Source organism: Manis pentadactyla, chromosome 14 (genome assembly GCF_030020395.1).
Source record: "Manis pentadactyla isolate mManPen7 chromosome 14, mManPen7.hap1, whole genome shotgun sequence".
Taxonomy (NCBI): Eukaryota; Metazoa; Chordata; class Mammalia; order Pholidota; family Manidae; genus Manis; species Manis pentadactyla.
The window spans coordinates 32889321-33009820 of NC_080032.1; the positions used below are offsets into that span (position 1 = coordinate 32889321).

At 45.3% G+C, this 120500-nt stretch overlaps 1 protein-coding gene across 1 annotated transcript; it reads left to right on the plus strand.

Moving 5' to 3' along the window:
- Positions 1 to 5863: 5863 nt before the first annotated feature.
- Positions 5864 to 45323, plus strand: DCLK3 (doublecortin like kinase 3). Its single transcript, XM_036922070.2, has 5 exons — positions 5864 to 6114; positions 24222 to 26095; positions 38633 to 38765; positions 41151 to 41318; positions 43140 to 45323. Exons 1-5 carry the CDS (start codon positions 6036 to 6038, stop codon positions 43331 to 43333), a joined length of 2448 nt encoding a protein of 815 aa, XP_036777965.2. The 5' UTR covers positions 5864 to 6035; the 3' UTR covers positions 43334 to 45323.
- The last annotated feature ends 75177 nt before the right edge of the window (positions 45324 to 120500 follow it).

Genomic DNA, 120500 nt, shown 5'->3' on the forward strand with positions numbered 1-120500 from the left:
TTACCGAAGATGGACATCATGAGACCACCTGAGAAGCCTATGCCCTTGGCTCTTTACCTTTATTCCATTCTTGAAACTCCTTAAGAGACAGAATCCCAGCTCTGAGGTTGGGTGCACTCTCCTTTCTTCAAGTGTGTCACTCTCTCTGTCCTATTTCAGATTAGTAGGGAGGGTCTACTGAGACCTCTGATTGGGCTTGCAAGTTCCCATCACCTGGGTGACCTGGACAGAACTGCAGCTATACCGTCATGCTCCTTATCAGCCTGACTGAAAATCTCTTTACTTTGCTTTAGGAAGTTCTCAGAACAAAATCTTACTCCATCCAGTGCTCTGTAGCTCCCCAAACTCCTGGGGTGGTAGGAACTTAGTTCCCCATGCTATGCAGATTCCAGCAGACACTGGATGCCAGGTGACACTGGCTTTAGGAGTTGGCAAGGGATTATGCCCTATGCCGAGTAGCAGTTCAATAAGCTTCCCTTTCTCTCTTTTGTTTTCCCTTCTTCTCTGCTTTATGCAAGGAAACCTGCCTTTATCTACCTTGAAACCTAGCCCATTTCTCCCTTAGAGTATATTCAAATAAAAACTCTCGAAACTGCTTGACTATACTATGTCTCTGCCCTTCAATTCTTTGTTGTCGCAGGGACAAGAACCACGGAGAACAGACTCAACCCCCCAACAAAGTTAAACTAAGGGATTGGATAAGCTCACCCAGGGAGTGTCTACCAAAGACAAGACTAAAGCTTTAGGAAACAGCAATGTAAGGACTGAATTCAGGAAGAGAGACCTACAAAGCAGTTAAGATCTTTGCTTGAAGAGGTGGGGTAGAATCACAAACAACCAGCACTACAGAAGGCAGGAGAGGAGAGAGCTTCAAGGAGAGTTTCATGACTGCTCACATGCTGCAGTGGAATGAAATAAAACCAGGCCTGGATTGTGCTCCCCGAGTTTGGTATAAGAGGTCATTAGCAATGCAGTTAGAGCAGCAATGCAGAAAGATGGGACACAAATTAGATTGCAGCAGGTCTGGGGAGCTCTGCAGGAGACAGGGAGTGGAAGTGGGGACTGAAAGTAATCTCTCAAGAGGTTTCCCTGGGGCAGCGGGAGGGTGGCAGCTGGGGGTGGGGAGGCACCTGGAAATGGTCTATCAATATGATGGGAAGAAATGTAAAGTGTCACTGAAGAAAACATGATAAATTTGTTAGAGTAGTGATCTGTATAAGATTCTGCATTTTTCTCCTTTAGATTGCTTGCTGATCTCAGTGTGGAGTCATCCTGGGTAATGCTGAGAAGTAAAGAAATTTCTCTTGGAGACTCCATCCTCTCTTTGTCTAGGTCTTCTTCCTCTGAGACTCTCCTGAAAACACAGCTGTGTCCCACCCCAGCTTGACCTCCTGGAAATGTTTCTAGCTCCATCCTTAATAAAGCTTACCTGGTGTCCTGGGTGTCAGTCAATTTCTCTGCTTAGTAACTTCCTGGGCTCCAGGAGTCCGCCACACAGCCTCAGAGAGGCAGGTGTTCCTGCCTGCTGGCCTCTGCTTCTGCCCACTTCCTCCAGCCTCTTTCCCACCGGGCCATGGCTGTTTGGACCAGAGATGGACACCTATCCTGAAGCTGCCAATCTGGTGGTTGGCCAGTACGTTAAATGGCCTGGTCAGAATAAGTAAGCTGGGCAGAGTGTATCCTCTCCCTGGAGAAACTGATTCTGAGATGTGGCAATTGAAGGTGACATTTGAGAGTCAGATCATGAGGTAGTGGCCAACCTGCTTTTGGATGTCTGTGAGGTTTCTTCAGACATCCTTAAAACATCCTGTGCTCCCTGCCACTTGACTTGAGCTATGTGAGTGTGAGTGAAGTTTGCTCACTTGCAGCCACAATAGCTGTGACACTGCAGCTAGACCATCAGGGCTATTGCTTCATTCTCTTCAGCTATGCTAATGAGTTGCCAGTGAAGTGACTCAACATAAGCATGATATTCCTTTTTTTGTCTTCTATTTTACATTTAAATGATTGCAAATGTGTGTGCTTAATGTTTCTCTTATTATGAAAAAAAAGCATCCTCTTTTCTGAATGAGTTGATACAAGTTATCATTTAGAAGCTAATAAGGAAGGGACTCTGACTACAGTAGCTTAAACATACAAGGATTTAACTCTTTCTTAAAAGGTAAGTCCAAAGCCAGTAGTTCACGGGTGGTGTAGTAGCTCCATTACATGTAAGGGACTCAGGCCTCTTCTTCTTTTCTGCTTTACAATCCTTGGGGCTTGCCTTCCATCTTCAAGGTCACCACGTGACCCACAATGGGTGCTGGCGCTCCATCATCAACAACATCTTAGCTAGCTTTTGCTGCACTAATGCTGGGCAACAAACCAGCCCCAAACTCAGGAACTTAAAACAATGGGCATTTATTTGTCTGCAAGTCCTCTGGGGTAGCTCTGCTTCAGTCTGAAGATTGACTGAACTTAGCAGTTTGAGTTTAAGTCTGCGGCATGTTTCTCCACATTTTCCTTGGATCGGCAGCTCCCTGGGCTATTGGCAGGAGCACTCGAGGTCAAACCAGACCACAGGAGTACATTCCAAGCCTCAGTTCACCTTATGCCCCATAACACCCCACTGGCCAAAGTAAGATGGCCAAGTCTAAAATCAAGTACACTAGATGTATCATATAGGGTGGGTTGTATAATTCTATTAAGCGATGGAGTGAAGACTTGAGACAATAATCCAACCTACTTCAGACAAGAAGTCTGAAACCCTGGAGGAAAGAAGGGGTTGAGAAGGACAAAGGTTATGCTATTAACTTTATCAGCATCTTTAAGGAGCCCATTTGAAACTCCCGCACACTTACACCAGTATTTCACTGGCCAGAAACCTTTCATACAGCCCCTCTTGACTGCAAGGGAGCCCAGGGAATACATACTTTATTTCAGGTTGCAGTGTGCCTGGTTAAAAATTGGGGTCTGTTTTGAGGTCAGGAAGAGGGAAGTGGTATTGAGTAGGCAACTTGCAATTTCTTCCACGGTGTTTAACAAGAGGCAACATGTTTATCCCTCGCTGTTGTGAGATAGTCTGATAATTTAAGCTAAGGTGTTCATTGTACTTGTTTAATGTGTGTGTCTGATTAACATGTAAATTATCTAGCCCAGTAATTAAGCACTGCGGCTGCTGCTTCGGCAACCAGGAAAATACAAGCCTTCTGATTTCTCTTCCACAGAAGTTAAACTTTTTGGCAGCGCACTGGCTATTAAGCTGACACTGACAAACGTTGGTGCCCAAAGCAGGGTCTTTCTCTCATCAGTGTGGCCGAGTCAACATGGGAGATGGAAAGTGAGTGTCGGCCGGTGTGGGCTCTACTCAGTGGAGAGAACCTAGAAGCGAGTGCGGGTGCAAACCGACCCCTGGCCTGTGAGGGCTGGGAAGTCGCAACTATGTGGTGAAATTTATGGAAGGGATTTGGCGTTATAAATACGGGAGGAATATTCCTGCTTTTTATGGGGACGGGCCTTTTCGGAAATATAGCCCCTCTTTTGTCCTCTACAGGTTCTTCTGGTCGTTGTCATGGTGATTGTCAACAGTCACGGCACTGGCGGATGCATCCAGTAGTAGGAACACACATGATAATACCGCGAGAGGTTGTTCCGCGGTCAGGGAGCCGCTAGCTTGGGTCCCGCCAGTCAGGGCCGGTCTGGTCCGAAGGGGGCTCCTGACCGTAGGCACCTGTTTCTTAGCCGAAGCGGGTGAAAGGTCAGCCGGGATACCTCGGCATTCGGCAGAGGCTCAGCAGGGTGAAAGCGCAGAGAGGCTGTGGATGTATCACATTGCTAACAAAATAATTCTAAAGAGACTATCTAGGTAGCCTGGGCACTCACGAGAGAAATGTCCAAACCAGGTCTTCTTCAGGCTTGTGCTACGAGGTCCTCTGTCAGTGAGGCCTTTCCTGATGACCCAGCTTGAAACGACACCTCCCCATGCCCTTGCCTTGCTTTTTCCTCCATACCACTGACCACCGTACTTGGTTAGTTGTGTCTCACTCCACCAGAAGGCGAGTGCCTCGGAGGCAGGTCGTTTGCCGTTGTGTTTCCTGTTGGTGACGTGGATTGCTGAAAACCGGCCAGGGTGATCGCTAGGGTTGTCGGGCCGTCCAACCAGCCAGAAGCGGAAGTTGCCTTCTCACATGATGGCTTCATTGTTGCCGCCATTTTGTGGCCTGGAGGCAACCGTTTTTCAGGAGGAAAGGCAGTTATATGTTGCAGGTGACCTCGTGGAAGCCTCAAAAGAGACTGGCGCCAAGGTCCTCCCTGAGAAGCTCGGGGAGCTTTTAGACTTGTTGTTCTGTGTCAGAAGGGAAAGGAAGGGCAGGTGGACCGGCACTAGCCTCGGCCTTGATGTTCTGCTGACCGTGAACAATTTCCCAGAACACTCGGGACTCCTGCTTTGATGGGGTTCCTGGCCACTGGAGAGGCGGGTGTGGTTTTCCCTGCATTCATCATCTTTCCTACTGATGCCGGGGTTCTTGTGCACGAAGCCTAAGAATGAGCTTCACAAACACTCAAGGTAGGAGAGCAAGGTACAGGCTTTTATTTAGAGATAAAGTGAAAGGACAGAGCTCCTGGCTCACACCAGGAGGGGACAAGAGAGTCCATAGTGGTGCATTGTCTAGGGGGTTTTATAGGCAGTTGAGAATTTTTCGAGAACATGAAAAAGACCTTAGGGGTGTGGATTTATTAATTGGTCCTAGGATATTTAGAATTAACTTGATACAAGTAACTTCCTGCTCTGTTGATTTCTCCCTGAGATACCAGCATCTTGGTCTGGGGACATATGAAACAAGGCCACCTGCTCAGCCCCCAAGGTGGGCTGAGGTATTGTTTGCTAAAGAGTAAGTTAAGAATTTCTAACGTCTTAACTTATTGGGTATTAAAATGCAATCTTATCTTTAAGGTGGGATCCTTGCCTTTTACTGTGTTGTTTATGCCTGGGCTTACTTGCTAAATTAGTTTGCCCAGTTTGTAAAATCACCTCATCAGATCTGAAAGAGGAAAGACAGCACATAGGCCTGGGCCTTTTAGCATGTTAAAGTGAATCTTAGCATAAAATAAACATGTGCTACTCTTCCTTATCTGGGGTATACTAACTGATCCCACTGAAGAATGACTCTAGAGCTGAATGTTTAACACAGAGTCGTAGTGTGGGGTTTCCTTGCATGTAGTTACATTGCTCTGACTGCAAAAACCCTGCCTTGCTTTTTCCAGAGGCCCTTACCCTACTCTGACTACACCCACGGTCCCTGACTCACTACTAGGGGCCTGGGAGCCAGTACTTGAGGCTGTGGTCCCTGGGCCGGGACTGCAGTTGTGCACCTGGGGAATTTTCAAATAGGATGAGGTGTGAGGTTCACGGAAGGGCGTCATGATGCACGAGGCACTGGGCAGCCTTTATGGCACCAGGAGGACACGAGGCTGGAGGGATGTTTTGCAGCCTGTGCTCTAGAGGCCATCGGTGTGACCTGGAATAGAAGATGTCTCTGGGTCTTGGGGGAGGGGGGATGAGGGCTGCGGGCCCGAGTGGGCATGAGAGCTGGGGGAATGCAGCGGTGCGGGAAGTCTGGACTCTTAGTGCCCACAGCGGAGGGGGTGGCTGGGAGTCCTGAGCAGCCGTGGGTCCCAGAGCGAGGACGAGGTGCCATTCACAGCAGGACCGCCCCGCGCGGGAAGGGAACACCTGGAGGCGGGGTACTTGGGTCCCCAGGGCCACCTCCGGGCGTCCTCATGCAGAGGGGTGCGGGCGCAAGGGCTTGGCTGGCTCCGCCTGGCCTCCGGGGGCCTCTGGGGCTGGCCGCGCCGAGCGGCGGGCTGGGCGGGGAGGCGGCGGCACGGCGGGTGGGGCGGGGAGGCGGCGGCGCGCGGTTGCTAAGCCCCGCGCCCCCGGAGACGTTCCCCGGGCGGCTGCAGGAGGGAGGCGGGCGCTGCTCGCCGCGGCCCTGCCCCGCGCCCGAGCCCCTCCGCCTTCCTGCTCCCGCCGCGCGCTTATCCAGGGTGCCGCGATGCCCGCCGCCGCGCCCGCCCCGCGCCCGCCGCCCCCGGCCCGTCCCGCCCCGCGCTGTCCCGTGCAGCCAGCTCCCGGTAAGTGCAGCGGCTGGACGAGACGGGGCGGTGGGGACACCCTGCCGCCTGGCTTGGGACCCAGCTCCCCACCTGCCCGGGGGGCGGCAGTGCCAGCCCAGGGGGACCCGTGGCGCTGTGCACGCGCGTTTACATCGGCTCCAGCTCGCTCGCCTTGGGAAACCGTTGTCCGGAGCTGGTTTTTCCTCCCTCGCCAGCTAGGGGGCTTCCCCGGGGAATGCGTGGCCCCTAACAGAGGCCGGGGCGGAGGGGTTTGGGGGAGGGACGGTAGATCAGGCAGGGCCTGGGAGGGAGTGGTCTTAGACTGAGCATCTAGCGAGCCAGGTGTTTGCCTGCAGTTGACCTCGTTTCATCCTGTAGGGAAGGTGCAATTATCCCCATTTCTCCGATGAGAAAACGGAGAACTCTGGACTTGCTCAAGGTCTTACTTGCACCAATCTTCAGAGCTCCAGATCAGCTAAAGGAAAAGAAGGGCCCCTTAGAAGTAGATGGAGAAACCCACAGGGCTGGAGATTAGCAAGAAAAAGGCTAGAGGCACAGCATTTGGGAATTAGCAGGAAATTGCTAGTTCGTGAAATAGCCCGTCAATTAATTGCAATATAGGACCGCATTTGCACTGCCTTCTACTGCTGGATCTGGGGGCAAGGTGCAGTGAGGTGGGGGGAAGACTATACTAGGGTCTGGCAAAGGGTTGGAGACACCTCTTCCGAGGGTCCTTCTGCTGGCAGTGGGGGCAGAAGCTGTGGAGGGAACCGGTGGATATTCATCCCCGACAGACGGTTCATCCCCCCACATACCTCTCCAACCTGCTGATCCCATTTCCTTCCCTTTACTTGATGTATTTCAAGATGACACCTGTCACTTGAAGCTGGGTTACACCTTCATGGCTTGGCATTAGGTGGCCCTGTGCTTTGATGACTGTGTTGGAACCTGTGAGTTAGTCCATATCCCTGCGTATATAGGTGATCTGCTGGGCTACAAGGAATCAGTTCCTGCAATCAGGGCCACAAGGAATGAGGTGTCCAGGGCAGTAGCCAAGCCCTGTGTTAATCCTGAAGGGGCAAGGAAGCAGGGGCCCCAGGAAGTAACAAAGGAAAGGGGTTTGCCTGGCAGCCAGCTGTATTGAAATACAGCTTATCAATTCAGTATTTGGATTGCTTTGGGTGATGCCATAAAATGCTTCACTAGAGGAAGAACAGAGAGGCAGAAAAGGATTTCTGAAACATGCTCTGTAACTCATGCCACTTAGGTCTGAAAGGTCTTTGAGCCATGTTCTTTGATGGTGAGCTGAAATAAACATGAGAAGGGCGAGTCCCTGCAGGGGAACCCCAGGAGGCCTCAGAGTAGCTGAGATGGAGGTACTGTTACCATGGCCAGCGGTTGGGCAAAACTTGGGGAAGGAGTACTGGAGTATGGACTGTCACAGCTTCAGTGCTACCCTGTACCCTCCCAGAGCCCTTTGCCACGGGGGTGTGCATTAGTGTCCTGAGGGCTTTCACTCCCAGCTGCCAGTCCCTCCTCTTTGATGGAGGCTGTTTATTGGGCCGTTGGGAGTCCGCTTGGCCTGTAGGAACTGAGAGCGGGAGTGTCTGAGAATTGACATCTTCCTGGGAACAGCCCCTAGCCAATGACTGATGTACTGGAGTATAAATAGGCAAGCTCCCTTTCCCCCATTTGGGAAATTCCCCGGTGTGAGATAGTTTGTCTCCAGAGATCCACTGTGGAGCTGTGTCCAGTTGATCTCCATGGGTCTTTGCTGGGCTTGCTGCTGCTACTTGTCTCAGCTCTTCACTCCCCGACCAGACTGTTTTAGGAATAATTCCTAATAAAGCACTTTTGTAGGACTTATCCTGGGATCCGATTCTAGGGAGCCGAACCCAGAACATGGACCTTCTCACACTCAACATTATTTCCTTCCATGGTACCTGAGTAAGACAGCAGAGTGTCTTTATATGAATTTTCACATGATGCCTCCTTCTGGGAAGATGGAGTCCTGGGTGCAGGCACAGGATTTGGGAGTGGGGTTCGACACCTGCTAATCCCCTCATCTGGGTGCCTTTGGAGGCGCACACAGTGCCCAGCAGAAGGGGTGGTGTGGTGCTTGGGAATGGTGCTCAGAAAAGCAAAACAAAATGGAGAGTTGTTAGCCCAAGGTCTCACTTCTTGGCTTCTTGCATTCCCTCATCTTCTCAGTCCAGGGGGAATATCCCTCCCCTGATTTCCTCAGTATTTAAATATTTCAGGCAGATGTTTTTGCTTTTCTCTGGTTAAATGTCTTAGCTTCTTTCCAAAGCTGTTAAAGGAAAAGAAGAGACTGTGTTGGCCAGTGGACCCACAATACCACAGACTGCTAGGGGTCCCGGCACCTGGGCAGGTCTGCACCAGCCTGGTCTTCCAGCGACCTCTGCCTTGCATGGGGTAATCATGTAGGGGCATGGACGGGCTGCTTTCCTGAGGGTCTTGCTGATGAAGTATCCTTTCCTCACATCCAGGAGGCCCTTGTATCTGGTATCCAGAGTTGCCCCTATTAATGTCTGAATTTGGCCTCTGGTGGTAAAGCAGAGCCCATTTTGAAGATGCATGTGTGGGGTTTCTTTGAACAGGTTGTTTTGTTAACTGCTTGGTACTGTAGGTCACAAGAGAGAAATCCAGGGAGACTAGATGAGGGGGAAGAAGACATGTGTCCTGGGAGTCAGGGGGTTGAGTTCCATTCTGCAGTGACCTGGCGACCTGGGGGCAAGTTACTGAACTTCTCTGGGAACCTCCATGTCCTCATCTTCCTTCACTTAACAGTTGTCCAGCCGACCTCAGAGGGTTGTTTGATGATCAAAGGGAAATATTTTCAGTGACCGATCAAAGAATTATTGAACAAGCCCACAAGATCTTTACCCAGAGAGAACTGGCCATCCCTCAGGCGCATGGTGTCTGTGGAGGCTTCATGGTGCAGGTGGTAAGTAATGGAATAGAGTGCAGTTTAGTGGCTGTGTGAAGGTTTGGGGGTCCCCAGAGCTTCTTGGTCTGGGCTTGAAGGCCCAGTGTTCACAGCACTTTGTAAATGGCAGGGAGTAGTGTGTGGATGTGGGGTTAGAGCTCATGAGTCTATCAGAACTGCCTTCAAATCCCGACTGACACTGCAGAGCTGTGTAGTCCTGGGCAAGGGACCCAACCACTCTGAGCCTCAGTGTCCTTATTGGTAAAATGGGCACAATCAAATTGTTCTGAGGATTTAGTGATGTGAAGCACTCAGCAGGTATTATTACAAATGGAAAATATTGTTATTAAGGTTATCTTTGAGGCTGGAGAGATTCTGTTTGGGTGCCATGGGCCGTGTTCCCAACTCTGACTGGGCATCTTGCTAAAATTCAGATTCTGCTTCAGGAGGTCTGGGGTAGAGCCCGTGAGTCTGCTTTTCTCACGAGCTCCCAAGTACTGGAGGCATTGCTTGTGTGGGGACCTTGAGTACAAGGCTCTAGAATGCTCCTCCCAGGTAGAGTCTGAGTCCTTTGTGTGGCTGAAGAAACTGTGTTTGGGGAGATGATGGGCAGGATTCATGCCTTCTGGGCAGGTCTCCCGGGGCGGGGGTGGACAGCTGGGCCTGGCTGCTGATGAGTAAGGGTTTATCTTCCACTGGGGGGGGGATGGTAATAGATCCAAACCGACTCCCTTCTAGTGCCTTAGGACCAGCCCCCTGGTGGTCTTCCTGGATAGATCACAAGATGCTGCCTGCTTCTGCCTGCTGGCCTTCGGGGCGTGGAGATGAATAAGCCACTGACCCTGCTGCAGTGTTATTGGGGGTGGAGTGGGGACAGGCACATATACATGTGATTATTACATGCTGAGATAAGCATTCATCCTTTTGTAATGGTGATGGGCGTAAGGGAGTCAGAAAAGGGAGGAAGCCGCCTGGTGGTAATTGTAGCTAAACTGGGTTTTGAAGATGAATCATGGTGGCTGGGTTGGGGGAGAGGACAGAAGAGTGTGGGGAATGGTGTTCTAGGATGGAGGAACAACATGCACAAAGGTTGGGTGTTAGGGAACAGCTTGGGGTGCTCAGTCATTGAGCTGAGAGTTGTTTGGGTCATGGGGTATGGCTGGAAGGGCTTGGCCGGGAGGCAGAGCTCATTTCCTGAAGATGTATTAGTCAGGATAGGCTAAGTTCTGCTGCAGTAACAAATCACCTTCATCATCCTGGTAGCTTAACTGAGCAAAGGTCACTTCTCATTCACACTAGCATCCCTCACAGGTCTGTGGAGGGCCAAGTTGACAGCTTTCCCCACCTTGCAGACACACCATCTGGAAAATGTGGCCTGTGTTGTCACCGGCTCAAGAAGAGGCTGTGGGAGAGTTGCTGTCTGGCTCAAGCGTGCTTCAGTCTGGAACTGATGCCATGCTGCCTGCCCACAGTCCACTGGCCAGAACTCACTGTGTGGGGGCTTGGACATGATGTGGGTGTGGGTAGAAAGTTCAGAGAGCATCACTGTCTCCTACATGGGCCTTGTAAAGAATGGGCTTTACATCTCACTTGGAAAGCTAGAGTTTCTCAAATGGGAGTAATGTGTGAATTCCTCTAAAGGGAGAAAAACTTATAGATTTCTAGTGGTGACTTAAATTACTTTTATTATAATGCAATTCAAATAGGTAGCAGCATGAAAAAGATCTGAACTTCTGATGTTTAGAGCTCTCATATGATCATAAGACCAAAACAAATACGTAAGTAAAATACCAGTACAGCTGCAACGAAGTACCTTCTGAGTAACTTCATGAACTTTATGTGATGAATAGTTATTTCTGCTAAAATGAAATCACTCTTTCTGATTCTCAAAACAATTGTCGAGGTTCTTATGAATTTGGCCCCATGCATTGTCTGATGGCTCAGTTCTCTCATTTCTTCTTTCTATATTAAGTTGGATTTATTATTTTCTGTTTAGCTTGTGACAGTTAAAATAGTATTTCTTGTTGCTAACAATATGGTAAATGCAAGAATACATATGGAGAAATGATGTGGCAGCACTCGGTCATTTGGATGACCCAGGATGTGTTTCTTTCAATTTTCAATTGATAATCTTTAAAAAGATTATCATGGAAAGGAAAGCACGAAGTTAAAAGTAATTTTAGAGACCTTGTGAGCCCCCTGGAATAGGTCTGAGGATCCCCCGAGAATTTGAGTAGCAGGTGGAATACCACTGGAGTGTTTCATGAAGAGGTGACCAGTGTCGTGGTTCAGAGACGTCAGTCTGTCCCTGTGTGAAGTGGCGAGGGGTAGGAGGCAGGCTCCGGTCAGGTGGGAGGGTGGTCACTGAGGCAGGGAGTAGTTTGGAAGTGGAGAGGAGGTGCCAGACTGGGGAGACATTTAGGAGGTGGAATCCTCAGGGCTTGGAGTGGACTGGGTGGTGGGCGGAGGAGAGGGAAGAGGAGTCAGAGATGGCTCTGGGTCACGGGGCTTGGCCAGTCGGTGGTGTCACTGGTGGGGTGCATGCATCCACGGACAGAACAGGACTGCTTCAGGCCAGAGCTGTGTTCAGCCATATGTATCATCTCATCGTTTCTAACTGACATGAGCTTTCCTGAGGAAGTGTGCATCTTTCAGTGGCTACTTTTTCCTCTTCAGGACATTTAATTAGTGCTCACTTGGATGATAGGAGTGGCTTTGTTAGCCTTTCTGTTGTGCTGACTGCTTCTGACCCACTGGAGTGGGCTCTGCAACATTTTGCCTAATTAAGCATACACTTTTTGTTGTCTACATGTTTGAAGAAAGTAAAAAAAAATTGAGAAAAAAACTGTGGATGGCTCTGAGATAGAAGCTGTCATACCATATAATGTGAGATCAGTTATCTGCCTCCAGTGTTTAAGAAGCAACTTTCCACTCTGTGTTTTTGGACAGATACTCAAAATTCTCGGAGGAGAGAGCAGATGTGGTGCAGTTTAAATGATCCATAGGTGGTTGCATAACAGGGGACGTGGAAAGTGCACTTGGAAGAAAAGGAGGGCAGAGAACATGAGGCTCCCCCAACAGACCAACAAACACAAATCTCACACAGGAACACAGACCTCCTGGGTTGCTAGAGTGAAATCTTGTGTTAATTAAGTTTTTGGCATTAAGTCATGGTGTCTCCTCTTTGTGTGAATCGGTAACCTAATGCCCCAACAGGTGGAAGCCACATAAGCAAGCTGCCAAAGCAGTCTTCCCTCTGCTGGTTCTTTCTCACGACCAATTTCTGCTTGTCTCTTGGCCCCGGCTCAGGCATCATGTTCATGGCGGCAGCACCCCTGAGGCCTTCCAGGGAGAAGTGGAGCCCTCCATGTCTCTCTGGAACTTGTGGTAAATGTCCTGTCAGCCGTGCCCCTGAGGACAGGCACCGTGTCGTTTTCATCTTGGAATCCCCCAAAGCAGCAGAGCAGTTTCCCTGCCCCCATCTCCACACCCGCCAGTGGCTCTAGGGCACCTTTAGGGAGCAACTCGGGCCTCAGGGCTGACTGGAGGAGCAGACCTGCCAGCAACAAAAGCCTGGGTTGAGGAATGGGTTGGGCAAAGCATGTTGTTCACTTTAGTTCAGGTGCTGTGTTGGTTTCAGACTGGCTGCATCCAGAATCCTCTGGAGCTCGGGTCTCTGACCAGTGGCGAGACAGCTGGGGCCCCTGCCTATGTGCGTGCTCCCCTTTGTGAGCAGACGGTGTCAGCCCCTGTTAGGGGTACCTGTTCGGATGGCTCCCCTGCAATCCACCGCAGCCCTGTTGAGGGCTTTCCCTGGTTGCCGGGCCATGGCTGGCTTATTCTTGGGAAAAGCCAGAGGCATCGGGGAGCTAATGCTCCTGGGAGCAGTGCTTGGCCAGTAATGGAGGGGGATGGGGGATAAATATCACAGCAGCCCTGCCCCCGTGGTGGACAACCCTTGGGTATGCTCTACCCGTTGGCCCAGAAGCTCCTAGTAGAGCCGAGCCCAGGTTGCCCACAGTAGCCCCTGGCTCACTCGTGTCCTGTACCACCTCATTTCCTCACTTTCCACCGGTGCTTCCTGGATCACCTCCCAAATAAACTCAGGTCTGTCCCCCAGCCTCTGCTTTGGAAGAGTGCAGCCCAGACCCTTTTGGGTTAGTTGTGGCCACTGGATTGTGGGTGGGAAGTGCTGTGTGTCACTTGTCATGCCAGGCAGGTTGGAGTCAGGGCACTGCCTTCGGTCTCCTTGGAGGAAGGCTGCTCAGTCCACGTTGGAGTTCGTGTGAGCAGGGCACGGTCAGGGTGGAAGCCCTGAGCTTGGCATGGTGGGTGGAGGCACCTTCCTAGCGGACACACAGCCCCAGCTCTGCGCCTTGGGGCCAGCACTCACCAGCGCATCCTCCATTCCCATCCACCACTGGTACGTGAGAACCCCTGAGATCTTTCACTTGTGATCTCCTTTAATGTTCTAATTGCCAAACCCGATCTCTCTTCAGGGTTTTAATTAATAGTGGAGTACAATTTATTTACGATTTTCCATGGCTTTTAATTTTGGAATTAATTTTTGTATATACTTGTGAAATAGAAATTCAAACTCAATGTATTCCCAATGATTAGCCAATTGTTCCAATATTAAATAAAATTATTCTTACCTCCCTGATTAATTTGTAATGATCTTTTATTATACATTAAACTCTCATGCAAAATAATATCTATTTTTAGGCTACAGTTTTCTTTTTCCTAAAACCCAGCTCTTGTGTAAGCACTTGAGACATTGTAACTGCAGCTCTAAATATATATTACTATCTTCATTACTCATGTCTCTTTTCTGGCCTCCCTCAAAAAGTGCATTAGTGCTTAAATTGCATCAAATCTAAAATTTACAATTGGAAAGAACTGATATGTTTAACTTATTAGGACTTTGTGTTCTGGAATGGGCAATGGATCTTCTGTTTCTGTTAACATTGATCATATACAGTTCTTCCTAAATTTATTCCTAGGAATTCTCTACATGTTAGCATTGTTCATGTTATTATTTCTTAAGCTGTATTTCCCAACTGGTTATTGCTGTTATATAGGAAATACAGGAAAGCTTGATATAAATATAATATAAATACATGCAATTAAAAAAATTTCTGGCCCTATTGCTGACCAATTTCTAATTATATTTTGAAGTAAAAACGTATAGAGCTATTTCATGTGGTTCCATGTGCTCTAACTGCCTTTCCAGGCAGCTTAGAATGAAGAAATAGATGTGTTCTAGAACTGAAATAACTTCAGGGAAGGAGGGAATAAGGTATAGAGAGAACAGGTATACAAGGAGTTGAGCATGGGATAGAAATCAGGACCCCAACCCACAGTCCAGTGGGTTACAGACGCCATTACACTAGCTCAGGCTCACTGTGTTTTCTCTTTGAGACATCATCTCTCACGAATTTAAAACTTGCTTGTAGGCTTCCCTGACTAGTTCTAGACAACACTAGCCCCAACATCCTGGTCTTCCTTTAGACAACTGATACTTGTCAGTAATGACATGTTTATATTTTGAATCCAGATAATAAAAGATGATGTCAGAGAACAATAGCTCTTCTTCAGTGATGCTAAAGACAGGTCTAGCAGGTGAACGTAAAACAAAATGAAAGGACACCACAGCCCTGGTTGGGGTCTTGCCTTGTGTTCAAGTTTAGAAACCTCAAATCATTGGACATACTAATTTAAAAATAAAAAATAAACAGAAGAAAGCCAGGAGCACTAGACTGAAGCCCCCTTTTCTCGTTGGAACTTGGAGTTCATTGATGCCCACGGGTCGCAGACTTCTGCAGGAACCTAATTATGAGGAAGCCCCCAAGGCCCAGGTTGTCAGCATGCACTGTGCTGGCTACTAGAACCTTGCAGGTGTTTTCCTCCTTAATGCCACTGATACTCTTGTAGAATTCAAAGGAGCTGATCATTTTCTCCAAGAACGGTGTAACTAAAGATGTTTTACTGGTTTTTAAGATGATATTTCCCAAAGGTGTCCGGTAGTGTGACAGTAAGGCAGGTGTCCACACTCTCGTGAAGGAGGAATAGACAATAAATTATAGAATCTGAGAGCCAGTTGAAAGGCCCCTGGGGTTCACATATTCTCAGGTACATTTGCTAGTTATTTGCTATTTTCCAGTGGCTTTGTCTACATTTTGTCAAAGCAGAGACAGCAGTGGCTGCCTGCTTCTCCTAAAGGTGAGTTGAACTCTCTTCATCAGCTCAAAGTGGGTGTCTTTCTTAAGCTGCTTTCTTAGAAAGGAAGTGGAGTGCTAGTGGTGGAGGACAGCGGGGTGGGGAAGGCAATGCCCTGCTGTCCCTCCTGCTGCCCCAGCACGCTGGCGTGGCCGTAAACATTGTGTGGGCTTCTAATGGTCTGAAGTGAGGATGTTAATGAAGGAGAAACATACATGATAGATTTTTGTTCTCCTGGGAGGAGGGAGTGGGTTTTTAAATATTTGTCCATCCTAGGGGAAAAAGGGAAAGTTTTACATTTTCCATGCTGCCTTGAATAACTGAAAAATTCTCAGCAGTTTCTGGCTTGCTAGCTATTTCCATCTGGAGGCTGGCATTGTTCTTTTTTAACCTACAATTAACTACCATCCACTAAAATTCAACCAGTACTAGTCATATTTCATAGCCTTTAAGAAACTTTTTCTTAAAGGTTCTTATGGTTCTTTTCCTGCCTTTGAGAGTATCAGTTTTTAGTGCAAAAGTAACAAAATTAAATATTGGGAAGTCACCAATGATTGCCATGAACTATTCTTTTATTCACTTACGTATATGTATTTGAGTGTCTACTATATGCCACTGTGGTAAGCACAGTAATTTTAGTTAGTGAAATTGAAGTTGAAAATAGTCACAGGTAGCTAGTGGCGATTGTGTTAGCAGGTGCCGAGCTAGCAGGCTGGGGACACGGCGGCCGCAGCATCAGGTGAACGTTGTAGCAGTGGTAAGTCCGGTGGAGAAAGAGGAGCAGGATTGGTGAGTGAGAGAGATGGAGGGCAGAGAGTCTTCCAGGGAGGCCTCCTGGAGGAATGGTACTGGGCTGGTCGCAGTCCTGTGCCAAGGTCAGAAAGATGGGTGTGGGAGAGTTTGAGGACATCCAGGCATCTCTGCCTAATTAATTGCTTTTTGTTGTTAATGAAATGGGAGAGAAGGGACCCCTTCTTCCTATGAATTCCAAACAATGCTGCAAAACACTCAGTGCTATTCTTGTTTCAAGATCTAAAGGCCTTTCATCATTTGGGTACAACGGTGTGGGTCAGTGTGCATGTGCGTTTGGGAGAGAGCTGTCAGGAGAAGGGAGGTGAGGGGCAAGGTGAGCAGGGGACGCGCTGGCCAGGGCGTGGACTCAGCTGGAGACGCCCTGCCCCATCCCATGGGGGCTCTGGAGCTTACACGGCTGATCCCCTAGGGTCAGGGGCTGGCCTTTGAACCCTTCCCTGTCTCCATCAGCCAGTCATTGATTATGGGTTGCCCTTGAGAAGACAGAGTTGGTGGGGAGGGTTGTGGGTGGAGCGGCTCGAGGCCGCAGAGGGCAGTTCCTGGGAGAATTGAGCAGGATGTCCCTTTAAGAGCCGGTAGTCCTAAGAGCTGATGGTTGAGGCCCGTTGCCTGGTAAGGGGGTCTGGATGGGCACCTACAGCATCCATGGCTCTGCTGGCCCCACAGAATGTGATGACAGAGTAGCTTCAGGTAGACTTGTGGGCGGAAATGTGAGAAACCCCGAGTACAGGATTGCTTGTCATCCAGCACATTCTGACAGTTATGACCTTGGCAGGTAGGCTGTTTTCACGATCACTGCTGTGGATTTATTGGGTTATTTCATGCAACACCAGTTTATTGTCAGACTGCCACATGCTTGGCATTAGGTCTATGCATTTGGAATCTTGCATATTTAGTTGATCCCTACAAATTGCATATTTTAGGCAAATGCTAAGAGACAGACTTGGAGGGATCCTGAGGGAGCTCAACCACGACTCCTGGAGAGGTCGGCTGCTCCAAAGTTTAGCCTGTCAAGGCTCTGAGGCCGAATTTTTGTGAAAACATTTGCAAATGATGCTGTCACACAGCCTACGCGAGCCCTGTAAGTCTCTGCCCACTGTGGTTGGTTTCTCAGCAGAGGAGCCAGCTTGCCTTGGTGCCACTGCTGTCGACCTGATGTGACCACTCCATCCTGAGTCTCAGCTCACATGGCTGACCTTCCGCCGGTCATCTTGGTACAGTCTTCACAGCCATCCTGGGAGGCCGGGCTGCAGGTGGCCATGCAGGCTCCATGTGGCGAGGGCCACTGGGCACTCTGCCAGCAGAGATGCGGGTGAGGCCCCTCTTGGCTCTGGCACTCAGCATGGGTACCAGGGCCACTGCCTGAGCTCTGTGGTGCCCTTGGGATGCCTGTTACAGTCAAGGTCTTGGCACCATGACTTCCCTACTTTTAAACAGGAGGAAAACTGAATGCAGCTTGAATTCCCCAAAGGAAGAAAAGTTTTCACCTTGATCTGCTTTACCCCTATGTTGCTCTTCTGGGTTTGGAATCTTAGTACACACTAGGGAGGTTATTTTAGAACATCCTGTCTACGGGGATATCAGGGAAAGGCTCCCTTGTTTATTGCCAGCTGCAGGGATGCTGTGTGACTTTGTCTTGCCCAGTTAGGAAGCTGGTGGCTTAGCAACTAGGGCAGAGCCAGACTGATCCTGCTTTGCTTAGGGTAGATGCCCACTGAGTCCAAGTCCTGCCACTTTTCCTCTGCATGATAGGTGAGCTTTGCTTTATTCCATGGTTACAGATGACACCCCTAAACCTGTCAGAGCCACTTTTCAAAAAGGATTCAGGATTTGTGGAAAGATTGTTTCAGTTCTACTAACTAGCTGTGTGTCCCTGGGCTAATTGCTTACCCTGTCTGGTCTACAGTTGTACCTAAAAATTGAGGGTGTTGGACTGTGGCCCTTTGTACCCTTCCCTGTCCCCATGCAAAGAGTTTCACCTACATAGCCTTGGTCCCCAGCACATCATAGATCCTCCTTTGCATTCTTCTTAGATTGGATCCATGGCATTACTTTGTTTATGGAGGATCCATATTTCAACATAAACAATTTTTGAGAATTTTTACCAGTAAATCCAATTGCTTGTGTAATGACCATGTATTGAGTATTTATGGAAAGTTATTCCTGTGCTTCAGATGAATAGCACAGTGGAGCTACTTAAGTTACTCATTTCTTCTCGAGTGAACTTTGGCAATATGTATCTTTCATGGGATCTATGCATTTCATTAAATTGTCTTATTATCATTAACTTCTTTGTAATATTCCCTTTTTTTGGAGTTGTCATCAGTAAACATCAATAAATGAGGGGGGAGTGTCTGCAGGGCCAGATAATCCAAGTGCCTTCACCTCAACCTAAGGGCCATCCAAAGCAAAGCACGAAGATGAAGAAATGAGATGTGCTTAGTCTTTCTAAAAAAAGAGGACAGAGGAGTTTGGGGATGGCATGTGAAGCTTTGGCTAGCCGGTGTGTTTAAATGTTGTCATGACGCAGGCTGATGGAGACCAGCAGGCCGGTGAGGGCCTTTGGGTGCTATGAGCCGACAGGAAAAGGAAACTAGGAAGCATAGGCAGCAAGGCCCACGCTGGGGTGTGCTTTAGCGCTCTCCTCCCAAGTGAGCGTACCCAGAGAGCCTCCGTGGAAAGCACTGAGGAAAGCAAACCTCAGCCCAAATTAAGGTGTGGTGGACCTTCAAGCTGCAGCAGACAGTTGGAATTAAGAATCCAGGTCCTAGGAAACAATGGGCTGGCCTGGGAGCCTGCCCTTTCGGAATTTTACCGAGTGAGCATGATACCCCAGGGATGAGCCTGTGGGTGAGTTGGGACTTGTTGGGAGGAAACATTAAGCCCAAGGGTGAGACTGAAAGATGAGCTGTCCCAGGGGAAGCCCAGTGAAAGGAAACCCGGGTCAGATGCTGCAAAGAAGGACAATGCAAGGGACAGGGAGGCTTTGCTGGCATTGGTGCGTGGAGTTGCTCGCGGGCACAGGGGTAAGGCTTATGTGACCAAGTCATTGGAAAACCAGAGGAGGGGTCACCTGGAGGAAGAGTGGGCAGAGAAAAGGTGGTTGTCCTGGTCCCTGGCACATCCCAGGCCTTGGTGGCCCTGGGAACAAGTGAGGCCATTAATGTTACTGCTCCTAGGACCTCAGCCAGCATCCTAGGGGTCTCCAGACAGTCATTGTGTCCACATTGCCCTCCTGCCCTGTGCTGGGAGACCGGGGCTGCTGTCAGTTCTGTTGTTCAGCATCACCCAGGTCCCACATGGGCTCTTGAAACAGCTCCTTTGGTCCATAGCTAACCCCGTGTGCTAGGATTGGGAGGGCAGTGTGCAGGTGCTGCGCTGTCCCCTCTGTCATCATGGGCCTGTTATCCCCTCCCAGGTGCCCACTGATGCCTGTGCATGAAGCACCTTCTCTCCCCTTCACCCAGCCCCTTGCCTGATCATTTGGTGACTGGTGCAAGTTGATTCCTGAGAAATAAACCCAGTGGGCTAACATCCACTCTGGATCTCAGTTTAGATTTAGTTGGGTCATGCTTCTCTTTCAGGGTAAATCACATGATATGTGCTAGTCCTACGAAGTCATGGTCTTGGTTCCGCTGACTGCTTTGGTGAAGCCAGTGGGGCTTCTCAGACTTTGATGTGCCTACACCACCTGAGGATCTTGTACAATGCAGAGTCTGATTCTGCAGGTGTACCTGGGGCCTGAGATGCTGTATTTCTAATGTGGTCCCAGGGTGGTACCAAAGCTGTCAGTCCACTTTAGGCAGTCAAATTCTAGATCCCCCCTTCTCCCATTTCTGTTGCTGTACTTAAAAAAAGATCCTTTGGCAAGGAAATCATGACTGGACTTTATCTTTCTGTGCACTGGTGATATCATGTTTTGATTGCACATTGTGTATTATTCACATTATGGAAGTAAAGATTCTGTTTGTTATAACACTCCTTTAAGGAACCAGTTTCTGGGCCACTTTAAAATTGCTTATGGTTGACCAGTCCTCCAGAAAGATACTCTGGATCTTTTCTTTATAGCTTTGCTTCTCAAAGTGTGGTCCCTGGGCCAGCAGCATGCTTACCGGGAGCCTATTAGAGATGCAGAATCTCAGGACCCCTAGGCTGAGACTGACTGCATTAGGACCTGCACTGTAATGTGGCCAGGTTCATGCATGCATGGTAACATCCATGAAGCCCTGCCCTAGAGAGAACACAGTGCACCAGAAAGAGGGGCCACTGGTGTAGAAATGGGAGCAGCGGGCTACCTGGAGGAGGCACGTCAGTGACAGTGGGGAAAAGCTCACACCTTGGCTGTCATCCTCTTGGTCGTGGGGTATCCTGGGACATCTGGAGAGAGAGGAAAATGCTTTCCAGCCTGCATGGAGAATGTGGGTTCTTCAGACAAAGTAAGACTAGCAGAGGAGGAGGTGGGAGCTATGCTGCGATGCCAAGGTGGGTAGATGTGCAGGACAGGAGCAGGGGCAGTGGGACCCCCAGGGAAGGAGGGAGGCAAGGATTATCTAGGGGGCAGGGGTCATGCGAAAGTGAGGAAAGAGCGGTAAGCTTGTTCACTTTAAAATACTATTCTAAACAGCAGAGGCAGTATGTGGCACTCATTGCAGCTCGGGAGCTGGGACAGTGAACTTCGTCTATAAGTCAGTAAGTACTTCGGGAAAAAGTATAGGGCGTCTGTCAGGCTGGTTCTGACGAGGACTGGAGAACATCCCTCACTTGGAGACGCTACAGGGCCACACATGCTAATATGCTGGGAAATTGGCACTTAGGGAAACTAGCTCATGAGCAGGTCAGCTGATAAAAGAGAACCCAGAACAGGCCCACTTCTGAGATGAGAGCAGGTCACTCTGTTTCTGATGTCTCAGCCAATGTCCTGTTGGTAGTATAAATTAGGTAGTGATGACATTAGAGGTTGAAGTGTTATCAGCAATAACAGCCAATAAATAGTGCTGCAGTTTCATTTTATTACCTTACCTTTATTGTCTGGCTTTGATCCACACAGGCGTTGGCCAGGATTCCAAGTTACAAGACAGTCGCATTTTTGAGGTTTAGGAAGAGGCTGCCTTCCAATTTTTTATTCATTGAGAAAACCTTCTTTGGGAAGTTTGCATAATCATATCTGTGTGTTTCTTATATCTGCAAATGTGCAAAAAGAGTGTGTTTCCAAAGGGCCCCTGGAGGAAGCCCAGGACAGTGATTCCAGCCAGCCCCCGACCCTCTCCCACAGAGGAATAGAAGTGAATGGCTCTCAGCGCTGCGTGCTGAGGCTGTACAACCTACAGAAAACACCAAGAAATTTGGGATTGAAGGAATCCGGGTATTTTAAGCAGGGGATCCTGCTTAGGAGGGGGGATAAAGCTCCATTAGATGCATTGACTTTTATTTTCCAGTCCTTTGTTGTTGTTTTGAATATTCTCAAGTGTTTTAAAATGCCAATTTACACTTCTTTTAGTACTCATATCTGTAAATGCTCGAAGTGTGATTATGTATTCCTTATGTTCAAAAGCAGCTGGGGCGTGGTTCTCCCATTTCTCTTTTTCTAGTGTGTTATTACAGTTTTCCAGGAGCCAAGGTGGGAGTTCCAAATGAATGTTGACCTCAGCTACAGCTTTTCTTTGTGTTTTAATCAAACATGTTGGCTATGATTGAAAAATGACCCTGAAAGGGTACAGTCCTTTTGTTCTGATTAAGAAAGACAAAGTAATAATTTTACCAGTATATTTCTTATCGTTTTTTTTTCTTGATCCTAAACTTGGTTAACAGCCTAAACAAAGTAAATTATGAAATGATTAGACAGGAAACTAGGTTAATGTGACTTCCAATCATTCTGGTAGCCTTTGCTGTATAATAAGGTACAGAGTTGGCCATTGTCGCGGTTATATTAATTCATCTGAATTGTGGCAGCGAATAGGAGACACGATTGCTTAGGAGCCCAACCCAGAAGTACCAACAGCCAAATGCCTGTGCAGCCACCGAGTTTATTGGCTCACACCAGTCAGAGAACCCGAGGAGGCTTGCTTATCTCCCGAGAGGGGTTGTGTGCTTAGATTTGCTGGAGTGTTATTATCCCATCCCTACTGGTTTTCTATTTTAATCGCTACGTGAATGACAGATTCCCTCTGCTGAGTCACATTTAGCATCGCATTCTCTTTGCTCTTGACTTCTACATGGATTTAGGGCAAATCCCAGGTTACAAGACCTGTTTTCTTTTAGAGTAGGAAGAAAACACATGCATTTTGGATGCCCACTCTCTGCTAAGCAACAGGCCAGACACCCTCAGCCTGAGTGAGGTTTGGCAAATGGGGAAATTGAGATTCAGCATCATTATATAACGTTTCCAAGGTCACACAGCTAATAAGCCTGATTAAAAAAAAGGTGACCCCATGGTCGGTGTTCCTGGCGCAAGTCTAAAATGAAACTTTGACACTCTGAAGAAATATGCTGTACGCCCCACCTGCACTGGCCGCTCTTTATAAAGTCTGCTTTGGCAAAGCTCCATGTAGTAGATGGTGTCTGTGGTCATGGTGGTGCCTTCCTCAGTTTCCCAGTAAGGAAACAAACCAGTATTATGGCTGTGGATCTTGCTCGCTCAGACGAAAATGGAGACAGGTTAGAGAGAGTACCAGAAGAAAAGGAAAAGCAGATGTCCATATATAAATGGTTTAACTGTAAAACTGATAGTTAAGCTTATAAATCTGTGGTATGTGGTAAGATCAGTTCCAGCCACTACTTGTCATCTCATCTGACACCTGCATTTAGATGGAAATCATCTCAGAACAGACTGTATGTTATAATTAAAAAACAAAAAACATTCTGTGTAAATATGCTGGGCCAACTGCCCATCCTGGCATGCCTGGAGTTTCTGCTGCAACTCAAATGCACTTAGAAATAATTATTTTTAACTTTTTAAAGGAAGCATAAACAGCAGGTTCCTGCATGGAAGGCATGGCATGTGGATCCTTTAGAGTTACCTTAATTCTCAGTCTACCCTCATGGTTTACCTTAGTTACATGTTCTGTCATTTACCTGTTTCCTTTCCTGACCTGAACAGAAATAGAAATTGAACACCTTTGCCTCAACTACTTTATCCTGGCTGGGGACAGTTGGTCAGGAATTAGGAAGTCTTGTCTTATGCATTTAATCAGTTTATCAGGGAAGACAGTGAGAATGAACACACCCTCATTGTTAAAACTCTGAACACGAAGATGGCCTTGGTTTCTTTTTTTTCCCTTTTTTTCATATTGAGGGGAAAACCATTTGGGGAAGAAAGTTTGTATGCCTCGGCTGAAATCTCCTTCGACTTTATTTGGATCCCCCAGGGTAGGAGAATCTCAGCGAGAGCTTTCAGAATTGCCTACCATGTCACATTGATGCGTGTCCTTGTCATGCCAGGGGAAGCCGTGCACAGCAGAATTCTACCTTACCAGTCGTTACATTACCACCAGAATGAAGTTTAGTACAAGAGATATGAAGACCCTATGGATGTATTAATAACCACAGGCCTCTGTTTAAGTACATTGCTGGCATTTTCTCATTTACTCTTCACAAAACCCCTGGGATGAAGTTACGGTTCCTACTTTGCAGGTGAAAAGCGAAATGGGGCCCCTGCCACGGACACACAGAGTGAGTGGCCACATCAGGGTTCAGATCCAGATCTGCCTCAGAATCTGGATGGTCACCCCCTCACATGCTGCCTCACCTCGAGTGGAGGAAAGTCAGTCTGAACGAACTGTTTTTGTCAAAGAGGCCAGTGAGATTTGGGTTCTTTAAAGTTCTAGAATGTTCTGACCTCTTAACAGTATTTCCTGGGCAGCAAACCTTCTGTGTAAGGCCTCACATGCCCCTGAGGTGTGGCCCATCTGGGCCGCCTCCGGAGGCCTGGAGCAGCCACCCCAGGCCCAGGCTGACTCCGTGCTGCACTCCTGGCTGCTCACAGAGGAAAGGAGGATTAGACCTAAAGGCTCTGCTGATTCAAGCAGATCCTCAAAGGTCACACTTTTAAGTCATAATAGAATCAGCTATCTTCAGGAAAGCTTGGTGAAGGCCAAAGGGCTCTCTGCACACACCTTGACTGACCCTGGCCATTTTCCTCCTGCAGGACCTTGGGGCCCGTGTGACCATTCTCTGAGACACTTGAGCTCCAGAGTCACAGAGAGGAAGCTGCAGGGCACATGGCTGCCTGCCGGCCGAGGGAGTGTGGAGAGGCCATTGCTGGGGCCGTGCGGCTCTTTGTTGCCCGGGGCCAGCCCTCTGAGATGCCTTCACTCCGGCCACGTGGACAGCAGCCTGGTGAAGCCCAAGGTGGTGACTGTGGTGAAGCTGGGCGGGCACCCCCTGCGTAAGATCACCCTGCTCCTCAACAGGCGGTCGGTGCAGACCTTCGAGCAGTTCTTGGGGGACGTGTCTGAGGCCTTAGGCTTCCCAAGGTGGAAGAACGATCGAGTGAGGAAGCTGTTTAACCTCAAGGGCAGGGAGGTCAGGAGCATCTCGGAGGTCTTCAGGGAAGGGAATGCCTTCATAGCCGTGGGCAAAGAGCCGCTGACCACCAAGGGCATCCAGGTGGCTGCAGAAGAGCTGTACCGTGACAAAGCCAGGGCCCTGGTGCTGACCCAGCCCAGCCGGGTCCCTTCTCCGAGGCCGAGAAGCAGACTTTGCAACAAGGCTCTGAGGGGGAGCCACCACCGTGGGGAGACCGAGGCTGCCAAGAACTGCAGCGAGGCTGCCCAGGCCCCAGTGGCCATCAGACACCAGGGGGAGTCCCCCCTGGAGCCAGTTCAGGAGGTCAGGGCGAGGGCGCAGCAGAAGTGCGTGAGGGGGACATGGGAGCCAGAGCCGGGCAGCAAGCCGCCCAGGAAGGCTGCTGCAGAGAGGCGTGCCGGTGGGGAGAAGCATCTGGGGGTGGAGATCGAAAAGACCTCGGGTGAGATGGTCAGGTGTGAGAAGTGCAAGAGGGAGAGCGAGCTCCGGCAAAGCCTGCAGAGGGAGAGGCTGTCCCTGGGAAGCAGTGGGCTGGACCTGGGGAAGTGCCCGAGGTATGACCGCGGCAGGCCGGTGAGGACCAGGAGCTGCCGGAGGTCCCCGGAGGCCAACCCCCCAGGCGGGGAGGAAGGGAGGAAGGGGGACAGCCACAGGAGCAGCCCCAGGGACCCCACTCAGGAGCCGAAGAGGCCCAGCAAAAGCCCTGAAGAGAGGGAGGACAGGGACCCCGAAGGGCAGGCAGGTCATCCTCACGCAGCAGCCACGGCTAAGAGGGGCCTCAGGGAAGTTCAGCCTGTCAGAGAGGAGGGGCTGAGGGACGCGAAGAAAGACACCAGGGACGTTGGCAGGAACAAGCAGGGTGGCTGGCTGCTGGGCGAGCAGCCGGGAGACTCTGAGAAGCTCCCCAGGACTGGAGGGGAAGAGCAGGAGGCAGAGAAGGAGAAAAAGCCATGTGTGTCAGGAGGGAGGAAGGTGGTTTCCAGAGACGAACAACCTGTCAGGGCAGAAAAGGAGCTCAAGACGAGGCCAGAAGAAGACAAGCCAGAGCCCCTCTGTGGCCGGAGGCGACGGCCGGTGGGCATCATCACTGCCCACGTGGAGAAGCACTACGAGGCTGGCCGTGTTCTTGGAGATGGGAACTTCGCCGTGGTGAAGGCGTGCAGGCACCGCAAAACCAGGCAGGCCTACGCCATGAAGATTATCGACAAGTCCAAGCTCAGGGGTAAGGAGGACATGGTTGACAGTGAGATCCTAATTATCCAGAGCCTCTGTCACCCGAACATCGTGAAACTGCATGAAGTGTATGAATCAGAAGCAGAGATCTACCTGATCATGGAGTGCGTGCAGGGCGGGGACCTTTTCGATGCCATCATAGAGAGTGTGAAGTTCCCGGAGCGGGACGCCGCCCTCATGCTCATGGACTTGTGCAAGGCGCTGGTCCACATGCATGACAAGAACATTGTCCACCGGGACCTCAAGCCCGAAAACCTACTGGTAAGCCTGGCTGTGCTGCTGTGGGAGAGGGCGTGTATGAGTTACGGGGTACAAGATCTGTAATGGCCTCCTGCTCTGCTGTCCTTACACTCTAGAACGTTACCTCTATGCTATTTTAATGTACTTGTTCCAGGACTTAAAACTTTGGTTATAGTTCATGAGTTGCTGAGATAAGTTGGTGTTGATTAAGGGATTGAAAAAGAAACCTTCCCATTTAAATGAAATGGGAAGTGTTTCCTCATCCCTGAGAGAAAAATACTCACGCCTTGACAAGGACCAGGCAGACCTCATTTCTTGGGCGTAAGCACTTCCTCTGGCCTAGGATCTGTCTGGAGGTGTCCTCTACAAGCAGTATCTCCTGCAGGCTTTGCACTCTCCCTGCAGCCCTGCTGGGACCCGCGTGCGGAGTGGGTGAGAGGCTGGCTCTGGGGCCAGATACGCTGAGCTTGAGCCCTGGCTTTCCTAGCTGTCTTCTCTAGGGAAGCCTTCCACCACCCTGGGCCTTGGTTTCCTCACTTATAAAAGAGAAATAGAAATAGTAAGTGTCAAGGTTGAGTGAGGACTGGGCACAGCAGCCCTGACCCTGGTGGCTGTCTGGGTGCTCAGCTCAGCTGGGGTGGCCTCCTGTTGAACAGAGGCTCACAGAACACCAGCATCAGACAAGGTCACTCTCGACTGTGATGGATCAGGACCACCTTCATAATGATGCTCAAATGCAGATCAGACCATGACTGTCCAAACCACACATATGGCCACATGCCACTCCCCTCTGGCTTCTAGGAGTGACTGTCACACTTCCTTCCTCCCACTTTGTAGGTAGGAATTCCCAAGATTCCCAAGCATAGACTAACCTCCCTTCCCGACAGTGTCCAATTTGAAGAAAGATCTGACTTTCTTGACCTTCCCCCAAATCACCTAACAGCCCATATCTGACAGTACATCCTCCATTCTCTCAACATCCTCTCACTCAAGATGTCTGGATCCCAGTGGTCTGTGTTCTCCCTTGCTGCAGTGGTCAACAAACCCTGTGTGCCTCTGCACAAAAGGGTGTCCCTGGTGGTCTTTGTAGGACAGCATGCATCACGCGGTCACCTCGGGTGCCTCTATCCTGCTTTCTTCCCCTGATCACCACTTAAACATTCCATATTTGCTCTTCCGTGTCCTTTCTCCTTTTACTGAAAGAAAGTTCTATGACAGCCGGTGCCCTGCTCTGTTCAGATTGTGCCCTGAACCCACAGCGGTGGTGTCAGAGGGCGACCTTCTTTCAGTCTTAGTGGGAGGGATGGAGGAGGACAGGAAGAGCATGCTGCCCCGCAAATAGCCAGCACCCCATTGCTATACATTTGTAGCAGCTCTGATGTTAAGGTGGATATTCCTAGCTGGTGGCCAAAGACAAGGTGAATGGAGACAATGATCTTGATGAACCACAATTCTTTTTTTTTTTTTGGGCAGGGAGTTAGCCTGTTTCTTTTACTTTCATGACTGTAGAGCCAGCCTGGAAACATTGTTCCAGTGCACCCACCCATCTGTAACTGCTCCCACAGGCAGACTGCAATACGGAGCGAGTCAAGCTAATTATACTTGGAGAAATGAGGTCTACGTTGACCACAAGTTGATGTAATCTTGCTTTTGCCCCAGTGTGTTGAATTGAAGAAGCAATCTGACTGGCTGCCTGAGTGGTCTGAACCACTATCAAATAACCTGCCCTTTGGGTAACTCCGCTTTTGCACTAGCTGAGGGTTCTCGTCCTTTCTTCACTGGCTTTTTGATTGTCTCTGTCTTTTGGGTCCATGCTCCACAGGTGTGGTGTGCTGTATACTGTTTATTAGGGACACTTTGGAGCTTAACAGAGCAGTTATGTCTAATGACCCTCTGATGTTTCCCCTGAATTGTCTGAGCAGGAGAGATTCTGATTAGAGGCCTGGGGTAGTCCCATGAGCTGAACATTTTGGGCATGTGTCTAAGAAAGCATTATAATGGTTACAGAAGCTCTTGAATATATGGAACAAGCTAAGGCACCCCAGAGAGGAGACCATTTTCCTTTGGGGACAGTCACCTGAGCTTGTATTTTCTCAACATGGCCTTGGAACCAGTCTGCTGAGGCAGCCCATCGCTGGGACCACAGGGGCCTCTCACTTGTGCTAAGGGCAGCACTTATAAAGTGGAGAAAGTCAGCACCAGTTCAGACTGCAGGCAGCTTGTTTGAGGATGTAGAAAAACACTGAGGCACACGTTTCATTTGGACAAGAGTTGGCTCTGAGACATCTCTGGCAGTTCTTCATGGATTTAAATGTCAGTACCTATGTGTTTTGAATGCCTTTAAGGGCAGTGAGGTGTGTTTTTGCTGTGTGTGCCTGTGTGTGTCTTCTGAGAGGAGGAGGCAACACTTCAGGGTAGCTGTAGTTCTTCAGTTGAATAAGTAAGTTATTTATTGGTATCGATTGTAACTGATATTTGGACCCTTTTCTCTTTTAAGATTTAGAAGAAAGTCCGCTTAATATTAGAAAACAACCTTTTTTTCATGGTGGCACGGCTCCTTCAGAATGGGCTGAGAGTCCCCTATTTGAGTCTTTTATAGACTAGCTTAGTCTCTTTTCTCTCCTATGGATAATTTGTCAGCTTGCATTTGTCAAAATGAATAGGTCAGTGACATTTATAAATGTTTGTACTTTTTTTCTGGGCAAGTAAAGTTCAACATATTGTTATGTCTGATGTCTAAATGCTATCCAAATGCTGGTGCTTTTTTATTTTTCAGAGAGAGATCTGGATGATGTTGGATTTGACAGTCAGCTCTTTGTATGGGTGTAGAAAGGTGTCATCTCGAATCTCTCTGATACGATAATCATATTGCAAATGTGACTGGTCTTCTAAGATTTTTATATTAGTAAATATCACCATGGTAACTACTGTCCATTGATTAATGTTCTTCAGTTGCTTTTAATGTAGTGTCCTGTACTGGTGTTGAGCTTTTTATTATCAAAGTGATTATTTCTTCCCTTAACTGATGGCTACTGTCGATGTATGAAGACCAGTCTTTGTTAAGTTTAGGAAAATGATTATGTCAGAACTAACTTTTGATTACATGGCTGATTGTAACTGTTGCTGCTTTTAAGACTTCCTGAGTGTACTAAGAGCTCTTAATGGATATGTTGTTTTAATCAACAGAAATATTTATATCCGATAACTGGACACTAGAGTAAAATTTTAGGCCCATGTTAGTGAGTTTACCTATTTTTACTGATCATATTTCCTAATAAGATGCTGCTGCTCCTCTTGCCTTTGGTTATCTAGACTCCTGAGACCTTGCAAAAGAAGCTTTAATTAATGGAATTTCCAGCTTGCAGAAATATCAGTGTTAATTGCCTCTTCTGCGGGTATGTGCACCCTTGGTGGGAGCGCCAAGAGAATGTATCCTCCTGGGACAAGGTGGGGAAACAAACCAGAGCCGGAGGGGCTGATGGTCCTACCAGCCCACATGGGGTGGGAAGCGGACAGACCAGGTCATTTAAGGCCAATAGCCTAGATACCACATATAGCAGAAGAACCTGAGTGAGTGGAGAGAGAGGCTAGAAAGGCATCAGCCATGGATAAAGGCATTTGAGAAAATTATCTCAGAATAGGAGGAAGAGCAGGGACAGGTGCCGCTCTGGAAAGAGGGCTGAAAGGAATGGGGTGGATGGGCAGACTCTATAGCTCCAGAGTGCTTGGGCAGGGACCCTTGGGAGCCAGGAGAAAATGGTGGCGGGAGTTGTGGGGATACAGCACAGCTTGGTCAAGGACAAAGATGATATCTTCTTTCTGGCCTCTTCTTGGTTCTAGGAAGGAACAGACTTCTAGATTTTTAACTGCTCAGTGTGACTAGGATAGGGTAGTTACCAGTATCCTCAAGGGTGGCAAGGAAAATGTGGAAGGATAAAAAATGGCCAAACATACCCCTTGCCCTTTAGGTTATTCTAAAATAAACCCGTCTGATCATTTTGTTCATTTTAATTCTCTAAATCCTTTTCCCACGTCTGCTTTGAAGTACGAGGACTGAAGGATTATTGTTCTGTCAGTCAGTGGTTCTGCAGTGCATAATTCTCTCTGAGTAGCACGACTTCTCTTCTACTGGCTCCAGTTTCAGCCTCCTCTCCCCTTAGCTTCTACATTAGAGATGTCCACATCCTCTCATTAGTGATCCAGTGCCTTTATACAGCAATTGCATTAATTAAAAAATTGGTAACAACCACGAAGTGTATCTTGTTAAGGTGTACCTAGTAAAATCAAGAAATGTGGATTTCAGCAATAACATAAAATCACTGAAGAAAAGAGTGATACAGGCCTTCAAGTCATTGCCAGTAGGGGCAAGTCAGTGAGAAGACAGGTGTGTAGGAGAGAGGACTCATCTCGGGATGCCAGGGGGAGTTCTGTTAGGAAATACCACTTAGGGCACCAGGCTCGTGTTAGTGACAGTGGCTGTCTTAGTGTCCATTTCAGCATTTCCAGGAAAATAAAAAGTATCCATATAGTTGGTGAACCCACATATTGTCTGGCTTTTGACCATGAAGCCAGAAGTTTCTGGAAATGTCTTAAGGTTTTCAAATCAAGATACTGGGTCATGGTCATCTTGACAGCTGAGGGTTTTTCTTCTGTAAGTTCCTGCCGTAACAGTCTCCTGGAAGGGCAGATGTCTGATCATTTACTGTCTGTTCTGTGACACTGACTCTTTCCCACCCAACTAGAGCCCATGGCTCATTAGCATGCATGGGCCTGACTGTCATGTTATTTTAACAGATTGGTCACAGATCTGTGTGCTTTACCTTTTCCCAGAGTTCTCACATAGACCCTAGGAGGAAGGCCCCATTATTTCCACATACCCATGGGTGAAACTGAGGCTACACTAAACTGAGTGTAGTGTCTGGCCAGGTTGTAGTCAGCAGGATGCACTGCCTCTAACTTGGTATCTGGTCCAGATGTGGCCAGCCCAGCTGATGAAGGAATGGGTGACGAACTGTAGTTGTCCCTGGGTCAGATTCGGCAGACTCCTATTTATCAGTCCACATTAGCACCTGATGTGATGAGCATCTCAAACTCAAGATGCTGAAAACAGATTCTCCCCAGAACCTGCCCCACTTCCAGAGTTTTCCATCCCAGAGAATGGCTCCAGCATTATGCACCCCTACTGTAATATTTCCCAACTTAACAGGCAAACAACCCCCACTCCCCCTTTAACTAGTATACCATTTTCATGATCCACACACACATCCTTGAAAGAGGCACCTCCAGCACCATTTGCTCTTTCCATGCTCCATTCTACCTTGAACCCCAGTGGGGCACTGATACCACTCTGTTCTTTGGGTGGGGTGGCCCCTGAGCCAGCTGGTCAGGAAGCTCAGAGTCACCCTTGAGCCCAAGCTTTCCTATGCTTCACATTCAGTCTGTTGTCATCTTGTTGCCCTTAGGATGGCACCTCTCCCCACCTCTGCAGCACCACCCCAGATGAACCTCCTGCCATCTCTTGCTGGGACTGTGGCAGTAGCCTCCTCTTGGCCCTCTTCCTCACAGGGGCTTAAATGATCTAATGTAAGCCAGACCCTATCAATTCTCCATCAATTTTGAATTTTACTTAAAAGTAAACAGCCACATGTAGTTAGTGAATACTATACTAGACAACACAGCCTTTTCCCCACTTTTACTTTTTTAAAACACTTATCACTATCTGACATTACATATTCATTTGAATATTATTTATGAATAGGAAGACTTCACAAAAACAATACCTTTATCTGATTCATTCACTACTCTCTTTCTAGAACTTCCAGAGTTTCCCATCCCAGACAGAGAACAGTGCCTGGCCCATGGCAGGCATCTAATTAAGATTTGTAGAATAAATATGAGATGTTAATTAAGTAGAAAAGGACTGGCACGCTATGTAGACACCATAGGCCTGTCATAGGCCGGTCATGTGACAGGTCCCAAGGAAGACTGTGTCCTCATGGATTTTTTTTACTCATTCTTTTGTATTTCGTATCTTTTTCTGTTGAGATGTATATTGATTTTAGGCACTGGCATTTCAATGTGGATTGGTTTCTAAGATCATGTCAGTCTTCACAGGAAGTTGAAAATGGAATCTTGGAGAAGAAAGGCCAGAGGAAGCAGGAAAGATCAAGTAAGGTTGATAAAGATAAAGAAATCTTAACCCACGTCTTTTTTTTTTTTTGACCTAGGCTGGTTGCTTGCTATTTGGTCTATACGCTGCTGCCATCTTCTGTTCAGAGATGAAATTGCACGATCACATTTAAATGGATGTACCATTGTGAGAGGCTGTTAGTTGTTCAGAAGAATAAAGGTTCCTCTTGAGGCTTTGAGTCTATCCAGATGTATCTGGGTGCTTATGTAAATAATAGAGTGCCTGGGTTCCAAGTAGGATACTTTGGTGTGGCTAGAAAAGAGAGTGATAGGTGCAGATGGATCAGCAGTCATTATAGTGTTGTGTAAATCAGTATCTAACAGCCTTCCAGTTAGAGGGCAGCTGAAAACCGCCACAGAAGGAATGAGACCGGCACAGTGTGTTTAGATAGACCAGAAGATGGAGAAATGGAGATGTGGGGAGGCAGGGTAGGTATACCGGGAAGGTATAGGGAGAAAAAACAAAATCCGTTCCTCTACCCTCCTCAGTTCTGTGGCTGGGTCCTGGAAATCAAACTAAGACAAGACAGATTAACAGGAGAAAACATTTTATGTTTGTGTGCAGTGCACATACATGTGGGGGAGACCCCATGATGAGTAACTCAAAGGGGTGGTTAGAACTTGGGGCTTACATAGCATCGTAACAAAAAATGAACATTTTTAAGGAAGTGACAAGGTGAGGGAAAAGGGGTTTAGGCTTCTCAGGTGGCAAATGGGGGAAAGTAAGTGTGAGGAAGAAACTAGTGGGAGATAAGGGCTGCTCCCTAAGGTTTATTATGTAGAGCCTCTCTCAGTGCATCTCTGGGCTGGTCAGAGTCTCTGAGGAATTAGACGTTCTGCCCTCCTGGTACAGGGAGAGTGCCTGCCTCATGGGAAAATGTAAGTCCTGCTTTTAGGTAGGTAGAAAGGGGAATGTCAGCCTTTCCTGCAGCTGCTCTTTTTCAAGTGTCTTCAGCTCAGAATAATTACTGTGTCAAAGTGGCATAATTTGGAATGGCATGTTTTGATCCCCTACAAAGTCTTTCTGAGGAGGGACATCAAAGCAGGACATTGAGTAGGGTTTTTGTTTGCTTTAATGGCAACCCAGTGCCTGGCCCACTGAGAGTCCTGAGGTCCATCCTGATCAAATCATGTCCGGTATGTGGTATTCATTTGGGGGCATTTGTTAAGAGAGGCATTGATGAAATAGCGATCATTCAGAACTTTTGTGCACAAGAATCACTCTGGGGTTACATGCAGGTCTGGCTCAGTGGATGTGGGGCAGCCTTGAGCTCTGACAAGCCTCCACATGGTGCTGACGCTGCTGCTGCGGAGTTGCACCTAGTGTAGGAAGGAGTGAGAAGGGGCCACGGGTCCAGAGCCGTGGCTGGAGGAGCCCCAGACGTGAACTTAGAGAAGCCAGAGGTGACCTGGGGGGTCATGATCTGTGTTTCCCATGGTTGGTAGGGTGTGTCCTTAGACAGTGTTATCCTGGAGGGTAGATTCAGAAACTGGGTGGGAGGTAGGATTCTGAATCAATGCAGGGTTGTATTGCCTCATGAGCTGCATGAAGTGTGGAATCTTTTCCCTTCTGAGGTTCAATCAGAGGTGAACAATAGTCTGGTAGGAGGATACTGTAGACAAGTTCCTGCTTGGGGGAGAATGTGATGGTTTCAGAAGTCCCGCAGATGCTGGGAGGAAGACTTATTCTGTGAGGTTGTCCCTCATTTCATTTCATTTCAAGGGATAAGAAAGGAACTGCCCTGAAGCCAAGAATGTGAGGCGCCCGTAGGAAAACAAAACAAAACAAAACAATACAAAGCCCACAGTCTGCACAGGACCTTAAGTGTAATTAAGCTGCTTATGTAGGTGAAAGAAATGGGCAGTCTCAAGTCACTCTGACGACACTGAGGTTGTGACATGACTCCTGGCCGCTGGGGCTGGAGACTGAAGGATTGGAAACACCGCAATCTTGAGCCACTTCTGGAAGGGATAAACGATGCTGCAGATGTTCACCACCCCTCTGCTGGGTTCTGCTCCTGCGGTTGTGGTGCAATGGGGGTGGTCTGGGGACACCAGGAGAAAAACTAAACCATGGAGGGAAGCAGTATAATATGTGAGAAGAGCCATAAAATAATTTAAAAAAGAGATTCGGTATTTGAAAATGTATCCATCAGCATCTGGACATTCAACCTAATACATTTTCAAAATAAAGACTGAGTTTCCACCATGTGTGATGTCAGTAAGCCTGCTTTGGAATCAGGGGTTTCTGTGAGGAAGGGAATGTGTGTTATTTCTCATAGGAACACATATTTTATTTTGGTGTATTAAATCAGCCAGATGCTCTTAACACTGATCATTTGGTTAGCAATATTTACAAATATTTGGGAAGGACATATTTTTTTCAGCAGTTACCCAAGCAAATGTGATTAATGTAGACGATCCATCTGGAAACTCTAGGCACCACACTGTATTTCTGGTCCTTCCCTTCGAAACTAGATTTTCTGGCCTAAATTGTTCTGGAGACCTCCTCTGTCTCCTTTCAGGCAGTGTCTGCCTCCGAGTGCAGTCCAAGCAGAACTGCATTTTTACTCTATGTCTATGGCTTTCTGCTTGGTTAGGTTAATGATGGAGACGCCAGTTAGATGGCCTGGGAGTGATCCAGGCCGAGTAATTAGGACACATTGTGGGTACAGAGATGTCAGCTCACTGGCAGGATCCAGAGCAGGTTCAGAGAGCTTATTATTGTCTGGGGAGGCTGTGGAGCGGCTGCCTGCCCTGCATTTTGCAGGGTTGCTGTGCCCTGGCTCTGATGGGCCCCCTGAGCCCTGGAGGGGCCTGCCCCGCCCCATGCCAGTAGAGATGTGCGGGGCATGCCCACCGAAGAGTTGATAATTTTTCTTGTAGCTCTGGCTGAAAGAGTCTCTTGCCTGGGTGGTGGTGCCCAGGCTTGTCCTAGGACATTTTGCTGCAGCGCAGTGATAAGCTGCTCAGTTCACCTTTGGCCCAAGTGGTCAGCCTCTGCGACGAGGTGAGGGCAGGTCAGAGTAGGTGGTGGATGGAGCTTTGGTAGCAGATGACGGACCACAGCTGTGCCTGATAAGGGTCGTTGGGTTTGGAAAAGGAGACCCTAAAAGCGGAGTTGGAAGATAACAAGGCCCACCCCCTGTGCCTCTCATTTTGCTGCGGTTGGTCCTGCCCTTCAGAGGTGAACTGTTACGGTGGCTAAAATAACATGCTTTGCTTAACAAACACATCAGGCTTCTTGGGTGCCAGGCACTGTTTATAACACCTTGTAAATGTTAATCTGTTCCATCCTCATAGTCCTATAGGGTCATTCGCATGCCCATTTTACAGAATAGGAAATGGAGGCACAGAGAGGGCTAGTTCCTTGACCTCCATAGTGGATGGCGGGCTGGGCTTTGAAGACTGACAGTTGGGTTTTGGCATCTGTAACTGGCACATGGTGCTGAATCTTCCAGCAAAGGGTTGTTCCAATGCAGGAGGTGAGGATCCCACCCAGGGTCCCCCAAGAACCAGAGGCAAACCTCTGCCAGAAGGGGGCCCAGCCAGTCTTCTCAACCCTGAATTTTACCATGTTGTTACCAAAAGGGCTTCTGCCATTAATCCCTCACACTGCAGGGTCGGGACAGGTCCTGCCAGGGGGACCGTGGCTGTGTGGCCAAGATCCTCAGAGCCCTGGCTGTGCTTCTGGGTTTCAAAGACAGCAATAGGGGCTATAATTGTTTTTTTTTAAAAGTGTAAAATAAAGGTTTTATTGAGCGCTTGCCTTGCACAAAGCTAAAATATAAATTTATTTAATCTTATATTCAACAAAATTTGTTTTAATTAAAACTATGCATTAATTTCTTCCCTCTAGCTTTATTAAGGTATAACTGACAAAATTGTATATATTTCAAGGGCATAGTGTGATAATTGATATACATTGTGAGATGGTTATCCTCACAGTAAGATTGATTCACTCACCCATCACCTCCTGTAGTCGCCTTTCCTGTGTGTGTGTGTGAGAAAGCTGAAGATGTGCCCTCAGCCACTTTTCCAGCATACACTACACAATTATTAACTGCAGTCGCCATGCTGTATGTTAGGTCCCCAGAACTTAACGCATCTTATAACTGGGCATTTTTGCCCAGACCAGCGTCTCCCCTTGTCCCCCCACACTCACCCCTGGCAGCTACTATTTTGCTCTGTTCTAGGAGTTCAACTTTTTTTAAGGTCCTGTTGCTTTCTGTGTCCTTTTTATGGAGAACTTCCTTTCTGGGTCTGAGACCCTTGAGATCTCCAAGTTTCCTTTTATTGGGAAGAAAGGGTGCCAGGCAGGATGTGATGCCAGTCTGGGTGGGCTGCATCTCTCCCCAGAGGCAGATGACACGACGGAGGAGAGGATGTCACATGTGCAGGATCTTTCATTCCCAGTCCTGGTGTAGACAGCGTTGGCTGCTCTCTGTGACCAGTGACGTCAGAGTGATGATTGGGGGGCAAGGCTCATAAAAGTGCTCAGAACACCTCCCAGTACAGAGCCAGCATATTCCACGTGTGCACAGACCAGCTGCAAAGTGTGGCTGCCTGGAGTGGCTGCAGAGCGGGGCCAGCCAGAGGTGGAAGCGGGCAGGCATTGCCCAGGTGTGCCCAGCTTCCTCCCTCCTGGGAAGAGGGGCTGTGGGAACCCTTTGGCTAGTACCTTTATTGCCTGGTGTCCTGAAGAGTACTGTCCGGGTGATACTCAATCTGGGGAGGCAGCTGCTCTGAGTTAACATTCTCTGATGTTTGCAGGCCAGACCTCCTAACGGGTCACCCTTCTGCCAGTCTTGTCTGGGTACCAGCTAGCACTGAAGGAGGCTGGGGTTTAATTTTTGCTGGACTATTTGACCTTCCCCAGGGTGGAAACTCACCCCCATAGCGTGGGGGTTCCAACATGACTTTTCCTCACTGCAGGATATGCCGGGCTTGCCCCTCATTGTTGGTGTGTTTGTTTCTCTTTGATGTGAAATCTAACGTGTGTTTAGTTTTATTGTTTCTTGCCTGGTGGTCCAAATGCTTACTAAGCTCACCTCTTGAGATTCATTTCCTTTGGGTGAAGACCCAGCTTTGCCTAAGGCATCATCTGGCACACAGATACCCTGAGGGCGGAGGTCAGGACAAATAAACTTGGCAGTGGGAATTGGTTTACCAATGACCAGAAAGCCAGCCACCTGGATTTATTGACAGATTGAGGCTTGGGTGGGGTGGGTTTTCATGAGGACAGAGAAGACCAGCCGGTTTTCTTTGTTTATTTCAGAGTGAGGGTAGCTGTCTATTCCCTGTTTTAAAAATGACTAGTTCTACCCTTCCCTAAAACCTGGTGGAAGTGGGGTCTAAAAGAAGAATCAGAGATGATTTTTTTCACCTTCATGCAAAAATGTTAAGAGAACCCCATTTGTCAGTTGCAATACGTAGGAATAAATCTCAGTTCAGTAGCACTGATTTTTTTGTATTATGTGTAAACTAGGTCGACCACCTCCTCCTGGTTTGCCCGAGATTGTCCTAGTTTTAAAAGTGAAAGTCCCACATCGTGGGGACCCCCTCAGTCTCAGGCAGCCATGAACTAACACTCTGCAGGGTAGATTACATTGAGTGGAACTCCTGACATAAGCCTGTTTGCTGGAAATTATCACCCTGTTTTTTTAAACAAATGAGAAAATGGAGGCCAGATGAGTGAAGAAATTTGTCCAAGGCCACCCGGCTTCAAGTCTTGGAACTGGAGTTAAAGACTCCTGGTCTGCTTGGTCCTTACCTCCTCCCGTGGTCCCCGAAACTGGGGCCTGTATTTGACACCCCTCTGTTGCTCACCGCTTCTTCGTTCTCATTCCTGGTTCCCTTTCCTCTCTTATCCCCTCTGTGCAGACTTCGCATTACCCACAGGCATTCCTGAATCCTAACCAGAGCGAGTCTGGGCTCAGAGTATCACTGATCCCCGTTCTGACTCAGTGCGGCCCAACGGAACACTGTGTAGTGACGGACATGTTCTCTGTTCGCACTGTGCAGTACGGGAGCCATTTACCACCAGTGCTTACTGAGCACTTCAGATGTGGCTAGTGCGTCTAAGGCACTGGACTTTTAATTTAATTAAAATTTAAATAGCCATCTTGGGGCGATAATGGTGCGACCATATTGGACAGCACGGTAACTCTAACTCATTGGTTTGTAGTTGACAATGTGGAAGTCTGTCACCTGAAATCAAGGTGGGTTTATTAGCATCGGGCTAAACCTTAAAGTCAAGTAGGTTTATTGTTTGCGTACCCTGACCCTGCCTGCTTGCTGTCTCATTAGTGTTCCCCTTCTTTGTTCTCACCACGGTTTTGGTGCTTTGGGGATTGTGGTTTCTTACAGGTTCAGCGAAATGAGGACAAATCTACCACCTTAAAACTGGCTGATTTTGGCCTTGCGAAGCATGTGGTGAGACCTATATTTACTGTGTGCGGGACACCCACTTACGTAGCTCCTGAAATCCTTTCTGAGAAAGGTAAGTGTTACACATTGCAAGTACTTCATTTGTAACATTTAACATTTTGTATTTTTCAATAAGGGCTTGGTCAGCGATCTCAGAGTTGGCACTAATCTTGCCCTTGGCTTTTAATGGAATTATTTGAAGTAGGCCTCCTTGACCCAAGCATGAGAACCTTTTCCTCACTACGCTGCCTTTATCGTAGGGGTGTGTGTGTGTGTGTGTGTTGGCAGGACACTGGCATGAAAGATGGTGGAGAACTGGTTGGGGCCCTCGAGCAGGTAGGGCCGTTTGTGCCACGGCTACTCCTGAGGGCTGAGGATCGAAGCCGTTCTTCTGGCAACAGGCTTAAAAACTCCTCCACCAACCTGGCATTTCGGGGAAAAGGGGGTCCCATTTCAAACCCCATGTATAACATTCCTTACCTGCTGTTTGCCGTATGTGGATCCATGGAGCTGTTTTAGGGGCAACTCGGTAAAGTGTATAAACAGGAAATCCTCATTATTATTATAATATGGCTCCAATGTATGAATGACAGTTTGGCCCCGAGGCACCCCAGGACAAATCTGCATAGGCAGCCTGGGTAAGATGGGAAGGCTCCGGATGGGTTGTGGGTTGATGGTAGGGAGAAGGGAGAAATCTCCCCATCCGCGGAAGCACAGGGAAGCTCAGATGCGGAAACCAGTCTAGTTTGGTGGTAGAGACCCAGAGAAGGCGGGCCTCGGTGCCGCAGAGGATAGTTAGTTAGGTCTGAGCCGGCTGAGCCCGGATTCCCCACGGCTGGGAAGGCTGCGCAGAGGAATCTGGACTTGTGGCCAGCACAGCCGCCGTGTGATGTGGTGACAGTGGGGCAGGAGGACACAGACATTTGATGGGAAGCCCCATTGAGAAGGGGAGCAAGGAGTCCACGCGGTTCCTGGGGGAGTCCCACCACTGAAACCGGAGTGTTGGAAGGGAAAGCCCTCTGGGAGACGGGGCTGGGGTGAGTTAAATTTGAACACAGTGACTGTAGGGATGTCAGGATAGACACAATGAGTTGTCCGGTTGGCGAGGAGCTGGAGCCCTGGGTAGGCGAGGTAAGGAGCTGCCTGGTGATGCCAGGAGCGGGGCTGAGGGAAGGAAGGAGGGCCAGCAGACGAGGACCAGGATGAGAATGAGGACGAGGACGAGGATGATGACGCGGGAAGTGCAACGTCCCAGGGGCCGAGGGGCACATTTCAAGGTGGGAGGTCCGGCGGCCTCAGACCCTCCTGAGAGTGAGAGGCAGCCGCTGGGAAAGGCCGTTACATCGGCCAGAAAGAGGCCGTCTTATTCCCTCAATATTTTTCTGTTGATATGTGTCCTGACAACATTGCTCTGGGGCTTAATAATGAATATCTAATTCCCAAATTGAAGCTGTCAAGTGTCTTCCTTTTCCAAAGATAAAAGTTAAAAAGTGTTTGTAAACGTGTAATATACAGCTGTTATAAACTTTTGGGAGGATGATTGGTCAATATGTATCCAAAACCTTTACACTGTGTATTTAACTTCTAGGAAGTTAAGAACATAACCATACAAGTGCACACATATTGAATATATAAAGATGTTCACTACAGAATTATTTACAGTTGTAAATTAAAAAAAACCCTTAAAATTATGACATGAAGGATTCATTATGTAAAGAGACTCCTAGTAGCTATTAGAAATAATTTGGGAGAATATTTTTTGTATTCTTCATGGGACATTCCTATATAGGAAATGCCATTATATAATATTAAGTGAATGAAATAGGGTATAAAATATAAACAATGTGATCCGAATTTGTTGAGGAAAGTATAAATGTTTGTGTATATGTATGTGTGTGTGTGTTTGCATGCCCATGGAGAGAACACAGCTAGTAATACCAGTTTTCTTCTAATCATGAAAAAGAACCAGTAAATACTATTTTTTAAAATGAGGGAAAGAAATGAGTGAATAGGAAGGAGAGGCTGCTGCTGAAGACCAGGGCTTCTCTGGCCAGAATTAAAATTTCCAACGCAGCGTGGACCCTGCAGGTGACTAGACGGCAGCTCAGGCCGCGTGCTCAGCAGCCCCTGAACTGATCTGTGCCCTGGGTCCAGTGAGCTTGTGTTGGACGCCACGGCTACGCCGAACTGCTGTAGGAGCTTCCAAACGTTTACTTTCTATTTCTGTGACTGTTTTATACAGTCCAGTAACATAGGCCCCCAAAGTGGCAGTGGTCTGAGGACCAGACTCTGAGTAACCCTGATGTAGACCCCATGCTTGTGGGAGTTGGCAGCAAAGCCCACCCGTGTGCTTGGGAGGGGCTCTCGCTTCCTGAGAGCCGCCCCCTCCACTGCTCGTTCCCCCGCCCTTGATCCCGCCTGGTCCCAGCCGTGCTTGTGTCTCTGCCTCACTGCACAGGTTACGGGCTGGAGGTGGACATGTGGGCGGCCGGCGTGATCCTGTACATCCTGCTGTGTGGCTTCCCCCCATTCCGCAGCCTGGAGAGGGACCAGGATGAGCTCTTTAGCATCATCCAGCTGGGCCACTTCGAGTTCCTGGCCCCTTACTGGGACAACATCTCTGATGGTGAGATTTGGGGCTTTCCCAAGCAGGAGCCCCTCCTGGGTTTCTGACAGCCAAGTGGGTTTGGGGTCAGATGTGTAGGACACGTGGAAGGCCCGTGTACCGTGCCTGGCACAGAGGTGGGCTGTCCGTGTCTGCTTCGTCCTTCACTTCCCGCTAGCTTCATGTAGATTTATGTAGCACTCCAGAAACATGACTTACTTTAGATTTAATGAAAAAATCTAACCACCAATTGCAGGCACCAAATTCTTTTCCTTGAGGCAGTTGAGAATCTCAGAGCTGAAAATAGCAGAAGTGCATAAGCCTTATTTGGAAAGATCAAAGCTGTGTCATATAAGGAAGTGATTGTGGACAGACACAGTGGACGTGTTCACTTTGCTCTGAGTCACCAGGGGCCCTGCTGGGCCTGCCAGGAGACTGGGGCTCTGGAAGGTGAGGGTGAAGGTCTCAGGTATTTTTGGTGGAGCAGAGGCATGCAGTCTTCCTCCTTTTGGACATTTCAAATGGAATCTTTCCCCTTTCTTTTCTGATTTGTCTGTACCGCCCACTGCACTTGTTTAAACAGAACTATGTGACTGGGGGTTTAGAGTGTTTGAATCTTCAGCTTAAAATGGAGAACAGGAGTAGTAAGTTTACCCCCACCTCCCCCTGAGCATGTTGTCTAAGATTAGGTAACTGTCCGCATCCCCAGCCTGCTCCTCATTCAGGGTCGGGGGGTGAGAGAAGGGAGAAGCTTCCTTTCTCCCCCTTAATAAGGTGGGGAGGGGGGCAGCTCGTGGCAGGGGGAGTAGGATCTGGAGGGGACAAGGCCAGAGGCAGGGGCAACCCGGGAATTGTTGGGCTGAAGACCGTTCTAGGGTGTTCTGCAGCACTGCCCTTAGATTTGGGCACGAGGGGTCCTGCCTGGGTGGTAGAGGGTCCTGCTCTGATCACACTGCTCCCCACAGAGTGAGGAGACCATGAGGCCAAGGGGATGTGTCCCTGAGAGCCCAGGTCCCCCTTCTAGGACACTTGATTGGGACCCCAGGCTCCCTGCCAGGGCCACCCAGACCGTGGCCTCTTTTCCCAGCCTGTCCCTGCAGTGCCATAGGGCGGGCAAGGGGTGGCTTTCCAGTTGTGTCACACATGCACAGGGGTCTGAGAATTCCCAGTTCAACCTGGCCTCCTCCCCGAGCCCTTTGAGGACCTTACCTTGAAGGAGTGGCCTGCAGGGGTGGCACTGGGCACCCTGTGGGCAGAATCCGCCCGGCTAGCACTGGGCAGGCTGGAGAAACCCTGTGGCCTCTGCACCACTTTGCTCTGGAGTCAGTTGCGGTCCCAGGTGGAAGGTGACATCCACTGGATTCACAGACCTCCAACAGGGTTTCCTTCCTGCATTTCCAATTTCGCCACATTTGTCAACGTGGGAGCAAGATTGAACTTGATTTATTTAACAACCTGAAAGGTTGATTTAAAGATTTAAAATATGGCACGTGGCCTTGCTGTCCTCATGTGCCAGGTGCCAGGTGTCAGCGGTGGCCTGGCCCTGAGATGCCAGAGAGAAGAGCACATATCCTCTGGCGCCATGTCACCTGGCAGCATGTGGCTATTTGCATTTAATGTAAGTGAGTTAAAGTAGACACTATAAAAAACTCGGGCCCTCAGTCGCTGTAGCCACAGTTCTGGTGCTCAGCAGCCCTGAGGGGGAGTACAGACATGGAAGGGCTCGGTCAGCACACAGGCACTACCGGGGGACGGTGCGCGCTGCCAGCCTGGTGCTTGGTGCTTGCCTCGGGCATCAGGGCTGCTTGCATGCATCTCATTTCTCCCCTTCCCCTCCAACAGCCGCCAAAGATCTGGTGAGCCGGCTGCTGGTGGTGGACCCCAAAAAACGCTACACTGCCCACCAGGTCCTTCAACATCCCTGGATTGAAACCGCTGGAAAGAGCAGCCTGGGGAACCTACCAAAGGAGGCATCCCCCAGTGGCGAGGGGTCCTTGCGGAGCCAGCACAGGCAGTGTGCAGAGGCCGCCTCCTAGTCATGCTGTGGCACCTGTTCCGTCCAGCTCTGCTCAAGGACAGGAAAGAACAGGAGTCCAGGAGAAAAACAAACAACCGGCTTCCTCACAGAATTGGGAGTCGAAGGAGAGACACTCAGTGTATTTTAAAGCATACTTCAAAAAATAAACTTGAGTCTTAATGTTAAATGTTGTAACACATTTTTAGATTTGTACATTTGAAATCTTTAATATATTTTGTTTGGTGGTGGGGGACTTGTCAGTGAGGAATATTTGGTAAAAACGATGTGTTTTGCTTCCTGCTTGCAGTCAAGTTCATGGTATACTACATGAGTGGTGGTCACTAGGGTCCCAGCGTCCGGGTGAGATTGGTGAGTGGTCTTTCTGAGTTAGTGGAACAGGCTCTGAATGCTGGAGGTGGGTGGGTTTCTGATTACTTCTTCATGCTGGTGATGGGAGCCAGGGAATCGTCGTTGACATGCCTCCTGAAGCCATATGACTATGCAGAAGTGTGGCCACACCTGATTAACTGGCAAGATCTGTTTATTTGGGGTGTGCTGGTCTTGGCCTCAAGCGTTCTAGTCTTCCTGAAAACCAGATTTGGTGCAGTCTGACATCATCGACTCCTACTCGCCTCTTCCATGCCCATCATCACCGTTCTGTAGCTGATTGCCCTCAGCCTGTGGTACTTCCTGTCAAGGTCAGCGTTCGGGCTGGTACTGTATTAGCACATTCAGTTCATGAGAGAGCTGTTAGGGTGGCAGTATGGAAAAGGCAGGAGATGGTTACAGGCAGCACATTCCTACCTGTGGGCAGACAATGGAGGTGTTGGTCCTTCCAGATAATTCTGGGAGCATGCATGAGCTGAAGACAAAACATTATCCTGATATTTCCCAAACTGACCTTTCTGGATTATGTGTAGCCAGGCCAGCAGGACACAGAATCAGTCAAAAAGTGTGGATTTCTCAGCCCCCTGCTTCCTTCCTTAACAGTATTAGTGTTGTCTGGTGGATGAGTGTATCAGCCAGGAAAAGAGGAACAGCACCAGAGTCTAGTGTAAGGAACTGCTTACACAGGGGATGGAGAATGCAGAAGTGCAGAGGAGGCTAAGTCATTCAGAGACTGCCTGCAGGAAATGTCTTCCAGTCCTAGGTGGGAACCAAGGGCAGAGAGTGGGGTTAGGACTTGGAGGTTTGGAGGAGAAACCCAAACACTATAGTGAATGCTGAGCCTGCTGCAGATCCCCCTTTGAACTGAAGGGAATAGGCTGCTAGGGTGCCACTGGCCAACAGCCCTTGTTGGCCACCATCTATAGGATTGCCCTTGGCTCACCCAGGATCCCATCCCTCCTGGGCAGGGCACGTCCAGTGATGGTCTATGTAGGGTATGAAGGTTTGGTGTCTCTGCCCCCAGTGGGGACCATACAGAAGGGCTTCCTGGCTTCCGAGCCCCTCTTGGGGTTGGCTAAGCCCTTGGTTGGGGCTGCATAGCAGCCTAACTTCCCCAGTCTTGCTTCTTCCCCTTCCCTTCCAGAGGTGATGATCCTCAGTAAACCTTCTGCATGTTAGTCTCCATCTGGGAGTTGGCCCCCAGGGCACAGAGCCTGTGACACCCCCAAGAAACTTGGAACTTCTGCAAAGAAAAAGCATCTGGCACTTCTACCTCAGGGGTTCCCAGGAGGGACCCATGGAGCTGGCACCTAGATGCCAATGGGACTCATTCTGAAAACACAGAAGAAGCTGGAAGCTGGGACCAATTGCTACTGGAACATCTTTTGGTAAAGTTCTCATGTTTGCATGGTTTGATTCTTTTGATCTTTGAGTCATTTCTCCTATTGACTTTGTAATGTCACATTTTTCTGGTTTTCCTCCTGCACCCCTGTCTACCCCTTTGGGTGTCTTGCATAGGTTGTCTTCCTCCAGTTGCTGAATTATAGTTCCACCATTAGCCACTAGGAAAATGCAAACTAAAACCACAATGGGGTAACACAATACACCAATTAGAATGGCTACAATGAAAAGACCGACCATGCCAAGTATTGGCCACAATTTGGAGCAAATGGAACTCTTGTACACTGTAAAATGGTCTTCCTGCTTTGGAGAACAATTTGGCCGTTCCTTTAAAAGTTAACCATACATCCAACATATGATCCACTTTTTCCACTCTTAGGAAATTAAAGCATGTATATCCACATAAAGACTTGTATGCAAATATTCATTGGTGGTTTATTTGTAGTAGTTCCAAACTGGGAACAGTCTGCATGGCCATAATGTGGTGATGTGTGGGAAAATGGTGGTACATCCATACAATGAGTACTATTCAGTGACAAACAGGAATGAACTCTTGATACCTGAACAATATGGTCAAAACTAGAAGCAATTAGACTGAATGAAAGAAGCCAGACCACAAAAGATTTCATTCTGTGTGGATTGAATTTAATTACAATTCTAGAAAATGAAAACTAATCTTTGTGACAGCAGATCAGGTGTTGCCTAGGGAGAGAAGGGAGGGAGGGATGACAGGAACACCAGGTCACTGGAGGTGAGGGGTAAGCTCATGATCTTGAATGTAATAATGGATCCAGGGGTGCATACACATGAAACTTCCTATGTTGTACACTTCCAATATGGGCAATATTGTGTGTCAGTTACACCTCAATCAAGCTGTTGAAAAATACAGGTGCAGTTCTGAAGACCAGACTCGGACCTCTTCTTTCACTCCATACTGTCTCCCTGCAGTTTCGCCTACACTCACTGTTTGCCCATCATCCTCTTCCTCTTTCCTCCTATTTATGTTTCCAGCCCAGGCTTCTAAGCTCAGACTGTCTGTCCAAGGGTACTTTAATGCATCCACATGTAGGCATCAGAAGTTCCTCCAGGGCAGAATGTGCGACCCTGCCCCAAACGCGGTGCCTCCCTTACCCCCATCCCATGGAATGGCTCTGCTGAGCAAATTCCAAACAGGTATTGTCCTTGAAATTTCTGCCTCCACCTCAAGTCCAGTCCTTCCCCATTGGCTTTACTGCCTCAGTGTTCCTTGTTCCCACAAACCTTCCTTAGTCCCCCCACCCATGGACATGCAGCTTATTGCTCACCAATCCTCCACTGTACAGACACTGCATTGGCCACCCCCATGCGTCTCCTTGTGCACAGAAAGGAGAGTCTCTTCTTGGGAGACAAAGGAAAGCTTCAACTTGACTGAATATTCCCAACTTGATTTTGAATCACTTTACTTTCTCCCAAAGAACCATGAAAGTCTCTTCTCCCCATGGTTTCCCACATGGTTTTGGGTTCTAATTACTTAAAGATTACTATCTGGATATAAGAAATAACAACACAGAAGCTACTTTCTAAACTCTGGCAATTGTGCAGCACATTGCAGTGAATTCCTGTATCTCCTTCCCACCTGAAAACAGTGCCCCCAAGAGGTGTGTTTCTCAGCCCCACCGTACAAATGGGGAGACTGGGGCTTGGAGAAGTGACCTGCCTGGATGGTCACTTAGTCTACTGAAAATGCCAGCTGCCAGCTGTGGACCCCAGGGCAGCGTGGCACCCTCCCTTTAGTTCCCAGCCCCTCCTCTGCTCCGATCTTGCAAGGCTGGATCCTGAATGCCTATGGAGAGTGATTCCAAACAGATTCCTTTCTGCAACAAATGTATTTATGCAGAGGTTCCATTTGCCCTTCAGTCCTGCTTCAGGGGAACCGAAAGGCTGTGTTTGACGCCAGTGGCCAGTACTGTGGGGCTGGGGCATCTCATGCAACCCGCCCACCTGCAGGCTGGTTGGGAGCTGACAAGAGGGTCTGGAGGTGGTTTAGAAGCCATGGTTGGGCTTCTGGGGAGACACCTTCAGTGAAGAAGGCCCAGGGGTGACTGTCAGGTGACCTGTGTTCTTCCCTTAAGGCTTAGCTGCAGCTCCTCCCAAGTTACCAGAGGGCAGGTGTCTTTGTTTCCTCATCTGCTCCAGGTGGCAGAGCAATTTCTGATTGTGTTCCCCTGAAAATTCTAACAGTGAGGTGATGGGTGCCATGGGGGCCTTGTGCAGCCATGCTGCGGGACAGAAGCACCTGCTCCCCTGGGCTTGCCGTTGCCTCGCTCACATCCATGCCCCTGTCTTGGGGGGATCACGTCCAGTGACTGGGCCGTGTGGGTTATACAGGTCCAGCCCGCTTACTTCACCTCAGGACAGCTCTGCAGGGCCATCGCTGACCCCCTGTGGGACCAGCCGAGGCCTTTGCTTCACCTAGATAACAATTCACTTCTGCCACCCAGGCCTGCAAAATTTACAGCCTCTTCCCCAGCAGGAGTCCATACTGAGAACAGGCCCGGCAAACTTTCTGCACACAGGTCAGAGAAACTTCCCAGCTCAGTTTCTCAATCCAGTTAGCATGAGCCTGAGGCGGCTGCAGTCGGGGGACCTGCTCTGGACCCTCCTTGCTGGGAATGGACCCTCTGTGCTTGGCTGCCTGGACTAATCCCAGGGGACCAGGGCACAGAATGGCTCTGTCTCCAGGGCTCCTGAATGAGCCAGGGGGCCAGGAAGCTAAGCCTGCCTGGGGCAGTTCTGCGGACATGGTGTCCCCAAAGCAGACCCTGAGACAAGGGCTTAGGTGGGTAGTTTATTTGGGAGGCAATCCCAGGAAATGTGGTGTGAGAATGGGGAAAATGAGTCTGGAAAGGGGAAAAACCCAAAAAAGGTGTATTTATACACAGGGAGCCGTGGGCAGCTGTGACCCCCTCCCACGGGAGTTTGGGAGACACTGCAGGATGTGCCTCCAAATTGCCCAACTCTGGGCAGGATGGCTGGCATCTTAAGCATCACTCCTGCCCTCCTTTGGTGGAGAGCTTCTCCTGGCATGTAACTTCCTGCCACTCTGACCTGTTCTGGGTGGAAGCTGCCACGGCCAGGGAGGGGATACCTTCAGGCTGAGCATCATGGGAATTTGCAGCAGCGCTCAGGTGACCTCGGGGGTGGCTTATGGGGAACCACAGGGTGCTGACACACAGGTAACTCAGGAGCCAGGACCCCCAGAATTCCGGGGCAATCAGCACGGTGCTGGTGTGACATTGGGGAATGTAGGACAGTGCCTGGAAAATGTTAGGTGCATAACAGATATTTGTTGCACAAATGAAGAAATCCCTAATTTACTGGTGGGGAAACTGAGGACCCATGGCAGAGCTGGGGTCTGAACCCCTAATTATCAAAGTCCGTGGTTCTGCCCTCCACGCCATCTTCCTTAGGGAGCCTAGAAGAGCACAGCCATTTCCTTTTCTGTATCTTGACCCCAGGTGTTGTGACCTCATCTTTGGGTCCAGTGTGGGATTACCATGGCCAGCCCTCTGTGCAAATACTCATAGCTGAGTTGCTATGAGGTAGAATCTCTGTAGCCATTTTCCTTCATTCTAAGATGGATACTTTTTCATATCTCAGAGTTTCTTCAATTGGAGTGCATTTTGCAATTGATGAATACTTAATACAGTTTCCTTCTCCTGTGGAAAGCTCTTGTTAAACCAGGGTGTATATTACAGTGATGGTGTCCTTAAATCTGGAACTAAATAGCAGTGAAAATTGTAATTGTTTTCCAGAAAGCAGTGATATTGGAATAAATAGAATTTCTGTGTTTCCCTTGGGTTGTATTCTTTTTGTTTTACAAAGATATTGTCCAGAGTAGCATCAGATATTTCTTTCGTTGTTAATGTTTTTTTCTCCTTGTCTATCTTTCTGATAGAATTTGGGAATTGAATAATACAAGAACATAAAGATACATCTAGATTTGTTCTGACAAGTTTCATATCACTGGATACGCTTGGAGAAGAAAATCTGACCTTAAGAAAAATTACACTGAGAAATCCAGCTGCTATTATAAAAACTGCAGAACAGAGAAAACGATGTTTTGCTGTTGTGGTGCCTGGGTAACTTATGTCAACAGAAAGCCAATATCTTCATCATGATCTGAAAGTAGATTTCACTTGAGACATCTTGGGCTCTCTCCTGATCTGACAGAAGGATGCATGCTGTATGAATTCTCAGCTCCCACTTCCCAGGAGAACTTTGGTGGGCGGTGGGTATAGGGAAGGACAGCTGGTTCTCAGGTGGCTCTCCTTTTACATCAGCCATCTCGAAAGGCTCCCAGGCATTTGACAGAGAGAGAGGATTTATGCAGGAGCAGAACAGAGGTAACCCTGGAAAGAGAAAATAAGATTTTAATAAGCATTCTTCCTAAAGCCAAGGATGTCATTTTAAATTGACATGTTGACATTGATGTTTCTCCTCAAATATATATTTATCCAGTCTTTTTTCTTCTTTTCTCAATGCAAGTTGCATAATGAACCTTTCAACTAGTTTCCCTATCTGGATATGGCAGGTATTAATATTGGTCTGAAACCACAGGTTTGCAATGATTACTGCATAATTTTATTTTCTGCCAATGAAATTATGCTTTGGGTGTGCATCCCCGTCCTGCTGGATGGTGGGCAGTGATGCCAGTCACCCATCCCACACTGGACTGTGGTGCTGGGTCTTGCAAAGGCCAGCTCACTGGCAGCAACCTTTGGCAATCGGTTCCCTTGGGGTTGCTGTCGACATGTCCGCCATCCCAGCCCACTTCTGCTGCTCCCTTGCCACTCCGGGGCTTGGGGATCCTTTGCCCATTGTCCTGTCTCCACGGTCATGCCAACTATCCTTCTTTGGGGTCCTGACCTCTCACTGGGTGTCCCCTTGACTTCTAGGGGCTCCCAGAGCCTATGGAATCCTATTTCCTTCAAGTCAGGAAGGATCTTTCCGTATGATTTTGGGGAAAACTTCTTCCTTCTTGCTACTTTTCTAACTCCTTTCTCCCTTCCTCCACCCTCTGTAGGTCCCCCAAATTCTGCCTTGGGCAGGGCTTGAATTAGAGGAGGTGAATGAGGAATCCTCCTCAGCCACTAAATTTAAGGATGCACCTTAAAAACTGTGGTTTTTTTTTGGTATTTTGATTCTTTAGACTGTTGTTTTGAAATACTGTTCATTGTGATCACTGAGTTTTTTTGCATCTCTTAGAATTTTGCAGCCAAGAACAGTGTATCCCCTGTGGCACCCCAATCCTGGCCATGGAGTTTGGGAGCAAGAACAGGAGATCCTGTGACTTACTTCTCCTTTTTGTCGTGCCATGTACCCTGAGGACCAGCTTGCGTTGAGGGAAAGAGGGAGGGGCAGTGCAGAGAGGGCAAAGCACAGGCTTCATCTCAAGACGTCTGTGGCAGGTGGAGGAAGGGGGTGGTCCCCTGAGTGCCCCCCCCCCCCCCCCCCCCGCTCTCAGGTCTGAGCTTCTAGTTCCCAGGAGGGGGTGAGTCCTTCGCTCAGGGTGGCTGTGCAAAGAGGAACACACCTGCTCCCTCATCCACTGGTCATCAGAATCAGTTCAGATTGCTTTCAGCTCAGACTCTTGGCTACAGAGACGTAGCTGATTGACAAGCCTCCCCTGCTAGAAAAATCACAACAGCAATGCTGAGTGGCCCGTGCCTCACTAGGTGTTTCTTAGTTTCCTTTCCCTCATTTGAGGCTCAGCTGCTTTCTTTCTGGCACTGACACAGCTGTTACTGAAGAGAGGTTGCTGAGTCTTCAGACCCGAGGGTGCCTTTAACCGGACCTCCAGGTAAAAATCAACACCAGGGAACAGAAGGTTGAGGACAGTCAGCAAAGCAGAAGCAGCCTCCGTCGGCTGCCTAGTGTGGCTTCATCAGCCCTTATTAAATCCATCAGGGGCTGCACACCTGGTTTTTCCCACTTTGCCTGCCCCCCTGAACAGAACAGAAGTACCGCCGCACATTTTGCCCACATGTGCTGCCTCTGAGTGCCTCCTTTCGCCCAGCCTTCCAGCTTCCCTCCGTGGACTCTGAGGCGCCGAACACTGCTCCCGCAGTTCCCAGGCTGAGCCCCACTGCTTCGCATCTCAAACAGGACAGAGCCAGCGGCGGGCAACACCTCCCTTGCACGCACACCTGCCCCTGCCTCTGCCTTTTCCTTCCTTCTTAAGGCGCTTTCTTGAGACAGGTGCATCCACATGAGCAGCAGCTTCTGCAGGAATCGGAAGCTGCAAAGAAGACGGCAGCCCGGACTACGCAGGTCGCGGGGGGTTACTGTGAGGGCGTGTGTGGGTGGGTGTACAGCCAGGTCAAGGGGGGCTTACCGCAAGGGTGTGGAGGGACCTTGCGGAAAAGGTTTCATGAGAACCGGAGGTCACTGCGCGTTCTGAAGCCCCGCTGTTTCCCCGGGGCCCAGGGGGCTCTCGCCAGGCTGCCTGGGTGTGCTTTCCTGTCCCTCCCCTGCACACCAGCTGCCTGGGTATTGCTTCCTCACATCAGTGGGTGTCCTGGGCTCACCCTGGGTCCTGATTCTCCATCACCTTGTAGAGAGTCTCCTCGGGGCTCACTTGGCTCAGCCTCTCAGGGACCCATTTCCAAATTCCTGGGAAAGAAACTCTGATTGGCTCCACTTGGGTCACGTGTCCACCTCTAGTCCAGTCAGCTGTGTGTGACGGGGGCAGAAGGTCACACGGGGCATAGGCTGCCCTTTGGGAGGAGAAAGAGTTGGGAGTGGATTTTCTAAGAAGAGGAGGGTATGGGCTGGGCAGGAGGTAGCTGGCATCTCTAGTGCCATCCCTAGGTGCCCCCTTCTGCCTGCTGCCCGTTGCTCTGGGGCATACTCCTGGCAAACTTCCCTTCCAAGGAAGCACCACTTTGTTGTGGGCCTGACTCCCTGGGCTTTGTTTTGGGCTCTGATGCTGAGATGTCACCTAGAGAGGCCATCCCCACACCAAGATTAAATACTAAAAATTTTGTCAACATTAAAAATGAAATATCTTCACTAAACATTTAAACAGTAAATATTTCATCCATGCAGAATTCATTTTGGTGCAAGGAGTCTGGTGGGAAATTCAGTTTTATTTTTCCCTGCTGGTGGCTACCAGCTGTCCCGACACAATTTTTGGACTTACTTATTTTTGTTTTTCATTTTAAGGAATACCTTACTTACTACATACTAAATTTTCTTATGTGTTAAGTCTATATCTAGACTATATTCTGTTTCATCAACCTGCTAACCCATGTGCCCAAACCCCCATATTTTAAGTACTACGGGCTGCAGCTTTCAAACCGTGGAGTCATTTTGCACATCCTGTGACCATTCTGATTGGTCATTCTCACAGACCAACTGGTCTTGTATGTATAATATTGGACACGGGGCAGGTCCTGTGAGAGCCCGTGGAGGTCTTCCACTCCATAGTGGGAGGCACCCTACCATGGCAGGGCCTGTCTGGGGTGGGCATTTCCCCTCTGTGTCCACTTTGGTAGCCAAAGCTGCCAGGACCACGGTCCCCCCACCAACCAGCCCACCTGCCCATGGCAGGAGCCGTTCTCAGCAAGGCCCGTGTACCATGTGGCTCGCTCCCCACCAGCACGGTGCACAGTGAGCGCTGATGAGGGGTGAGCTCCCCTGCAGTGAGCCCCGTTCCACAGGGGCTCTGTTGCCAGGGTAAGGGCCATCCCTGTGGGATTTTGCCTTTGCCTGCCTGCACCACCGTCCATCCCCATTCTAGCCACTTTGGTTCAGAGCTGGGTGAAGGCCAGGTTAATGAGATCGCAGTACTTGTTTTCCATGTGGGCCCTTCTTAGAAATCCAGGCAGCTGAGGTGAAAAGGCTGGTGCTTCCTCGAGGGCCTCCTTTGTCTGCAATCTCATCTTCTAAGCTTTCAGCCTGTGGTTGCTACCCTCTCCAGTTTCCTGTTAGGATCTGGAATTTTTGTCCCTAAGTCCATTTATTTATTTTGATGGCAATTTCAGGAATGGGAGAAGAGAGTAAAATGCATACACTTAATTACTACTTGGATTGAAAGTTCTATAATTTGTGTAAGGGGATAATGGGAATATAAATGATCCTTTGCCTTAGAGGCGGCACCTCTGAAATGTGAGTCTGTAATGGATCGGGTGGTGTGCCCACTGCCTACCTTCCCTTCTTGCCCTTGTCCTGGCTTCTCTCAGCCTCCGTGGGAGGGCTATACTCCTTACACCTGTGATTTGCTTTGGCCAAATACATGAGCAAATATGAAGGGAGCAGAAGCTTTCTCTGCTGGTGTAGCCTGGTCTCTTGTGCTCCCACCATCTGCCATGAAAGATGCATCTCTTGGGGCAAAGACAAGAGACACATGGAGCAGTTCTGAACCTGGTCTGTAAACTGAGGCAGAGCGATGCTAGCTGACCTGCACACCTGTGGGTGAGAAAGACAAAGAGCTGCTATTGGAAGCCATTGAACTTTGAGGTTGTTTGTTATGTAGCACACCACTGCCAAAACCTAACACGGAGTCATATATGGACCCTGTTGAGAGCAAGAAAATTCTAGCAATTCATTCATTCAACAGATAACACTGTATATATGTGTGTATGGGGGGAGGGGTAGAATTAGGGAGACTAGAATAAATCAGACGGAGTTAGAAGTAAATTATTTTATCTAATGTAACAAATATTTCAGACAATACTAGGTAGGCATGTCTTATAATTCATACTCAACCATAAAAAGTGAAACAAAATTACAAGTTGACTTCATATAAGGCTACATCAATAATCTATATCAGCTCAGTGGGATGGACGATGCTTGCTTCCACCAGATTTTGCATTGCAAATACGGTCCTTCCTATGTGTCTCGGGTTCTTTTGAGGTAGGTGTGCTTCCTGCTACTTTCCTACAATGCCCGTGGAGCTCCTGTGGTTCTTACTGTGAGTGCTCTCTGGAGAAGGCAGTCCACCTCTGCCCTGTTTAATTACCATGCCACAGTTAAAATAGTAGCCCCTGACACAACCTCCTTGCCCCGGCCCTACAAATGCAACAAGGTGGCCTGGAACCTGGTTTGATGGTTTTCCTTTTCTTTATCAGTCTAAGGATGCAGCCTGTGTTTTTATCAACATATCCTAGAGATGAAACCCCACACATACGGCTTACAGTCTTGGGGAGAACTTGGACTCCTCACGCACGCATCTAGCGTGAGACCGAGGCACTGAGCTGTCTTGAGTTTCTGGAGAGGGAGACGAACCAGGTTTCGGTCTGGGCAGCAGGTGGCGCTCTTGTCCTTGGAATCTCGCTGTGGTCACAGGCTCGGCGCTGGGCAGCCTTGGATACACTCGGCTAATGCGGCATCGCAGTGGGCTGGTTGTGTTTTAATCTTTGAAACCCATCCCCTCCCCGCCCAGTGCAATCTGGGCCAATCGGCTAAGATCAGCCAATGCTGGGCAGGCTGGTTTGGTCCTTGGGCTACGTTCTGTTATTTTTCTGGACTGTGAAAGCAGCCCTGAGCCCAGCCTAGCAGCTGATGGTTTTGCTGGCGATTTTCTTACCCTCTCCCTAGACACTGAGTGCCGGATTCTCCAAGCTGGTCTGCTCCAGAGTCCCACACCTGCAGGCTGGAGGGTCTATTCCAGTGCTAAGGCAGGGGTGTGAGCCCCTTGTGCTCTGGTCCTTGACCAGTATGAGGAGCCTCTGAAAACGCAGTTGTGCTTGTACCCTCAGCAACACGAATCCAGCGTGTGCTTCTCTTCAGTGGTGTGGCGGCCCTCAGATGTATCGTCTTCAGTTTGCACCATGGCCTCAAGCCATTCTAAGCCTTTCCACGTTTTCCATTCACGTGCTTGTAACAGCAGCTTCTCATTAGGGATGGCCACTAAGAGGATGCCTCACCTATAGGCTTCATAATAAAGTCACCTGGTGTTTCAGGACGGATAAAATGCAAAACCAATCATAATATTTAAGAAGTGGAACTCACCGTGTCTGTTTATGGTTGAACATCTAATGCCCGATGTGGGCTTGGGGGGTTGGGGGTAGGGGTAAGCTTGCTTAAAGGGGCACAGTGAGTAGGTATCAGAGCTTAGATGTTTTCTCTCCCAGTCCAGTTTTAAAGAAAGCCGTAGTGGACATTCCCCCCACCGTAGCACCAACTCCGTGCGCTGCCATGCCAGCTGCGCTGGGGGTTGCTCGCCTGGCTCTGTCCTTCCGGGGTAACTCCTCGTGTTGAGAATGATTGAGCCCACACTCTAGAATGACAATCTTACATACATTCAGTCTTCATTAACCTAACCCAAATCTAGGGCATCCTAAAGTGCGCAAGTGTCTCTATTTACAGACTGAAGGTCTTTGATGACATATGTTTGTCTGTTTCCAGGTTTCATGGATGCTCATAGCAAGTGTTGCTTATTTTTTTAAGTTGAGGCTAATTTAACATACAATGAAATGCACTGATCTTAAGTGTTCAGCTTGATGAATTTTGACAACCAAGTAATGGCTTTTTAAGAACAAAACTGAATCTAGATCTAAGTCTGAAGGGGGATGGAATGACACAATTTGTGTCTGAGGGAAAGAAAATCACTCTTACGGCCCGTCCAGACAGGGAGAAACACAAACATCTCAGAGACCCTGTCGGTTCTGGGCTTCTTATGAGGGGCAGCCCCTGACTGTGTGGCCCCAGGAATTCCCTGGGCCTCCTGCAGCTCATGGGAGAGGGTGCCCAGGCCAGTTTTTTGAAATTTCAAAAGACAAGATGATCACACACAGGAGCTCTAGCTGTGAATCACACGCTTTGATTTGTGCCTCCAGGCGGCTCTTGCCGAGGACCTGGGAGTCTCCCTTCATGAATGTGGGCAGCCCCAGGCCTGTCTAGGTCCACTGTGGGGCTCTGGGCTTGAATTCCTTACTTTTGGGTCTTTGTCTTCAGTCTCTATTTTATGTCTTCTCCTGGGCTGCTCTGATTCGAGTGGCAGAGTCCTGCAGTCTGTCTGCCAACATGCTGGGCTGTCTGAATCTGAGTCTTTGCTCTGGGGTGTAGGGGGAGGACCACCCTTCTTATTTCTAATGCCGAGGCCCTCTTCTGCTGGGCCAACAGGAAATTTCACCTTGGGTGTTACTGTGGGTATCGCTTGGTCATGCCAAGATCCTGGGGCCATTCTCAGGGACAAAGCAAAGGCAAGGCCTCTCCAGTTATAAGTCATGGTTCACACTGGTTAATGCTGAGGCAACTGTCATCCAGCCATCTGGGTGTGTTCAGGTTCGGCTAGGAACACCAGAATCTTTAGTGGGTCATTGAGTCTAAACCCCCTGCCTCTGTACTCCCTAGTCTGGTGACCCATCTGGAGTGCTGTGTGCATGACTCAGGGACCCACAGATGTTCCCGGCATCACAGACATGGGACTCTTGGAGGTTCCCAGCTCTGCCCTGCACTCTTCTCTTTGCCAGCATAGATTTTTCCCTCCACACCATGTCTGTGACAGTATTTGTCAGGCACCATTGCAGAGGACAGGAGAAGGACAAGCTTCTGACCTCAGGCCACTTATGTATTTTGCTCTGCAAGACATAAAGGTGAGGAATTACAAAGGCCACCTGCATGAGACTCAAGGAGATAAAAACAACACTGAAGCTAATATCACAGATTAATATTTGTTAATATCTCAAAACCCACGTTAATGTCTCAAAAAAAGATTCTGCCAAATGTTTACAGTACCCCGATGGCCAGCTTTGCTCATGATGCTCCAAAATTCTCTCTCCTACTCACTTTCTAGAACGTTGTGTGTCCACTTTGTCTGCCATGATCTTCCTGGCATGATCAGGATTATCACCCCGGGGGCTTAGTGAATCTTTTCACCTGGAAATAGTTACTTCCTGAACCCAGCTGAGCTGAAAGAACACATCCCCGTAGCACCACAATGGCACCTGAGGCCTCTCTCTCCAGGGACATTATTGTTCAGTCATCCCCCGACCCCCTTTCCCGTGTTTGCAGTAAGATTTTTGAGGAAGAGCTGGATCTTGTAATGAGCATTCGTTGTAAGGAGGGTTTGCTCTGATATATTGGAAAGAGGATTGGAAAAGGTAAAAAGTGACTTCTGAGTTGAGCCACTGCCCACTGAATAATTTGGCAGTCGGGGATTTTTGTCCTGGGCTGAAGATAGCCCTGGGAGATTCCGTTCAAACGGTAAGGTGACCCTGCCGTCCCGGAGGGCAGCCAGGTGAGGCTCCCCGGTCCTCCTTTGGTGCCCTTGCGAAGCCTCCGGGGAGCAGGGGAGGTGGGGAGCCACCCCACAGAGCTGCGTTCCACACTGCGCTGCTTGGCCGGCTTGACGTCCAATGCATCCCAGCAAAGAAATTGACCAAGCTGCTTTATTCCAAACGGAATCGGGGCTGGGCGGAGCTTTTCCTCATCGTGCTCATTACCAGGCCCAGGAAAATGACATTTAAGCAAGAGTGAGCAGGTGGGAGAAAGAATTAAAGGCAGAGCGAAGCGTTGCCGTTTCTAACCCCTGGGGGTGGAGGCTTTGCGGGTGTCCTCAGGCTGTGCAGCTGGCCTGCCATCAGGGAGCCACCAGATGGCGCTGGCAGCAGCGGCCTGGGGGCCCGCCCAGGTGAGGCGATTATCGCGGATGCTCCTGGCTCAGGGGCGCTGCGCGGGCCCGGGGAGCTGGCCTGGCTCTGATCAGGGAGAGACCCGAGTTTCACCAGGCGCCACAAGGCCCAGGCCCGGCTCCTGCTTGCCGACCTGTGCCTGAGGAATCAGATTTGGGTTGGCTTCTGATAGATGCTTTCCTTGGCAATCTGGGTTTGATATCTTTCTCATTTTCTGCCTTGCTAGGTTTAGTCTCTCAAAATGGCATATTTCTGATGGACAAGATAAGGATTGTGTCACTGTTACAAGATGTTCTTGTTTCCGGCACTGAAAAGCTTGATGGATAAGCCTTAAGGTGTGCAGCCCTGGCCTATCCTCTCCTGTTTCCCTCACTTGTCTCGGGCCCCTGCCAGAGGGTGGGTAACAGAGGGTGGGGAGGGACAGGCCCAGCTGCACTCTGGGACTCTGAGCAGGGAAGGGGAGAGGGGTGAGCAGAGCTCACAGGGCAGCCAGAGGGCAGGGTGGCTCAGGGGAGAAGGCTCAGATGCGCTTTTACATTCAGCAAGGTCATTGTTGCTACAGATACTGTGAGACACCGGACAGAATGTCCTAAAGGTTAGAAGGGTGTCAAGTTGCTGCTGATTCTTTCCAGAAAGCTTAGGGGAAGCACCTATTCCTGATTAGCCAGGACACAAGCTGAGCAGCACCCTCTGGACTGGAGTCTGGGTGGGAGGTGGGCTGGGGGCTGGAGCCAGCTGGGGGAGGGTGGCTGCACTTGAGGGTACAAAGCAGTCTGGGTTCACTTGTGCTCAAAAGTTTGCTAGGGAAACAATAAATGTTTAGTGCTATTTTGCCCAAGCTTGCCTGCAACAAGCTGTCATGAAGAGGAGATAAGGTCTCAGACTGAAATGTTCAACTTGTACATTTTTCCCCCCTAATAACAGAGTTGCTGACAGTTGTGAGGACTGGACCATTTTAATCTTTTACATAGTTTAGGGTCAGCCAACACTGGAAAATCAGAGAACTAAACTGTATTAAATATGCCCAAGGTATACTATGGATATGGCTTCAATGCATGCATGAGTTTTCATATGTTGAGAAAGATTGATTTGTTATAAAAGAAATCCTCTTTCTATGATGAAAATGTTTTTTTCTTTTTTTTTCCTGCATGCTTTAAAACCTTAGAAGATTGAGATTTGGAAGGGGTGTGTGCGTGTGTGTCTGTGTGTCTAAGGGGTCTAATGTTTTGGGATGCAGGGTGTCTACTTTTCTAGTGCAGTTTGCTTGCCAGCTCCCCAGAATTGGCTGAAAGTTTCCCAGAACCTTCTAGGATGTTTCTAGCTTCTAGGAAAAAGTATTGTTTCTTCTAGAAGATTAGGGAGTTAGGCCAAGTCAAATCTGCAGGAGGAATGAGTGCACATTCTCTTACCCATAGCTGTGTCTTTTCCACAGGTGTTCCTAGCACTGGCCTGCCCTTCTCTCTATGAGAAGAGAGAAATTCTCCCTCAATTTAGCTTTACAGGTGCTCATGACTGCCCACGAATTGACTAGCTTCCTTGATAATATTCCTGAGAATTGGGAGAGAAGTATGGTGAGTGTATCAGTCAGCTATTACTATGTAACAAGTAACCACAAAAACATCCCAGTGGCATACCACAGAAAGCATTTATTTAGCTCATTTATTTAGTCAGCTATATGCCTCCACTGACTTCAGTTGGGCTTGTTCACGCATCACGGTCAGCAGGTGGTTGGGGCTTTGAGTTCTGCTTTGACTGCCATGGCTGGGGAAGCTCTGCTTCTCACTGTAAGTCTGCAGGTCTCGGGCAGTGTGTCTCATTCTCCCTGGACTAGCAGCCCATCCAGGGCACATCACAGCAATGGTGGAAGCACCAGAAGGAGGCCCCACTGCAAAAGTCAGCTTTGGGTCATAGCTGCTAAGATCTCATTGGCCAAAGCAAGTTTTACAGCTGATCCCAAAGTCAAGGGATGTGAAAATACACTCAGTCCCACTTCATTCAGAGGTGCATCTCCCCTGCTCTCCCCCGGAGCTCTTAGAATCTGGTAACACACACTTGCAGCTGTACCCTTTGTCCTGGGCCATTCTCTGTGCCCAGGCTGCCCCTCACTGGGAGGAGGCCTGATGTACTCCAAAGCAAGGGGAAGGGCATGCTAGGCAGTGGGGTTATTATGATAAGTTTTTATAATTAGCAGGCTTGAGTTTTTCAGTATAGTTTCGGATTTGCAGAAATACTGAGCAGATGGTATACAGAGAGCTCCATATATCCACTCTTCAACCTCCCCCATCTCAAGTGCACAAGTTTCCTATTATTAACATCTTGTGTTAATGCAGTTTGTTTATTACAATCAATGAACCAATATCGATACATGACTCTTCACAATATCCATAGTCCATGTTAGCATTCACTCTTTATGTCATCTAGTTCTGTGGGTTTTGACCAATGCACAAAGATGTATACCTACCGCACCGGTTTCATCCACAATGGCTTCACCACCAGAAACATCTCCTGTGCTCGGCCTACTCATGCCTCCCCTCACTGCGCTTCCCCAAGGTCCTCTTGTCCGTTTTGGTAAGGGATTAGCAAGAGTAGGGTAGTCCTCCACAGTCCCAGAGTAGTAACCAGAGAAGCTTTGCCTCCGGACCTCTGTCTCATCAGGAAGGCCAGAAGGGCTCCCTTGGCCCTTGCAACATTATGTGGAAAGTCATCCTGACTGAGAGAAGGTGTGGGACATGCCCAGCATGTGCCCAGCATGTGGCAGGAAGCTTGGGCTGCCCCTGTCTCCTTGCTCTGCTGTGGGTTAGCCAAGGCTTGGCAGTTGGACAGAAGGGTGAGACAGCCCAGCCTTGGTACCTGGGTAATTGTGTTTTCTTGTGATAACTCTTTTCCCTGCCTGCATCCTGAGGGAATAAACAACAGGCTTCTCTGGCCCCAGGCAGGGGAAAGATTTGGTGGGAAATTTAATTTCCTTTGTGAATTTAAGCAAGTCAGAGGCCAAGACGTCCTTTAATCAGCATGAGAAGCCTCTGCTGCACTATGGCGTCAGCTGCCTGAACTATCTCCTTGGGGCTGGCCATTCAGAACAGCCCGAATTAACCCCTCATGATTGGTTTTGACCCACCCTGACTCCACCTGCTGATGGCTGGCTCCCTCCAGCAGCCCCTGATTCCTGCCACCCCTGTTGTCTGGAGCTGAAATGCTTCTTTCTTCCTGCAGACTCTGTCCTCTGTGGCAGGATTTCATGACATTGACATTTCTCTTCTGCACAAATTTCATGATGCAGATTGGAAATGATGTGATAGATTAGTTAGCAAGCTTGGTTTGCAATGTGGAGATAGATATTGGTTCAGCCATGGAGCCTGTTCCAGGAACACAGGGAAAGTTTTTGCTCACAACTCAACTACCTTGTTGGAGCGGCTCTGCACCCAGTTTATCCTCACAGATGACACATGCAAATGTAATTTGGGGGAGTTTAACAAGGTGTTTGCAAAGGTGTGGATAGAGTGAAAGGTACCAACAAGGAAAGGTGAGGTACTTAGGACTCAAATCAGTGGGAAACCATTGCCTCCCGAGACTGCCAAGGGTAGGAAGGGTAATGGGAACTTGGCAAGAACTGTAGCTGAAGAGGGGCTGTCTGAAAGGAGCTGGGCTTGGGTAGGAACACACAGACACTGTCCGAGTGCTGACTAGCTGGGAGGAAGCCAGGGAATAAACAGAGAACTTCTCTCCTCTGCCCTGCAGTAGCCTGACGGTACCTCTTCCTTTTGCCAAATCCACCCAGAAGCCAGAGGGCAGCAGAACCTGGGTGGTGCATTCCACCAGGGTCAGCTTTCTGGGGTCCAGGGCAGGGTAGGGAAGCGTGGATAAGAGCTGGGGAGTTGCAAGTGGACAGTACCTGGCACAAGCAGATTATCAGTGGGATAAAGCTGGTAAGAATGTGGGGGGAGGCCAGGGCTGATAAATGTGCTGGTGGAGAAAGGGAAGCATGTCGTGGTGTTGTACAGCTGCCATGTGAAATAAAATCCTACATGTGCTCAACGATGTTTTATTTTTTAAGTATAAGATATACCTATAAAGAAAAAGTCTTTAAAATATCTATGGGAAAAACACCTCATGAATCTAAAATTCTCAAAGCCCTACCTCTTCACCACCTCCAACCCTGTTGATACTGAAATAATAATTTTGTATTGTGGTAAAAGACACATAACTTAAAGTTACCCTCTTAACAATTTTTAACTAAGTTAATTAACTAACCAACACATTGATGTGCATCAGATCTCTGGAACTTTTCCATCTTGCATGATGAAACCCTACACGCATTGTAGAGTCCCTATTTCCCTCTCCTTAGCCCTGGTACCCACCATTCTACTTTCTCTTTCTATGAATTTGATCACTCCAGGTACCTCATGTAAGTGGAATCTGTAACATTTGTCTTTCTGTGACTGGCTTATTTCACTCAGCATATTGTCCTCAAGGTTCATCCTTGTTATATATAATCCAAGAACAGATAAATTTACTTCTTCCCTTCCGATTTGGATACCTGTTATTTCTTTTTCTTACCTAATTTCTCTAGCCAGGATTTCCAGTATAATGTTGAGTAGAAGTGACAAACATGGGTGCCCTTGCTTTGTTCTTGATCCTAGAGGAAAAGCTTTCAGTTTTTTACCATTGAGTATAATGTTAGCTGTGATCTTTTCATATACTTTACTCCATTGTAAACTTTTATTTACGTTGAGATAATTTTCTTCTATTCCTAGTTTGTTGAGTGCTTTTTATCCTAAATGGGTATTGAATATTGTCAAATGTTTTTCCTGCATCACTGAGATGACCATGTCCTTCCTTCTGCTAATGCGGTGCATTTCACAGACTGATTTGTATATATGGAATCATACTTGCATCCCAGGGATACATCCTACTTTGTCATAGTGTGTGATCCTTTTAAAGTGCTGTTGAATTCAGTTCACTTCTATTTTGTTGAGGATTTGTGCACCAATATTCATCAGGGATTTTGGACTGTAGTTTTCTTTTCTTATATCTTTGGCTTTTGTTATCAGGGTAATGATGGCCCCATAAAATGAGTTTAGAAGTATTCTGTCTTCAATTTTTGAAAGAGTCTGAGAAGGATTGATTTAATTATTTTTTCAGTGTTTGGTAGAATTTTCCAGTGAAACTATCTGGTGCTGTACTTTCTTGGAGGTTTTGATTACAGATTCAATCTCCTTACTAGTTAAGATCTGTACAGATTTTCTATTTCTTCATGATTCAGTCTTCGTAGGCTGTCTGCTGCTAGAAATTTATCTATTCCTTCTAGGTTATTGACTTTTTTTGGCCCTTACTTTTTCATCTTAGTCTCTTATGATCCTTTTTATTTCTATGGTATCGGTTGTAATGTCTCCTCTTTTATTTCTGATTTTAGTTATTTGAGTCTTCTTTTTTGTTTGTAGTTGATCTAGCTAAGGACTTGCCAAATTTTTTTGATCTTTTCAAAAGCCAACTTTTAATTTCATCGATTTTTTTTTTCTAATTCTATTTTGTTTATTTTTGACTTTTGCTGTACTCCATTACAATTGGTATTTTGTATTTCATTCTCATTGTCTCAGATGTTTTCTAATTTCTTTTGTGATTTTCTCTTTGACTCATTGGTCGTTCAAGAATGTGTTAATTCCCATACATTTGTGACCTACTGCTATTGACTTCTAGTTTCATTCCATTGTGGTTGGAAAGATACTTGGTTTGATTTCAGTCTTCTTATATTTGTTAAGACTTGTTTTGTGGCCTAACATGTGATATATCTAGAGACTGTTCTGTGTCCACTTGAGAAGAATGTGTGTTCTGCTGCTAATGGGTAGAGTGTTCTGTTCATGTCTGTGGATCTTAGTGTTGTCACTTCCTCTGATTCTTTATTGACCTTTGTGGTTGATTATTCTTTGTTGAAAGTAGTGTACTGAAATCTTCTACTATTATTTTGTTCCTGTCTATTTCTCCTTTCAGTTCTGTCAATGTTTCCTTTATATATCTGGGACCTCTGATGTTAGGTACATATATATTTATAATTGTTATTTTCCTGGCCAATTGATCCTTCCATCATTATGTAATGGCCTTCTTTGTCTCTTGTGGCACTTTTTTGATGTAAGGTCTATTTTGTCTGATATAAGTATGGCCACTTGTGTTCCCTTTTGGTTACCATTTGCTTAGAATATATTTTTCTATCTTTTCATTTTCAGCCTATGCATGTCTTTATATCTCCAGTGAGTTGCATACAGATGGCAGGTAGTTTCATCTTGCTTTTTTTCACCCATTAGCTACTTTATGTCTTTTGATTATAAACTTTAATCCATTTACATTTAAAGTAATTACTGATGGGTTAGGACTTATTATTGCCATTTTGTTAATTGCTTCTTATCTTTCTTGTAGCTATTTTGTCTCTCTTTTCCTCCCTTGCTGCCTTCCTTTATGTGTCATCGATTTTTTTTTGTATTGACATTTTGATTTCATTGTCACTTAGCTTTGTGTATCTTCTATAAGAACTTTCTTTCTATGTGGTTACCATGGGGCTTACACAAAACATCTTATAGTTATATATAACAATCTGGTAATAACTCCAGTTATATACAAAAACTCTACTTTTTACATCTCCCCACACCCATCTCATGTTATTGATGTCACAAATTACAGCTTTATAATTTTGTACCCAAAAACATACTTTTGTATAGTTATTTTTATGCTTTTGTCTTTTAAATTCTATAAAGTACTTTATGCACAACCATTATGGTATTACAATATTCTGCATTTATCTAGTTATTTACCTTCACCAATAAGCTTTAATTTTCATATGTGTTTGCATTGCTATTTATTAACTTTTAATTTAAACTTGCAAGACTCCCTTTATCATTTTTTTTAAGGCAGATCTAGTGGGGATGAACTCCCTCAGTTTTTGTGTATCGGGGAAAGTATTTCTCCTTCATTTTCAAAGAATAGTGAAATCATTTTCAAAGGATAGTGATTTTATACTTTGGGTTATAAACCAACCCTACTTAATTTTCTTGCTCAAATTATTTCAGCTTTGGCCATTAGGAACTCTTTCACTTGCCTCCTGTGTTCCTTTCTCATACTCTCATCATTTTGAGTTTGTTTGTTTTAAGTACTGCCTTACTTTCTGATACTACAAAATACTCCAGGCTTATCTTATATATTTTTTGCCCAGTCTTAACATCAGTCTCTTCTCCAAGGAGACCTGGTTCCTTTTTTTGAGAATGGTATTAGAAACCAAGATCTGGGTGCTAGGTATGCAGGTTGCTATTGCAGTGTCATCACTGGGTCTTCTAAGCTGACAGAACAGGAAAATATATGTAGCTATACTAACCCATGTGTTAACATAGCCACAGATTTCTATATGTAACCATCTGTATCTATATTAAGCTAAACACATTTTCATTCTGATGTCTCTCTAATCTGTTACCACATGCATCATTCTAGCCTCCTTTCCTTTCTTAACTGTAACTTCTCACTACAACAGAGAGAAACCTGGCTCCCACCATCTGCCATACATTTACTTAATTGTTCAATTTTAGTATAAATGTTTATCAGTATCAGAATTATTAACTCATTACTCCCACTGGAAACTACTTTATCACCAGAGTACAGTGCTTATGTATAGTTTTTTTTGCCTTTGATTTTACAGACTGTACTCATTTAAAAAAATACTTAGGTCAGCATTATTACCTCTCAACTCCTTTAATGAAGTTATTTACTACATTTGTAAATACAGTCAGATTACTTTCCTATTTTCTGCTTTCCATTCTAAGATTCTCTTGACTTCCCAAATGATTGTTTCTTTTAAGTTTACATACACTAAACTTCATTTTTAGTGCTATAAAATTCAATGAATTTTGACAAATGCAGAGTCATGTGTTCACCATTATAGTATTATACAGAATAGTTTCACCACCCTAAAAATTCCCTGTGTTTCACCTATTCATCCCTCCTTACAACATATTTGTGTGGCTGTGTTTATGGGATCTCTGTTCTTTTCCAAAGACCTCTATCTGCATTGATTCTATCAATACAGATAATGTTGTCTTGCTTAGTGGAGCTTTACAGTACATCTGGAAGTTTAGTGTGAGTTCCCCAACTTTCTCTTTCTTCTTCAGTACTGCATTGTTATTCCAGGTGTTTTGCTTTTCCACATAAATTTTAAAGTAAGTTTGTTGATATCTAAAAAGTAGCCTGCTGCGATTTTGATTGGGATTGCACTGAGTCTATGGAACAATTGGGAAGAACTGACTTCCTAACAATGTTGAGTCTTTCAATGTGTGAATGTGAATCTCTCCATTTGTTTAGCTCTTCTTTGATTTCTTTCATCGGCATTTCATGTTCTTTACATATATATTACTATTTTGTTCGGATTTATACCTCCATATTTTATTTTGTTTGGTGCTAATGTAATGCTATTTTTTATTCAATTTCAAATTCCAATTACTGGTTGCTGGTGTACAATGTGGATTTTGATTCCAGCCTACCCCATGCTTTTCCCATTAAATCTTGCTATCACCAGATAGCAAGGGGGCAAAAGAGCCTATATTCTTAGGTATGAAGATAACCTTTGATGTTTTCAATGTTATTGGGACAAGGGAAAGACTATCCTTCCTGCTCTGAGTTTTTGGAAGGAAGCCTGGCTTTGGACCTTGAGTTCACCTTTGTAGAAGATTGGTTCTTTTGATACCTTATGATCTGGACTGGTAGAGAGATTTTTCCCCTTGATACTTATGAATGATACAGAACTTTGGCTCTATAAAGAAGGTTAAAAGCTGGCTCATTAGTTATGTCCGGGTTCTTTTCTCAGGCCCCAGATATTGCAGGCAAAGTTCAACCAGCTTAAATTTCCACTGGAAATGCCACTGAGGCTTATAACATTTAACTTTAGATTCCTTGCTCCCAAAACACACTGGAATGGAGTCTTGGGTCTCCAGAAACCGACCTCCACACAAGGATTCATGTGCAAGTGATTTATGAAGGAATTTCTTCGAGCAGAAGCAGGAGAGGGAGTGTGGGAAGTCAAGCAAAGAAAGGCTGATTTCAGGGGAAGTTTAAACCTAATTCTGAGGGTGTGTCTGGGGTATAAACAAGGCAGAGTTCCTCCACCTTCAAGGCAGGGAGCGAGGCTTTCACACCTGTACACCTGTCAGTCACCAGCCATGTGCCACACAGGACCACCTGGAACCTCCGGCTTTTTCTGCTATGGGTGGTGATGCAGCCCCAGGAGCCCAAGGTAGTTCTCCGGAGAGATACCCCTGTGTGAGCTGTCAGGAGTGAGGACTGCAGAGCATCTGCGGGAGGGGCTTGCCCAGCCGGTGCGACAATCCAGGGACCTGGGTGGAGGGCCGGCAGCACTTGTCCCTTTAGAGTCCTCTGTGTTTTGAGAGCATGTGGTGGTTAGAGGCAGTTGTCATAGGGATTAACATTGTGATAGCTCTTTCCATTTCCACTTCTTTGCCCTCATCTGAGGTTGTGCCCACAGCCCCTCTCCTCCCATACCTGATATAGAAAAGAGCCATTTATTCTCCGATGCTTCTCATTTCTCCTCCGGAGAGCACCCGTCAGCTCACTGCTTCCTGTTACAGGGTCCTGGGGTACTTCTCTCCCCTCTCACTGTGTCAGCCCAATGCTCTAGCAGATAAGCATATTTCTTGGTTCAAAAAATAAATATTCACTGGAAATTTATACAAAATATATTTACAAAAAGTACCTTTACCAGGAGGTGATGATTTAGTGTTTCAACGATATCATTTGGTTTGATACCATTTTACTTTTATCACACCCATCAGGGGATGGTGGGGTGAAAAGAGAGGCTAAAACTCAAATGGGCCTACAATTCAAATGAGCTTGGCTGGTAAGGACCCCTTATTATACATGACCCTTTTACATGGCGTCTGCATTAATGAGACCCACTTCAACAGGACACATTTCCCTAAAAGTAGGCATAATTTGCAGTGATGTCATTGGTACATTTATTATTGATTTTGGGTGATGGAGACAAAGGCACATTACTGATCAAATTCAGAAGCTAAAATTAGTAGCTGAGGGTTGTGGACATGTGACTTGTTTTCTGTCTGGGGGAGAATGAGGAGGACCGAACCCTCAGGTCTTCTTCCGTTCTTGCCCCATCTGTTCTGGCTTCCTGCATGTGGACAGGGTGTGGACGGAGGTGCCAGGTTGACCCATGCGGCCGGCACTCCCTCCCACCCAGTGCAGTTCATGTCCCAGCAGCCCTGCCTTTGTGGGGGTGCAGCTGACGGGTCCCGCCATCCTGGGTATATCACGTGCCCTGCACAGCTAAGGCAAGCACAAGTTAACATCCTGGCACACATCTAATGCCAAAATGACTGTTCTCTTAGGGGCTTGTCCAGGACAATATGGGTCAGTTTAAAACTTTTTTTGCCTCTTTAAGAAATTGGACCTTATCTCAAAACTCTGCCAGTAAGCAATTCTCCAAAGGCAGTTAAATGAGTGTTGAGAAGTATGAAGTTTCTGTGTTACCTTGGAGATAAGGTTAGCAATGCCACATTATTAAAATCTGTGTTCCGTGCAAACTGGGCAGCGATCTTCACCCTAAGATGCAGGAGTTCATTCTGACTCTACTGCTGTGGGCCATGGAATGACTCAGCTCTCCACGCACCCCACTTCCCTCTGTTCAAACGACTGTGAAACCTTCGTAGGAGGGATGCAAATTTACACACATCATATTCCAATGTGGAAAGGAAAGCCAACCTCTTTATTTCTCTTACTATAGACCCAACATCCCTCCAGAGCCCCCTCCCCTGCCAGGTGCTCTGCCGTGCCTGGGTCTTCCAGAGACAGCTGGGCTTCCCGTGTCTCTTTTGGGGCATAGGCCCCCCTGCATCATGTCATGTTCTTGGCCAAGACAGCCTTTGCCCTACTCCCTTGTGAGGTTTAATGCATTTGCTGCAGGCAGAGAAACTGGCTTTGGGTAAAAGGACATGAATCAGTACATATTTAGAAAAATTTTACTCATCATATTCATTCAATGTGCCACGACATATTTGTCATACTCATTTAATGTACCATGGTAAATTTTGCTTTGTTTGAACCAAATTCAAATATAAATATAATGTGGTGTAAAGACATAAACCTCTGCTGGTATTTTATACCTGGGTGGCTCTGGCTGAAGGAAGTTAAGACCAGCGAAGATTAGAATGAAGGTTTTGGAAGGCTCTTCAATCCCGCTGATCAATAACCTCCTGCCCACCTCTCAGCAGGCACACCTGTGGTTGCCTTGAGCTCCAGCAGCCTCCCTACAGTTCGGATGTTTCTGGATCTGGGAAGCGGGCACAGGGTCCCTTGTTTGCACTGCTGTGTGAAAGCATCCTGACCTTGGCAGCAAATCTTATTACTGACACAGAACCTCCAGCTTTCATCATCTGTGAGCTGGTAATGTGTGAGTGGTTTAAAATCCTCCTTTGATGGAATGCACATATAAGGCTTTACATTTCCTAGAGAATAACTTCACAAAGCCATTTGTGTAGGAGGCACATTTTTACAGTTGAATTCATTATCTCAGTAGTAAGAGTTAAAGATTTTTCGGGAGATATTTACTCTTCTCCCTGTCATTCACTGCCCAGGTGCTAAAACTGTAGATTTACACCTGCCACCTTGTTTTTCTGGTTCTACGTATTTAACTTTCTCTTTTAGTAATGAGTGCCTTTCAGAGGAGATGGCATATGAGTTTTAGATGTAAGTATGGCAAGGTGAAAGCTCCTAATGACCCCTGTTTTTCAAATACAAATATGATATACAGGAAAAAAAAACCCTTTCTTTTGTTTTCTGGCTCTAGAAGCATTTACTACCTCTTTTTGAAGCTTTTCTTCTCTCAAAAGTTCAGCATTCATAACTATAAGAATCAAAGAGGGTGATCATTTGACTACCCAAACTATTTGAGAGCAACTGTGTTTCCTCAATAGATAACTCCTTCCCCAAGCCGATCGTAGCACATTCAGGGCATAAAGATCCGTGTCCAGTCATTTAACTGGCAGGAGAAACAAAATCTCATGGACGTTTTTCTTGATCTTGTACAGCTTGTGTGGGTACCCTTACTTTAAATCCAAGCCTGGTGTCTTGGTTTTTCTACTGCTGCATAACAAATCACCCCAAACTTAGAAGTTTAAAACAATATCAAGCTTATTCAGGATGTCAGTAGAATCCAGTTCCTTGTGGCTGTAAGACTGAGGTCTTGTTTTCTTTCTGGCTGCCCACTGGGGGTTCCTCTCAGCGACTAGAGGTCGCTCTTGGGTTCTTTCACTTGGCCTTCTTCATCCTCAAGCCAACAGCAGTGTGTGGAAGCCTTCTCAGCTTTCAATCTCTGACTTCTCTCTGCCATAGGCCAGAGGAAACACTGCTTTTCAAGGACTCATGTGATTAAAGGCCCATCTGGGTCGTGTCCCTTTCTTAAAGTCCACTGTGCCAGACAACAAAGCCTGATCATGAGAGTAATTTCCCATCACGCTCACAGGCGCCACCCACTCCTGCAGGGCAGGGCTTCCATAGGGCAGTTGTCATTTCAGGGTCATTTTGGAATTCCACCAGCCACAATTGGCGATCAGTTTCTCTGTTCATTGAAAAGATCTCTTGTGTCTTGAATCTCATGTTCAGCTGGGTAGAACATGATAATAGGAATCAAATGTTTACTAGAAAGGCAATAGCACAAGTATATTTCCTCCATAGGAAATATGATGAAAGAAAGGGAATATGGAAGAAATTGCTGAAGGGGTGATGCATTTCAAATGTTCTTCCAGCTCTGTGTTCTTGGAGCTTAACACAAATGACGTGTGTCTACTTCGTATGCTTTGTGCTTATCTCTTTGAGCTGAAAGACAGGTGATTTGAGTTCCAGTCTCTCTGCCCTCGTTTCTTAACCATGTGATCCTGGAAATCTCTGAGCATCCCTCAGTCGTGAAGGAGGTCACAGTGCAGTTTCCTAAACACCAGCCACTTGAGGGACCATCTCACTCTGAGCTGGAACTTGGATGTGAACAAGATGTGAAGGATCCCCTCACTCATGCAGAGTGGCAGCTGCATGGTTTGGGGTACTTAACAGGTGTATCTGGTGCTTCCTTCCAGCGTCCCCCAGTCCTGGAAGTTGGCTGGCCCTGCGGCCTGATGTTGCTTCTCAGACAGTTTCCTTGAGTGGCAGGCCACCCTCTTTCCTCCCTCCCTGAAAAGTGAAAACTTCGAACCTCATTGAAATGTTTCTTCTTTTCCAAAATCTCATTTCTGTTGCGAGCAGAACCTAAGAGCGAATCTATTTATAAAGCCATGAGCATCTGAGGGGCAGGACTGCACTATCCGGTAGAGGCAGACTTTTCTTGAGGGTCTGTTGGTGACTTACAAGGGATCCTCGAATGGAGAATAGTGAGCGGAGATGGGCTTCCACTTTCCCTTGTTTTACCACCTTATCGCTAGCTTGCTCTCAGCCTCCAGGGCAGCCTCTCTCCACACTTTTCAGGTCCTTCAGTTTTTGAAATCCTCTGCTTTCTTGTCCCCCTTGCCAGCTGTCAAACGTTCCCTTTTGTTTAAGTTTTTTCCAGATGGAACTCTGGAAGGTCAAAGATCCATGGAGTTAGGGGAAGGGATGAAAACCAGTAATTTTCTGGTAAGATAACCAGAGTTTTTACATTGCTAATAGAGGCTTAGCAAAATTCCTATTTGCCATTTTTATGTTTACACAGCCACTGTTTCTCTTCTCTGTGTGAGTTTAGTTGTCTCCTTCTGCTAGTCTGGATTGGCACATGCCCAGTCCTATAACTGAGTTGGCTTCGTTTGGGTTTATGTTGGGAATAGTATGTGGGTTTTTGTGCTCAGTAGCTATTTCAATGCCTGGGCAAGCACCAGTTTTATTCTTCATTTCTGTGGTTTAAAGCCTCCTTGATTTGGGAACACCATTTTACTCACAAACAAGCTTTGGCTCCCCAGAAGTTAAGTAGAGTTTGTATGTACCATTGGATGACGCTATTAAACTGGTCAATATTAATAAATCCAGGATGTTCAACTCATGTCCTCTTCAATTGGTCTTTGAAGAAATAGGATGCAAAATTTCTAGATTATTGCTTGCATTCCAAATTGAGATGGGTGTCATAGGGCCCTATATTAACATTTTTATTTGAATTGAAAAATGAAGTTAGATTCTCTGGATAGAAAGGAACTCTGATTTGATGACTGGTTTCATGTTAGGATTGGCATTGTCATTAGGTTATATGAAAGTAGTTTACCATAATTTATCTGCTGCCCCAAGTTTAGTTATTCTTAGCACTATTGAGTTAAAATTGCCATATTATATTTGTCCTTCCCTTTTTGAGTATTTATGTTAAACAAGGTGCCCATATCAGGTGTAATAAACAGCCACTTGATAGGTCTTAGTAAAGTCTTCTAAGTGTATATCCTAGAAACTGAAGTAGTGAATAAATAGAATAAGTAATAAAATCTTTTGTGAAACATGTAATTTGAAAAGCACTTTCAGCAAAATTGAAGGAAGACTGAATGAAGGTGTCAATATATAGGCCATTAAAATAGTTTTTGGTGTGATTTTTGGTATATAACAAAGAATGAATTCAGAGTTTAGTATATTGCTGTGAAAATCTCTATTCTTTGCATGTATGTAAACAAAGTTTCTCAATGCCATTGTCTATGAAATTGAAAATTAGTTAAGGAATTAAGGCTGAATCCTTTTTTTTGTGTTTATAATATTTATTTACAGATATAGGTGTAAATTTTAAGAATTTCATATAAAGATGTGTGTCCCATACAAATGTACTTTTTATATTTAAGAATAATTTTTCAAAATTGTAATTTTTGTTGTTGTTCTGATATTTGTTTTCAATAATAATTATCATGGTAATTTGATCAGAAGAAAGTTTCTAGCCTTAAATGATCAGCTGGATTTATGTCCTCAATCCTTCACTCACTACCTTTGCTGTGAAAGGAATGCATTTCCCCCACCCCATTGATATGGACTTGACGGTGGAACTTGCTTTGACCAATTGAATCTTAGCAGGTGTGAAGGTTTTAAATGTGTTTATATGATTTGATCTCACCTCTTGAACTTATATCATCCACCCTGACAAGAAAATGCCCAGTGTGGCCCTTGCCCAAGAATGAAGGAAAGGAGACCTGCACCAACTCAAGGTCTGGAGTCAAATCCAGCTGACCTGCTGCCTGAACATACTCACCTCCCAGAGACCCTGGAGTAAGGAAAATTAACATTTGATAGCATGGCCACTGAGATGCTGGAGCTGTTTGCATTATTAGAGGAAAACCTGTCTAACAAACTTAGAGATACATTATGAATGAAATAAATAAACTTCTTTCTGTATACTTGTTTTGATGAAGAGAAAAATATTAGTGTAATCAACAAAAGACTTTTTTAAAATTTTGGTATCATTAATCTGCAATTACAGAAAGAACATTATGTTTACTAGGTTCCCCCCTTCACCAAGTCCCCCCCACATACCCCTTCACAGTCACTGTCCATCTGCGTAGTAAGATGCTGTAAAATCACTACTTGTCTTCTCTGTGTTGTGCAGCCCTCCCCATGCCCCCCATGCACTATACATGCTAATCATAATGCCCTCTTTCTTTTTCCCTGCCCTTATCCCTTCCTTCCCTCCCATCGTCCCCAGTCCCTTTCCCTTTGGTAACTATTAGTCCATTCTTGGGTTCTGTGATTCTGCTGCTGTTTTGTTCCTTCAGTTTTCCTTTGTTCTTATACTCCACATATGAGTGAAATCATTTGGTACTTGTCCTTGTCCACCTGGCTTATTTCATTGAGCATAATACCCTCTAGCTCCATCCATGTTGCAAATGGTAGGATCTGTTTTTTTCTTGTGGCTGCATATTATTCCATTGTGTATATGTACCACATCTTCTTTATCCATTCATCTACTGATGGACATTTAGGTTGCTTCCATATCTTGGCTATTGTAAACAGTGCAGTGATAAACATAGGGGTGCATCTGTCTTTTTCAAACTGGAGTGCTGCACTCTTAGGGTAAATTCCTGGGTCAAATGGTATTTCTATTTTGAGTTTTTTGAGGAACCTCCATACTGCTTTCTACAATGGTTGAACTAGTTTACATTCCCACCAGCAGTGTAGGAGGGTTCTCCTTTCTCCACAACCTTGCCAATATTTTCAATAAAAGACTTTTAACAGTAAAATGTAAAACTGCACTTGAATAAAATTTTGTGGAGAAAATGCAATGAAAATGGAAGTTCAAGAAAAAGAAGGCATCAAAATAGAAAAAGAGCTTGTTCATATGTTTTCTTAAAAAATGAGATGATAGCTGATATCAAATCACATGATGATATGATTTCTATTAGAAATATTCAAATAGTTTGATTTTGGAAATACCAATACTTATTATATGCTGGCTATTATAGCCTTTGCAATTATTTAAATTTATGAAGAAAAATATGTGATTAGGTACATTGTTTTTCACATTTCCTTTAGGGTATATGTGAATAAGTAGTTTGAAGAGCACCACCATAGGTTATATGCAACTGGAAGGTGCCTTGAAGACCCCTTATTTAATGACCCTAAGCCCCAATCCAAGAATTGTTCTACATATGAAGGTCAGTTTATTGATCTGCTGTCTGGGCTTGCTTTAGTACCCATGTTAAAAAAGAGATATTATAAAACTCCAGTTCTTTATATCTTTGCCATGATCTACTAACAGTAACACAAGTCAACGTTTCTTATGAAGTCTGGCAAAAATATAGGGGAATGGCTTAATTTACTTAAGAAAGGAGACATTCAGAATATTCTGTGAGTGAAGACTATGTTGAATCTTATCAATTTCTCCATTTTCGGTATTAAATGAGATTAGCTCCCTTTAGCAAACTCTTGAAGTCTGAGGACCTTAAGATTGGATATGTGGATCCCTGGGGCTTTTGTGGGCTGAAGGCCACAATTTACTCAATAGGATAAACATACTTCTACTTCTTCGAATATCAACTTCACTTAAGTGCTAAATTAAGCATGGATATATCAAGGAGTAGGATGCAAGATATATAATAAAAATTTAAGGCGATCACACAAGACTTCTAGGAAATTTTGAAATTGGATCCAGCAGCCATGACTCCCGGACTGCTGGGCTTGGAGTTCATCATTTTCTGCTATTAGGGAGTCTTCAGAGGGATGTGTGAGAAACCTGCTCTAAGGCACCACCTACTTAAGGTGTCCTCATTGCCACGGGGAGCAAAAGGACCCCAGGCATCCCCAGTGCCCGCATGTCATATGGTGCAGATGTGGCCCTTGTCATCCAGTCATGCTGGGGGCCCCTTTCCAAGGCCAGTCTGGACATGGTGTTTCAGAGGAGTTTGTACAGTTTGCAGACATTCTGGAGGGTTTTTTCCTTGGCTGACATTGAAAGGCGAACTTTGCTTGGGTTACAAGAAGGTCGATATCTCATTAACAGCGATGACAGATTGTAGGGGCTCTAAGGTAGCCTCATGCCAAATGCGAAACAACCAATATGTTTATGAAATCATTTAATCCATAGTCATGGCATGTAATGAAAGGGGCTGGTGGCTTGGCTTTGGCATTTACAAGCCGACACTGTGATATGTTTCTGTGAATTATAGATTCAGCAAACTGTGTGATTTATGAGTCATGAGAAGAAAGGATCCATCTGGGCAGTTCTTGAGGCTTGTTGAGGAAAGGTGATGTCTTTGATCAACCTGAATATAAAAATCATGCTATTGAGCTATTTCACTCTTCTGCACAATGCTGTGTTCCTCTGGTTCATAGCATTTTCTGAGGGATTTGGGAAGAGGAGGGGTAACATTCTTTTCAGTTTTGCTGCAAAGAGGTGATAGATGTGGTGCAATTATTTTCAGTTGCATCTCAGAGCTGTGACTTTGAGTGCACTGCTTGTATTGACCTTGAAGAATTACTTGAGTTACCTTTCATCAGATAAATCAAGAGCTGTAATTTGGTCCTAAACAAGATGGCAGACAGAGCATCTGTGAGATTTCTGAGGATTCTGGGGCCTCTCATCATTTTCCATGGTGGAATGCAATCCATCTCTGACCTCTGGCCGCACTGATCTCTGTTTCAATGGGTCATTAACTGTGCTCACAGCTATTTATTCCTTTATGGCCACTTTAGAAAGGCTCCATATGGTGCTCTCCACAGTCACATATCTTTGTTGTGTCTGGGTCTGCAGGTCAAATTTAAGATACGTTCAGCAAATCCTTGCCTACCATGGCCTTTGTTGTCTTTATCTGGAAGGTGATGATAATAGTACTGATTTTAATGGTGGTCCTGAGGATGAAACAGTCAGCAAGTATGACACACTGGGACACGGATGCTCTATCATCCCTCACCAGGGCACACATTCAATATTCACCAGGCTCTCCCACGGCAGGGAGAGCTCTCTACTACTTGCTCTCTCCTTTTTTGTGGATGGGTTTGTGCCCAGAGCTAATCAAACCAAAAGTGTGAGCTCATAGGATGAGTATCAAAAGAACCGGACAAATATTGGCTGTGCACCATTGTCACTTGGGTTACACACACATTTTATCTTGCTGTTCCACATTCTTTAAAACCCCCATTTTGAGGAAAAAGGTATAATCCTGTGTGTTAAATTTCAGCTACTCATATGACCCTCAAATGTATTGCTCTCTGCAGCAGCATCTTATCTATAAAATTCTGCTGGACTGTAGTGTTAGAGCTCACGTATATGTGCTAAAAATGCCTCCTGTGTATAGTTGCAATTCTTAGAGGTAGTGGCTTGGCAGTGGAATCCAGTTCTAGGTTTCCACTACCTCTGTCTCCCCACTTTTGTTTCTCATTATATTTGAGGTGTTTGAACAATCTGGACCGTGGTCAGGTGCAGACTGGCAATGATATTTTACAGACCTGAGGACGACCTCAGTATTTACAGATACACCTCTTTCTGGCATTAAGAGGATTGTTGCATACTTACAACCTTGTCCTAGGGTTTATAAAAATAGACATATGGAAATATTAGAACATTCGTATTTCTTAGAAAGAGCCACCTCCCCCAGTATCCTTAGAGAAATAATTAATGACAGGTGCATTGATACAATGATAGGAATGTTCATTGCTGCTCTGTTTATAATAGAAAAAAATGAGAATTATAATTATCCAAATTATTATTGAGATACCAATTTCTTTGTAAACCTCACCAAAAAATAATTCCACTTCAAATCTCATTCCAGAAGAAACCCTCTTAAGTCACTGCAGCCCTGTGAATATTTCTCAAGCACAACATCTAGAAAATGGTTGGTGGCAGGCCAGAGGGGACAGACCATATCTTTGAAGTGTCCAACTTACTCCTGTCCACAGGAGCCACCTTTAATAGTGGGAAATCGTGGGGCCATGTCTCCACGTTCTCAGTAACAAGTGACCTGGGCAGACAAGGGGTAGGTGAGGGGAGTCTTGTGGAATCATGCTGGTATTTTCCACTTGAAATTTTAAGACTTCCTAGAAGTCTTGGGTTTTATATTTAAAAATTAATATGCATTCCTGTGGGTAAAATTGTAATATTTCCAGAATCTCTTACCTGGCCTTAATACATCTCTGTATCAGTAGGTGCTTACAAGGGGCGGGGGAAGAGGCGAGGGCACACCAGGGCTCGAGAAGTTTTGCTGGTGCTTCCCAGCCAGGACAGGGAGAGTCATGGGTGAACGGGAGTAGATGACTTTTTGTAAGCAGTAAATTGGGCTGCTCCCGCTTTATTTTCCCCTTTGACTGATTTCAGCTTCACAGGTTTCCGTGGTTTATTTGCCCCAGGCTGGGAACACACTTTCCCCCCCCGGAGTTACAATTCCGTATTTCACTCCACAGTAATCCATACTTTAATATTTAAGAAGTTTGAAGTTATTGCTATTCAACCAAAACTGATAAACAAAATAAGCAGGTCATCAGGTTCTTCCCGGTTCTGGAGCATACCTGCTTAAGGAAACCCCTGTCACTAATGACCGAGGCCATCATAACATCATTATTATGTCACGTACCTTATGGTCTTGGCCCCCCCCATGGGTTTCTCATAGGCACTCAAGGGAATGGGAATGATGAGCACAAACCTTCTCAGAGGCTAAAGGGGAGGGAACAAGATGATCCGAAAGACAGTGTGAAAATGACAGATGGGAGGGAGGAAACCAAATAAACCCCATAAAAGACACAATATGAAACCTGGCCAGCTGCCCACCAGTGAGCTCGCGGGGTCAGCTGCTCCTCTGTCTCTGGAGTGACTCTTTGCTTTTGCTTTGCTAAATGAAAACCCACTGAAGCTTCAACTCTCTGTTGGGTCTCGGGGCTTAATTCTTTCCTTTAAAGAAGACAGGAGGGGAGCCAAGATGGCAGCATGAGTAGAGCAGCGGAAATCTCCTCCCAAAACCACATATATCTATGAAAATATAACAAAGACAACCCTTCCTAGAATAAAGACCAGAGTACACAGGACAATATCCAGACCACATCCGCACCTGAGAGAACCCAGCGCCTCGCGAAGGGGGAAAGATACAAGCCCCGGCCCCGCGGGAGCCGAGCGCCCCTCTCCCCAGCTCCCGGCGGGAGAAGAGCAGGCAGAGCGGGAGGGAGACGGAGCCCAGGGCTGCCGAACACCCAGCCCCAGCCATCCGGGCCAGAGTGCAGACACAGTACGTGCCCAGGGGGCCCTGGATGCTAGGGAAACAGGGCAGCAAGAACAGTGAGCGGGCACCGGAGGCTGGGTGCCAGAGGACATAAGAAAAGTGCGCGACCATTTTTTTTTTTTTGCTGTTTTGTTTTGGCGAGCGCGTTTTGGAAGTCTTAAAGGGATAGGGACCCCAATACTAGGGAAACAGGGCAGCAAGACTGGTGAGCAGATGCTTGAGGACGGCGCCAGAGAATAAAGAAAAACGAGGGGCCATTTTTTTTTTTTTTTTGTGGTCGTTGTTTTGCTTTGGTGGGTGCTTTTTGGAAGTCTTAAAGGGGCAGGGCGGGACACTTAATCCAGAGGTAGAGAATCTGGGGATCTCTGGGCACCCTAATCTCCTGGGCTGCAGGGAGCTTGGAGGCCCCTTACAGAGATAAATAGCCTCCAGGCCGCTCCCCCTACAACGCGACTAAACCATTTATGGGGCAGCAGCCCGAGCGAGGCCACGCCCACAGCAACAGCGGAGATTAACTCCATAGCAGCTGGGCAGGAAGCAGAAGCCCTGTCTGCATGCAGCTGCCCAGCACAAGCCACTAGAGGTCGCTGTTCTCCCAGGAGAGGAGGGCCACAAACCAACAAGAAGGGAAGTCCTTCCAGCTGTCACTCGTCCCAGCTCTGCAGACTATTCCTATCACCATGAAAAGGCAAAACTACAGGCAGACAAAGATCAGAGACAACACCAGAGAAGGAGACAGACCTAACCAGTCTTCCTGACAAAGAATTCAAAATAAGAATCATAAACTTGCTGACAGAGATGCAGAGAAATATGCAAGAGATATGGGATGAATTCCGGAGGGAGATCACAGATGCCAGAAAGGAGATCACAGAAATGAAACAAACTCTGGAAGGGTTTATAAGCAGAATGGATAGAATGCAAGAGGCCATTGATGGAATTGAAACCAGAGAACAGGAACGCATAGAAGCTGACATAGAGAGAGATAAAAGGATCTACAGGAATGAAACAATGTTAAGAGAACTGTGTGGCCAATCCAAAGGAACAATATCCGTATTATAGGGGTACCAGAAGAAGAAGAGAGAGGAAAAGGGATGGAAAGTATCTTAGAAGAAATAATTGCTGAAAACTTCCCCAAACTGGGGGAGGAAATAATCGAACAGACCACAGAAATACACAGAACACCCAAGAGAAAGGATCCAAGGAGGACAACACCAAGACACATAATAATTAAAATGGCAAAGATCAAGGACAAGGAAAGAGTTTTAAAGGCAGCTAGAGAGAAAAAGGTCACCTATAAAGGAAAACCCATCAGGCTAACATCAGACTTCTCGACAGAAATCTTACAGGCCAGAAGAGAATGGCATGATATATTAAATGCAATGAAACAGAAGGGACTTGAACCAAGGATACTGTATCCAGCACGACTATCATTCAAATATGATGGTGGGATTCAACAATTCCCAGACAAACAAAAGCTGAGGGAATTTGCTTCCCACAAACCACCTCTACAGGATATCTTACAGGGACTGCTCTAGATAGGAGCACTCCTAGAAAGAGCACAGAACAAAACACCCAACATATGAAGAATGGAGTAGGAGGAATAAGAAGGGAGAGAAGAAAAGAATCTCCAGACAGTATATATAACAGCTCAATAAGCGAGCTAAGTTAGGCAGTAAGATACCAAAGAGGCTAACCTTGAACCTTTGGTAACCACAAATTTAAAGCCTGCAATAGCAGTAAGTACATATCTTCAATTATCACCCTAAATGTTAATGGACTGAATGCACCAATCAAAAGACAAAGAGTAATAGAATGGATAAAAAAGCAAGACCCATCTATATGCTGCTTACAAGAAACTCACCTCAAACCCAGAGACATGTACAGACTAAAAGTCAAGGGATGGAAAAACATATTTCAGGCAAACAACAGTGAGAAGAAAGCAGGGGTTGCAGTACTAATATCAGACAAAATAGACTTCAAAACAAAGAAAGTAACAAGAGATAAAGAAGGACACTACATAATGATAAAGGGCTCAGTCCAACAAGAGGATATAACCATTCTAAATATATATGCACCCAACACAGGAGCCCCAGCATATGTGAAACAAATACTAACAGAACTAAAGGGGGAAATAGACTGCAATGAATTCATTCTAGGAGACTTCAACACACCACTCACCCCAAAGGATAGATCCACTGGGCAGAAAATAAGTAAGGACACGGAAGCACTGAACAACACAGTAGAGCAGATGGACTTAATAGACATCTATAGAACTCTTCAGCCAAAAGCAACAGAATATACATTCTACTCAATTGCACATGAAACATTCTCCAGAATAGACCACATACTAGGCCACAAAAAGAGCCTCAGTAAATTCCAAAAGATTGAAATCCTACCAACCAACTTTTCAGACCACAAAGACATAAAACTAGAAATAAACTGTACAAAGAAAGCAAAAAGGCTCACAAACACCTGGAGGATTAACAACACGCTCCTAAATAATCAATGGATCAATAACCAAATCAAAATGGAGATCCAGCAATATATGGAAACAAATGACAACAACAACACTAAGCCCAAACTTCTGTGGGACACAGCAAAAGCAGTCATAAGAGGAAAGTATATAGCAATCCAAGCATATTTAAAAAAGGAAGAACAATCCCAAATGAATGATCTAATGTCACAATTATCGAAATTGGAAAAAGAAGAACAGATGAGGCCTAAGGTCAGCAGAAGGAGGGACATCATAAAGATCAGAGAAGAAATAAATAAAATTGAGAAGAATAAAACAATAGCAAAAATCAATGAAACCAAGAGCTGGTTCTTCGAGAAAATAAACAAAATAGATAAGCCTCTAGCCAGACTTATTAAGAGGAAAAGAGAGTCAACACAAATCAACAGTATCAGAAACGAGAAAGGAAAAATCACGACGGACCCCACAGAAATAAAAAGAATTATTAGAGAATACTATGAAAACCTATATGCTAACAAGCTGGGAAACCTAGGAGAAATGGACAACTTCCTAGAAAAATACAACCTTCCAAGACTGAACCAGAAAGAAACAGAAAATCTAAACAGACCAATTACCAGCAACGAAATTGAAGCAGTAATAAAAAAACTACCAAAGAACAAAACTCCCGGGCCAGATGGATTTACCTCAGAATTTTATCAGACACACAGGGAAGACATAATATCCATTCTCCTTAAAGTTTTCCAAAAAATACAAGAGGAGGGAATACTCCCAAACTCATTCTATGAAGCTAACATCACCCTAATACCAAAACCAGGCAAAGACCCCACCAAAAAAGAAAACTACAGACCAATATCCCTGATGAATGTAGATGCAAAAATACTTAACAAAATATTAGCAAATCGAATTCAAAAATACATAAAAAGGATCATACAACATGACCAAGTGGGATTCATCCCAGGGATGCAAGGATGGTATAACATTCGAAAGTCCATCAACATCATCCACCACATCAACAAAAAGGAAGACAAAAACCACATGATCATCTCCATAGATGCTGAAAAAGCATTTGACAAAATTCAACATCCATTCATGATAAAAACTCTCAACAAAATAGGCATAGAGGGCAAGTACCTCAACATAATAAAGGCCATATATGACAATTGCACAGCCAACATTATACTGAACAGCGAGAAGCTGAAAGCTTTTCCTCTGAGATCGGGAACAAGACAGGGATGCCCACTCTCCCCACTGTTAATTAACATAGTACTGGAGGTCCTAGCCACGGCAATCAGACAAAACAAAAAAATACAAGGAATCCAGATTGGTAAAGAAGAAGTTAAACTGTCACTATTTGCAGATGACATGATACTGTACATAAAAAACCCTAAAGACTCCACCCCAGAACTACTAGAACTGATATTGGATTACAGCAAAGTTGCAGGATACAAAATCAACACACAGAAATCTGTGGCATTCCTATACACTAGCAATGAACCAACAGAAAGAGAAATGAGGAAAACAACTCCATTCACAATTGCATCAAAAAAAATAAAATACCTAGGAATAAACCTAACCAAAGAAGTGAAAGACTTATACTCTGAAAACTACAAGTCACTCTTAAGAGAAATTAAAGGGGACACTAACAGATGGAAACTCATCCCATGCTCGTGGCTAGGAAGAATTAATATTGTCAAAATGGCCATCCTGCCCAAAGCAATATACAGATTTGATGCAATCCCTATGAAACTACCAGCAACATTCTTCAATGAACTAGAACAAATAATTCAAAAATTCATATGGAACCACCAAAGACCCCGAATAGCCAAAGCAATCCTGAGAAAGAAGAATAAAGTAGGGGAGATCTCACTCCCCAACTTCAAGCTCCACTATAAAGCCATAGTAATCAAGACAGTTTGGTACTGGCACAAGAACAGAGCCACAGACCAATGGAACAGACTAGAGAATCCAGACATTAACCCAGACATATATGGTCAATTAATATTTGATAAAGGAGCCATGGACATACAATGGTGAAATGACAGTCTCTTCAACAGATGGTGCTGGCAAAACTGGACAGCTACATGTAGGAGAATGAAACTGGACCATTGTCTAACCCCATATACAAAAGTAAACTCAAAATGGATCAAAGACCTGAATGTAAGCCATGAAACCATTAAACTCTTGGAAGAAAACATAGGCAAAAACCTCTTAGACATAAACATGAGTGACCTCTTCTTGAACATATCTCCCCAGGCAAGGAAAACAACAGCAAAAATGAACAAGTGGGACTATATTAAGCTGAATAGCTTCTGTACAGCAAAAGACACCATCAATAGAACAAAAAGGATCCCTACAGTATGGGAGAATATATTTGAAAATGACAGATCCGATAAAGGCTTGACGTCCAGAATATATAAAGAGCTCACATGCCTCAACAAACAAAAATCAAGTAACCCAATTAAAAAATGGGCAGAGGAACTGAACAGACAGTTCTCCAAAAAAGAAATACAGATGGCCAACAGACACATGAAAAGATGCTCCACATCGCTAATTATCAGAGAAATGCAAATTAAAACTACAATGAGGTATCACCTCACACCAGTAAGGATGGCTGCCAACCAAAAGACAAACAACAACAAATGTTGGCGAGGCCATAGAGAAAGGGGAGCCCTCCTACACTGCTGGTGGGAATGTAAGTTAGTTTAACCATTGTGGAAAGCAGTATGGAGGTACATCAAAATGCTCAAAACAGACTTACCATTTGACCCAGGAATTGCACTCCTAGGAATTTACCCTAAGAATGCAGCAATCAAGTATGAGAAAGACCAATGCACCCCTATGTTTATCGCAGGACTATTTACAATAGCCAGGAATTGGAAGCAACCTAAATGTCCATCGATAGATGAATGGATAAAGAAGATGTGGTACATATACACAATGGAATACTACTCAGCCACAAGAAAAGGGCAAATCCTACCATTTGCAGCAACATGGATGGAGGGTATTATGCTCAGTGAAACAAGCCAAGCGAAGAAAGAGAAATACCAAATGATTTCACTCATCTGTGGAATATAAGAACAAAGGAAAAACTGAAGGAACAAAACAGCAGCAGAATCACAGAACTCAAGAATGGACTAACAGGTACCAAAGGGAAAGGGACTGGGGAGGATGGGTGGGTATTGAGGGATAAGGGGGGAGGGGAAGAAGGGGGGGTATTAAGATTAGCATGCATGGGGGATGGGAGAAAGGGGAGGGCTGTACAACACAGAGAAGGCAAGTAGTGATTCTACAACATTTTGCTATGCTGATGGACAGTGAAAGTAAAGGGCTTTATAGGGGGGACCTGGTATAGGGGAGAGCCTAGTAAACATAATATTCGTCATGTAAGTGTAGATTAATGATACCAAAAAAAAAAAAAAAGGCAGTTCCTGTGTGGTGACCTCCAATGAGTTCTACACAGGGGTATAAAGGGCATATAAAAGTGTAGGCAAAGGGTCTGTTTGTGTTTATACAGAGGATCAAAGCCTAATTGGGCTACCCCGAAAATGAACTAAGATACGATATGAAAAAGAACTTCCAACATCAGCACTGTCTGGAAGACTCATGCCAGAAGATGATCATCAAAAAACCCCAACAAAGATCCACGCACTGCTACAGCTGTAGATGCACTCATCCCACCAGTTCCTGGACTTGCCATGGGAATGAAGAAGGAGATATCTAAGCTGGCCTGTGCATACAGTAAAAGAACAAGTTTGACTGGATCTATACTGTTGGAACTCAACCAGTATTAGGAGAAGTGCAAATTGTAGCGCTCCAAAATCTTACAACTACAGACTATTTACTGTTAAAAGAACATAAGGGATGTGAACATTCCCCAGGAATGGGTTGTTTTAATTCGTCTGATTTCTCTCAGACTGTTCAAGTTCAGTTGGACAATATCCACCATATCATAGATAAGTTTTCACAAATGCCTAAGGTGCCTAACTGGTTTTCTTGGTTTCACTGGAGATGGCTGGTAATTACAGATATGCTTTGGTTATGTAACTATACTCCTATTATGTTAATGTGTGTGCGCAATTTAAGTAGTAGCTTAAAACCTATCCATGCTGAAGTTACTCTACAAGAAGATATGTCAAAGAAATAATCAATCTTCCCATGTTTTCTTCCGCCTGCTACTTCTATAGCTTTTCTTCTTCCTTCCTAATTACAACCCTTAAATAGAATTCGTGCCTCATATCAAATTTACTGAGTATCATAATTCTTCCAAGTGGTAAAGATACCTCAAGACAAATGCTGGGCATAGAAGCCACAGGGCATAAATATGCAAAGAAGTAAAAAGCTAACTTTTTCAAACAATAAGGCTTCTCTCTCACTTACCAACTTTACATTTCCCTGTATGGCCCCGGAAGATGACTGGTTAGCCAGAGACGGGTAAGATTCCTCAAGGGAGGAACAACCTAAGACAGGGACAGTCGCAGGGGGGGCCATCAGGTGAGAAATTGGGGATCAACAGAGGTGAGGCTTAGAACCTCCCCCCCCGTTCTGAGAGAAATCTTCTGCATACGTGGATGTTTTATTGCCCTTGTCTAGCTTGGATTAACACATAGTCTACAAGCACACACCTGATCATCTACAGTTGCTCTCTTACAACACTAAACTATGTTTTCTACCTTTATCTTGTATCTACCTACCACTTCAGCATTTTATTAAAAATAATAATAATAAAGAGAAAAATGTGGTATCCACATATAAATCAAGTATAAAAATCAAATGAGTATTCATATTTGAACTGACTGTTTATAGTTCATAATGCATGAACAAAACCGAAAGTTTCTGTGATGACTGCCCTTGTACTGTTCACTATGTAACTTATTCATTATGTAAGAATTTGTTCTCCATGTAAGAACTTGTTTGTTATGCCTCAGAAGATTGGAGACTGATGAAAATTAGGCTTGGAGTGGATTAATGATTGTGCATTGAGCATTGACTCCCCTATACAGAATTTTATTGTTGTTAACAACCATTTGATCAATAAATATGAGAGATGCCCTCATAACAAAAGGGGGGGGAAAAAAAAAGTACACACTTACAATTGTAAAATAAATAAGTAACCAGGATGTAATGTATAGCATATGGAATATAGTCAAAATATGGTAACAACTTGGTAAGGTGATAGCTGGTATCTAGAAATATCATGTATATAAATGTTGAATCACTGTGTTGTACACCTGAAACTAATGTAATGTAATACTGTGTGTCAACTACCCTTCAATAAAAAATAATTATCTACAAAAATAAAATAAAATAAATTGCAAAAATAAAGAAGACAAGAGCCGAGGAATTCCACAATCCACCATCCCGTAACAGAATGAAGGAAAGGAAACCTTGTTTAGGTCCTGGGCTGTCTTGCAGAAGGTGGGAAAGCTGGGCTCAGTCTGTCAGTCACTTGGGGCCACAGCAGGGTTTCCGCTTTGGTTCTAGGCACCTAGATGGGACTTGCTTGGTTTTAGGAGGAGGATCAAAGATGACGGCAGGGCTGAGCTCACTGACTGCTACTCTGAGGGAGGGCTGATGAGGACCAGTAGCAAGGGGAAGAAGAGAAAAGGGGGGCAAATAGGAAGCGCAAGAACACAGTCCCAAAGACCCTGGGGCTCGGGAGTCATCAAGGAGGGGTCAGAAGCGAATCTTTCTGGCACTGTGTGTTGTCAAAGGAAAGCCAGAGGCTGGCTGAGCTTTCCACGTAGTTGCAGTCTGGGGGAAGTGAGGCAACATTTGCTTAAGACTAAGTGTTCAGGCACAGATTTACTGTGAAAGAATCACACGCGATCAGCCTGAGGTTGAGATAGGATCAGGATTTTTCAGAGCTTCGTTAGAAGCATTCTTCACTAGAAGTTCTTGCTCTCCCAAGGAGATAGACAATTCTCATTTTTTTTTTAATGAGAAAAGAAACGTGGGCTTGTTTTATACAGAAAGCCTGCTTCCCTCCTCTCATTATCATTATTTTTCATATGAACCCTTGTTATACAACTAACGGTGAGAAAAAAATGGGATGATGAAATAGGCAGAGGCTGAAACATTTAGGGCTTTGTGAAATTTCTTTGAAGTCACTTACCTGCTTTTGTCAATTTTACATCATAAAATTGACACAAGAAACTCTTTTTGGATATAAAATAAATATTCAAGAATTATGTATAATATTGTGTGAAAAGGACTATATATCTGTACCTAAAAATCCTTTAACAGATTCATTTAGTTAAAAATGGGATATTCTGGAGACAAACATGAGAAAATCTCTGTATATAACTAGGTTTCTGGGTGTTTCCTATGAGTGTCTAAGTGGGTAATTCTCTTCTTCATTCTCATCTTCCATTCACTGGAAATCTGACAGTGAATCATGAGACCTGTCTAGCAGAATTGTTTGATGAAAGTCCATATTGAGCATTTTTCATGTGCTTTCTGTAGGAATCCGGTACAATGATTCCTACACTCTGATGCTGTGGTGGGAATTCATATTGCCGACATTCCCGTCCTCACCACCACCACCAAGAGTCATAAGACTTGACAGAGTGTTTACTGCATCTCTGTATATTGCTGAAGTGCTCTGTTAGGTACTGGACTGTCACGGAATCAGCTGTAAGTGGCTGCCATCCTTGTGGGGAAAGGAAGTGTCAGCAAGTCTGTAAGCCCACCCACCAGAATTCGACTGGTGCGAGGCACGTTTCTTGAGCCAGCTCAAGTGCTTTCTAAACATGAGCTGATATTTTAGACAAAAATCACCATAGCAAAAGATGGGCAAAAAAATCCTAGGGGTTCTGAGATAGATAGGAAAGAATGCAGGTTTATGATATTGTGTGGGGGGAAACCTGACTCTTAAGCTTGTACTAAGCAGTTGGTCAACATCGGATTGTAGAAACCCAAGGGAGAATTCTGCAGGAAATTGTTGCTTGTATTGTCTTTACGCCAACATCTTGCAATTTCTGTACTCGGAGGAAAGTAATCTTTTAATAAGACAAGGACATTTCTCAGACTTCTATCTCCACTGTGCCTGCTCTGTATATATAAAATTGTGATCTGATTCCATATGGTGGCTGATTGGACTCTGATAGCACTCCTGCCCCACCTTCCTTCTAGCCTTTCAGGTGACGGTGACGTCCGCTGTGGCAAACCTGTGGGCTGCTCCACCGTCTCCTGTTTCCATTGCCCGGGTTACTGATTCCTGGTATTAAATCCTCTCTGCTGGAAAGACCTAGAGTGAGTCTGTTTTCCTGGCTGGTTGCTCACTGATACACGTGGGTTGGTGCTAGGTTGGTTAGAGGGGGAGAGAGTAAAATAAGGAGTCTTCTGATTTCCAGCTGTCAAGGTGGAAATGTCAAGCAGGTGGCTGACATGAACCCAGAATTCAGGAGAGAGGTGAAGAGACATAAGTTTGGGGCTTATTAGCAGGTAGATGATACAGAAAGCTAGGGATGGCTAATGGACCTCAGGGAAAGAACATCAAGAGAAGAGGAAGGGTCTAGGACTGCCTTGGGCATTTTGACATTCAAAATTCAGTGGAGGAAGAGGATTCTGCAAAAGGAAGTAGGAAAAGATTAGGTAAGAGGAAAATCAACAAAGTGTGGAGTTGTTGAGAAGAAGAGTGGAGCCCGACAAGAAAGAGAGGCCATCCAAAAATTACAAGAGTCCGGGTCGTATGAGCACAGCACAGACTGGCTTTGTCCACAGAGCTCTCTGATGGCCACCGCTTTATGGTGGGACATGGACTGGAGGGTGTTAAAAGAAAACAAAAACAACTTGTGATGTTTTCAACAAAGGCACACAGGGCTTGCCTCTCTGGCTGCCAGTTGCTTCTCTGGCATGGCACCTGATCTTCTTGGACTTGTCACAACAGAGCCTGGGGATGTCTGTCTCTGGCTGTGAGCATCTCTAACACTAACAATGATGACAGCATGTGTGCTTCTCAGCACAAAATAGGAATGTTTTTGATTTTCTTTCTAATAACAGAAATGGCTGGTGTGTGAGACACATCAGCTGTCCTGGAAGGGCTGGGCCAGTGATGGTACGACTCCGAGTAGGTGAGTGTGCTAGTGGGGATGCCCCCTGGGGAAAGGCTCTCAGCCTGGCCACCAAGTGAGCCTGAGAGCACCATGCGTCTCACACCCAAAGCCCGCCTGCCCCTAGCTGTTGCTTAGTATGACCACTTCTTCATTATTGTCTCCTTAAGGGGACAGGAATATTGTCTAGACCTCTTCCCTGATTGTTCCTACCCCATGAAATTTCAAACCACAGATGTACTATGTGTTAGTTTATGCACCATATATCTATCTTTGTTTATATATAAAATGAGTAAACATCTTTTTTCTCCTCTAAAAAATAAATTTTATTGTCTTATTATTCCTGGTGAGATGCCTGGTCTTAACCTAATAATTTTTTATTATCTCTAGTGGGGCTCAGCAATCTTATCTGTAAAGGGCTTGATAATGAATATTTTAGGCTTTGCAGTTCATTCATGAGCTCTCCTCTCTGTCCCATAGTCCTTCTTTCTCATTTTTAAACATGCTTAAAAAATATAAAAACTCTTCCTCAATTGCTGGCTGTATAAAAACAGACTGTGGGTGGGATTTGACTCACATCCCATTGTTTGCCAACTCCCTGATTTCTAACAGTTTCTAACAAAGTTTCACATTTCAGAGTCTCAGCATTTTTCCTTTTATAGGTTGTTTGCATGGCAGTTTGGCATACACAATTTAGTTATAGATTTAAACGGCTACAGAGTTCATTCACTCATTTGCCAAATAATGGTTAATAACTTCTTCTGGCAAAAGGTATGTATAATTTTTGTATTACGGCAAAACAACCTATTACATAGCTAAATATTAAAATGAGTTGAAAGAGCCAGTGATGTGCAGAACGACGGGGCGTGACCGTGGGGGTCAGGTGAGAGGTGCAGAGGGACTGGCTCCGGATGGGAATCAGACAGACTTGGGTTTGTATCTGCACTGACCTTGGTCTAGCTGCATGACCTTGGACATGTCACGCAAGCTTTCAGAGTCCCAGCATCTTTAGTTCAGATGCAGGAGATGACAAGCCCTCACTACCATGTTGCTGGAGGGTCAACTGTGGGAAGCACATAGGCACCTGAGCCCTCCAGGCAGCTCTGTAATGGCAACTTTCTTTTCTCTCCTTTCCTTTTAACAAGACAGAAGACGTTCGTATGAGTACTGTAAACTGTGTCGGACAAGCAAACATACATACACATTTCAGAGACGGAGGCAATGGTGGCCAGCTGTTTCTGTAATGGGAGTGCTAATGGCATTCAGGAGCACCTAGAGGGAAGCAGTCTCCCACGTGGCTTGGGAGGTCTTGGGGCACCTGGGATGCTCACTTTCACAGCAGCCCAGGTGGCTCTTGTGCAGGCAGTAGTACATGAGCTAAGGATTACTGCCCTATTATTAAACAAAAGGGTTTATTGAGGTTCCAACATTCCAGAAATATGTAGTTTCCCTGTCAGGTTTCCTGAGACTTGAGCAGCAGTAAAGGGGAAAAATGCCAGGGCCCAGGGGTGTCTAACTCGAATATCTAACTGGACTCTCTGCTTGAGTGACCAGTGTAAACAGGTTCCCAAAGGAAACAGAGTCTAGCTTGATCCAGGCACAGATTGACATCCGAGATACCCAGTGGAGAGGGGGCCCAGCAGACCCGGGGCCCTAGAGTGGTCTGGGCACTCTGTGTGAGGGCCTGGGACAGCTGGGTATTTGCGAGAGGGAGTGAAAGTTGGGAGGAGGGGGATGACGGGAGCCACACAGGGCTCGGGGGTTCAGGCATAGCCCAGCATTGTATGTGGAGGGGCGACCCAACCAGGTCTACTGTAGCTGTGTGATGCCTTTTCGGGTAAATGGGGTAGTAGTTCCTCCCTGGAGTGATGCTGTGAGCATGATATATAAAGCACCCGGGATGGCGCCTGGCACCGTAGGTCCTCAGCTTGCGGGACTGGTTATGAATTCATCACAGGAGGGGTTCTGCTGCTGGTAAACCCCGCAGAGCTGCTCACGCCAGCCCGCTGAGGGCCGAGGCCACAGCCGGCCTCTGGGGCAGTGGGCTGGACCCAGAGCATCTTGGAGAGGAGCGGGGGCTGCCATGGCCCTCACTGTCCCGGACAGAAGAGGCCCAGAGTCCCGGCCGCTGAGCCTGCAGCAAGGGGACTTAGCAAAGCACACACTGGAGTGGGGCTGCGGGGCCCAGGCCGGCAGGGGGGCTGCCTGCTGGGGACTGACTGCCTCCACACCCAGCCAGAGCCCTCCACTCCAGGGAAGCCACTCTCATGTCCAGACCTTTTGGCTCATGAGGAGAGTTGAAAATCTGCATTTTAAAGCATCATATCTCTCTTGCCTCTGACTGCCTTCCACCTCTGCTTCCATCCCGAGCCGCAGTCCTGGGAGGTGAGAGAGCTGTATGGAATGGGGTTCCCACATTTCTATGTGGGCAGCCCCCTTTGGCTCTTTGGCAGCACCCTGTGAAGGAGTGCCGGGGTCGGTCTGGCATGAACACACCCCCAATTGAGCATCACCCCACCACAGTATGACCATGTCTCCCGTGGCCTTGAAAGCATCGTCACCCGACCAGTCTCTGGTTTGCCCTTGGAATCACGCTTCCATTTGAGCACACTCTGAATATGCCTCTGGGAAAGCTCTCTACTCTTCCTGTGGGTGCTGTTTGACTCTGCCATGCCTGCTACCTCTTGTTCCCTCCAACATCACCCCGTGAAGCTCCAAGGGTCAGCTGGTGGACCAAGGCTATCCCCTGCTGTAGGAAGAGCAGGTCTCACAGAGTGATCACAGTTGGGGGCATGCTCATGTGGCATCTGTTTGCTGGGGTGCAGGGGTTGAGAGCCCTGGCATAGAAGATGGGGAGGGCATGCAGAGCCCCAAGGCAGGAGTTGAACTGGACAGACAGGTGGATGCCACTCAGGGCTGTGAAAGCGCAAAACATTTCTTTGAAAGCCTTATTCACAGGGTTCAGTGGATGCAAACAATCCCAAGCCAGCATAGGGCCTCACGTCTTGCTTCCCTGATGTCTTACAGGGTAGGAGTATATGGTCCGCTTATGGCCTGACTCCACATGTGCCTTGGTCAGCTGGGTTGTTACAGGGCTGGGACCCTCCATCTGGGCGACTGGCATCGGTAGTCGGGGCCTGAGCCGAAATGCGTCTGCAGAATTCACTCCTGTTCCTCCTCTGTGGTATCCGTGTTTATTCCTGCAGTTCCTCTCTCTTTTGTTTGCTGCTGACAGCACACTGTGTTCATGTTAATTGGATTTGTCTGGCTGAAACTGTTTTCTGCTGTCATTATGAATGTAAAATGACAATTATTATTTACAAGAATTTCAAACAAAAACACACTCTTTATAAATGAATGTAAAGTTGATGTTGTATGGAAACCGCATAATTTTAAAACTGAAGACAGAAGTGTCTGCCAGCTCTTCTGCCATCTGCGTGCCTTTGGCGGCATTGATCGGTTCAAATGCATTGTCCCAAATATGCTAACTTTTCACAGACCTTTGAGTGAATCTCTGGTGTTTAAGAGGCTGTGTTGTTTACCTTGGGTTTTTGCAGAATGAAGTTCTGACAGGCCGATTTTTCAGGTCCAATAGGCCAGGGCTATGCCAAGTGTGGTCTGAGAACTGTGCTAGCTGGACAACTGTTTGTTGACGGGCCCAAGAGGAGATGAGCACAGAAGTGGATAGGATAGATTTTAGAGTTTTGATAGCCTTTTGACATTGTTGCCATCCAAGCAATGATCAGTGGCTTTGTCTTTGAATGGTCAGCGGACCTGTTCTGATGGTGAGCTTCATGATGAGTCACACGTGGTGTGGGCTGTAAACTAGTCATGCCTAGTAGGGCCACACTAAAAGTTGGAAATGAGTATCTTGGGCTTGTTGAAATTGCCTTAAACTTTTATTTTTCCATTTCTGTCATATACCTCTGTGGGTCTGGTTTGTCTACTCTGAGTTTATGAGGGTTATCAAAACAAAAGCACAGAAATAATTTAAATATGTGTATTCCCTGTGAATAGTGTCATTAATCCACTTTAGGACAACAAAAGCATTTGTTGTAGTAAAGTCTTTAAATGCTGATATACATGGTCGTCACTCAAAATGTGCACATTGGGTGCTTAATGTGGGGAATTGCTAGCTCATAATTTTTAATTTAGTGATGAGTGTGAAATGAAAAGAAGTTACGACTCTAATAGTGATTCTCTATGTTCACTGCCTCTGTGCACACTTTCAATGAGTAAGAGGCACAGATTTTGTTCTTTTCTGAGTCATATTTGTTTTGACTATATTTATTGATGAATTTATATATAGATATAGATATGTAATTTTGTATATACTAAATCTAATAAATAAAAAATTTGGACTTACATTTGTATATGTTTCTGTTTTTATTTCACTTTCCCAGTAATTCATTTTTATGATATGTTATACAACCTGAAGTCTGCAATAGATTGGAAATGAAAGAAAAAGTGGTTGTTTACCACACAGAGAGAAGCAGTTCTATGGTAGTGCTTCTTGAAATGGGGCCATGGAACACAAATATCCAGGTCGTGTGGGGGTATTAATAATGCATATTCCCTGAAGCAGAATTCCTGGGGACTGGCTTGAACATCAGCATTTAAACAAGCTGCCAGGGTGAGTCTTATTAAATTTGGGAAAGACCTGCTATAGCATCAGCATTTACTGTGTGATAAACACCACACTCAGTACTTCTGTATTTTAGGATTCTTGAAGGGCTGGTGTACCAAGGAAAGCAGAGTTATCTTAGAAGAAACACATTCACCCATGGAGAACTGATCATAACATCATTTTCAGACTCTAGATGAGAACAGAATCCTGGATGACATCTAACAAATCATAGTCCTTCAGTTTTATTTTTGTGACTGTGGACAGTGCTAAATGCCCATCATGATGGGCTGTTGGCAGGTGGATGGCCAAGTAATAGATGCAAATGACAAGGGTAATGGAATGGGTTCATGAGTGATTGGCTCATTTGCCTTGATGATCTCAGTGACTGAGTCGAATCAACACTGTAGCCTCTTGTGGTTTTGCTGAAGTCAACTGCTGAAGAATCAGGAAATATATTGGAAACTGAATTTAATCCCTGTTCCTCTCCCCATCCCAAAACTGAGTCCTTTTCTCAATTTTCTCTCTTTTTTTTTTTTTTTGAAAACATTGTGACTCCTTCCCTGGATCACTGTAGTGGGCTCCTCCATTGTAGTTACTGAAATTTTATTTTAGGAGTGAACCTCAAAGTATGTCCTGTGGCTAGCTGTCCCAGGGCTGTCTCCTGGTGGCAATCTTGAGGCTGTTATTTTCACTTCCTTGCATCCCCTAAATAGATCTGATTCTACAACACGCTCATGAGAACTGAGTATTTTGCTTAACATTTTGTAGGGAGATGGAGAAGAGGCTTCCAAACTTGGAGTCAAATTTAGGAAAGGCTTTCCCAATTTAAGGTTATAAAGTAATTTGCCCTATAAACATTTACCCATGTTTCCTTCTAATATGTTTATATCATATTATTCTTTTCATTTCATCTTTGATATAGTTGGAGTTTTTTTTTTTTTAATGTGAAATACAGCTCAAGCTTTTTTCCCCTGGAGGGCTACCTGGTTGCTGTCAAGTGGTAGTTTTCAAACATGGGCAGCTTTGCTACATAGAAGCCATTTGGTAATGTCTGGAGAAGACATATTATATGATTGTTACAACTTGGGATAGAGTCCAGGGTGCTATGAGAGATGCTGCAATGCACAGAACAAGCCACCCACAACAGTTTTACTGTCCAAAGTATCAATAGTGCCAAGGATGAGAAACTCTACTGTAAAATAACTTATTGACTAAGGAAATATCCACTTTCCTTACTGATTTCAGATGCTTCATTTCTCATATGTCATTTGGATGTATTTTTGTACTCTCTATTATGTTTCATTAGTCTACTTACATATCCATGCACTGAGAACACACAGTTTTAATTACAGTAGCCTTATAATCGGTTTTAATATGTATCTGGAATGTGGTCTTCTTTTACTCTTCATTCTCCAGAATTTTCTTGTTTCTTTTTTCCTTATGTGAAAATTATAATCAGCATATCTACTTCTAAAAGCGCCCATTGCTATTTTTTATGGAAATGCCGTTAAGTTTATAAATTATCTGAGAGAGATTTGACATCATTCTTATGTTGGATTATCCTATTCAGGAACATGGTATGACGTCTTTCCATTTTTTCAAATCTTCTTTTTGGTTAGTTACTAGTTTTGAAGTTTTTCTTTTTATAGTCATTGCATATTTCTTGTTAAGACTATTACTAGTTGCCTTATGTCATGTATTTCTTGTGCACATGTGTTCTTTGGTTTCTGTATCTTGAACTTGTCCCTTGCAAAGTTAGTGAAATCTCTAATGCTTTGTTGTAGATTTTCAGCGAGTTTGGGGGAGGAGGCATTCCAGGCATTCATATCATCTATAAACAGTGAAAGTAGTTACACCATTCTTTTTCCCACAATAATGGGAAATTTTAATCCCACAATACCTTTGTGTTGTTCAATCATGTTAGGTAGTATATGGACTATATGTTACATAGAAATGGTGGCCATCTTGATCTTCTTCATGATGTTAGTGAGAATGCTTCTGGTCTTTCTCTATCGGTGTGAGGCTGGCATTTAGATTTTGAAGAACACCATTTATTATGTTAGAGAAGTATCCTTTGATACATATGCATTGAGTATTTTTGTTATTTATTTATTCATATCACAAATGGTTGCTGAATTTTGTCAAATGCCATTTCATTATCTATAGAGAGAATTACATGATTTTTCTCTTTACTTACATAAATATGATGGATTATAGTAATACATTTCCTAATACTGAACCAATGTTGAACAAATCTACTTGATCATTATTTGTATTTTGTATGTGCTTCTGGCTTTTCTAGTATTTTAATAGGGATTGTTACATTGAATGTCAGAGTAGTTTAAGCTTTTCTATTTTGGGTGGTCTTTATCAGGGTTTCATATCAATACTATAAATATAATTTAAAAATATTTAAAATGTAGTTTACAAATGTAGACATTTTCTTTCTTTCTTTTTTTGTCCTTTCTATATCCTGAAACAAAATTTCCTTGTGAAGTGGTCTGGACCTGGGACTTTTTAAGAAATTGATTAAGTTAGTTTTTTCCATATTTTCTATGGAAATCAGTCTATTTAGAGTTTCTGTCTTTCCTGGCATCTGTTTTGGTAATTTATACACTCCTAGGAAAATATACATTTCATCCAGTTTTTTTATAGTCCTGAGTGGTGTAGTCTAGTGTTATTCTTTAAACTTTTTCTCTTTCTTTAGTTATTTACCCTTAACTTTTCTTCATTTTTTTTTTGTAAAAACATTTTTGTAGTAAAGTTTAAAAAAAACTATTTTTTTATATTTTTGGGGAAAAAACCATTTTCTATCATAAGGCTACATGGTTCACAGATCTGTCTGATCTATCATGTTAATTCTGTTAGGTCTTTATTGCCCTATTTGCCTTCTGCCCAGCAGACTTCTAGGGGGATGCATGACAATAAGAGGGCCACAGTAGGACCTTGAAAGCCTGTGGCCCAGAGCAGATTCCATTCTTGCCTGGCTCTAGGATTGCATTATTATATACACATCAGAAGAATGAGTATTGAAAAGACTGACAATACCAAGCAGGGGTGAGAAGTAGGGCTTCTGGAACTCTTGAACACTGCTGGTAGTAAATAGTGCATAAGTTACTATAAACACTGGAAAATTATTTGGCTGTATCTGCTAAGGGTGTGACAAAAATTCTACTCTAGGTATACACACAACAGAAATGTGCACAAACTTCTACTGAACATCACTACAAGAATTTTCATAACAGTATTGTTCATGGTAGCTCCAAACTGCAGACAACTCAAAAGTCCATCAACATTAGAATAGTTAAGTAAATAGGGGTGTATCCATTCATTCAATGGAATACGATACAGAACTGAAAATCAACGATCACCTATAGCAAAATAGATAAACTGCACAATGTTGAGCTAAGGGAACCAGACCCAAAAGGATATGTTCGAATATAATTCCACTTACATAAAATTCAAACACAGGCAAACTACTGTCTGGGGGTGGAATTCACAATATTGGTTGTTGTTGAGGAGGAAGGATGGGCTTCTGAATAGGGGCACATGAATTTGGCTTCTGGCATGCTGGTAATGTTGTATTTCTCAATTTGGTTGGTTGGTAGATAGGTGCATTCTTCTGTGATGAACCATCAACCTGCAAATGGAATTCCTCTACGTATATGGTATAGTTCATTTACAGAGGTTATTTAAAAAAATCATAGGCTGCCATATCTGTGGAGTTTTCCCTGACCTGAGTAATCAGCCACCTTTGGCAGCTCTGTTACTGTTATCTTTCTGTGTTTCCTTGCCTAAGGAACTGAGGAAGTGTGGGAGTTTATGTCCATGCTCTGTGGTAGCTGAGCAGGGATGCCACAGTCCAATATAACTAAACTGCCACATCTGGAGGTCTGGAAGGATAGTATAATGCAGGCCAAGAGGACCAGGCCTTTCCTGGAGAGCCTCATTGAAAATTGGATGGACCTGCAGAGCAAGAACAAGCCTCTGTCCTAGGAAGAGCAACAAAATCCAATGGGAGTGACTGAATCAGGTCTTGGAGGTGAGCGCTAACCTGGAACCGGAGATGAAGACCCGAGTCAGGAGGCAGGTCAGGTCAGAGCAGGGGTGGAGCTGGGGGCAGAGATGGAGGTGAAACCCCCTGGCTGCCTCTTGGAGATGTGTGGGCTGGTTTCTGGAGAAGAGCTGGGGGGAATCTGAGCTAGTGACACCTTCCATAGTTTAATCCTGCAAACGGTCTCAAGATGGTATTTGTCCCAAGCTCAGGATTCAAAATGGATAAAAACAAGTGTATGTGCATCACAGCATGCACATTATCCATGGAGGCTGGTTGTCTTCTCTAGGGAATGAAAATAAAGGTTTTCTGGCAAGTCATTTATACCAACTGCTACCCGTGGTACAGTTGTAACTTCAAACAGCACAAGGGACTGTGGGGGGCAGGAGGAAATGTTGTACCAAAGTCTGTTCGCTTTGAAATGTTGTTATATTAATTTATTATTTATTGTTACAGTAAAACATAAGGAAGGAATGTTTTGCAGAAAAACAGGAAATTGTAAAGTATTTTTATTCCAGAATAGTTTAGTTGGTAATGAAATGTCAATTAGATCGGCAGATGGTTAACTATTTTTCTTTAAAAGATAGATGATATAATTTCAGAATTAAAAGGACTGACAAATTGTCTGTGTGTCTATTTCATTTCTTCATTTGGAGATATGGGACAAATCTTTCAAGACAGTTTTATAAACATGCACCTGCTCTGTCCAAGCTCCCCACCCTCACAATGTTCAGCAATGAAACAGCTGTGGGGTCCAGGGCAGTGGTACGATTTCATATAGTTTTGTTTGGTTTCTTCTGGATTATTATCTCAGCTTTCCAAACTGATGGATGAGGTATCTTTAAAAAGTGTTGCAAATGAAAGAAGTAAAAACAAAACTTGTTCAAAGTCACCTGGGGAGGTATTGGCAGAGCAAGAAATGGAGGTCAGGCATCCCTGTTGCAGCCCCTGAGGGCTTATTCACTGGATGTGATCAGCATGTGGTCCTGCTCAGACGCACTTGATCACTGCTTAAATCACCAAGTCACAGAAAATGATTTAACAGTCACTGGGCAAGTCAGATACAGACAGGACACACTAACAGAAGCCAGCGTGTGTTATATTTTTATTGGTGTTTGGACCTAATCTGGAGATGGCAAGAAAGCAAAAGAAGCCCTTATCTCTGACAGAGGCAGGGCAGGGCAGGTCAGCAAATTATGATAGAGATAGAAACAACAAGGGGCACTGGCCCCGTCTGGTTCTCTTTTTATTTATTCCTGACAAATGTGATTTATGAATCTTGGTTCTTTTGTCCCATTATAGAATGGAGCTCTCTGCTTTGTGCCCTGACACCACAATTTCGTTCTAAGCCATTCTGTCTATTCTTATGTATTTCCTGGGCACATTTGTGCATTGGCTTGTCAGTTCCATAAATCATTACAGATAAGCAAATCCTTCTTGTAACCTTTTGGAAAGATAAGATGACCAATATCTTCTGAACATATTCTTGCCGGGCTTGCTTTGGGGAGATAAATGTGGCCTGTCCTGATGGTGCATCACTAAACAATTGCATGATTTATGAGGGGGTGTGGGGCCTGTTCATGGTGGCTTATCCAAGACTTTCCAGGTGTCTTCTTTCTGGAAGGACCACTGTGAGTTTTAAGTAGACATAGTAAAGAATTTTGACAAACTCCTTGTGTTCAGAATATCTGCAGCAGTTTCTATGCACCCATGTAGGGTAGATGGCTAAAGTTTTAATACAGTCACTTGAATGATCTAGATATTCTTCTTGAGGGATGTGAAACATAGTATATATTTTTTAGTATGTTTACAGAGACTGTGCCAAAAAGATTTCCACCAAGAAGCCTCTTTGTAGCTTCCAAGACACATATATGGTTTGCCTCTAGTATGAAGAGAACTTAACTAAGATACAGAGAGGAAATGGAATGTCTGTGGCCCTTACCTTAGCACAATCAAGATATTACACATCTAAATGTGTATCCACACGTGTGAATGGAAAATCATGTCCAGCACAGAATCAGAGAAGGTGTCACAGCTGGGGCCCAGGCCATGGCTGGCTTAAGCAGAGGTGTAGTGTCTCTATTTGTCAGTGGAGCGAAGGTGGGGATGTGGCTACTGATCTTAAGTTCACCTGCTTTACTCCCCTATAAAATGAGTAACATGCCCCTCGGAGTGTTGTGAAGACCAGAAGAGCCACTGTCCTGGCCTGATGACGCACTGTTCCTGCTCCTCAGGGGGCGGGGTGGACTGGCTGTGCTCGCTGCCCGGTCCAGAGCTGGTGGGGATCCAGGCTCCCTGCACAGCCTCTCTACTATTTTATTTTATTTATCATCCCTTCTATTTCCTTCCCAGTCCTGTGTTCTGCTCCCAACAGGCAACTACGTACTTTTGTGGAAAATTGGAGGAGTCTGTGGCACGGTGTGTGAATCATCTGGCCCACTGCTTGAGCTCATGAGCTGGAGCTCAGCTTTGGCTCCCGGGATTGCCTGTTTTTTTAATTTTCTAATTTTATTTTTTATTAAGGTATCATTGATACACACTCTTATGAAGATTGCAACACAAGAAAAACAATGTGGTTACTACATTCACCCTCATTATTGAGTCCCCCCACCACATCCCATTGTAGTCACTGCCCTTCAGTGTAGTGAGGTGCTATAGAGTCACTACTTGTCTTCTCTGTGCTACACTGTCTTCCCTGTGACCCCACATACACCATCTGCACCAGTCATGATACCCTACAATCCCCTTCTCCCTCCCTCCCCACCTGCCCTCCCGCACCCCTCCCCTTTAGTAACTGCTGGTCCCTTCCTGGAGTCTGTGAGTCTGCTGCTGTTTTGTTCCTTCAGTTTTGCTTCATTGCTTTACTCCACAAATGAGGGAAATCATTTGGCACTTGTCTTTCTCTGCCTGACTTATTTCACTGAGCATAATACCTCCAGCTCCATCCATGTTGTTGCATATGGCAGATGGCACCTGCTAAGTCCCTGCTGTCTGAACAGAGGACCTTTTCCTTCCTGTCCATGCGTGCTCATCCTGCCCCATCCCTCTTGCCCACGACTCTGTCCTGCATGTGGACATTTAGCCACAGACATGGAATGGCCTCCACCAGTGGCTCTGGCCCCCTTGGACACGCCCTCTCATTCTGCTTCCGTGTGTGCGGTCACTTCAAACTTTTCTCCCACTGCAGATTGGGTCTGCGAGCCAATGGTTGGCAGCCAGGATTGCCGACAGATACAGATACAGAAATACCCAGGGAATCATGAGTTGAGAGTGGTGGGTGGGCAGTTGATGAAGAAGGGGGGACAGACCTTGGCAGATTGTCCCTAATGACCATTATAGTTGGGAGACCGAGGCAGGCAGGAGAGCAAAGGCTAGGGATCAGCCAGCTTTCGCTGCAGTGACAACAGAATGAGACCAAACACTTATTTTCTCCTGACATTAAACAAAGGATGTGAACTGGCTGTAACTTTGGAGGGCTTTCCTGAACTCAAGGTGTGTTCTCATTCCAGAACTCAAGCTAAAGGAGTAGTCTTTCTTTTCTGTACTCTTCTCATGGAAGAGTGCAGGAATGCAGGAGGCCACCCAAAGGGAGGAGCACGTTTAAAGTTTCTCGCGAGTGGCAAAAATCCTATTTGCTCAGGTTCTGCTGATGAGCTTGTCAAGTGGCCAGCATGTCAGAGGGGTAGCCTGGGAAACAAAGCTGAGTTGCAAAGGCTGTTGACGAACCATCCTCAGCAGCAGTGTGGGGTGGGGTGGGAGCAGGTGGTGGGAGAGAACGGGTGTGAGAACAGGGCAACCTGTGCAGACTCCTCTTTCAAGGAATGTGGCATTTAAGGAAATGGAGGGGTGGTAAATTGTGAGGATGAGAGGTAGCTCAAGTGTTTTTTTTTTTTAATGAAGATTTTTCTGCATAGGAGTCAAAGAGAAGACACAGGGAGAACATAATAAAATAATATTGTACTCTCAGTCTGCCTTCTGTGAGAGCTCACTCTGTGTGTCCACTGTACATGTATTCTCTTACCAGCCTTCCACATCTTCGTAGGGTGGCTACCATTATGGTTTTTGTTTACTATGAGGACAGTGAGGCTGATGTTATCTGACTGTCTTAGTCACAGGGCAAGAGTTAGTGCTTCAGCCCAGTAGATAAGTCTTGGCATGTTTCTTATTTACTAAATGAAGATGACAGAAACATGCCCTTCTCTCCACCCTCCCATATCCAAGAAATCCAATATGCATGTCAGTCCTACTTTGCATGTCCTGAGTAAAAGGCAAATGTGTGAGGTCACTGCGAGGTACAGGGTGAGGTCACCTGCCCCCCTAGCTGACTCCAGGTATGCTGTAAGTGTGGGCAGCTTTGCAATGAAGCCACTGGGCCTTTGGTGTGTCTTTCCACCACATGTGGCCAAGGCAGCCACAACTCTTGGCGACTGCATCCAGATGCTGCCTTTAGCTGGAAAACAGTCTACCTCAGCCTCCATCTGGATACCACAGAAGAAGTTCTGGGTTTAGTGTACTTCTCGGTGGATTTGCTGACACATTTCTTTTTATTTTGGGCCAAATGTTCTGAAAGCAGAGCCTGCATTGTATTTGCCAAACACGCATAAGAACACAAACAAAACTCATGTTTTCAAGCTCCACATAAGTGCTTCTTATCCCTTAAGTGCCTTTTGGAAATCATCCAGCACCACAGCGTGTCGCTTTCTGAACAATTCTCCATAATTGTGTGTGCAAAGGATGTGTATTCACAATTGTGGGAATGTCTTTAATTGCCTCCGATTACATGGCACGCCTTGTCCTACCCCCTTGAAATGAGGGTTCTTTATACACCAAAGGCTTCCTAAATTTGATATTGATTCCTGTGGAGTAGAATTTCATACAATGGAATGTTCTAATTGGAGCTGGGGCAAAAAGGAGAGGGAGGAGAAGTAGAAGGGGACATCAAATTCTCAACAAATAAAAGAAAAATCCAAGTGTAAATTGTTACTTCCTGCCGCTCTTTCTCCCAAACAACTCTGCAGGCTGAACACAACTGGCACCTTGGCCGAGTTCCCTCTGGGTGGCAGCTGGTGCAGCCTTGAACAGCATCTGGTGCCTCTTGGAGTCTTACTGGGTAAATGTAAAGTTCATGCGGGCCAGCCACAGGTCAGACAGAAGAACATGTAGGGGAATGCATGTCACACTCTCCCTGCGTGCCACCACGGTCCCGAGCACCCGCCTTACCATCCGTGCTGGGGAGGCTGGTGAACTAGGCTTATGAGGGACCCTGCTCATCAGATGGTACTTGTCCTTATGGGATTGTCTGGATGTGGGTTGGAGACAATCTCCAGGATCAGACACTAGATGGCAAGGAGCAACGGCCATTTGTGACTCCTATTGGACGACAACTTAGCACCAACTCGGTTTACTCAAAGCTCTTCAGTGCTGCTGCTACCATACTGAGCTGATTCAAAGTTGGTGTGTCAGCCCAGTAGATGGACCATAAGTCTTGGCTTATTTATTATTTACTAAATAAAGATGACAGAAACATGTCTTCTCCCCCACCATCCCCCAAACCTGGCCTATCCAAGAAATGAAATATGCACGTAGGTCCTACTTTGCATGTCCTGAGTAGGTGGCAAATGTATGACCACTGCCAATTGACCTGTGGTTTGCTAATCCTCTGTTTCACCCTCTTTATTCCACCAGGGTTGTCTCCCTCCCTCTTTCTCCAGAACTACTTAGTGTCTTTTAATTATTATCTTTCAGACAGAGAAAGTTACCCTATTAGAATGCAACAACTTTTATCATCTGTGCTCTGGCCCAGTGTTTGTGGTCATTTGGGTTCTGCAGTGGGTAATTCCAATCCAACTGGTTGGACTTGGGGAATGAAGAAGTTCAGTGGGTGGGAGCAGGAACACAGATATACACCACTCAAATAAAAATACCATGTATTGAGCTGTGGGCACAGTGAGCCAACTCTGCATTCAGGGTCTTCTGAAACATTTTCTCCCCCAACATATAGGAAAGGCACATATTGCATTTCAACCAGTGGGGAGATTATGCACCTGAGAATATCAGTCACTTTCCAGGGATGCAACTGGATATATCTGACTCCAGCAGATGTGACTTTTCTGATGACAGCCCAACTCATTTGAGAGAAAGAAGGTGAGACTCCGGTTGGCCCAGAAACATTGAATACATACTCATTTGCCAGTGGGGACTTGAAAAATTTTTTTTCCATTGCAGACAATGATTTGCAAAAGGAAACTACTAATTGAAGGGGACTTAAAACTCAAACTGGATCCTTTCATGGAAAACCAATTATGAATTACATCTTTACTAAATACATGTCCACAAACACGTAAAACTTACCAGATGAGGGAACATAGTTCCCTATTAAATGTGAATCCTAGAAGAGTTGGTATCATTGCTTCAGGGGAGAGAGAAAGAGAATATATTCAAAATCCAAACTTAGTAAATACATAGGTCAACTGTTAATACATAAATGAACACTTCTTAAAATTGAATATTTTAATTCCTGAGGCTTATGATGTAACATATGGGTGGCTGTTTCTTTGGAGGAGAAGTGAGTAACTAGAATAGGCATTACCACCAAGGCTTCAACGTTTAAGCTTGCCTTGTTCATAACTGACAGAGAGTCAGAGAACTGTGACAGCCAAACTTTGCCATTTGATCATCTAGTGGAAAGAACAGAAATTTTCCGAGGGTAGTTCTTAAACTCAGAAATTCAAGCAGCTCAAGAAATCATAAAAAGAAGCTTTTAGAATGACACTGCAGCGAAGGAACTAACACTACGGTTCTGGTACAATCCAAAGGGTGCACTTTAAATGTCTAAGAGTTGTCAAGCCTTGGACCAACACTGCATGCCTTACCAAGATGAACAGACGCTACATAATTGGAAAGAGGATGGGCCTCATACTTCCTGATTATGGATACCAATCAGTACTGTAACTGACAAACTGCAGGAGCCTGGGGAGGTCGCTGACCTTTTCTGAGCCTCACCTTCATCATCTAATGACGATGACTTCAGAAGCTGTTGTATGAACTAGGTGAGTTGAAGTGGATCTAGAGAAAGTTGGGAGAGAAAGAGAAGCTTGAATAAACCTTGGGTTGGAGTCTGTTCACTTCTGGGAGATGAAGGACTGTAAGATGTAGGATGGATATCCATCTTGATAAAAGCAGTCAGGGTTCTTCAGAGAAACCAAGCCAATAGTCTTTTTAAAAGATCAAGTTTTGGCATGTTCTTTTCTTTTCAACATTGCAGTGAGATCATATAAACATGTTGAAAATTAGAGAAACCCCATTGTGGCTTGTAAGATTAAGAACCAGCATCCCGCAGGGAAACAGACAAAGGCTGGACACGGCTGTGTGCAGTGGTAGGCTCGCTGCAGTTGTGCTGGGCCATCTGCAAGAGCAGAGTGGCAGTCAGGTGTCACCAGGTGGAGGTTTTTCTCTCCAGTTGGCAAAACAGCAGAGCAGGGTGCTGCGCTAAGTGGGCCCTGGAAACTGAGGGCATTAGCCTGAAGGTCACTGGCTCCCCAACACTGGGGCTTCCTTATTTAGAGGATTGTAGGCACTTACCCAGCCCTGTGTTCTTACAGAGGAAGTTGCTTTACAGCAGGAACTTACTGAAAGCTGTCCAGAGAAAGCCCTGCTCCTGCTATCCCCATTCCCTCCTGCCCCTTTCAGAAGGGTCAACAGGGAGTTCAAGTGGAGCTAAATGATGTTGGTTTCCAAATTGGGACACAGGAAGCCCTAACATTCTTTCCATACTATGGAAACCACTCAACTTCAGCGAGCTGGCCCAGTGCTGACTCCATTGCTTTATAGCATGAGACAAGCTCACCCATGAAACAGGAAGCAAGTATTCTGGACAATGCTCCCTGTGGTGTGATGGCCCTTTGTGAATAGGAATGGAATGGAATTTGCCCATCATAAAAGCCTTTTGGCGTAAATGGCCTCTTTGACAGGCATTACCTTTTCCTGCCCAGAATCCCCAGCACTGAAAAATTCCAACAGAAGGCAGAAGTTTGCAGAAAACTGACCTGTGCTGAAGCTTTATGGGATCATCAGTCAGGACATGATTTTTTCTTATGTAGGCATCTTCTCTATCTAAAGAATGCTGTGGCAGGGGGCCCAGGGTGGGGTGGCCCTATTTTAAGAAATAATCTAGAGTCATAGAACATTCAGATAAGGTGGAAACAACCTTTGTAAAAACCTTATTTATCGATTGAAAAAGGGGCTCTGGTTTGTCAGTGTAGATCTGAAAGGAGGATTCCATCTTTCTGCCCTTCCCCCACCTGTCACCAACCTCTGTCCCCGTGGTCCAGTGTTCCCCCTTAGGCCTTGAATATTCTATCATCTTGACTCCAAGTTGAAGCAAAGTTAAACATGATATTGTATTTCTGTTTGTAGCAATATACAAAAAGAAGTATTTCAGGAAGCCCAATTGAAGACAAATAAATACAAATACATAAATACAAATAAAAACATATCCCATATGTTCTTATGGGAACATAAGAGTGATTTTACATCTACAGATTCAGCCTTTTGTAAAAACAGGAAGGAGACATCAGTACGGCACACACAATGTTCTTAAATTGGGTATTACAACTTTCAGGAAAGAAAACAAAAATGTGGTCTGCTCACTGGATCTCAATTTCTATATAGCTTTAGGCTGATCTAGAAAAATAAACTTCCAAAAGCCAATGGCAGAACAGACATTTCTCTGCATTTACTGCCTAGGTTATCACATGATTATACCCTGGAACAAACAGATTGTATTACAAGTGTGGGTGAGAGCTATCTGACTTGCCAACAATTGTCATAAAGCTTTATTAAAAAAAAATGCTCACTTCTCCTGAACATACATAATATTGTACATGAATCCCTGACAAAACACTTATAGAAAACTCATTTTTAATGATTAAAATGATAGGCATTGAATTAGTACTTTGTCTTATAGACTTTAGAGCATTTTACTAAAAATAAGCAATTAATAAAAAAAGTTAGGTTTTATTTTAAGTGTTCTCATGATACAACTCCACCCGTTTCCTTCATTAGCTACAAAAGTTATGAAATAGAAGAAGTCAGCCAGTTTGGCATACATTGTAATTCATCTAAAGGAGCAGAAAATCAATCTTTTCCAAGAGGAGTTCAGGCTATTTCATAAATTTAAGAAGAAAATGGGGAAAAACACCAAACTTTTGAATTTTCATTCTCACTACTTCACAAAACTTCATACTTCCACGATGTTATAAAATCATTCATGGTACAGATATGCACTGATGGGTTCCTTTATATGTGGGAATGAATTACGAGACACCTATTTTAAACTTACATGTTAGTTTCCATAATGATTGATTAATTTTTAATGTAATTATGGGTCAACCAAATAGAGAAATGGGGTTTGAGACAAAAATAACCCCTTATTTAAATAACTGTGGTGACACAGTAATGGGGGGTCAGTGAGGTGTCTTCACATCCAAGAACATGGTTATTCTTTGAGGGGCCAGAGGAAACCAACAGGGCATGCGTGTCATGAGCCCCCCAACAATCAGCTTGCCTAATCTGCCTATTAAAAGATCTAGAGAGATCAGGGAGCAGAAAAGTGTCCCTGAGTTCTGGAAAGGGGGTCCCAGGAGTGGCTTTGTCATAGCTCAAGTTTCCAGTCACTGTGGTTGCCCTGCTGCTCTTGGGGGATGGGAGTTTCAGCTCTTGGGATCTGCACAGATGCCTCATTTCTCTGTTTTTCTGTGCATCCCACAGCCTTATGATTATAATTCTATTACCATGTAGATTTGCCTGTGTAGGAAAATGTGTCTACTTGTGAATATGAATGTTAATTTTTTTTAGCAGTTAACTTTTCTAGAATGTTGACCATTGTGCCAGCATTGGGTCAAGCACTTAATATACATTATCCTAATTTATCCTACACCTGCTTTATGAGGCAGGTATTTTCACTGTTCCCATTTCACAGATGAGGACATCAAGGCTCAGAAGAAGGAAACCAGTGCCCAGGATCACACATTTGTAAGGGGTGGAGCTGACAGTTGATCAGGTTTGTTAGTTTTCAAAGCTGGAACATTTCACAAAGTGGTGTGTACTTCCGTCATGCTTTGTGCATGCTAATTTCATCTTAAAGCAATGATCCTAGTTTCTTTCTCAGTTGCTGGTGAGGTTGATTAGTCTGAGTAAGTCCCTAAGTGACTAATTGAATCTGGACAGCAGGACGAAGCTGAGTTTCATTGATCTGAAAAGCTAAGACATGGGTTTCTAGACAGGCGATCCCGCCAAACCCTGCACCTGTTGCAGCCTCTGTCTTTACGGGAAGAAATCCCAGCCTTGCCCTGGCTCTGCAGCTCTAGCATACAAACCTCCCAAGGGGAGCTGTGGCCTGCAAGGAAGAAAACCATGAAGGGAGTGTGTTTGCAGTTCCCCTCTAGCAAGTAACAAACGGTTTGTGGGAAGTGTCATAAGAAAAATAAGTTCTTTGTCCTCGAATCCACAGAAGTTCCAAGTTTATAGTGTAACTGTTTACTTTTAGAGATTTGACAACCCATACCACAAAAAGTAATAGCTGTTTCTCGTGGATAACTCCAGGGCAAGTGGAGAGGAGTTCCTGACGTTCAGGCTCTCTGTATTTAAGGTGTATCAATATAAGCTTATTTTGAATGGGTACAGAACTGGCTAAAGGTCCTGGAGGCTCAGGTTTCAGAATGCCCTGGTTAGGTGCAAGGGAATCTGAAGGGGCTCTCATCTGGGGGCAGGACTCCTTGTAAGGATGGACATGCTGCTTTGCAATTTTCCAAGCATGTGTTCCTGCTGGTGAATGATCAGCAACCCCGGTTGCATAGTCTGAGGCTAAATTCCTTTTCTTTTTACTGAGCGGTGTTTGGCACACTGAGGGCCCCCAGTACATCCTGGTTGAAAGAATGACAAACCAGAAGTTTCAGACGAGTGGAGAAAGTGGAAGAGAGGAGATAGCATAAGAAATGAAAATAAAACATTCATCCAATGAAGGCACATATTTCAGACTGTATTTCCTCCCAGGTGCCAAGCAAGATAAATTAATCCAACCAGAGTCTGGTGAAATTTTATACCTTTAAGGAGAAAGAGAAAATCCTAAAACCTTCCAAAGAGAAAAAAGTACCTAAAGAAGAGTTAAAAAAGACTGACATCAGGCTTTGCTGTAGGAGCACTAAGTGCTAAAGGACAGCATCCTACAAAGGTCATTATTGGGGCAAGTGGTGAAATTTAAATGTGATCTGATGGTTAGATAATATGATGATGTCACTGTCACATTTCTAGATCTTGATAATAGTACTGTGGTGATGTAAGTAAATGTCGCTGTTTTTAGGAAATACATATTGAAATATTTAGGAATGAAGAAGCATTTTATCTCTAATGTGCTGTCAACTGGATAAAACAATAGAGATAATTTTTCTCAAGATGGCGGTGTGAGTAGGGCGGTGGAAATCTCCTCCCAAAACCATATATATTTTGAAAGTACAGCAAATACAACTACTCCTAACAGTGAGACCAGAAGATACAGTATACCAGCCAGGCTACATCTGTATCTGTGAGAACTCAGCATCTCACAAGAAGGGGAAGATACAAAGCCATGACCGGCGGGACCCGAGCACCCGCCAACCCCAGCTCACTGACAGGAGTAAAAGAATCAGAGAACGGAGGGAGAGGAAGCACAGGACTGGTAAATAACCAGCCCCAGTAATATGCACGGGGAGCACAGACACACACTGCATGGTGAACTGGATATTAGAGAAATGGGAAAGTAAAATCCAAGACTGAGACTGCAGACAGGTCCCCACAGCCAGCTCCCCAAGGACAAAAGAAAAGCAGGCACTTTAAAAGTCTTAAAGGGAAAAGGGTTTAATAGGTGGACAAAATCGTCCCAGCACACTCAGCTCAGCAGGCTGGGAATTTTAAGCAACTTCAGGTGCCCTAATCCCCCAGGTGGCAACACAGCCCTGAAGCCCCTCACGGCAATAAGCAGCCTGCCATTCATTCCCCGCTGTTGGTGCTGCAAGCAAACTGGCTAACCTGCCATTGCTGTGGACCAGCTGTGGACCAGCCAAACCCACAGCAACCACACAGAGTCTTCTCCCAGTGCACAGCTAATTGGGCCTGACCCAGAGGCTGCCCCCTGTGCACAGCTGCCTGGCACAGACAGAGGAAGCTGGCACGAAGTCTGGAAGGCACGAAGGGGTGCCATTCTCACAGGAGAACACATGCCATGCACCTATGACCCCTGGCAGTGCCCTAGGCTATCCCTAGGGCCACCCCACCCATGGCAGTTCAGGGGATTAACCCATAGACTGCTCCCTGTGTGCGGGTAACCAGCACAGGCAGCAGATAAGGGCAAGGTGACCAGCAAGCAGGAAGGGACTTTGTTCTTCCAGCTGACACACGTGCCACTCACTGGTGATCACTTCTATTGCCATGAAAAGTCAGAAGAACCCGATCCAGTCCAAAATCACTCAAAAGCCAGAGAACAGGCCTAGCAAGATAGATAGAACCAATCTTCCTGAAAAAGAATTCAAAATAAAAGTCATAACCATGCTGATGGAGCTGCAGAGAAATATTCAAGAGCTAAGGGATGAACTCCGGAGGGAGATAACAGAAATGAAAAAAACAATGGAAGGATTTAAGAGCAGACTGGGTGAGGTACAAGAGTCTGTTAATAGAATAGAAATCAGAGAATAGGAATACAGAAAAGCTGAGGCAGAGAGAGAAAAAAGGATCTCTAGGAATGAAAGAATATTAAGAGAACTGTGTGATCAATCCAAATGGAACAATATTCACATTATAGGGGTACCAGAATAAGAAGAGATAGAAAATGGATAGAAAATGTCTTTGAAGAAATAATTGCTAAAAACTTCCCCAAACTGGGGAAGGAAATAGTCTCTCAGACCATGGAAGCCCACAGATCTCCCAACACAAGTGACCCAAGGAGGACAACACCAAGATATATAATAAAAAAAATGGCAAACATCAAAGACAAGGACAGGGTATTAAAAGCAGCCGAGAGAGAAAAAAGATCTCCTACAAAGGAAAACCCATCAGTCTATTATCAGACTCCTTAAAGGAAACCTTACAGGCCAGAAGAGAATGGCATGATATACTTAATACAATGAAACAGAAGGGCCTTGAGTCAAGAATACTCTATCCAGCAAATTATTGTTTAAATTTGAAGGAGAGATTAAACAATTCCCAGATAAGCAAAAGTTGAGGGACTTTACTTCCCACAAACCACATCTACAGGGCATTTTAAAGAGACTGTACTAGATGGAAGTATTCCTAAGGCTAAACAGATGTTACCAGAGAAAATAAAATCACAGCAAACAAAGTAGACCAACCAAATACTAACTAAAGGGAAAAAATAAAATCAGCTATCCACAAAAAATTAGAGATAAACTAAATGATCAAATATAGCAAAATATCAATTAGTGAATATGCACAAAGGATATATTGGAGTTTTTTGCACCATCATTACAATTTTTTGTAAGTCTGAAATGTTATCAAATTAAAAGTTAAAAAATTTCTGAGTGGAAGAAAATATTTTGAACTCAAAATGCTGTAGTCAGAAACAAATATTAAATATCAATTAATTCTGAGGGAAAGATTAAGATACTGTTGCATGTACTGAGAGAAATCATTAATATTTGACATCCTCTATGACATAATTAGTGATATTAGGTCAATTACATGAAAAATATATCCAAGACAGAGGCTTGAAAATTATTCAAAGCTGATCTAAGTGGACAGACATACTGTGTTCATGACTTAGAAGACTCAACATAGTAAGGATGTCAATTCTCTTGAAATTGACGTACAGGTTTAAGGAAATTCTTATCAAAATCTCAGATTTTTTTGTAGACATGGACAAGATAATGCTAAAATTTATATGGGTAAGAACCAGAATAGCTAAAACAATTTGGGAAAGCAGAAAAAAGTGGGAGGAATCAGTCTACCCAATTCTAAGACTTATTTAATAGCTAGAGTAATCAAGACAATGCAATATTGGTAGAAGGATAGATACATAGATCAATGCAACACAATTATGCCCAACTACCCTTTGATAAAGGTACAAAACTAATTCAATGGAGGACAGGCATTTGTTACCTTTGCAACAAATGACACTGGAGTATTTGTACATCTATGGGCAAAAAATGTAAGACCTCAACTTAAGCCTTTCACATCTTATATTAGCATTAACTGAAAATGGAACATGTAAGATGCAAAATTATAAAACATTAAAAAGACATAAAAGAAAATCTTTGGGATCTATGGCTGAACAAAGAGTTCTCTGATTTTATATCAAAACCATGATCCAGAAAAGGAAAAATTGATAAATTGGATGTCATCAAAGCTAAAAGCTTTGCTTGTGAAAGACCAGGTTTAAGAGGATGAAAAGACAAGCTGCAGACTGGGAGAAAACATCTTCAAGTCATAAAACCACTAAAGGACTAGTATCTAAAATATATAAAGAAGTCTCAGAACTCAACAGTAAAAAAAAGCAAATAATTCAATCAGAAAATGGGCAAAAGGCATGAAGAGACATTTTATCAAAGAGGATATACTGATGGCAAATAAACACAAAAGATATTCAGCATCATTAGCTCTTAAGGAAATACCAATAAAACCACAATGAAATATCACTGGATACCTATTAGATAGGCAAAAATAAAAAGCAGTGACCACACCAAACACTGACAAGGATGCCAAGAAACTCTATCACACTGAGTGGGAGTGTAAAATGGTACAAGTACTCTGGAAAACAATCTGTCAGTTTCTCAAAAACTAAAAATGCCCTTCTTATATGTCCCAGCAATTGCACTTCTGGGCATTTAACCCAGAGAAATAAAAACTTGTGGTTACATACAAGTCTGTACCTGGATACTTACAGAAGCCGTATACACAATAGCCAAAACCGGAAACAGTTCAGGTGTTTCAATGGATGAATGGTAAACAAACTGTGGTACATCCATACCGTAGAACATTACCCGGCAATAAAAGGAACAAATGATTGATAATACTCCACAGCTTGGGTGAATCTCTAGAGGATTATACTGACTGAAAAGAACCAATCCCAAAAGGTTACATCCTCTATGATTCCATTTATAGGACATTGTCCAGATGACAGACAGACTATAGAAATGGACAACAGATTAGTGGTTGCTAGGAGTTCAGGTGGGGATTGAGGTTGGGGGAAGTTGGTGTAGCTATAAAAGGGTGACATGAGGCATCCTCGTCATGATGGAAACATTTTCCACCTGGACTCTATCCATGACAACATTCCAGTTGTGATATTGTGCAATGGTTTTGCAAGATGTTACCACCGGGGGAAGCTGGGGAAAGGATTCATGGGGAAAGGATGTGTGGGATTTCTTTATTGTTTCCTACAACTGCATGTGACTCTACAGTTATCTCAAAACAGGAAGTTTAATTAAAGCCCCCCTCGAAAAAGTCATACTGGAAATTTCAGGCAGGCTAGTCTAAGTTGAAAGGACATGGCCCTAAATGTAACGGCTCAAACACAGTAGAAGAGAAATTTTCATTCATGTAATAGTGCCAGGTGGGTTCTTCCCCAAGTGGCAATTCCGGAACACGTTTCCTTCTGTGATCTGGCTCTGCCATCCACTAGGGAGGGCCTTGTTCTCAGTGACTGAGGCTGGACTGTCATATCCAAGGTAACACTGGTAGGAAGGAGAAAGAATGTGTGCAGGTGGCTTATCCGTTCCGAAAACCGAGACCTGGAAGTGGGTCACATTGCCTCTTACTCCTATGGCCAGTGTGGCCTCATCTAGTGCCCAGGAGGTCTGGGAAAGGTGGTCTTTGAGGAGAGAGCAGCTTCTGACCTACTATTAACGATGGGAAGCACAGATTTTAGTGGACAGGTTTCTGCTTCAAATCTAAAAAAGTTCAAGCAATTGGGGAGTATAAAATGAAGAAAATGAATGCCCTGGCATGGCTGCTCTGCTCTCCCTACCCGCCCCCCACCCCCACCCCGCCCCCAGCTCACCTCTGGTAATGGTTTGTAATAGTTCTTTCAGGCTTTTTCTGGGAATATGTAATCATAGATAAATAGACCCCCGCCGAGAGACTCAACAACATGAGTACACGCCCTACGTAGCACCACACGACTTCCTCCTTTCACTGACCAGTATTTCCTTCCACTGTGCTCTTTCTGTTTTTCCTCCTGCCCCTTGATGTGCACGTGAGACACTTGCATTATGTCTCGTGGTAGGGATGTACCGTGTTGTTAATTTATACCTCTGCAGAGCCATTCGCCTTTGCCCCATAAATAGACTCTTTACCGTTGTATAGTACTAAAAGTTACACTTAGTTGAACAACTTTGGGCAAAAAATGTGTTTCTTTGGTATTTTTCCATTTTTGAGATTCAGAAACAGATTTCCTGGGTCCAGGATCACTGAGTTTAAAGCCTGCAAATTTCACTGTTTCCCCCTTGCTCTTGTCTCTTGTTCGGGTACCTTCCAAAGCTTCTGATTAGTTGAGTTTCTCTCTGCAAAGATTTACCAAGTTTACTGAGTCAAAAAAGTCCAGTTTTATTCCTGGATCTGTTTGAATTTCATTGCTTACTTCTTGGTGTCTATGACTCTCACAGTGATACCATGTGGAAAAACAGACCTCAAACCCTGTCTCATTCTTGGGGGAATCATGATTTTCCATCTCCAGGGGAAAATGGGTGGAGGGGAGAGTTTTCAGTAAAAGTCAGCTTCCGAGTCACATATCCCTGACTGTTCTCAGGGTGCTGGGGTCATATATGTAGTTCATGCTTCTTGACTTAATGGGGTTTCGGAGGGCTTAATTCCTTCCTGGGTGACTACCTCTCTTAAGTGCGCACCTACCCCATGGGGTGCAACCCTTATGGCTCTGCCCAGCTCCAGATCCTTGTTTCAGGATGAGTTAAGAGCTTCTCTGCTCTCAGTCTTGTGTCTGTTTAGCTTCCCATAGAAACTGTTCTTTCGACTCAGCTGACCCCACCAACAGTCCTGCTGAGGTCCTTCTGGTTCACCTCTGGGCAAATCTAGATTTTTTTCTCCCTTGTCTCCATGGTTTATGACCGGGCTCCTTTTCTCTTTAGAAAAGCCATGAAGGCATCCCAAACATATATGTTTTTCCTGTGCAAGTTTATTTAGGTCTTAGCAGACTTCACTGGTTTTGCCCTGCTGTCCTGGTGCCTTTATTTTGGCTGATTTTCTCAGATTCTCCTCTTCCCTTCCCTGCTCTGTGTCTTCCTCTTTTGGCCTCTGTCCTGTGTGCTTTAAGCTTGATCACTTCAGTTTCACGATTAGAGGGTAGCAGGGGAAGGGTCCCTGGCGGCTCCAGTGGGAGATGCAGAAGCTTGGGTCAGTGAAAGGGGCAGATGGGTCTCTGTTAGGCAGGCAGTCTGAGGAGAGGCGCATGCGATTTGGGGCCAGAGGAGCATGGTCACAGATGGGTATGAGCACGTGTGTGTGGTGCACAACAGAAAACGGCAAATGAATGAGTAAAGGAAACATAAAAGGCAACTGGAGAGGAAAGGAAGGAATAAGGAGAAGTATAGGTTTTTAGAGAGGTCCAGAAGAAGGATGGAAGAAAGCTTTCTGAAGTTGAGAGGGTTTAAAAGGGTTGAGAACACTTAATTTTCTTTTTTAAAAAAAGTGGCAGGGACAGGAGCCAGAGTACACAGAATTCAGGAAATAAATGAGTGAAGAGCTGCAACTTAGGCTCTGGGTTCAAATCCTAGCTTCACCACACACTAGCTAAGTGACAAAGGACAGTCTTCTTGTTCTTCAAGTTTTTACCCTTGACATAAGGATACCATCAGTGCCTCATCTTCTAGGACTGTTGGGAGGATTCAGTACATGTGTGTCACGCAGGGTTTGATCAGAGAAGCAGAACTGCTCCAGGTTGTAGAGAAACCAAAGGCCTAGACCCTGCAGTTGTAGAAACTGTTGGAGGCTCTATGTCAGGCTGTTGTTGCTTCCTCTAATGTGAGTCCACGGTGGCATTAGGTTAACCTGGCCGGGAGGTGAGGCTGCCTTAGGGAAGGCCGGCAGTAGGATGGGAAGGCTGGGTGTGGTTGGGAGCAAAGACAGACTGGACCCAGCAGGCTGCTGGAGCCCACCTGCACACCCCATGGTGTGGCTGGCCTGCAGGAGCCCCTGGTGCCCTTCCCCAAGACACCTGTGTGCACACGGGGAAGTTGCAGGGGGAGACAGAGCAGTTGGAGGCATGGATGATGACCATGTGTGCCTGCTGCCTCACACTGACCTGCAGAGCATAAAGCATGGTGGCTCTCCCAAGGCCTAACTGACACGCAGCCTTTCACGGGGGGATTTCTGGGATAGGCAGTCCCAGCTTAGCTATGTTGTCACTCACAAAGCCTGCAAAGCCATCCTAAAATGTCAAAGAGTGGGTGGGTAGTAAGTGACACTGGATGAGAACTATGAATGAGGCAGAAGGTTTCTGGACTGAGAAAACAGCGATGGGAAGAAGGGAGGGTGGTGGCCCTTCCCACTGGAGGTGCTCATTTGAGGTGGCGGTGGTCACTCTGAGAGATGGAAATCTTCCTGTCATGGTTGCTGACCCTGTCTCTGGCTGGCTGGCCAGACCTCTGCCCTCCTGCAGCTGCTGATCAGAGCACCCCCTGCACAAAGGCCCTTTCTAGCCCCTCTTGAGCTCTTCCTTCCCCCTGGGAGGAGGCTTACTACAGCCACAGGAGCTTAGCTCAAAAGGGGAGTTGTGGGCTTGTCTGCTTGTGCTGATGTCACTGACTCAGACTCTTCACCCAGTTAGGGCAACCCCGGCCTCAGCGCCCCCACCCCATTCCCCTAACCCGCCAGCCACGTTGTGGGGATGATGGTCTGTCTTTCTCCATGGACCCATGGCCGTGCTCTCTGGGAGCCTGCTGACACTCTGCACGTGCCCATAGAACCCTGTTTTCATATATAAACTGAAAGTGCTCAAAGGAGTGAAGAAGCTTTAAACAGTGCTCTGATTTATCCCCTCTGTGCCTCAGTTTATTTGTATGGGAGATAAGGTGGTCAGCCACCTTCCTCTAAAGGATATTCTGAGGTTTCACATCAGAGACTTGACGTTCATTAACCAGGTCACATGAAAGCCCTGATTTAATCTCTGGAAAAATGTTCTGCGTGTTTCAGACACAGGGACCACATAAGCGTAAAGAATTTTGCCCATAGCTCTTGAAGGAGGCGATCGTCCGTCAACAGGGTGTGGGCCAATCCTTGGTGTGTTCTGTTTACAGCTGTGGCCAGATGGCTTAAGTGGAGAATCAGAGGAGATCAGTATATACTACTCATGTTTATTAACTATTAACTACTCACATACTGAGCAAAGATATTCTGAAAATATTTTACCATGTAACAGAACAGAATCCTTTTTGTTAACAGGTTTCTTAATAAGGCAACTGCCTCTTAATAGGACGATACCACTCTTGGGGGACAACATCTTTGAGCCTTCTCTGTGCCAGTCACACTATACCATTTCAAATAAATATCTCCTTTAAGTCTATCAACAATTTTTCCAGGTAAGAGTTATTATGTCTGAGGCCTAGAAGGATTAATTAATTTGTCCAAGACCACAAGTGAGAAAGGAACTAACTCGGGGTTCCAACCTAGGTTGTTTGTATTAAAAAATCACTATGGTTTCAAACACTAGTAGTTGCCTTCTAGGTCAACAGCTATATTATTAAGCATTTGCTCTTAAGGTTCTTTTTGTGATGAAGTGGTAATGTAAGTAATGAAAAAGCAATCTTTTAAGGACGAGAGCCATTTTATTTTAGAATGCATAATTAGATTGGTATATACTGAGACTTATCAAAGGGCAAATCATGGTCACTATTCTTGTGCATTTGTGAGACAAATTATACTCTTTGCAAGAAAGATTGTGAAATAGCAAACCAGGAAGAGTTGAATCCTTGTGGAGGGAAGGTCAAGTTCTGGGAAGGAAGTTCCAGGGAACTGAAGAGCACAGATGTTTAAGAGAAATGAGAAACATTATTAAAGAAGCCTACTTGTGCAGTGGAAATATAGTTTCAGGCCATTCTGTTTCTGCTATTTCTTCAGGGGTATAATTTGTTTCTGCCAGAGTGAACCATCACCAATCACACCATCACACACTCCCTCAGTGTTTCTTGTCTGTGTTATGTTGGAAAGGTGACTTCCCAAAAGTAGTGTATTTGCTGTAATTATCTAAATCTCAAATCAGACACCCCAGTAAAAATCACTGCATTCAGCTAAAAGAAAGACATTAATAAACAAATGAGCCCACATCTGGCTCACATCAATAGACAGCTGAGCCTCTGAAGTAGTAAAACTTTCCCATGTAGGTCAGTGAATGTAGTGAAGAGTGATTCCAGCTGGCTTGGCCATGTTGCACAAATTGAGAGGGTGTGGAGTGCCCTTCCAAGAGGTGGGATGGAGTGGTATCCTCTAGGGTAGGTGCCTGGGCAAGGGCCTGGGGGCACAAAGCCCTGGAGCTGCCCTACTGTTCTAAGTGGAGGCTTTGCTTGGAAACTGAAGATGGTACTTTTATTATTTATAATTTTAACTGTCATTCAAGCCCTCTTACTAAGAGTGAGTCTTGTCAAGAGGGAGACCCCTTGCCCTGCTGAGTGTTTGAGTATATTTGGATATGCAAAGTGATGGAAGGATCTGGAGAGAGAGATACTTTGCTCTTTTTAAAAGAACTAGGCAAATTTGGAGCTCCTGGGGTTCAGGCGGGAGAGCAGAGGGGAGCAGGGAAGGAGGTGGGGGAAGAGTGAGCTGGTGGAACATCAAGTGGGGGAACCCCACCTGGCTCTCTCACTGATGTTATCAGGCCAAATCCACTAAACTCAGCACGTAATTTGTGGCAGTGGATTTCTTGTAAACAATGGTGAGGAGACTGAGTTTTGCATCAGCCTGGGGTAGTGCAGACACAGAAAGAGCTTTCAAGGAATAGGAACAGGGAGGTAAAAGGCAGGTCCAGGGGACATCGGACTTCGGGAATTTCTGGAGATTGGGATGGAGGCTGAATTAATTAAACTACTTTGAAATTGTTGTTGTAAGTGTATATGATGTTTAAAACATATTAACCAGGACTGGCTACATAATTTTACTTTTAAAAAATATTTATTTTTTTCAGCTTTATTGGGATATATAGTTGATAGTAAAATTGTAAGATATTTAAAGTGTATATTGTGTCGGTTTAAAATTGGTCTACATTGTGCAATGATTCTCCCCATGTAGTTAATTAATATATCCATCAACTCACATATTTATGTTTTGTTTTCCTTTCTGGTGAGAACACTTACATTCCACTCTATTAGCCTATTTCAGTGATATACACACAGTGTTATTAGCTGTAGTCATCATGGTTTACATTAGATCCTCAGACTTTGTTCATCTTATAGCTGCCAATTTGTGTCCTCTTACCAAACTCTATTTTTGATGCTGGCCATCCTAACTGGTGTGAGGTGATATCTCATTGTGGTTTTTATTTGCATTTCCCTGATAATTAGTGATGTGGAGCATCTTTTCATGTGCCTGTTGGCCATTTGAATTTCTTTTTTTTTTTTTTGAATTTCTTGTTTAGAGAATTGTCTGTTCATATTCTCCACCAATTTTTAATTAATTAATTTTATTTATTTATTTATTTTGTATCATTAATCTACAATTACATGAGGAACATTATGTTTACTAGACTCCCCCCATCACCAAGTTCCCCCCACATACCCCATTGCAGTCACTGTCCATCAGCGTAGTAATCCACCCATTTTTTTTTTTTTTTTTTTAATAATTATTTTTTATTGAAGGGTAGTTGACACACAGTATTACATTACATGAGTTTCAAGTGTACAACACAGTGGTAGAACATTTATATACATAATTCTAGGTTCCAGCTATCACCCTACCAGGCTGTTACAATATCTTGACTATATTCCTTATGCTATACATTACATCCCGGTTACTAATTTATTTTACCATTGGAAGTCTGTCCTTCTTTTTTTTTTTTTTTTTTTTGTGAGGGCATCTCTCATATTTATTGATCAGATGGTTGTTCACGACAATAAAATTCTGTATAGGGGAGTCAATGCTCAATGCACAATCATTAGTCCACCCCAAGCCTAATTTTCGTCAGTCTCCAATCTTCTGAGGCATAACAAACAAGTTTTTACATGTAGAACAAATTCTTACATAATGAATAAGTTACATAGTGAACAGTACAAGGGCAGTCATCACAGAAACTTTCGGTTTTGCTCAAGCATTATGAACTATAAACAGTCAGTTCAAATATGAATACTGATTTGGTTTTTATACTTGATTTATATGTGGATACCACATTTCTCTCTTTATTATTATTATTTTTAATAAAATGGTGAAGTGGTAGGTAGATACGAGATAAAGGTAGAAAACATAGTTTAGTGTTGTAAGAGAGCAAATGTAGATGATCAGGTGTGTGCCTGTAGACTATGTGTTAATCCAAGCTAGACAAGGGCAACAAAACATCCACGTATGCAGAAGATTTCTCTCAGAACGGGGGGGTGAGGTTCTAAGCCTCACCTCTGTTGATCCCCAATTTCTCACCTGATGGCCCCCCTGCGACTGTGCCTGTCTTAGGTAGTTCCTCCCTTGAGGAATCTTACCCGTCTCTGGCTAACCAGTCATCTTCCGGGGCCATACAGGGAAATGTGAAGTTGGTAAGTGAGAGAGAAGCCTTATTGTTTGAAAAAGTTAGCTTTTTACTTCTTTGCATATTTATGCCCTGTGGCTTCTATGCCCAGCATTTGTCTTGAGGTATCTTTACCACTTGGAAGAATTATGATACTCGGTAAATTTGATATGAGGCACGAATTCTA

Coding starts and splice junctions, on each gene's coding strand:
- DCLK3 (XM_036922070.2), top strand. CDS start 6,036: ATGCCCGCCGCCGCGCCCGCCCCGCGCCCGCCGCCCCCGGCCCGTCCC. Junction 6,115..24,221: donor TCCCGTGCAGCCAGCTCCCG/GTAAGTGCAGCG, acceptor TTCCTCCTGCAG/GACCTTGGGGCCCGTGTGAC. Junction 26,096..38,632: donor TCAAGCCCGAAAACCTACTG/GTAAGCCTGGCT, acceptor GGTTTCTTACAG/GTTCAGCGAAATGAGGACAA.